The following is a 144,179-nucleotide window of genomic DNA, read 5'->3' on the forward strand; positions in this document are numbered from 1 at the left end:
TGTATATAGAAACACAAACATGTTTTTTAAAACTGATTTCTAGTGAAAATGTTTTGAGATCATCTTTAGAGGGCAGCATCTAACTAGGGAAAGAGGTATTTCAGGCTAATATGTTTGAGTATGCATTACAATGGTTATATCTGGTTGTTGGAAGTTGATAGCCTATTAAAACATCATCGATTCATAATTCCAATATCAGAAGACACTAAATAACAGCACCTGACAGTAGTCTCCATGAATAATCCAGTTGAACGTGCACCTCATTAAATGTCACCTGTTCTTAAAGGCATGTGTATTTTTATAGTACATATTACAGTATCTCAGAACACACTTATTTTTACTCAAAGCATGGTAATACATAGCAATAGCAATCTAGGCTTTAACCAATATGTATTATAAAAATAAGAGTGGAAGAATGAATTTCCAATATATTTTTTAATCGTATCATAGTACAAATATTTTTTTAAATGCTGCAAAGGAAGAAGTAAAATAAATGAGGCTATATATTTTTGTAATCAAATGAGACTAGGACTTTAAAACATGGGTCTAGAGAGTATCTTATTCCATATCCTTTGCCTTAAAATTAGAAAACATAAATGTTACTTAAAAGTTACTGTGAAATATATGAACTAATTAGCTTATTAAACATACATTAATGAAACAATTGTTCATTGTTCTATGATTTTATATGGGAAAATTCTATATGTGCACACAATCACTACTTCTGGAAATCCTTGATATAACAATGCTTTTTAACCCTTCTATAGCTAATGACAATCATTTTGTAGAATACAGCTTTGCAAACTATTAAGGACCAATTAATGTATCTCAGTAATAGCATAAATTGAACTCAAATTACTTAACATAAGAAACTGAGTATGCTATCACTTGTTTCTTTGAAAATGAATAATTTACACATATAATTAATCAATTAAGCACCTCAGCAGTGCATTATCAAAACCACCATTCAGAGCAAGCCCTTCAGTCATTTATTCACTCAACAAATATTTATTGAACCTATCTTTGTGCTAAGCATTCTAAGGAGCTAGGGAGTACATTTATACCAGATACTATGCAATGTAGCCTTTTTCCCTCATGTGACTTTAATTGTCCTTATTATTTGACTTTTACCTACGATGTGTGTGAATGTATGTTGAGGGCTGGTGATAAATGGGTACAAAAAGCAGTCGATCTGAAGGATTTTTAACCCCATCAAAACACAAAATTAATGTTTCTTTATAACAATCAGATCAACTATACTCATGTAGTCTCCTCTAATCTCTAATATTTTAATTAATTTGGGGTAGGTGGAAGAAAAGTTGCTTCTACTTTCTATTCCCCATGATATTATCCATAGAACCATCTAAAAGAACTTAGTGTTTAAAAATTCGAGTGGATTAAAAAGCTATAAATATGTTGATATGATTTGGCTCTGTGTCCCTACCCAAATCTCATCTCAAATTGTAATTCCCATGTGTCAAGGGAGGGACCTAGTGGGAAGTGATTGGATCATGGGGGTAGTTTTCTCCACCCTCTTCTTGTGATAGTGAGTGAGTTCTCATGTGATCTGATGGTTTAAAAGTGTGGCACTTCCCTTTCCTCTCTCTTTCTCTCTCTCTCCTGCTGCCATGTAAGATGTGCCTTACTTCTTCTTTGCCTTCCACCATGATTGTAAGTTTCTTGAGGTCTCCCAAGCCATGTGCAACTGTGAGTCAATGAAACCTCTTCTCTTCATAAATTACCCAGTCTCAGGTAGAATCTTTATAGCAGTGTGAAAACAGACTAATACATAAGTCGGCATAATTCTAAACACAAATCTAACTACAGTTAACCTTTGAACAATGCAGGAGTTGGGGTGCCAACCCCCACATAGTAGAAAATTTATGTATAACTTCTGATGCCCTCAAAACTTAACTACTAATGGCCTATTGTTAATCATAAGCCTTACTGATAACATAGTTAACGTATTTTGTATGTTATCTCTATTATATGCTGTGTTCTTTTAGTAAATTAAGCTAGAGAAAAGAAAATATTATTGGGAAAACATGAAGGAGAGAAAATACATTTACTGAACTGTATGGTATTTATCAATACTGTAGGTTTATTTCATCTATTTATAAAATATATGTTCTATCTGAAATGGTGGGCAAAAGCAGCTGCAGACCTCAGTCTACAGTACACATTAAGCAATGCAACTATTTTTGTGCTTTTTGAGAGCAGTTCCAGAATCATTAATGGCATTTTGTCCCATGGTGTTATTCAAGGTTCATGGTATTACACTAAAAATAGTGAAAAAGACTTGAAACTGTGAGAGATTGCATTTTACTGCCATACCCAATTTACGGAGGACATGAACTGCTCAAGTGGAGATGGTGAGATTCACACAGCATTTTAAGCAGATATTTGAAATGCTTGAGTTCACCACCATAGCAACAGGAAGTAGCTATAAAATTATTACAGTAGCACAATACATACTAGAGTTACTTTTATGCAGTTATAATTTAATACAGAGTTTTTACCTCTGTTTAAATTTCTCTTGCCTGAGAATGGTGCCAAGTACAGTCGGTGTTTGTGTGCATAAGTTTTGATAAATTTTAACTTTTAATGATAGATTTGTATATGTTTCATTGTAGTAAATCATGAAATAGACTGGAATCTATATATATTATATGGATTAATAACTACCTTTTATTGTTTTAATATTTTATGTTACATTGTTCAACTGTGAGTTTTTTCCAATTTTTGCAAATCTTCAAAAACTTTTCAAATATATTTATTGAAAAAACTCCATGTGTAAATGGACCCATACAGTTCAAACTCATGTTGTTCAAAGTCAACTCTATTATATACTTTACTCTTACAATAAAGTAAGCTAAGAAGGGAAAATGTTATTAAGAAAATCATAAGGAAGAAAAAATATATTTACTAGTCATTAAATAGAAATGTACCATCATAAAGATCTCCATCCTTATATCCTCACATTTAGAAGGCTGATAAGGAGAAGGAAGAGAAGGGGTTGGTCTTGCTCTGTCAGGGGTGGCAAAGACAGAAGAAAATTGATGTGTAATTGGAACCATGCAGTTCAATCCTGTATTTTTCCAGGGTCAATTATTTATTTTATTTGGGTGTTACAGCTTATTAATAAACTGAAGACATACAATTAGCACAATGAGTTTAAAGACATCTACATGTAACTCCCTATTAATTTTGTTTAGTTCTTTAATTTTTAAATTTAAATGTATAGTTTCTAGAGCATTATCTAATTATTACTAGTTACAGCAATTAGCAGAGTATCAAGAATTAGAAAATCAGACTTTATAGATGCAGTTAAATAATGCAGTTTATATAATGCAGAACTTTGCATTCAAACGGAGTATGAGGCATACATGTAAAATGAAGATGAAGGTGCAAGGGAGTTTTATTAAGACATTTATCTCCCTAAGAAAGGCAAAATCTTGGCCTTGGCAGGTTCTCAAATTTTTATTGAGACTGTAAAATGTGGACAAGATTTTATGTTGTCAAAATGTCAATTTTAATGCTTTGCATGAAAGTTCCACTGTAAAGCTTAAATTTGAATTGCATGATCTACTATCAAATTATTTAAAAAGAGCTAGATATCCTTCAGGTGTATCTGACCATTATGTTTGATAAATATCTCCCCAAATTTTAATGTAGTTTTTGTTTTGGAGGACATACAATAAAATTTCAATCATTTTTGTGTCCTTATGCTTGTCTGCAAAGACAATTTATTTATTGCTATCATATTATTAAATTACAGCAATTACTTTGATTTATTTTGTTATTAAATTTTGAATTGCACCATTTATATTTTTAGAATCATTTTCTAAAAATTGGTAAATCTTGTAAAATAGCATTTACATAGGGTGAAAAACAAACAAGCTTTTATTTGTTGAAATTAAAATATAAAAGCTATAAATTTATCATATGACTGTATATTTGTCTTATTTTAAATTTATTCCCATTAGTTTGTTAGTTTTGTGAAGTGCTGGTCTTGTTCCATACTCTGTGTGTGTTATGCCCAGGTAATCAATTCTATCTTCAAGAATATATGTTCAAGGAAGGGTAGGGTCATGAATAATGGAGATAATATTGAAAATATTAAACCCTAGGATTTTGATTTTCATCTTTCTCCCATATCTTCTTTCTTTATTTCTTTTTTCTTTTTAGCAACAATTTTATCATTTGAGGTGTAGAAAAAGTAGAAGAGTAGATGTTAACTCCTGAAAAAGAAAGATAAAGGACAACCTTTACGGGAAGGGATAGTGAAAGAAGCCATTTTCTTGAGCAGTAGGGGTAAAAAGGAACAGAGGAGGTCAAGGGTTATGGAAGCAACCAGAGAGATAGATACATATCCTTCCACTCCTGTAATCTACAAAGCACATTTTTTAAAAATTTTAAAAACAGAAACAAAACAACAGCACAAAACAAATCCCTTCAGCTGGTTAGCTATGCACCCTTAACCATTAGCATTCTGATGAAATTGGCAAAAAAGCTTGCAATGTTGGTTGGATAAGCCTCGGTAGGTTCCCTATCTTTTCTAGTCTTCCCTGAATGTTATTTTTATTTTACAAATATTAAAACAAAAACCAAAGATAATTCTTAGGCTTTCTCTTTATTTTTAATCACTTGCTTCTTAGCTTCTCCCCACTCACCTTGGGATAACTCCTGTTCTAATAACTGAAGAAATTTCTCCCAGTCTGCTAAATCCTCTCTCTGGTTTTGAAGTCCCAAAGTTAGGTAGGAAGATGTTTTGGTCTATCTACCAAATAGTGCTATTAGTATTCATTATAATTCAATCTCTTCTTCCTTCTTAATCCAGAATGAAATATTGGAACTTTGTTTGAATGAGAGAGTTAAGTACAGGGATTTTTAAAGAAGAGGTTGTGGGTTCAAGTACAGACTCACGGGATATGAATATATGTTATCATAGTTAGCACTCCCAAGCCCATAGTAAATGTATATTTATCCTTTCTCAAATATTTGGTTGCACTTTTTGAAAAGTTTATGTAGTTATACCTATAAAAAATCAGGGTAACTTACTTGAGAGTAACTAAAATGATTTCTAATTATATTCCTGTTTAGCTTGAATGTTAAAATGTCATAGTCAATTCTATTCAAGATAAAAGAAAATTGAGAGAGTCATTACCATTTTGAAAAAAGACCAGGACATAGATTTATAGTGGAAAAGAAAACCATTAAGTAGATGAGATCAATAGATGTCAAGCGCATGAGGGATTCTTGTGACACCTTAAGAAAAGAAGAGCCTTTAACTATAGACATAAGGATTTATAAATGTATCTAAAAGGCTTCTCATTTAATTGACAAAGAAAATCTAAAAGCCTGGAAAGAGATAAGTATTAGATCATGAATTGCAAAATGCCATATGCTATCTTTAAAAGTGTCTAATTCATAAGTATATTCTTGATTAAACTGAAACTGAATGTCTCTCCAAAAATAGATTATGGTTGTCTTAAAAACTTTCTTCAATTACTTATTCCCTATATAATGTCAGAAAACAGTTGCATATTCAATTCTATTTGGGACTATGTGTAAGTTTATATAATATATCCTCATAATTAAATTCTTGAAGTAATCTTTAAATATTAACTTAATATTTCTTCCTGATTTTCAGCCTGTTTAAATTTGCCTACAGGATGCCAATCCTTTAACCTTTGACTTTGTTTTAAAGTTATTAATTTCTAGTGTGATAAGTTTTAAGAAAACTTAATAATTAATATCCATTGAATATTAACTAACATATTCACCCTTTCTAACTTCAATGTCCTAATTAATAAAATGAGGGAGGTGATCTAGATTATACTTAAATTCCTTCTATTCCTAAGATTATTAAAGTTCATAAAATCTGCTTGTTTTGAGAAGTTATAAATCAGCAAGGAATTGATTAGATCCTTTTTTCCAGCTCTCTCAATATTCATTGAAAATTAGACCTTAAAAATTATAAAATTTTTAAAACATGAGACATGTTTTGAAATAATTTTCAGTTTATATTTTAGAGAGGTAATAAACAGTAGTTTAATAGAATAATAGTAATTTATAAAATGAACTGATATAAAGAAGGATGTTCTCAAATGCGGGTTTATTTATTTATTTATTTATTTTTTGAGACGGAGTCTTTCTCTGTCGCCCAGGCTGGAGTGCAGTGGCACAATCTTGGCTCAATGCAAGCTCCGCCTTCCGGGTTCATGCCATTCTCCTGCCTCAGCCTCTCCGAGTAGCTGGGACTACAGGCGCTCGCCACCGCGCCTGGCTAATTTTTTTGTATTTTTAGTAGAGACGGGGTTTCACCGTGGTCTCGATCTCCTGACCTCGTGATCCGCCCACCTTGGCCTCCCAAAGTGCTGGGATTACAAGCGTGAGCCACCGCGCCCGGCCAAATGCTGGTTTATTACATATGATACAAAATAAACAGTAAGCAAAGAGGCAAATTCCCTGTTCCACCCTAATATTGCTGTTAGAGTGAGCTTGTATAGGGAAAAGGAAATTGATCAATGAAGATTGCTCTTGTGGTCATTTGGAGACTTTGAACTGTACAAAGACAGATTCTCAGGCATACAGGTTGAAAGACTTAAGATATTATGTATCTCATAATTGGATATGTTCATATGTGCCTGTTTACATTGATGAGTTTCACTTGTGACTCATACACCAGTAAATGATAGAAGGGTAATTGTGTAAATTGGATCTTGACTCAATTTATTTCTCTGACTCTACTGATTTCTTTTTTAAAAAAATTTGGGGCTGGGCGTGGTGACTCACGCCTATAATCTCAGCACTTTGGGAGGCCGAGGCGGGTGGATCACAGGGTCAGGAGATCGAGACCATCCTGGTTAACATGGTGAAAACCCATCTCTACTAAAAAAAAATACAAAAAATTAGCTGGTGGTGGTGGCGAGTGCCTGTAGTCCCAGCTACTTGGGAGGCTGTGGCAGGAGAATGGCTTGAATCCAGGAGGCGGAGCTTGCAGTGAGCTGAGATTGTGCCACTGCACTCCAGCCTGAGCGACAAAGCAAGCTCCCTCTCAAAAAAAAAAAAAAAAAAAAATTTTGGTTTGTATTTTCTCCCGTCCCCTCACCTTTACTGATGCATAATTGACAAACAAATATTGTATATATTTAAGGTATATTTCATAATAATTTCATGTATGTGTATGTTGTGAAGTGATTACCACAATCAAATTAATTAACACTTCATCACCTCACATAGTTACCATATCCATATTTTTCTTGTGTTGTAGAGACACTAAAGACCTACTCTCAGCAAATTTCAGGTTACAATAGAGTTTCGTTAACTATAGTCACCAAGTTGTACATTAAATCCTCAGAACTTACTCATCATGTAACAGAAAGTTGTATCCTTTGACAAACATCTATCCATTTTCTCCATCCCACAATCTTTGATCACCACCATTCTATTCTCTGCTTCTATGAGTCTGACATTTCTAGATTCCACATATAACTGAGATAATGTGGTATTTGTCTTTCTGTGCTTGGTTTATTTCACTTTGCATAAAGTCCTCCTGTTCATTGATGTTCTTACAAATGTCATGATTCTCTTCTTTTTTATGGCTGAATGATATACTATTTGTGTGTGCGTGTGTGTGTAACATTTTCCATTCATCCATTGATGGACACTTAGATTAGTGCCATATCTTGGCTACTGTGAATAATGCTACAATAAATATGGGAGTGCAATTATCTCTTTGAGATTCTGTTTTCAATTAGTTTGGATAAATATCCAGAAGTAGGATCGCTAGATCATTTAGCAGTTCTATTTCTAAATTTTGAGAAACTCTTATATTGTTTTTCATAGTGTCTAGTTATTTTTCACATTAAGTATGCATTCTACAATTCTTGTTCATTTCATATTTTTCTACCACAATTTTAGTCATACGTGTAGTTTCAAAATCTCCCAGTTTTATGTCTCTTGTCATTTCAGTGATAATACACTTTATTTCACAGGTCATCCAAAGAATGACTGTTTGAATGAGTAGCAATTGTTGCTAGCTAATTTTAAGTATTTTTAATCTATGTATACCTTTAATTTTTAAAAATATATTATCCCACTTGCTTCTATGTGGTTTAATTTTAAAGACACATGTATTTCTCAAATAAAAACCCACTTGGTAGTCCATTTCTTAATATCAGAAATTCTATCTAAATTTTTAAAAATGGTGTATTAAATGATTTTTAAGCCACTAAGTGATTAAGTAAAATACTAAACAATCTGAGCCAAAACAAGTGTAGAATACTTTTATTTATAACTTCAGGCAGAAATTGATCTATTGACAAGTAAATTCTCCAAATAGTACTTGAGTTCATAATGGCCATATATAAGAACTTTATAATATAAAGAAAAATGTCTCTGTTTTTGATGAAATATTTTTAAGAGACTGATTATGGCTCAGACCTCTCCTTCCAATGGGTAATTCTGATCAGGATAAGATTTAATTGATAGGCATGTATTTTGAAGAGCTGATAATCATTATTGATATATCCTGTATTTGTAAACTTTCCTACTTGCTAAAAGTTCTTTCTAACCCTAATACTAATAATTAGGGCACTTCAAAATCATTCACAGACATTCACAGAACTGCCAAAAATTTGAGTTACTTAACATGAATCTTCATAGTTCAGGTAGAACAATGTGGCATTCTGACTTCTGCTTCAACCCCCATGCTGTATACAAGTAGTTCTTTATGGTTCATTTAGTTTCTCACTATGCACATTGTTCTTCTTTTTGTTGGTTATTTCACTCTTCACAATGACCGTCCAGCATGGTGTTGAAGAGCTGTCTAATGTTTCTAAGATATCTCACAAGAATGCTGTGAGACATCTTATGGAAAATAAAAGTGTGCTAGATAACATTTGTTCAGGCATGACTTATGCTGTGTTTCAGTTCAGTATTATGAACCAACAATAGAAAACATTCATAAAAAGGAAAAGTTGTCAATCTGTACATGAGGCTGTTCTGTAAAGTCTGAAGTCACATGTATAATATGTTTTGAAGCTACGTAAAAACTGAAGAAATGGCTACATTTGTGGATTCATGAGAATGATAACTTTTTTTTTTAAGTATAGTAAGACCAAAAGCCAAAGACATTTGTAGTAATGAGACCTGGAGTCATGAAAAAATGTTGAATACTTTTGAAAGCTGGCTGGCTCACACATCTGGAAAGGTAATAGGGCACACACAAAAAAGTTAGACTTGCAGGTGCAGATAAGTAGGCTGGGGAGGAATTTTAAAATACTCGCTAAGTGCTATATAGGAAAAATGTATGGAGCAGCAGGTTTTCCACACTGATGAGACTGGCTTGATTTAAAAACATATTGGCAATCAAACATATCCTAATGCAAATAGCATTTTGTTTGACAAAATGTGACCAGAGGCTTGCAGGGGCCTAATCTTGTATTTTCTCAAGATGAAACAGCTCAGTATTCACAAATTCAGTGTTTGTAGTGATTTTATAAAACATAACTGCTGCAAATAATGAGAATTAGCTATATATAGCATTACTTTATTCCATAGTAATGAGTAGTAGCCTTTCAATATAAATATCTACTATTGCTCTTGGATAAGTATTTTCTCATATTTATTAATATATCAGAGACATAAGGATATAAATGCACTAGACTTTGAATGACATATATAAAAAATTAAAATATAATACATATATCTTAGATTGCCATAAAATCAAAATTGTACATATCTTCCCAAAGCAGACATCTTTTATTACTACTTCAGGTAGAATTTCTGTAAAAAATTAATGTAGCAATTGATTTTGGAAAGTATATTATATTTTATATATATATATATAGAAAGTATATATATATATACATTATCACATCTTTGAATCATTAATTGGATAAAGATTGTGGGGATTTACTTAACATTATTTAACCAGATTTTCAAACATACGACCAAGAAAACTGTTTTGAAACAACGTCTACCAAAGAGCAATAGAAGTCATGTATGTAAAAAAGGAGCAAATCAAAACAATTTTGGGAAAAACAGATTCAATTTTCTTTAACATATAAATTGAGGCATTTGAAACCCTCTTGTTAAATTATCTGTTGCATAATGATTTCTTCATACTGATTATCAATGTATTCTAATTAGTTTTAAGTAAATATTTTTCTCTAAATGTTACCAAAGCAAACATTTTGTTTATTTTGGGTTTTTAACTTCTGTGTAGAATTTTTAAATTTTTATTTTAATTTTCTCTATGCATAATTATTTTTCAAGTCTTCAGATCTTATAACATTTGTATTTATATTCTAAAATTATTTCCAGTTATTAGCTATTTAGTTATTAAAGAAATCAGCACTCTAGTTATTAAAGAAATAAGCACAGTAGTACTGTGGGTAGAAGCCTTATTCAGTTATATATTATAATGCTTGCTGTACAATTACAATAAAGAAACCAATAATAAAATTTTAAATTCTTGACCTAGTGGATATTTTATACTGTTTTCTATTCTAATGCTAAATGTGGCTCTGCTAAATAGATATATAATATATTCCCTAAGAGGTTAAGCATTTGGCTAATCCAGCTATCTCTTTCAGTTTTATGTTTTAAATTGATGCGTTGTCCTTTTGACATGAGTGAATTAAAACATGCCATTCAAATGCTTGTCTAGAGTTCAAGCTATAATTATGATCAGCATTAAGTGTTTCATACATGTGATGACTTTACATTTGAAGTATGCTTTATTTTCCATATTTGTTGGCTGTGATATCTATAGGATTTTTGGAGATGTATTTATGATTATCTCAATTTGGGCAATGAAATAAAGCAATCAAATGACAGCATGAAAGTAATGTCAAATGATAAAAATTCAACAGATGAATTTCTTTTTTAAAGTATTTGTAAACTTTATTTTCATAGAGCAGTTTTATTGAAAACAAAAATTGAAAGGTAAAGAGATAGCCCATTTACCCTGTGCTTCTCATGAACACATTCCCTCATTAATAACACACCCCACATAGTAGCACATTTGTTGTAATTGAAGAACCTACGTTGACAAATCATTATCACCCAAAGTTCATAGTTTACATTGCGGTTCATTCTTGGTGTTGCACACTCTATGGGTTTGGAGAAATGAAGAATGATATGTATCATCCATGATAGTATCACATAGAATGTTTTACATATCATAAAAATAGTCTGTGCTCTGCCTACTCCCCCTTGCCACAATTCCTGGCAAACATTGATTTTTATTTTTTTTTTTACCATCTTTGAAGTTTTGTCTTTTCCAGAATGTCATACAGTTTAAATAATACAGCATTCAGCCTTTTTCAGATTAGCTACTTTCACTTAGTACTATGTATTTAAGGTTTCTCCATGTCTTTTCATGGTTTGATAGCTTATTTATTTTTAGCACTGAATGATATTCCATTGTCTAGATGTACTAGAGTTTATTCATTCACCTACTGAAAGAGATCTGTTTGCTTCCAAGTTTTAGCAGTTATGAATAAGGCTCCATAACAATCTGTGAGAATAATTTTTATGTAAAAATTTTCAACTTCTTTGGGTAAATATTGTGGGGTATAATTGATGTATTGTATGGTAAGAATATGTTTGGTTTTGTGAGAAATTGCAAAACTGTTTTTCTAAAGTGGCTGTATCATTTTACAATCCCAACAGCAATAAGTGAGAATTCCTGGTGCTCCACATCCTTGCCAGCATCTGGAGTTCTCAGTGTTTTAAATTTTGCCCATTCTAATTGGTGTGTAAATGGTATCTCATTCTTGGTTAGATTCTCATTTCCTTGATGATATATGATATGAAGCAACTTTTTGTATGCTTATTCAATGTTTGTAAATCTTTGGTGAACTGTCCGTTAGTGTTCTGGGCCCATTTTTTTAATCAGGTTTTTTTGTTGTTGTTTTCTTTTTGTTTAGTATTAAGAGTTCTTTTTATATTTTGAATAAGAGCCCTTCATGTGTCTTTTGCAAATATATTCTCCAAGTTTGTGGCTTTTTCTTCTCATTCTAGTTATTAATTTTTACAGAGAAGTTTTTAATTTCAATAAAGTCCTGCTTATCAATTATTTCTTTCATTGATCAAACTTTTGTTGTATTTTATACAGTCATTGTCGTACCCAAGGTCAACACATTTTTCTCCTTTATAATACTCTAAGAGTTTTAAAGTTTTATATTTTACATTTAGATCTATGATTCATTTTGAGTAAATCCTAGGTAGGCAAAAATAACAAATGTCCACTTCACCTAGACAAAGGAATATGGCCCAAGTTACTCAATAATTAAATCATCTAAAATTTTAAATGCTAAGCAGAGTAATTCAGAATCAAGAGGAAAACTGTTCAATAAAAGAAACTATAAAAAATACTAGAGAACAATACGTTTTGCCTGAAACAGACGCTACACTAGTTACTAAACTATTTCTAAAATTTATTAACCTGTTCCCAGAAAATGTTGTGTGCAGCCACTGGGTAACTCTCACAATACATTGTTTTTTGCTTAACTATACATAGTTTATTTTGGTGTCTATAACTCAAGAACTAATTAATTATTTTGTGATATGCTGCCTGATATGATTAGGCTTTTTGTCCCCATTCAAATCTCATCTTGAAATGTAATTCCCAGGTGTTTATGGAGAGAGCTGGTGGGAAGTGACTGGATTATTGGGGCAGTTTTCCCCATGCTGTTCTCATGATAGTGAATGAATTCTCAGGAGATTTGATGATTTTATTAATAGTAGTTTTTCCTGCTCTCTCTCACCCTCCACCATGTAAGACGTGCCTCTTCCCCTTCTGCCATAATTCTAAGTTTCCTGAGGCCTCCCCAGCCATGTGGAATTGTGAGTCAATTAAACCTCTTTTCTTCAGAAACTACTCAGTCTCGAGCAGTTTTTTATAGCAGTGTGAAAACCAACTAATACAGTAAATTGGTACCACAGAGAGTGGGGCACTGCTAAGATACTTGAAAATGTTGAAGCAACTTTGGAATTGAGTAATGGGCAGAGGTTAGAACAGTTTAGAGGGCTCAGGATAAGACAGGAAGATGGGAAAGCTTGGAACTTTCCAGAGATATGTTAGTTTTGACCAAAATGCTGATAGTGATGTGAACAATGAAGTCCAGCCTGAGGTGGTCTCAGATGGAGATGAGGAACTTATTGGGAACTGGAGTAAAGGTCACTCATGCTATTCTTTAACAAAGAGACTGGTGGCATGTTTGCCCTTGCCCTAGAAATCTGTGGAACATCGACCTTGAGAGAGATGATTTAGGGTATCTGGTGAAAGAAATTTCTAAGCAGCAAAGGATTTACCAGGTGACCTGGTTGATTTTCAAAGTATTCAGTCTTATGCATTCACAAAGAGATGGGTTGAAACTGGAACTTATGTTTAAAAGGGAAACAGAGCATGTAAGTTAGGAAAATTTGCAGCCTGACCATGTAGCAGAAAGGAAAATGCATTTTCTGGGGAGGAATGCAAGCTAGCTGCAGAAATTTTTTTGAGTAATGTGCAGCTGAATGTTAACAGCCAAGACAATGGGAAAAATGTCTCCAGGGCATGTTAAAGACTTTGACGACAGCACCTCCCATCACAAGCCCAAAAGTCTAGGAGGAAAAAATGGTTTCTCGGGCCAGGCCCGGAGCCTCACTACTGCTCTGTGCAGCCTTGGGACTTGGCACCCTGCATCCCAGCCCTGGCTAAAAGGGGCCAGCATAGAACTCAGGCTGTTACTTCAGAGGGTGTGAGCCCCAATCCCTTGTGGCTTCCATGTGGTGGTGTGCCTGTGGGTGCACAGAAGTCAAGAATTGAGGTTTGGGAACCTCTGCCTGGATTTCAGAGAATGTATGAAAATGCGTAGATATCCGGGCAGAAATTTGCTGCAGGATAGAGCCCTCATGGAGAATCTCTGCTAGGACAGTGCAGAAGGAAAATGCAGGGTCAGAGTTCCCACACAGAGTCCCCACTGGGGCACTGCCTAGTGGAGCTATGAGAAGAGGGCCGGCATCCTCCAGACCCCAGAATGATAGGTTCAACAACAGCTTGCATGTGCTCCCAGAAAAGCCGCAGACACTCAATGCCAGACTGTGAAAGCAGCTGAGAGGGAGACTGTACCCTGCAAAGCCATAGGAGTGCAGCTGTCCAAGGGTGTGGGAGCCTACCCTTTGCATCAGCATGACCTGCATATGAGACATGGAATCAAAGGTGATTATTTTGGAACTTTCAGATTTTAATGTAACCCCTTTTCTTTGACTGACTTATTTTATTTGGAATGGGAGCATTCATCCAATTCCCGTACCATCATTGTATCTTGGAAGTAACGAACTTGATTTTGATTTTATAGGCTCATAGGCGAAAGGGACTTGCCTTGTCTCAGATGAGACACTGGAGTTTGAAATTAACGCTGAAACTAGTTGACATGGGAGGACTGTTGGGAAGGCATGATTGATTTTGAAATATGAGGACATGAGGTTTGGAGGGGCCAGGAGTGGAATGATATGGTTATGCTTTGTTTCCCCACCCAAAACTCAACTTGAATTGTAACACCCAAGGGTTTAGGAAGAGACCTGGTGGGAAGAGACTGGATTATGGGGGCAGTTTCCCCCATCCCATTCTCATGATAGTAAGTGAATTCTCACAAGATATAATGGTTTTATAAATGGTAGTTTTTCCTGTGTTTGCACTTGCTCTCACTTGCCTGCTGCCATGAAAACATGACTCTTCCTCTTCTGCCATGATTGTATGTTTCCTTAGGCATCCCCAGCCATGCAGAACTGTGATTCAATTAAACCTCTTTTCCTTATAAATTACCCACTCTTGGGTAGTTCTTTATAACGATATGAGAATGAACTAATACACTCCCTTATCCTTTACTTGTTAATTTATAATACGCTTATTTTGATTTTGCATTATGCTAGATTTTTCTAAGATGTTTGGGCTATGATGTGGACAAATCATTTTAAACAAAGATAAATATTTCCATAAGAAATCTCAGAGTCTTAGAAAAGGTTGTTTGTTTGTACATCTTTAAAATATACCTATCTCATATTACACAAAATGAGTAATTTCACTTTTTGGCTGTGGAAAACCTATTCATCTTTTAGAATTCCAGAACACACCAGAATAAATCTTGGATAAAGATGTCTAAACAAAAATGTGCTAATGTGTAGATGAGATCTGATGCATTCAGGGTGGAATAGCCATAGACAGAGGTGCTAATGTTTCAAATGAGATCTTAATTATTATTTTAGTGTTGCATTTTAAAATGACTACAGAGACAGATTTCTTACTACTGATTCACATCTAGATGCAAGTAATAATTGTATACCGGCATATTCTTTCAAAGGAAGAAATACATCCTTTTTGGAAAAAAAAAATCTGATGAAGCCTGACATATCTACAGTTTGGTTGAACAAAAACCTCAATTTTTGGTTTTTCTACTAAAGAAACTTTATAATGTAAAATAAGACAACAAAGAAAATGACAAGTCTTCCTATACTGTACCACTCCTGTGTTCATGCATTTTATTTTCATAGATAAAGACAGCCTTAAAGAGTGTAGATAACAATTTAAAATGTGGAGAATTAAAATTTACCCAATAGCTTTTTGCTGTATATAAATTTTTAATATTTTTAAAACTATTCTAAATAAACTTGTAGAGAACATCTGTATATTTATATTAACGTATAGTGGTCAAAATTGGAATCTTTAATAATGTGCCATTTTCTATAATTCTTTTAAGTGTTTTAATTAGTTTATACATAATTCATTCTATGTACACAATTCTCCTTTTAAGTTTGTTAATGTTTATAATACCTGATTTTAAACGTGACATTTAAAACCTTTGAGCATTTGTGTTCTGTCCTAAATTGGCAATATCTTCCGGAATTGTTTTGTTTATGAGAGCACAGCATATGTTTAATTTTCTCCCAGTATTTTATGTAAACCAGAAGCAAACGTCTATGAGTACCACTATTTAATTATTATAATATTTATACTAACTTTTTGCTTTTGAATGCACTGGATGACTTAAAATATTTTCCTAATAAAATTTTATAATAGTAAAATAATTTAATAACTTTTGCTCCATAATATTTAATTCAAGTAAAAAAATGGAGAAAAGTAAGACGAAATCTTGGATTACTATTTTACTGCTATCCTTAGTTAACATAATGCCTTAGTTGTAATTACAAGGACCAAAATTTTATTATATAAAAGATATTCCCTTAAAACAAGCTGAGAATGAAACTATTTATTAACAAAATAAAATATTAAAATATTAATTTTTTTCAAGATGGCAGATTAGATGCTTTCCATGTGCCTCGGCCACTTGGAAATATAGCACATAGAAATCAAGAAATCACATAGAAAGATAGCACATAGAAACCAACTCTGTGAAGTTTAATTTGAGAAGGAAAATGGGAATCAACCAGAATTGTGAAGGGTTCCCCAGATCCCAGGGAGAATGTTAACAAACAGCCCCAGTAATGGCATCTGGCTGATAAAAGTGAATAAAACCTTAGGATGTGAGCAAGGCTAAGAGCCTCCCTCTGTGACTATGATGGTTAATATTGAATGTCAACTTGATTGGATTGAAGGATGCAAAGTATTTTTCCTGGTTGCGTCTGTGAAGGTGTTGCCAAAGGAGATTAACATTTGAGTCAGTGGACTGGGAGAGGCAGACCCACCCTCAATCTTGAGGGGTACCATCTAATCAGCTGCCAACATGGCTAGGATAAAAGCAGACAGAGGAATGTGGAAAGAGTAGAATGGCTGATTCTTTTGGCCTTCATCTTTCTCCTGTGCTGGGTTCTTCCTGCCCTTGAATGTCAGAGTTCAAGTTCTTCAGCTTTTGAACTCTTAAAATTGTACCAGTGGTTTGCCAGGGGCTCTCAGGCCTTTGGCTGAAGACTGAAAGCTGCACTGTTGGCTTCCCTATTTTTGAGGTTTTGGGACAAGGCCTGGCCTCCTTGTTCCTCAGCTTGCAGATGGCCTATTGTAGGACTTCACCTTTGTGATTGTGTGAGTCAATACTCCTTAATAAACTCCCTTTCATATATACATCTATCCTGTTAGTTTTGTCCCTCTAGAGAACCTGACTAATACAACAACTCACCTTTTCACTGAGCATCTGAGCAAGCCAGGCCGGGGGAGAGCGCTTTGTTTATCCCAAGCCCAGGAACTAACCAGAGAAGAGGCTTTGAGACACTGTGATGAAAATAAACCTGCAGCAAATGCAAACATTTTGCTAGACCCAGGACTGAGAGCAGGATACCATTTTAATTCCAAATGCATGTAAGTTCAGTCATTCCTTTGCAAGCCAGAGTTTTGAGTGCTTGCTCTGGAGAGGGTTATAGGACTCTGCAGGCAGAACTGTGGAAACCACCTCAGCAACAGGGGCTGAATTGTGCTATCCCCCTTCACAAGCCTGGGGCAGAAGAAGAGCTCCTACAAGTACAGTTTCTCCTGTGGTGAGATGTGCAGCCATGGCCAGCTTGGTAACCTGGAACTGATCTGTATGTGACATTCCTGGGTGCCAAATTCTGCTCCCTTGAAATCGTGATGCAGTGAGGCCTTCTCTGTTCCACCCCGAGGCAGACATCCAGGCACTCAGAGCAACTGTTCACTGATTCAGCAGCCTGAGCTGCCCAACCTTTCCTGGACATAGACTGTGGTGCAGCCAGACTGTCTCTGCTCCACACCCAGACAGATCTCCAGGCATTTGGAGCACCTGCTTGCCTGGTACAACAGCTTGAGTCACCCCAGCCCTCCTTTGCAGAGACCTTGGTTGGGAGGGCCCTCTCTGCTCTATGCTCAGGCAGATCTCTAGGCATTTGGAGCACTGCTCACCTGGATCCGAAGCCTGAGTCATTCCACCCTTCATGTGCTGAGATCCTGGTGCAGAAGGGCCCTCTCTGCTACATTTCCAAGCAGATCTCCAGGCATTCAGAGAACCTGCTTGCCTGGTTCAGCAGTCTCAGTTACCCCACTTCCACTTTTTAGTGCAGGAGGATCTTCTCTACTAAATGCCCAGGCAGATCTCCAGGCTTCTGGAGAGCCCATTCTCTTAAATTAGAAGTTTAGGTCACCCCTATCCCTGTGCAGAGAACTTAGAGCTGAGGTTTCCCAGCTCCATACCTAGGCAAGTATCTGGGGGCTTGGTGGCGCATACTGGATTCTCCCTTGGTGCTCGTGCCTGTGCCTGCCATCTGGGACATGTAGGTGGAGCTGCCCAATTAGGCACCACCCTTTATGGCCCCACACAACCTGGAACTTAGCAGGGAGCTCAGACAACTGTGTGTTCCATGAAGAAGCCCGTTACCTGAGGCAACTGAGAGGTTTTGCTAGTTAAAAAGGATGAAGTTTATAACCAGCCACATTGGCTGGAGCAGTCTCCTACCAATTAAATGCCATTTACTGGCTTGTAGGTCAAACTGCAGTCAAATATAAAACCTGCCAGAAGAAGTGCATAGGACTATAGAGGAAAAGCCAAGGCATTACCCAACATTTGCTGCAGTTGCACCCACTAGGGAAGATAAAAGGGATAAATAAAGAAAATAATAATAAAATTATAAGGAAGGAAGTAAAAACAAAAAAAAATCTACTCGAAAATAATTTTTAAAAAATTCCAAATGCCAGCATCTCCAGATAAGGAACCAGTACAAATATTCTGAGACCATGAAAAATCTGAATGTAGTGACACCATCAAAGGATCACACTAGCCCTCCAACAATAGGCCCTAACCAAAATGGAAATTTAGAAATGACATTAAAAAATCAAAAATGAATTGCAAGGAAGCTTAATAAGATCCCAAACAAGGTTGAAAATCAAGAGGAAGAAAATTCTAAAGCAATCCAGAAAATAATGGAAGAGGTAAATATCTTAAATTATAGTCAATCAGAACTTCTGGAGTTGAAAAATTCACTTAAGGAATTTCAAAATACAATTGAATGGCTCATCAGTAGACTGGACCAAGCAAAACAAAGAAGTTCAGACTTTGTAAACTAGTGTTTTGAATCAATACACTCAGACAGAAACAATAAAAACAGAATTTTAAAAAATAAAGTTCTTTCAAAAAATATGGGATAGTGTACAGTGACCAAACCTACAAATTATTGGCATTCCTGATCAGAAAAAGAAAAAGTGAACAACCTGAAAAATATGTTTGACATAATTATTCAAAAAGCTTCTCTAACCTTGCTAGAGAGGTAGACGTCCAGGAACAAGAAATCCAAAGAACACTTGTGAGATACAATAAAAAATGAACATCACCAAGGAGTATAGTCACCAGACTGACCAAGGTCAATGCTATTTAAAAAAAAAATGTCAGCCAGAGAAAAAGAACAGATTACATACAAAGGGAACCTCTTCAGGCTAACAGTAGACTTCTCAACAGAAGCCTTACAATCCAGGTGAGATTCAGGGCCTATTTTCGGCATTATTAAAAAAAAGAAATTCCAACCAAGAATTTCATGTCCAGCCAAACTAAGATTTATAATCAAGGGGAAGATAAAATATTTTCCAGACAAATAAGTACTAAAAAAATTTGTTACCACTGGACCAGCCTGACAAGAGCACCTTAAGGGAGTTCTAAACATGGAAACAAAAGAATGATACCTGCTACCACAAAACACAGTTAAATACATAGTCTGGAGACTCTGTGAAGCAACCACACAGTAGAAACTACAGAGAAACCATCTAATAACTCCATGATAGAACCAAAACCTCACATATCAATATTGACATTGAATGTAAATGGTCTAAATGCCCACTTAAAAAGTTCACAGTGGCATGTGGAATAAGAAAAAAAAAAAAAAAAACGAGACCCAACCATCTGCTATCCTTAAGAAATCCAGCTTACACATAACAACACCCATTGGCTCAAAGTAAACGGTTGAGGAAATATCTATCATGAAAACAGAAAAACAAAAAAGGGCAGGAGTCACTATTTTTATATCAGATAAAACAAACTTTAACCCAACAACAGTAAAAAAGGACAAAGAAGATCATTTCATAATGATAAAGGATTCAATTCAACAAGAGGACATCACTATCCTAAATATATATGCACTCAATGTTGGAGTACCCAGATTCATAAAACAAGTACTTCTAGACCTACGAAAAGACATAGACAGCCACACAATTACAGTGGGAGGCTTCAAAACCCCATTTACAACAATAGACAGATCATCAAGGCAGAAAATTAACAAATTCTGGTCTTAAACTCAACACTTCACAAATTGGACCTAAGAGACATCAATGGAATACTCCATCCACCAACCACAGAATATACATTCTTCTCATCTGTACTTGGAACATACTCCAAGATTGACCACATACTTGATCATAAAGCAAGTCACAATAAATTTTAATACATTGAAATTATACCAACTACGCTTTCAGACCACAGTGGAATAAAAATAGAAATCAATACCAAGAAGATCTCTCAAAACCACACAATTACATGGAAATTAAACAACGTATTACTGAAAGACTTTTGGATAAAGAAATTAAAGGCAGAAAACAAATAATTCTTTGAAATAGATGAAAACATATACACAATTTTCAAAAATCTCTCGGATGAAGCAAAAGCAATGTTAAAAGTTTATAGTACTAAATGCCTACTCAAAAAGTTACATGACCTCAAATTAACATCACACCTAGAGGAATTAGAAAAACAAATACAAACCAAGCACAAACCTACCAGAAGAAAATAAATACCAAAATCAGAAAGGAACTGAATAAAATTGAGACCCCAAAATTCATACAATCAATGAAAAAAAAAGTTAGGTTTTGAAAGGACACATAAGATTAATAGATCAGTAACAAGATTAACAAGGTAAAAAAAAAAAAAAGAGTGAAGATATAAATAAGCACAATCAGAAATGACAAAAGTGACAATACAACCAATCCCACAGAAATTCAAAATATTTTCAGAGACCATTATGGACACCTTTATGCAAACAAAGTAGAAAATCTAGAGGAAATGAATAAATTCCGGGAAACACACTATCTCCCAAGATTGAATCAGGAAGAAATTGAAACATTGAATAGACCAATAATAAGTTTCAAAGGTGAATTAATAATAAAAAACCTACCACCACCACCAACAACAAAAAGATCCAGACCAGATGGATTCTACCAGACATACAAAGAAAAACTGGTACCAATGCTAATGAAACTATTCCAAATAAATTGAGGAGCACAGACTTCTCCGTGTTAGGGACGAGTTTCTGCTCCTTAATTTTTTGAAATAGTTTCTCCCTGTATTCTGTAAAACCAAAGTAACCTTGATACACAAACTTGGCAAAGACACAATTAAACTATAAATTACAAACCAATATCTCTGATGAACACAGACACCGAAATCGTCAACCAAATACTATCAAACTGAATTCAAAATGTTAATATTGCTAGCACATCAAAATGTTAATTTGTTATGACCAAATAGGCTTCATTCCTGGGAAGCAAGGTTGGTTAAACATATACTAATAGATAAATGTGATTCAGCACATAAACATAATTAAAAACAAAAGCCATATGATGATCTCAATAGATGGTGGAAAAAAATTATTTTAGACTTTATGTCATCGATTGAAAAAAAGTATGCCTTATGCATCATTAAAAAGAATAACCCCTGAAAATTAGACTGTGTTTTTCATGAATTACAAAATGCATTAAGATTTTAGAAGTGTTAAAATATGAGGTAATTTAGATATTATATCCATGAGATAAGGTATTTCACTTATTTTGTTATACATATTATCTTTCACAATGGTCTTCTTCCTAACAAATTCTCTTTCAAAATTCTGTGAGTGGACTTTTAACTGTGACTCTTAATACAGCGCCTCTGGTACATTTCGTACTAGCATATGAGGTAATATTAGTGTAAGTCCTAAAGTCACACACTACCTTGGCAGAGATCCTCACTCACCACTTCTCAGTTATATGGCCTTGGCAAATTACCTAATATCCATAAGCTATTGTTTCTTTATCTGTGAATATGGCCATAATATTATCTATTTACAGAACTGTTCTGAGGATGAAAAAATGATTGCTAGCTTCAAAATGAGACATATTTGCTCCTCTGATACATGAAAAACTTTTAAATAAGTTTTTGAGTATAGGAAGTATTATTAAATAAATTTCTACAACCTCAAATTCCATATACTCATTCCTAATAGTTATCTGCCAGAGATGCTCCTGTGGGTTCCCCTTTCAAAACTCAGTTGTTGTAAATTGCAGCCTCTACCTGACTTTGCTCTCATAGAATTTCTCTCATGTCAATATGCTGACCTGCTCTGTGGAATTAAACTAAAAGAACTATCAAAATTATTATGTAGATACAGAGAAAAAAAACACACTCATGATTGGGTAACAGATTATCTCATAAAACTTGGGTGGTTTCATTTACTGTTTGTTTCAACACAATTGAATGCGTCCTTATTTTGGGTTGTTAATAGGTCAAGAGGCATACACTCTAATAATAAATTACTATATCATTTTTGGTATGTAACTTTGGAGTTCAAAGACTGAATGATATGGCTATGCTCAAACTTCTTCTGTTTCTATTCACTTATATAAATAAGTTTTGCCAGTACTTACACTTAGAAAAATGCAAACTAAGAAGAGTATTAATGCTAAATCATGTTTAACTTTAGAGATAAGTAATATCCATCTTACTATTCACAAACTAACCAAAAAAGTTCCATTGTTATTATTTCTAATACTTTACTTTTTATGACTAATATTTATACAATTTGTAATATATGTAGTTTTGAGCTACTTTTGCTTATAAGGAATATAGTGATAACTCATATTTAAAAATATTTTTATAGTTTCCAAATCCTTTCTGGAAAGGACGTGCTACCATTGCGCCACAGGGCCCTACAAAATCCTTTCTAACTGTTGCAATAAATTATGTGGGTGTTTATTTGAGCACAAAACACATATACATTAGGAAAAAACTTTTTGAGGCTAGTGAAATTGAAATATTATATTAAGGGAATAAAGTGACGGGAAATATTTAAGAAAGTTAAAGAAGAGCTTGTTTATTGTTCTAATGATAATGGAGAGTATCAAATTGCTTGGCATTTTATTAACATTACATACCCTTAGTCTACATTTTTAAAATTTGTAATGCTACCATTTCTAATATGCCAGAAGTTTAAATTTTTTTCTCTATTCACATATATGATAAAAATTTAGATGCCAATTTAAAAAACTAACAAAAAGGAAATATTTTAATAACTTTTTTGGAGTGTATATCAACAAAAATGTGAAGACCACTAATGTAGATAATAATACCTAACATCTGTTGCATGATTTTTTTTCAGTTATTAATTTCAAAAATGTAAATTTTAGGCCAGGCATGGTGGCTCATGCCTATAATCCCAGCACTTTGGGAGGCTGAGGCGGGAGGATCCCAGCACTTTGGGAGGCTGAGGTCAGGAGCTAGAGACCAGCCTGAACAACATGGCAAAACCCCGTCTCTACTAAAAATGCAAACATCAGCCAGACATGGTGGTGGGCGCCTGTAATCCCAGCTGCTTGGGAGGTTGAGGCAGGAGAATCGCTCGAATCGGGGAGGCGGACGTTGCAGTGGGCTGAGACTGTGCCACTGCATTCCAGCCTGGGCAACAAGAGTGAAACTCCATCTCAAAAAAAAAAAAAAATGTAAACGTTTTATCTCCTTTATTTCTTGAAAGAATTTTGTCATTCTCATTTAATAGATGACAAAAGACAGGGGTGAGAAGTGAAGTAATTTGCCCAAGCCTGTACAGCTAATAAAATGCATGTATGAATCCAGTACTGGGGTTGACTTCAGAGTACTCTGCCTTTGTGATGATGATCAACCCTTATGATCCTCAACATTTATGATGCACTTCCTTTCAGAGGGTTTAATTTAGTAAGTACTAAGTAAAAGCCATTCACTATTTCAATTATCACTAATAATATTGATAGTTGAGTGGAAGTGTGATCAATAAAAACTGTTAATTGTAAGATTAATCTTGGCTTAGTGCAGTGTCTCATGCCTGTTATCCCAACACTTTGAGGGGCCAAGGAGGAAGAATCACTTGAGCCCAGGAGTTCGAGGCCAGCCTGGGCAACATAGTGACATGTGAATTCTACCAAAAAAAGCCAGGCATGTTGGTGCAGGTCTGTTATCCCAGAACTTTGGGAGACAAGACAGGTAAATCGCTTGAGCACAGGAGTATGAGACCAGTCTGGGCAACATGGTAAAACCCATCTCTACAGAAAATACAAAAAACTAACCAGGCATCGTGGCACATGCCTGTAGTCCCAGCTACTTGGGAGGCTGAGGTCGGAGGATCACTGAGCCCAGGAGGTTCAGGGGCTGCAGTTAGTTGTGATGGTGCCACTACACTCCAGCTGTGGTGAACAAACCTTTCTGGTGTTTAATTTTGTATCTATATCTACAGAGAGATATATATATCTGTATATATAGATATGTATATATATGTAGATATGTATATATAGAAATGTATATATAGACATGTATATATATGTATATATGTATATATCTCTCTCATATATATATCATTGCAGATATTATATATAATCATGATTATATACATAATATATATATAATCATGATTATATATATTATATACATATAATCATGATTTTATATATATATATTATATATATATAATTGCAGAAGTCTGGGCAATAACAGATAACCCAAATTTATTAGATAAATAATTGAATGGATGAATGCCTTAATAAATAAACAACTCTTAACATATGTTTTCATTATTATATATCATTTTCCTTCATATCGTCACAATATGTGCCTTGCATTCAGGTTACCTTTTCTCACTATCGCTTAGATATATGCAAGGGCTGAATGATACAATTTATCCTGCCATCTTTGAAAGTGAGACATGATACAATATATTTAATGTGCTTTTTAGGAAAAAATAACCTCGGATTTATTTTTTGTCATTACACTGATGCCTTTTTTTCTACTGGTTCTTTATATCGTCCCATATTCCTTCTGGTATCTAGATACTGAATGAGTATCTTGCTTGGCTTTGCATAATATCTGTGGCTGTAGCTTTGGCAAAGTTAAGGCACAGAGGACAATTCTCTTGAGAGTGCTTTATATCTTTTTCCCAGTACTTACTAAAATATTTTCTAAAATTACAAAACTAATGCATATTGTTTTATTAAGATGTTAATTTTTTTCATTAAGAGAACAAAGGAAGTTTTGTTTTAATCCAAACCTCCAGTATGTTTGGAAATTGCATGACCCTGTGTGAATAACAATATATGTGTGTTGGCAATTGAAGAGCTCAGACAATTCCTGTAATAAAGATATGTATTTAAATGTTCTTAAACTGTGTTTCTCAAATTTACTTGATTATACATCACCACTTAGAATTAATCTAATGGGCGGGGCTTGGTGGCTCACGCCTGTAATCCCAGCACTTTGGGAGGCCGAGGCGGGCGGGATCACAAGATCAGGAGATCGAGACCATCCTGGCTAACATGGTGAAACCCCGTCTCTACTAAAAATGCAAAAAAATTAGCCGAGCGTGGTGGTGGGTGCCTGTAGTCCCAGCTACTCTGGAGGCTGAGGCAGGAGAATGGTGTGAACCCGGGAGGTGGAGCTTGCAGTGAGTGGAGATAGCGCCACCGCACTCCAGCCTGGGCGACAAAGCGAGACTCCATCTCAAAAAAAAAAAAAAAAAAAAAAAAAAAAAAAAGAATCTAATGGACAGAAATTCAGACAAAAATTTCATATTGCTACAAGCAATATAAGAATTTGGAAACTAATTAGACCCAGCAACCCCATTACTAGGTTTATTTCCAAAGGAATATAAATTGTTCTATCATAAAGTCACATGCATCCATATGTTACATCACTGTTCACAACAGAAAAGACATAGAGTCAACTTCTATGCCCATTAATTGTATAATGGATAAATAAAATGTGCACATACACTGTGGAATACAACACAGCCATAACAAATAATGAGACTGTGTCTTTTGCAGCATCATGGATGGAGCTGGAGGCCATGATTGTAAGTGAACTAACTAATGCAGGAAAAGAAAACCAAATACCACATGTTCTCACTTAGTGGGTGCTAAACAAACATTGAGAACACATGGGCACAAAGAAGGGCACAAAAGACACCAGAGCATAATTCAAGGTGGAGAGTAGGAAGAGGGAGATGATTGAAAAAAACTACCTGTCAATACTATGCTTATTATCTGGGGGATGAAATAATGTGTACAGCAAACTCCTGTTATATGCAATTTACCTGTATAACGAGCCTGGACATGTACCACTTAAACTTAAAAGTTAGAAAAACAGAAATAAAAATAAACATTCCTAAAAATCACTAAATAAAGCTTTTTGGTACATAGAAAAAAAAAGTAATTTGTCTTTATATGTAAATCATGCAAATAGCAAATACCTACTGATCATTTGCTATTTGCCAGAGGACTTATCTAGTTTCTGGAGGTCCAGCAATGAACAAACAAATAAAAATTATTATCTAAAAAACGTTTTAAAAAGGTAAACAGTCCAGGCCCAGTGGCTCACGCCTGTAATCCCAGCACTTTGTGAGGCTGAAGGAAGCAGATCACTTGAGGTCAGGAATTCGAGACTAGCCTGGCCAACATGGTGAAACCCCCATCTCTACTAAAAATACAAAAATTAGCCGGGCGTGGTGGTGTGCACCTGTAGTCCCAGCTACTCGCGAGCCTGAGGCAGGAGAATCGCTTGAACCTGAGAGGTGGAGGTTGCAGTGAGCCAAGATAGCCCCACTGCACTCCAGCCTGGGCAACGGAGGGAGGCTCTGTCTCAAAAAACAAAACAAACCAAAACAAAACAAAATGGTAAGCAATCCAGCCAGGGAGCTTCAAAGATGTAAATCATGAATGATGTTCTTTTTCACAAGGAAATAAAATGATATTTTATTACAAATCACATGTGTTGTTCTGTGACCTTTAGCAGCTTCATTAACATCTCTAGCCTTTGCTTCTACCTCGAAGAGGTGTGCAGCAGAGTAAGTGCCAGAATACATAAAAAGAACAGAGAAAAGTGCCCTGCACATTGTGAGCCTAAGGAAGTTTTACTATGATGATGATGATTACTGAATTCTGAAAAATAATTATCTCTTTTATGTTCTTTTGGAAGCTTGAAGGCACAAAGAACTTATTTAATCCCACGACAATTTGTATTTTAAAACATATTCTCTTTTTTATGGAATGTTGCTTCAGCAACAGTGTTTGATATGTGTGGAGTAGATGAATTAATATTTTTATAAAGTTTAAAAATGCATCTTTGTAACACTGTGCCTGCATGGATATATATTACTTTGCATCTATCTATCTATCTATCTATCTATCTATCTATCTATCTATCTATCTATCATTTATCTATTTATACATAGATATATGTATGTATATATCTATCTACCTATCATTAATCTATCCCTATCTATTTGTATGATATAGCTGAGTAAGCCAACTTAAGAATATAGTTCAGTATGCTTGTTGAAACCCTTTTTGAAGATTCAAGAGAACTATGTGAATTCCCTTTTCTTTGTGTCTGTTCATATTTTAAAATCTGTGAGCTTTTACTTGTTTTTCTGTCATGGAGCTAAATAATAAGCTAGAGATTGCTGTTGTGGGAAACATAATGTCTGCTGAGCCATTTAGCAAGGTAAGGAAATCACCTGTGGCTAGTCTGAAGTTTGTTCCTGAAATAGATTGGGATCTGTCATCACCTGCCTGATGTGATAGAGGCCCAACAAATCCTTTTATCTCATCTGTGCTAGTGAGCAAGCCTTTGTTTAACCATGATGAAAAATGGTCCCATGGTAAAAGGGAAATGGGTTTCCTGCAGAATCAAAACATCCAAATGACCATAAAAAGTGTATGCAGGTAAACACCATTTTTACAATATTGCTTTATAGCAGATTATAGGGCTCACCTTGAGTGCCATAGACTACATGAGGGAATTAGAAAGAAACAGTTTCGACTTCTAAGGAAGTCCTATCGGAATAACACAGCTAAAACTGTTGCTAGAAGTAATCCCTGAACAGAGCTTGAAATCACATTGCTTTAAAGAACAACAACAAATATAAACCAGTAAAAAAAAATTGGCACAATTTTCTCCAATGTATTTATTTTAGATGATAAAAAATACCTATTTTATATTCCAAGTATGTCTGTATTATCACACTGTGTTTCTTCAAGGGAATGATAAATCAATTTACTTTTAACAATAGCATATATTAAGGTAACATCTTAAGAATAAAAATAGAGATGCTAGGTATTTGAGTAACAGTTTTAAACAATCATATTTTACTTATGAGATTTATTTTTCATGATTTAACATCACTCTGTTATTAGAGTATTGACAATTAAAATTTCTGTGTGTGCGTATGTGTGTATTTCTAGACTTACAGAGAGTAAAGCCAATAGGTGACAGTCAAAATCAAAATTAACAAAAGGGCTTAAATTATGCAGATAAGAAAAAAGTTGCAATATTATGATAACAGAATAAGAAAGTTAGCACAAGTCATTACATTACGATGTTAGTGTAATTCTAATTAATGAAAATATGCTGTCTTTCTTAGACTTTCTCCTTTTTTATGCCTTGTATTACTTATTGTTTCCTCCACAATTATTATTATGCAAATAAAGTAATCATTTGATAATATCATCATAGTCACATGTAGACTGAAAAATTAGGCCAGGCATGGTGGCTTGCACCTGTAATCCCAGCACTTTGGGAGCTGAGTTAGGTGGATCACTTGAACCCAGGAGTTTGAGACCAGTCTGGGCAACATGGCAAGGCTATCTCTTCAAAAAACACAAAATTAGCAAGCTATGGTGATGTAGACCTGTAGTCCCAGCTATTCGAGAGGCTGAGGTGGGAGGATCGCTTGATCCCAGGAGATTAGGCTGCAGTGAGCTATGATCATACCATTGCACTCCAGCCTGGGCTACAGAGTGAGATCCTATCTCAAAATGGAAAAAAAAAAAAAAAAAGGAAAAGAAAAGAAAAAATTACCATAAAAGAGTTTCCAAAGGAAAGGATACTGTAACAGTTTTTTAATGTATAATTTTTAGCAGCTCATAAGGTAATCAGGATTAAATCTTTTACAATATTTGATTTGATAGAAATAGAATTATATTTGCTATCTATAGTGCAAAATATAAATTTATAGAAAAAACAATCTTATTTGGAAAATGAGATATAATTCAATTGTAAAGACAATTTTCTTTGCAATAAAACAAATATGATCAGTAATTAAAATGTATTATCAATAAAATTGAATGAAATGAAAACATGCTTTTCTGAAAGTCAAAACATAAGACTGACCTTCTCTATAGTTGTCCTAAGCCAACCTACAGTTGTCCTAAAGTTGACTTAGGTCAACTACAGAGAAATAATGATTCAAGTAATATGCAATTAATAAATTATGAACATAAAAAAATTATTTTTATTTATCTTATTTTCTCAAAGATCTGTTTCTTAAAATTAAAGGCTGTGTTGGAGCATATGTTCATGAATGGGTCTTGACAAGTGATACATCTTCTTCAGGGCATGAGGCATGGAAACAGCTATTTGTGATACAATATTCATGCAAAAAATTAAAGATTTGTTTTGTTCTATTGAACCAATACCCACAAAAAGGTGTCATTTTCAATATTTCTCTTCTTTTTGCAAAACTAGGGGTAAGAAATAGATCCTGCTATTTGATCTGATATTATCAATTAGGGTTTAACTAGAGAAGCAGAATTTATTTATACATAAAATATTCATAAAATGTATATTCTAAAATATGCTCTTACATTGATTCTATATATGTTATATTAGTTAAAAACAAGTTACAGATTATGCCTACACTGAAGGGGAGGAAACTGTTGAAGTGGGTTCCTAGAGTGTGTCCATAATATCTGATTACAATATTTGAAAGATGAAGTAACAACTGAAAAATTGACAGGCATAATTTCTCCTACATCTTAATAGCTACATCTTCAATGAATGATTCATCTCCTCCAAGGTTCTCACTACCACACTACATAATTCAGACCTCCCAACTTACAGTCTCCCATGAGTTTTTAATCGATGATATTTCCACATTAGTGACATTCTTCTTGTTTTTCATCCATTTTGTTCCAATATCTAGGTTTTGTGAACTTACTATTCTATTCTCTTTTTTTCGATTTTTAATCTGTACATTTTATTACATACCGTTTATAACTTTTAGATGGGCCTCCTTTGTGGAATTCACATTTACCAGAAATATGGTACTCATTGAAAATGGTGAATAAAATCAGAAAAGATACATCTAATGCATTATTGTCTCTTTCTTGTTCTTCCTCTCTTCTCTCTATTCCCCTTTCTCTCCCCCTTCTCTCCCCATCTCTGTCACTGTCTTTTCTCTTTTTACTGCCTCTTTCACTCTCTTTAAAATCAGAAGCATCCAGCCACAGTCACTCACGCCTGTAATAACAGCACTTTGAGAGGCTGAGGTGGTGGAAAACCTGAGGTCTGGCATTTGAGACTGGCCTGGCAACCCTGTCTCTACTAAAAATACACAAATTAGCCAGGTGTGGTGGTGAGCGCCTGTAATCCCAGCTATTTGGGAGGCTGAGGTAAGAGAATCGCTTGAACCTGGGAGGCAGAGTTTGCAGTGAGCCCAGATTGTGCCACTGCACTCAGCCTGGGTGGCAGAGTGAAACTCCATCTCAAAAATAAATAAATAAATAAATAAATAAATAAATAAATAAATAAATAAAATACAAAAAAAACAAAAGCAACATTTTAAACAAGAAAATATGCAAAGTAAATTTTGGATATTTGTATTATACATATATATAAACTTTAAATAAATAAATACATATATATATGAAAAGATAGCCATTGATCTACAAACCAAATTATGTATTAATATTGAAATAATCAGTTCTGAGCATTATATCCAAATAGCTATTTAGTTATTTCAGGTCAAATATTAATAATCTGAAGTTTCAATATAAAAAGTTTCTTCTGCCAAAAACTTTTCCACCTCAAACAGAATTACCTATCTTGATAAATGTTAACACAGTTTATTGCTGAAACACTAGGAATCTGGACTAGTTCCCATTGCTCACAGCACAGAAAGTCAATCAATGCGACAGAAAGATGGTCAGGGAAGAAGGCTTTATTTGGATGCCGCAGCCAAAGAGAACAGATTTGGTTCAAATTTATCTCATCAACTGACTAAAATTTGGGCTTTACATATAATAGCAAAGAAGAAATGTAACTCTGTGTGAGAAAACAGGAATTAGGGAGAAGTAGGGAAGAGAAGTTTGTCCATAAGAAGCAGGTGATCAGTTAGGCAGCCATAATACATGAGGGATCTGGCATCTCATTGTATAGATGAAGTATCTGTTAAGTTTCACTTCCTTGATACTATCTGAGAGGCCTGATGATTGATTTCCAGAGAAAGGAACTCGGATAACACAAATGTAAGTTTCTCAAGTTTTAAGACTGGGAAGGTCAATTTCTATATTCATTTAACAAACTGTGCACATCAATTCTGTGGAACAATTGGCCCAGTTTCAAATTGACAGACTGATTTTCCTATAACACAAATATAAGCATTCCAGCATCTTGTGTAAATTTGTTTAATAGCTCCCATTGCCATTGACATGAAGTTCAAGTCTCTTAAAGAGTACCATAACACCCCTTTTGATCCAATTCCTACCTTAATTTATATAGCTGAAGCTCCCTTCATTTCCAATGTACACAAGATATTACATCCTTTGTTGCTTTCTCTTGCCTCTGGGTTCATAGGCTTGTGATGCTTTTTAACAGGAACGGGATGACTCTCCATATATCCTTGAAAATATTCATGACCCCAACCCATATAGCTTTTAGAACTCTGCCATAGAACAGTTGATAATAATTTTACACTAAACCTTTATAAATACATGTTGAAGGTAAGAGAAAATTATAGTGCCTAATTATTCTACCCTGCAGAACACATTATTTCACTATGATAAAATACTATAGAGCAAAAGTTGTACACAATGGCATTAGGACATTTTGTGTGTGTTTGTAAAAAAATAAAAACAGACATCATGCAGGTCATGTTCCTATAATATATATTTTATCTTTGTTTTATTATAGTATTGAGAGATTCAATATTAAACATTAAAGGGCGTTAGCTGATTTTGAGAAAAGTTATAAGCAGATACAGACTCAGCATGCCCACTTCATTTTTACTGTCTCTTCCCTCCTTTTATTTAGTTTGTAATATTCACTTTTGCCTGACAAAGATAGTTGTTTAGAACACATGGTCAATAACAGGAAGTTCCAGATAAACTGTACCATAACGGTAAGCTTGTCATATTTTCTCATAATTATGTGGCCATCCTGCTGAGAAAAGCACTTGCTGGGGAATGCTCATTACATTTCTTTTCACCAAGGCTACTATTACACCCTTCCCATTGTTGTTGTGTGGGATACCATAAGAGAATCTGATTTCTTACTGCAGATGCTGTTACTAGCTTGAGGGGAAAATATATTTTTTAAGTGTTGCAAATGGTTTGTTTCTAAAGGAATCTAAGAAAAGACATTTGTTTTTCCTAAGCACTAAATACACATTGTGTATCAGATTTATGGCTGCTAAACATACTTGTTTATTAAGAGTATATGGTTATAGGTATTTGCATTAATAAATTGAGAAATACAATTTATTGAATGTTTGTTTTGAACAAAGCATGATTCCGGGCATTAAGGGAATAAAATTCTGCATAACACATAATATCTTTTGTTTAAGAGACCACAATCTATTAAGGATTTGTGTAAACACATCCTCTAAAGCATGAGAACCTCAATGTAAATTGTTAATTGTCTGAGACAAAAATTATTAGAAAAAAATTGAATAAAATTAGGCAGTATTAACTAAATTTATTGTAGTATCAATAGGATTACTACCCCCTTAATGTCTTTAATATTTTACCATTCATGTTTTTGTTAATTATGTAATTATAATAGTAAGCATATAAATATTTCTTTTTTAATTTTCTTATACTTTAAGTTTTAGGGTACATGTGCACAACGTGCAGGTTTGTTACATATGTATACATGTGCCATGTTAGTGTGCTGCACCCATTAACAGGTCATTTAGCATTAGGTATATCTCCTAATGCTATCCCTCCCCCCTCCCCCCACCCCACAACACTCCCTGGTGTGTGATGTTCCCCTTCCTGTGTCCATGTGTTCTTATTGTTCAATTCCCACCTATGAGTGAGAACATGCAGTGTTTGCTTTTTGTCTTTGCAATAATTGGCTGAGAATGATGGGTTCCAGCTTCATCCATGTCCCTACAAAGGACATGAACTCATCATTTTTTATTGCTGCATAGTATTCCATGGTGTATATGTGCCACATTTTCTTAATCCAGTCTATCGTTGTTGGACATTTGGGTTGGTTCCAACTCTTTGCTATTGTGAATAGTGCCGCAATAAACATACATGTGCATGTGTCTTTATAGCAGCATGATTTATAATCCTCTGTGTATATACCCAGTAATGGGATTGCTGGGTCAAATGGTATTTCTAGTTCTAGATCCCTGAGGAATCACCACACTGACTTCCACAATGGTTGAACTAGTTTACAGTCCCACCAACAGTGTAAAAGTGTTCCTGTTTCTCCACATCCTCTCCAGCACCTGTTGTTTCCTGACTTTTTAATGATCACCATTCTAACTGGTGTGAGATGGTATCTCATTGTGGTTTTGATTTGCATTTCTCTGATGGCCAGTGATGATGAGCATTTCTTCATGTGTTTTTTGGCTGCATAAATGTCTTCTTTTGAGAAGTGTCTGTTCATATCCTTCGCCCACTTTTTGATGGGATTCTTTGTTTTTTTCTTGTAAATTTGTTTGAGTTCATTGTAGATTCTGGATATTAGCCCTTTGTCAGATGAGTAGGTTGCAAAAATTTTCTCCCATTCTGTAGGTTGCCTGTTCACTCTGATGATAGTTTCTTTTGCTGTGCAGAAGCTCTTTAGTTTAATTAGATCCCATTTGTCAATTTTGGCTTTTGTTGCCATTGCTTTTGGTGTTTTAGACATGAAGTCCTTGCCCATGCCTATGTCCTGAATGGTATTGCCTAGGTTTTCTTCTAGGGTTTTTATGGTTTTAGATCTAACATTTAAGTCTGTAATCCATCTTGAATTAATTTTTGTATAAGGTGTAAGGAAGGGATCTAGTTTCAGCTTTCTACATATGGCTAGCCAGTTTTCCCAGCACCATTTATTAAATAGGGAATCCTTTCCCCATTTCTTGTTTTTGTCAGGTTTGTCAAAGATCAGATAGTTGTAGATAGGCAGCATTATTTCTGAGGGCTCTGTTCTGTTCCATTGGTCTATATCTCTGTTTTGGTACCAGTACCATGCTCTTTTGGTTACTGTAGCCTTGTATAGTTTGAAGTCAGGTAGCGTGATGCCCCCAGCTTTGTTCTTTTGGCTTAGGATTGACTTGGCAATGCGGGCTCTTTTTTGGTTCCATATGAACTTTAAAGTAGTTTTTTCCAATTCTATGGAGAAAGTCATTGGTAGCTTGATGGGGATGGCATTGAATCTATAAATTACCTTGGGCAGTATGGCCATTTTCACGATATTGATTCTTCCTACCCATGAGCGTGGAATGTTCTTTCATTTGTTTCTATCCTCTTTTATTTCATTGAGCAGTGGTTTGTAGTTCTCCTTGAAGAGGTCCTTCACATCCCTTGTAAGTTGGATTCCTAGGTATTTTGTTCTCTTTGAAGTAATTGTAAACGGGAGTTCACTCATGGTTTGGTTCTCTGTTTGTCTGTTAATGGTGTATAAGAATGCTTGTGATTTTTGTACATTAATTTTGTATCCTGAGACTTTGCTGAGTTGCTTATCAGCTTGAGGAGATTCTGGGCTGAGACAATGGGGTTTTCTAGATATACAATCATGCCATCTGCAAACAGGGACAGTTTGACTTCCTCTTTTCCTGATTGAATACCCTTTATTTCCTTCTCCTGCCTGATTGCCCTGGACAGAACTTCCAGCACTATGTTGAATAGGAGTGGTGAGAGGGGGCATCCCTGTCTTGTGCCAGTTTTCAAAGGGAATGCTTCCAGTTTTTGTCCATTCAGTATGATATTGGCTGTGGGTTTGTCATAGATAGCTCTTATTATTTTGAGATACGTCCCATGAATACCTAATTTATTGAGAGTTTTTAGCATGAAGCGTTGTTGAATTTTCTCAAAGGCCTTTTCTGCCTCTGCTACAGAGGCTTGTGCATTCGTCATGTAGTTCTCATGCTGTGGTTTTCAGCTCCATCAGGTCCTTTAAGGACTTCTCTGCATTGGTTATTGTAGTTAGCCATTCGTCTAATTTTTTTTCAAGGTTTTTAACTTCTTTGCCATGGGTTTGAACTTCCTCCTTTAGCTTGGAGTAGTTTGATCTTCTGAAGCCTTCTTCTCTCAACTCATCAAAGTCATTCTCCATCCAGCTTTGTTTCATTGCTGGTGAGGAGCTGCATTCCTTTGGAGGAGGAGAGGCGCTCTTATTTTTAGAGTTTCCAGTTTTTCTGCTCTGTTTTTTCCCCATCTTTGTGGTTTTATCTACCTTTGGTCTTTGATGATGGTGACGTACAGATGGGTTTTTGGTGTGGATGTCCTTTCTGTTTGTTTGTTTTCCTTCCAACAGTCAGGACCCTCAGCTGCAGGTCTGTTGGAGTTTGCTGGAGGTCCACTCCAGACCCTGTTTGCCTGGGTATCAGCAGCGGTGGCTGCAGAACAGCAGATATTGGTGAACCGCAAATGCTGCTGCCTGATCATTCCTCTGGAAGTTTTGTCTCAGAGGAGTACCTGGCCGTGTGAGGTGTCAGTCCACCCCTACTGGGGAGTGCCTCCCAGTTAGGCTACTTGGGGGTCAGGGACCCGCTTGAGGAGGCAGTCTGCCCATTCTCAGATCTCAAGCTGCGTGCTGGGAGAACCACTACTCTCCTCAAAGCTGTCAGACAGGGAAATTTGAGTCTGCAGAGGTTACTGCTGCCTTTTGTTTATCTGTGCCCTGCCCCCAGAGGTGGAGCCTACAGAGGCAGGCAGGCCTCCTTGAGCTGTGGTGGGCTCCGCCCAGTTCGAGCTTCCCAGCCTCTTTGTTTACCTACTCAAGTCTCGGCAATGGCGGGTGCCCCTCCCCAGCCTCACTGCCGCCTTGCAGTTTGATCTCAGACTGCTGTGCTAGCAATGAGCGAGGCTTCGTGGGCGTAGGACCCTCCGAGCCAGGTGCAGGATACAATCTCCTGGTGTGCCATTTGTTAAGCCTGTTGGGAAAGCACAGTATTAGGGTGGGAGTGACCTGATTTTCCAGGTGCCGTCTGTCACCCCTTTCTTTGACTAGGAAAGGGAAAAGGAATTCCCTGATCCCTTGCACTTCCCCAGTGAAGCGATGCCTCGCCCTGCTTTGGCTCACGCACGGTGCACTGCACCCACTGTCCTGCACCCACTGTCCGGCACTCCCCAGTGAGATGAACCCCGTACCTCAGTTGGAAATGCAGAAATCACCCATCTCCTGTGTTGCTCACGCTGGTAGCTGTAGACTGGAGCTGTTCCTATTCAGCCATCTTGGCTCCACCCCCTAAACTTCTCTTAAGTGTTAGGCTTGGGGTATGCAAATGCTGGTGGCTCTGAATGTTGGTGCTTTCATCCTGAAAGGATTCAACTGTCTCTTCATGAGAAGATGGATTACAGGCATATCACCTTAATTCAGATGAAACTAGTCTATTGCCAGGATTTCTCTAACCACTAACTATAACCCTTTTTGAGACTTAACTGAATGCCTGGCATACTTACTAAGTTTTCTCTTTCTTGGCCCCTGAATTCAAGCTTTTTGGTTTTACAGCATTCCTATGATAGTGTCAAATACTGTGCTTAACTTTTCAGCTTTTTAAATAGTTGCTTCCTCTTCATTTGCCTTCTTTCTTTCTCTGTTGCTCAAAAATTCAAGACATGTAACAGAAGCCCCAGGCTTTATTGTGTACAAAATATTGAGCTACTTTTTGCTGTTTCTTCTTCTCCAATATTATAGTAGCCTGTGACTCCAATGTTAGCTTGCTCAGCACAACTAGATCCAGATGATGGTTGTACCCTGTAAGTTATCAGAAAATAGCAGAAGCAAATGCAATGTTCATTTCAATGTCTCCCTTCCCTCCAGATCCTTACCGCTCATGGTCTGTGTTTGTTGCTAGCCATACTAATAAGAGCAGTACATATGAGACATTTAGGACAGGTATATATGTTTATTTATGTTTATGAGACATTTGTGGTGCTTGGATGTTTAACATAGTATTCAACATTTACATACAGGATGAGACCTATAGATGTTCTAATAGTCAAATCAACCAATTTCAATAAGAGCTGATGCAAAAGGATTTTACAGTTTATGTATTTTAGAATCGTTTCTAAAACTAACAAATATTAAATGTAACTATGGCCATTTATTTTGAGGCTCTGAATCTCTTTTGTATTTTCACAAGATAATTTTATAACAGAAGTGATATCATTTCCATGGTTACTAAGTATGTTAATGCTTGTGCTGGTTAAAGCTTGTATGTCAGATATCGACTAGATTTTCTTTTTATAGAAACAGACACTAGCACAAAATTATTTATGAACTTCCCAAATTTAGCACAAATCATGTAGCTAAATGTAAAATGCAGATTATTTTTTGAGTTCTCATTATCTTTCTGAGGCATCTTTAATTGCTTTCAGTTAGGTGTTCTGAATCTCTATCTTTCATCTATTAGTCTTGGCAGCTGATGATATGGCTAGGTTTGCTGTATAGCCTCAGTTACAAAAATGAAGAGACCCAACTGATGCTTTATAGTTTTAGAAAAATGAATGACATTAACTAGAAATGGCCCTAATTATTGCAAATCACATATGAAAATTATGCTACAACAACCCGTTATGACATTCATGTTAGATCTTGAACATTTGGTCTTCAAACTATTTTTCTAATATTTGCTGGCTTTTCTCTGTTTATTTTTAGACAGTTTGATAGGCCCTCAGGATATTTAAAGTGCTTAAATATAAAAAATATTTTTTACTTTCCTTTCTTCAGACCTACTGTGCATTATTTTTATGTTATTCTAATTAAGTAAAATGTTGTGTTATCTGACTTTTAAAAACAAATTGGTCTTTATTGTAGATCACTTATTTATGACGATAGAAGAGATTATTATATCAACTTGATGCTTAATTTTGCTTTATTTAACAAAATTTATTTTTTATTTTGCAAGTGAAAGACTAATGAGCTCTTATTCTTGTCTGTATGAAAATGTGAACTAAAAAGTACTCTTTTCTTAAAGGAAAGGATCCAGTCATAAATTGTGAATGAGAGACAACAGTGACTATTTTTAACTTATAACACATAAATATTAGCTTAAGCCCACACAGATTTCTCAGTATAAAAAGTATCATATGTGGGAGTGGAGGCAGTTAAATATGAAATACGAGGCTTATATTTTCAAGGAAATATGAAATTTACACTCAAAGTTATTATTCTGCAATCTGGGGTCACTGTTAATTCTATATATTGTCAGGAAATAAATACCAAACAGTATTTTTACACACAGTAGAATATAGTAAATAAAATGTAAGTCTTGTTGCTACTTGTTAAATATCCATGTCTCTAAATTAGCTTATAATCTTAGTAGGATGTTCCTTTTGTAACTAATTGTTAATAATGGAGATTTTTACATGAAATACACTTATTATCTATTTTAGCAAAAAATAGCTTATTGGACAAATATACTTTAAATAGATTGAGTAACTTTTTAATGGAGAGCTAGTATAAATAGTGATTAAGAGTTCTGTAGAAACTGACTCAAATCCAGATTTGTGTTTATATTTTTGTTTTGCCATTGACCATATTTATAACTTTGGGCAAAAGTCTCTATGTCTGCGTCTGATATACATTAGTTTAATAATATTACCTATAACACAGGTTCTTTGTGAAGATAAATAAGCCAGTTTTTCTCAACCTTTTTTATCCTTTATTGTCCTACCAAGGAGCTTCTCTAGGCATTTTTTCCAATCCCTCAGCATTAAATTTTATGCTTCATGTACACTGTATATCTGTTTATCATCTGTGGTCCTATGGGGTCACAAACTATTGTTATAGCCAACACTTTGCCTTTCTTCCTGCCTCAGAACTAATTTCTGCCTCTTGGGTTCATACTGTCCATGTTGAGAAGACATGAAGTAAACTAAATTCTCATGGAGTGCTTAAACTCTTACCACTCAATATATCAGTACATGTTAGATATTATTATTACTGTTATTATAATTAATATAGACAGTAGATGCACCTTCATAATACTTGAATATATATTTATATAGTGGCATCTATAGTTATGAATATATTTTTATTAGTATTTTTTATTGAAGCATATTCCACGTGTATGAGAAGAAATTAAAATTTCACTGAATTTTTACTGACTCTAATATGGATTTATAGTTTTTTTATTTTAGAAGCAATGAGAATATTTTAATCCACATATAGTAACAAATTTATTAGCTATGGAGACATGTAATGGTGCTGTAAATAGAAATATAATTTTAGGGTAACTAAAAGGTTTGGTAAGGAATGAATAAATTCTATGCATTCAGACCAATTCTACTATGACAATATTTAGGAGCAATTATGTCATAGAAACATAAAATCATAATTCAGAAAAATGTAAAAAGTGAGTAATATAATTATACTTTTCTTAAGTACAGTAAGGGCTGTCAGTCAGCATGGAATGATATGATGCACACCATTTATCCATGTGTCCTGTTACATGGCTGAGTGAGACCCTTTACAAATGAGACTCTAAAAATAACTCTTACAAGTGGAGTAAACTCTGCATTAATCATAATCCAAAAGATAATTCATAAATTTGGATTTAGTACTGAGGATTCTCCTCTCCTTCAGTTGAAGGCAACACAGTGAGATAAAGAATAGGAAATCATAAAAGATAAATAAATTAAGATAAAGAGGCGACATTGAAAGATGCCAATAAAAATGTAATGGGTTATCCTGGATAATAAAATAGTGTGGCAGAGAAACGATATTCAAAATGATGATGACTGAGAATTCTTTAGAAATGAAGTCATAACTCTTCTAAGAAAATGAGATCATGGAGGCTTGGGCAATATAACTAAAGAAATATATGCATATAAATAAAATTACATTTTCATTAAACTGCCAAACATTAAGAATAGTGAGAAAACTGTATATGTACTAGAGACAATAATAGTATACTTTGAAATAAATTTTAGACCATAATGACACATTTCATTAACAATAAAATAACAAAAAGTAGTGAGAAAATGGAGTAGCATGTTTAAACTATCAGAAGAGATGAGAGGGAATTGATCTACAAAACTAGAATTTTATATGCAGACGAATCCACATCTGGGAATGAAATCACAGTAAGATATTTTCGGGAGACCAAAACATAAAAATTGCTAGAATAAATTTGCCACGAATGAGTAACTAGACATTAGAAATTGACTACACGTATATAGTAACACTAAAAGTGCTGAAAACAAGCAAACACAACACACATATTCTCAATTCTTTTTTTTTTCTGTCAAAAATCTTCAGCTTTTAAAAAAATTCTATTGGTTGATACTTCTCAATAAGTTACTGTGGTTGGCATATCATATAGGTGGATTTTAAAGTACCAAAGTAATTAAAAAGAAAAGCTATAAGTAATGCTTATGACTTATATTTAAAATGATGGAAAAACAAAAACAAAACAGGCCAGGCGTGGTGGTTCACACCCATAATCCCAGCACTTTGGGAGGCCGAGGCAGGCAGATCACGAGGTCAGGAGTTCAAGACCAGCCTGGCCAATATGGTGGAATCCTGCCTCTAAAAATACAAAATTTGCTGGGCGTGGTGGTGCCCACCTGTAGTCCCAGCTACTCAGGAGGCTGAGGCAGAAGAATCGCTTGAACCTGGGAGGCAGAGGTTGCAGTGAGCTGAGATCATGCCACTGCATTCTAGCCTGGCGACACAGTGAGACTCCATCTCAAAAAAAAGAAAAAAAAAGATAAAAAACACAAAGTTGTAATGATAATGGAATAAATTTACTTGCATAGCTGTTAGTTTCAGATGGTTAATCGTATTTCTTCTAACTAATAAGAGCAGAGCATCTGAGTACAGAAGGAAGCACAGTGAATTCATGTTTTTTTATTTTATTAACTAGTGAATCTCACATTGCAGACTTCATTAGTTAATAGAGTAATGATATTATAATTAGAAAATGAATCTTCAGACTTGGGCCTCATATTTTATACCTATAGATTTAGCTGCATCAAAATATCCATGATTTATCTTGGATGAATAACTACATCATAGTCCTAGCATGATTTTCTGACTATTTTTGTTTCCCTTTATTTAAATAATATATATTGACTTTCAACATAAACATCTCTACATTGGCATTTCATCTTTCTCGTGATTTAATTTTCATTAATTCTTAGTCTTGTTTCACTGGTATTTCCTCTTTTATTGCCAAGAGAATACTGATATACAGGTATAACTTGGAGAAATCATGGGTTAGGTTATAAACCACCACAATAAAACAAATATTGAGGCCAGGTGCAGTGGCTCACACTTCTAATCCCAGTACTTTGGGAGGCTGAAGCAGGTGGATTGCTTTAGCCCAGGAGTTTGAGACCCTTTATGAGCATAGCAACAATCTGTCTCTATAAAAAAAAAAAAAAAAAAAAAATTTTCTAAAAAGAAATTACTCCTTTATCCATGGGCTGCAGAATGGATGTTATGTTAGCAGGCATGAAAACCACATTTGTCTCCTTGTACATCTCCGTCAGAGCTTTTGGGTGACAGGTGCTTTATCTGTGAGCAGTAATATTTTGAAAAGGAATCTTTCTGAGTCGTAGTTCTCAAGAATGAACTTAAGATATTCAGTAAACCTTACTGGAAACAGATATGCGGTCATCTAAGCTCTGTGCTTATAGAGCACAGACAGGGTAGGTTTTGCATAATTCTTAAGGTCTCTAGAATTTTCAGAATGGTAAATGAGCATTGGCTTCCACTTAAAGTCTCCAGCGGCGTTAGCTTTTAACAAGAGAGCAAGGCTGTCATTTGAAGCTTTGAAGCCAGGCACTGACTTCTCTATGAGAGTCTTGAATGTCATCTTCTTCCAATAAAAGGCTCTTCAGTCTACAACAAAAATCTGCTATTTAACGTAGCCATCTTCGACAATTGCTGTGGTTTCTCCATCAGCACTTGCTGCTTCATCTTGCACTTTTATGCTGTGGACATGACTTCCTTTCTTAAACCTCATGAAGCAACCTCCAATAGCTTCAGACTTTTCTTCGGTAGCTTCCTAACCTCTCTCAGCCTTCACAGAATTGGAGAGTTAGGGACTCACAGTGAATTAGGATTCAGTATGAGGAAATATTGTGGCTAGTTTGATCTTCTATCCAGACTACTCAAACTTGCTTGTATTAGCAACAAGGCTGTTTCTTTTTTATCACTCATGAATTTGTAACTGGCTCAAGTCTGGCTGCTCGCTCCTCAGAGGCTGAAAACACGAGAAGCTAGGTGTGGTGAAACCAAAGCAGCTTTACTGGTCAAATGCTAAAGACGGGAGGATGGTCCGGCTCAAGCCTTAAAGAAACCATCTCAACTTTTTGAACTCAGTGAATGGGTTTAAGGAAAAGGTGTGGGAAATATGTAAAGGTGGTACAGGAGGGTGCAGGTCTGTGTGTCTTATGCCCATGGATATCTTGAGTAATCACCTGTCCAGAGGTGGGATTTGTGTCATCCTGAATTCGGCCCAGCAATGGTGGGGTACTGTTCATAACTCACCCTAAGCCAGAAGATTCCTTAGCTGGGTCTCTCTACCTGGTTTGTTCCATCTGGCCCCTGGCATTTCTAAGAAAAGAAGTAATTAGATAAGCGAGCACTGTTCATGGAAGTGCCTGGTGAGAAAGGGAGAAACAAAAACTTTCAAAGTATGTTTCAAAGCTGAAAGCAGGAAAGAAAAAAAAATTGCAAAATGCATTTTGAGGCTGGATACGCAGTTACATGTTCACTGGAGAAACTTTCATTGCTTTCAGGAACTTTCCTTTGCATTCACAACTTGGTTAACTGACCCAAGAGGCTTAGTTCGTGACCTCTCTCAGCTTTCAACGTGCCCCCTTCATTAAGTTAAATCATTTGCAGGTTTTGATTTAAAGTATGAGATGTGAGTCTTCCTTTCACTTACACTTAGAGGCCATTATGGGGTTACTAACTGGCCTACTTTCAGTATGGTGTGTCTCAGGAAATAGGCCTGAGGAGAGGGAAAGAAACCAGGAACAGCCTGTTGGTGGAACAGTCAGAGCAAACACAAGGCCGGGCACAGTGGCTCACGCCTGTAATCCCAGCACTTTGGCAGGCGGAGGCAGGAGGATTTTGTGAGCCCTGAAGTTTGAGACCGTCCCGGACAACATAAGAAGACCCTGTCTCTACAAAATTATTAAAAATTAGCTGGGCATGGTGGCACATGCCTGTAGTCCCAGCTGCCCAGGAGGCTGAGGTAGGAGAATTGACTGGACCCAGGAGGTCGATGTTTCAGTCAGCAGTGATCGTGCCACCACATTCCAGCCTCGGCGACACGGGTAAAAAAAAAAAAAAAAAGAACACCCACAAAATCTATAGATTAAGTTTACTATCCCATTTAGGCAAGGCTTGTGGCACCCCCAAACAACTACAAAAGTAGCATCAAAGATCAATAACAAATCATCATAACAGATATGGTAATAATGACAAAGTTTGAAAAAAATGTGACACAGAGACATTCAGTGAGCACATATTACTGAAACAATGGCTCCAACAGACTTGCTGGAAGTAGGCTTGCCACACACCATCAATTAGCAAAAAAACAAAAATGCAACATCTGCAAAGTACAATGAAATGAACTACAATAAAGCAAAGTATGCCACTACTAATGTAAATTCTTTTTCATAATGGAATATAAGCCTATTTATTTGGGTATCAGTCCTTGGTTTGTTGTCTTATTGTGATCTTTATAATCTATCTCATCTACTTAACAGTTATGGTGAGATATGTAGCTTCTGTGGAAATATTCTGCCTGCCATATCTTAGGCTGTATAATATTCCCGAGTATATTTCTAGCAAATTTAATTGTGTGGTGATGTTCAGGTGCCTCATTCTAAAAAGAGCTCTCTGCTGTTTGTACCCCACTTTCAAGGATACCTTTTATTTAATCAAGAGAAATCTTCATAATTTTAATTAATTATATGTTAATATAATAATATCCATGTTGCACATAACTTACACACTGTATATAATTTATATTATTTCCATAGTTTTATTATTGGGATGAAGCATATTCCCTCATATACTCAACTAATGAAGCTGGAACTGTAATTCTACAAAAAGTGTTCTTACATGCCATAAAAAACCATTTAAAATTATTGATGGGAGAGAGACATTTACATTTCTAACAGTGAATCTAAAACAGTTTTAAATTTGCACAAAAATAAATGTAAAATTGTTTTTAATGCTAAAACCAAGATGCCTGAGGAAATTCACCTGCAGTACCTAGTGAGTTCTCCTCAACCTGGCCTCAGGAACAGATCAGGGTGACAGGCAAGGAGAAGAGGCAATAAACATTTGGCATCCAGGTATGACATCTCACGAAAGACCCAGCTTCATCAGAGACGTTCAGGGAGCTGTTTTCTCACAGCCACTGAAATGCTTGAGAGGGCCCGGAGACAAACAGGCATTGCATGTCCTAAGATTTATCTCAAAAATAGCTTTCACAGAATGCAATTAATAGGAGAGTGAGTTCCGCTGATATTCAGGAAAGGTTAGTAAAAGACAGGTTGTCTATACAAGAAGCAGAACTAATGCTAATACCGAGGATGGCATTCTTCTGACTTTCCTTTATGTTAAAAACATTAGGTTAATGCAAATTTTCTAAATCTTTTTGATATCCAGTACTGGCTAATAAAATCAAATGAAAGCTTATAATGTAGTGAATTTTGTTTACAAAAGACATTCCATTGTCCCCCAACAGATATAAATGTTTTATGGGCTACTTGACTATATTTAAATTAAAAGCCTAATACATTCTTATATTTGCTGTAAAGTTAAGTAATATAAGTTAAATTTTCATATAATATTCTACCTCAGAAACACCTAAAAAACCCTCTAAAGGTAAGAGAAGGCTAATACCTACAAACACATTTAAAAGAACAGGGGAAAAACTAACATTGCTAACTATTTAAATGTTTAGGAGACATACACATATTATTTATATTGGAAACATATTTCAAATGACAGTATGAGTATACTTTGTATATTTAGGGAGTACAGAATATCTCCCTAATACAAAATAATTACAGTTGCTTTTTGGGGGCATATTAGCTAGTAAATGTTTGGAATGTATGCCTTATATACTTTGCTATAATATTCTCATGCATTCTGTTCAAATTAGCGAACAGCCTATTCTAAAGACCATTTCTCTAAATTTGGCTAAAACATAAATTTACCATATTCAAAATATCACCAATCCCATGTATTAAATGTGTTCTGTTATGTCTAATAGTGGGATAGAATATGTTTTTATTTGCATTCAACCAAAACAAAGTGTTGTTTTTATGAGAAGTTCATACTGCTGTGTAAATGTGTTTCTGTAATAAAGTGCAGAAAAACTCATACCACAGAAATATAAAATTTAGAGGTTGAAGTAATACATGCCCAAATGCTATTTATTCATCTACTTCCCAAACCATTAAATAATGCTATTTCATTTTCATAAGTTTAGGAATGTCACATACTCAGAAGACAATTTTGATAAAACACTGATTTCTGTATTCCCTACTTAATTAATTCAGAGTGCCTGATTGTTTTCTAATGAAGTATCTTATTGCACAAGTATTAATTTGGTCACAGTAATTTCCCATATGAAAAAAGCATTTATTTAATGTGATACATTCATTTCATTCCAAAGGAAGAGATGCAATGTCATATTAAAATTAATGTATTATTTCATATTATGTTTTCTTATCTGTAATAGAAATAGACACATTTCTGTTATTTAATATTAAAAATTAAATCTGAAAAAATTCACAAAAATAGTGCATTGTAGTAATATTGTCTTCATAACCTTTTTCTATTACATTACTACACAGTACATTAATTATTTTTGACCAACATAAACATTCAATATATTTTTATTTCCTGACAGGAGTAGAGCTAGCGTTCACTTTGAATTATTTTTCTTATTATTTCTAATATAACACATCTCTAAATGTAAGGTAACTTTAAAACGTTTATATATGTAATATTTGAATCCACACACACACACCCACACACATATCTATACATGCTGTAGAGTATAACATAATTTTTTCTGAAAATTTTATATTGACATCTAAGGTTACTTTTTGTAATATTACTATCTGTAATGAATGTGTTAGTAATTTATATCCATAAACAATTATATTTAACTATATTTGCATCTGGCCAAAAACATGCATCCCAACTTTATTTTTCTGAGAAACACAAGTAAATTAATTTAATCAGGCATCTTCTTCCAATAAAAGGAAATTGAATAGGTGAATAAAACAATTATGCATATCGAATGAGTATATTTTTCAATTGATTTGCCATCCGAGAGTAATTAAAACAGTTGCTAGCATGTAGCAAACACTATATAAATAATAAAAATCCTCTTTCATGTATTTTTAACTAGAAGAATGGAAAGTCTGTTCCAAATTTGGCTGAGCTATTGTGGGAAGGACAAAGAAAGGTTTATGACATCTATATGTACATTTTCTCATGTAGGAAAAAACTGTCAATGCTATAGGCTTAAAGAAATATTTCCGTGACTCGATTCTGGTTCTTGTTTTATGTTTGTTTTTTCTTTTTTTTTTGTAATATTGTTGTTAACTCGAGCATATCAGTCACAGAATTAAAGTCCACAGTAACTTGCTTGTCAGTGTTTATTGTCTCTTTCACAACTACCAATGTGTCTCTTCTGCTATTTAAGAAACTCTTCCAGTGCTTCTCAAGCTCTGTCTCCTAAGACACACTTGAAATGCTACATCTTCCATAAAACTTCACTATTGCTACTTCCTATATAAGTCTTCCTCTTTTTCACCTTTTAGGATATTCATATATTATACTGAACTCTCTTTTTTTTGTTTTCTGTAGACTGGCTCTTCTAGGTAATAGTTGCCATTCATTTTTTAAAAAAGCAAAAGTGTTTAATGTAAGTCAAATCCTACCTCACTATCAATGCTCATCCACTCAGCAGAAATGCACCTTTATTTAAATATTCATATTTGTAGATATTATAGTCACTTCATTATTTTGTTTGTATATATATCTGATCATTTTACTCTTTTACAGTATAGTATGTTGTCTCTTGCTTATAAAAAAGTTTTAGTTTTATTAAATAATTTCACCTGAGTGTTCATCACATAAAAGGAAAAAATTGAGAACTGAGATAGAATTTCCTGTTATATGAATTTATTTGTACTATATTCTCAAATTTTACTTCTTGTCTTACTTTAGACCAATCTTTTTATACCTTACTGCAAAAATTAGGCTTGTATCACAAACCCACCCTTTTCTTCATCTTCCTTACCTCTTCTGTCAAGGTATAAAATGTTTGCATTGTATTCTGAAGTAAAATTTTGTTTTGCATTTTAAAAAGTTGTTTTAAAATTAGAAAACTATTTAAAGAACTTTCATTTACTATAACTATGCAATTAATGTTAATTCCAGAAAATTAATTTGTTGCTAGAATTTTATTTTAATTTCTAGTTGTCAATTCCATATAGCAAAAGGCTTAAAGAATCAGGATTGAACCAATTGCATCTTTGGCTGGAAATGTGCTGTATTTTATTTTACTTCACGTTGGGACCCCACTTTTATATATGTTATAAAGATTCTCTAATTGTCTTTTTTGTTCTAATATGCTATGCCTTCGTATATCCTCAGGACAAAAGAAAGCACAGTCTTCCTGAGAACATTCAGTTTCTTTCCCCCTACTCACCCTAAGCCTCTGTCTCCTTTCTCCAATACACACCAGTAGAATTAAACATACTTCCTAGTAGTTATCTAGGCACTTCCCATCACTGCATTTGAGAAACTAAATGTAGTGTTTCTATAATCTTATATCCTCCCCAATTTTGGTGGTTATGGTAGTTATGTTGAGGTAAAAGGAGTGGTATGTATAAACTATCTGAGCCCATTAATGTAAGAAAAAATGTCTTTATTTTTCCCTTTAATGCATTGATTACTTAGCTGAATATAGAGCTCCAGCTCCCAAATCAATTTCACTAAGCACTATGGACACTTTTCTCATGATTTCTAGAAACGCTATTTTCTGATGACAGGTTTTATGCCAAGCCTTGGTCACATTTCTTTTCAAGTCAGTTTCTTTACAACTTCCAATTTTTGAATTTTCCCCTGGCTGTAACTTCATATGGATGTTCTTACACTAATCATGCTTATCCTTAGAGACTGCTGCACATTTGAAGAAAATTGTGCCTTCCCTGGGTAGAAAATTAGCTTTTATATTTATTTTTTAGTTATCCTCTCCTTACTTTTTTTTCTGATCTCTCTTTCTGGAACTCACATTTGTCTACTGGCTGATGGATTTAACTTCGCTATCTCTCATGTCTTCTATCACATTTTTTAGTCTCTGTCTTCTAACTGTAAGGATGTGGAAATTTCACTAACTACAATTTTTCAGCCAAAATTATTTCTGGGGTTTTATGAATAGGCTATTAAATCCACTGAATCCTTTCCCATATGCATTTGTGCTCTGGATTTCATCCACGAATACACTCCAAAATCCTGTGTGCACCTAACATCCGAGAAAGTTTCATCTTTGAGTAGGAAATTCTCCTTGTGCTTTCGTATGCGTTTGGTGGATAAATCTCATTTGTGGACTTATCTTCACTGGCTTATCTTTTATATATGTGTTGGTTTCTGTTTAGTTCTGCTTTCTCCTCACTTTATATTCTTCTTCATGTTGACATATATTCTCATGTTACTAATAAAAGTTTAAATGTTGATGCCAGTTAAACTCTCTCTCTCTTTTTTACTTTTAAGTTCACAGATAAATGTGCAGATTTGTTATATAGGTTAACTTGTGTCATGGAGGTTAGTTGTACAGATTTCATCACCAAGGTATGAAACCTAGTACCCATTAGGTACTTTTCCTGATCTCCCTCCTCCCACCCTTCACCTTCTGGTAGGCCCCAGTGTCTGTTGTTCCCCTCTACGTGTGCATGCGTTCTCATCATTTAGCTCTCGCTTGTAAGTTAGAACATGCAGCATTTGGTTTTCTGTTCCTGCCTTAGTTTGCTGAGGATGATAGCCTCCAGCTCCATCCATGTTCCTGCAAAAAACATAATCTCATTCTCTTTTATGGTTACATAATATTTCATGGTGTACATGTACTACGTTTTCTTTATCCAGTCTACCATTAATGGGCATTTAGGTTGATTCCATGTATTTGATATTGTGAACAGTATGGCATTGAACATACACATGCATGTGTCTTTATATTAAAACATTTAATATTTCTTTGGGTATATACCCAGTAGTAGGATTGCTAGGTCAAATGATAGTTCTGTTTTTAGGTCTTTGAGGAATCTCCACACTGCTTTCTACAATGGTTGAACTAATTTACACTCCCACCAACATTGTATAGGTATTCCTTTTTTGTCTCTGCAACCTCGCCAGCACCTGCTACTTTGTGACTTTTTAATAATGCCATTCAAACTAGTGTGAGATGGTATCTCATTGTGGTTTTGATTTGCATTTCTCTAATGATCAGTGAAATTGAGCTTTTTTCGTATGCTTGTTTGCTGTATGTATGTCTTCTTTTGTGAAGTGTCTATTCATGCCCCTTGTCCACATAATTTTTTTTTTTTGTAAATTTAAGTTCCTTATAGATGCTGGATATTCGACCTTTATCAGATGCATAGTTCACAAAAATTTTCTTCCATTCCATAAGTTGTTTGTTTATTCCATTGATAGTTTGTTTTGCTGTGCAGGAACTATTTAGTTTAATTATATCCAATTTGTCAATTTTTGCTTTTGTTGCAATTGCTTTTGTCATCTTTCTCATGAAATGTTTGCACACTCCTATCAAAAACAGTATTGCCTAGGCTGTCTTCCAGGGCTTTCATAGTTTTGAGTTTTACATTTAAGTTTTTAATCCATCTTGAAATGATTCTTGCATATGGTAAAAGGAAAGGATTCAGTTTCAACCTTCCGCATATGGCTAACCAGTTATCTCAGCACCATTTATTAAATAGGGAGTCCTTTCCTCATCATTTGCTTTTGTCAGTTTTTTTGAAGGTCTGGTGGTCGTACGTATCTGGCCTTATTTTTGGGTTCTCTATTTTGTTCCCTTGATCTATGTGTCTGTTTTTGTACTGGTACCATGCTGTTTTGGTTACTGTAGTCTTGTTGTATAGTTTAAGACCAGGTAGCATGAGGCCTCCAGCTTTGTTCTTTTTGCTTAGGATTGTCTTGGCTATTTGTTTTTTTTGTTTTTGGTTCCATATGACCATATGACTTAATTATTTTTCTAGTTCTGAGGAAATGTCAATGGTAATTTAATAGTAATAACATTGAATCCATAAATTGCTTTCAGCAGTATGGCCACTTTAATGATAGTGATTCGTTCTATCTATGAGCATGGAATGTTTTTTCATTTGTTTGTATCCCCTATGATTTCTTTCAGCAGTGGTTTGTAGTTCTCATTGTAGAGATCTTTTACCTCCTTGGTTATCTGTATTGCTAGGTATTTTATGCTTTTTGTGGCAATTGTGAATGGAATTGCATTCCTAATTTGGCTCTCAGCTTGATAGTTGTTGTATAGGAAAGTGAGTGATTTTTGTATGTCAGTTTTGTATCCTGAGACTTTGCTCAAGTTGCTTATCAGCTTAAGGAGCTTTTGGACTGAGATTGTGAAGTATTCTAGATATAGAATCATGTTATCTGCTAACAGAAATAGTTTTACTTCCTCTCTTCTTATTTGAGTACCTTTATTTCCTTCTCTTGCCTGATTGCTCTGGCCAGGACTTTCAGTGAATAGGAGAGGTAAGAGAGGGTATCTTTGTCTTATGCTGGTTTTTAAGGGAAATAACTCCACTTTTGCCCATACAGTATGATGTTGCTATGGGTTTGTCACAGATGGCTCTTCTTATTTTGTGGTATGCTCCTTCAATACCTATTTTATTGAGAGTTTTTAACATGTAGGAATATTGAATTTTACCAAAAGCTTTTTCTGCATCTATTGAAATAATCGTGGTTTTTTTCTTCAATTCTGTTTATGTAATGAAATTCATTTATTGATTTGTGTACATTGAACCAAATTTGGATCCCAGGGAAAAAGGCTATTTGATTGTGGTGGATGAGCTTATTGATGTTCTGCTGAATTTGGTTTACCAGTATTTTGTTGGGAATTTTTGCGTTGATTTCCATCAAGTATATTGGCCTGAAGTATTCTAAATATCTCATAACATTAGATCATTAAAATGCAATCTGTCTAACTTTTTGATGTGAGCAGTTAGTGCTATAAATTTTTCTCTTAATACTGTACTGTCTTACTGTGTCCCAGAGATTCTGGTATATTGTTGTTCTTTTTTTCTTATTGGTTTAAAAATCTTGATTCTGGCCTATATTACTCCATTCTCACACTGCTAATAAGGACATAGCTGAGAATCGGTAATAAAGGAAAAAGATTTAATCGACTCACAGTTCTGCATGGCTGGGGAGTTCCCAGGAAGCTTACAATCATGGCAGAAAGAAAAACCAACACATTCTTCTTCACATGACAGCCGGGAGAAGAATAAGTGTACAGCCAAGGGGGAAGTCCCTGATAAAAACCATTGGATCTTGTGAGAACTAACTATCATGAGAACAGAATGGGGGAAACTGCACTCAGGAATCAATTATCTCCACCTGATCCCTCCAACGACATGTGGGGGTTATAAAAACTGAAATTCAAAATGAGGTTTGGGTAGGGACATAGCCAAACCATATTATTTTTCCCATGGCAAAAGTCTCTAAGAACTTGCTTCATGATATGGGTGCTTCTATGTTGGATGCATATATATTTGGGATATGTAGGTCTTCTGGTTGAATTCAACCCTTTAAAATTATGTAATGCCATTCTTTGTCCTTCGTCTTTTTTATCTTTATTGTCTTAAAGACTGTTTTGTCTGATATTACGATTGCAACTCCTGCCTTTTTCTGAGTTTCATTTACTTGATAGATATTACTCCACCTCTTTATTTTGAGCCTATGGGTGTCATTGCATGTGAGATGGGTCACTGGAAGACAGCATAGCATTGGTTCAGTTGAGTTGGGAGATGTGCATCTATAATACTGAGTATTTAGTTAACTGTACAAGTTACTTAACTCTTCATAATTTTTTACTGTGTGTAAAAATATTAAACCCACAAGACTGGTAAATGTAGTGCTCCTAGCATAGAGTCTTACAATCACTTTTAGTATTATGTAAAAACTATCACTCTTCTTTATAAACTGAGAAAAATTTCTTAAGAAGGTTTTTTTAGCCACCTTTTTTTAATTCGCTTTTGTACATCTTTTCTATCTTACTAGCTAGCTAGCTGGCTAAAACTGAAGGCAAGAATGAGTTATGAAGTGGAAAATAAATATTTTTTTAAATCAAAAATAATCATGAAAATAAAATCTCTGAAAATTGTTTGGAAATCCTTAAAAGAAAGCAAGTGAATTCAAGTTCACACTAAAATATGTAGTCACAGCTGACCTCTCTTGTATAGAGAACCATTTTGAGCAAATATTGGCATTTCTTTAATTTGAGAAATTAAAAAGAAAAGTTCTAGTTTACAAAGGCCTTATATGTATATGTTTCTAATTTATATTTGAAATAACATTTAACATATTTAACTTTTTCAATTAGAATAAGTATCATACCATCTTTTATTATCAAAACTAATACAGGACCTGTGATTTCCTGACTATATTGCCATTCACACTTAAGAATGGACAAGAAAAAAAGATGACTGTGAGACAAGGAGGCATGAAAAGCAAACTGAGTTTTGAAAGAAAAGGCAAATTGTGCACAAGACAAAAGGTATAATAAGCAGACTTTTCAAAAGGTCCTTATCTCCCAAAGATCCCTATAACTTTCTGTGATATGTTGTTGTATGGTTTATGTTGTTATTTGAAAATTTTATAAAGATAAAATGCGAATTTTATAAAGACTGATGTGAGTGCAAAACACATTATAAAATATTAAAAAAACTAGAAGAAAATGTTCTTCAACAATTTATTTTGCTTTCAAAGTTTACTTTGAAAAATTTCACATTTACAGATTTCATGAGGGCTTATTAATACGAACACTCATATAATACCAATTATACTGAGCACTTAATAATATTTGACTGTATTTTTTCTTCCTTACTTTTACTACTTCAAAAGAAGTCAAACAAATTATTACACTTTACCTGTAAATATTTTATCATTTTCTAATATATATGTATAAAACATATACAAATTATTATTATAGGTAAGAAATACATAAAACATACAAATCATTATCACAGGTATGAAAATGACTAATAGAAGTACTTAATCTAATGGGAAATATGTGACTGAATCTTAAAAGTTTGTTTTCTTTGTAAGACTTGTTAGAATATTTTCAACACATTAATTGATTTTTCTATTCATTGATTTATATAAGCTCAACTGGTTCAACTGTTGTACTGTTTCTATTTTGTAATTGTGGATTAACTATTGCCGAGTAGCCTGACTTGACTTTACTGCTGCTCTAAATGTTTCACCCTTCTTTCGTTGACCCCTTCCAGTTTACCCAGAATGTGAGCATTTGTATTTTATGCTTTAAAAGCTATATGAACTTATTTAAACCAGACTCAAAACGCCAACATGTATCACCCCTTACTTCTTCAAAATGTTAATTAAATATTAATCCCAAATTGTCATTATCTTTGTTGCATTAAAATAATTATTAAACATGATTCTAGGTCTTACTGTAGGTATACAGCCTTTCTTTTTTGATACTCAGTAGCCACAAATCTACTAGTAAAAGTCCCTTTGAACTGATTGTTTTGCATAGAGAGTAATGCTTCTTATTTTTCACAGAATCACTACCTTGTAGTGACTAAAGTTGTTCCAAACTATTTTGGTTTGCAATACATACAACAGAAAAAATCATCTAGGCTCTAAGAAGAGCTAACATTTTTACAGAAAAAATACTGTATAAACCCAAAACATAGTTCCTAGGGTTGCTAAGATGTCTGATGGTTGGCAAATGCACCAGTACTGTTGATGGGCCTTTTAAAAGGGTAACGGATTTTTTAAATATTGAGCTCATAGAAGCAGAGTAGAATAGTGGTTAACAGAGGCTGGTTGGTGTGGAGGATTAAGGAAATGCTGGACAAAGTGCTTAATATTTCAGTTAGGAGAAATAAGTTCAAGAGATATATTGCCCAACACGGTGACTATATTTAATAAAACATATTGTATTCTTGAACATTGCTAAGATAATAAGATTGTGTTTTCACCACAGTACATGGTACGTGAGGTAATGCATATATTAATTTGCTTGATTTGGCAATTCCAGAATGTATACATTTTTCAAAAAATCATGCTGTACATGATAATTATGTCTATTTTTATCAATTAAAAATAAACATAATAAATTTAAAAATTGTATACTTTTCTGAAGTCAAGATTTTATTTTTTTCCAATTTAATACATATTATTCTTTTACCTTACTTTTGTTATACTTGTATTATTATATAATGAATTTTCTTATTCATAATAAATATGTTTACTATATTGGAAGTTAAGGAGCCTTGGTTTTATTGCTAGTAATATAATTGAAATATAACCATTGATATTCTAAACCGAGCTTGTCCAACTCACTGACCACGGGCCGCATGTGGCCCTGGACAGATTTGAATGCCACCCAACACAAATTTGTAAACTTTTTTAAAGTGTTATGAGATTTGTTTATGATTTTTTTAATCAGCTATTGTTAGTGTTGGTTTATTTTATATGTAGCCCAAGACAATTCTTCCACTGTGACCCAGGGAAGCCAAAAAATGGACACCTCTGTTCTAAACAGTTGTAATTGATCTGCAAAATTACATTATAATTATTAAGTATAGACCAAGCAATATTGATTCTAATGGTAGTACATTTGTTAGATATTAAATATTAAAGACATTATAATGTATAAATAATTATACTGTACTAATTTTTCATATATTTTGATTATAAAATGTAACTTACATAGAGAAAGTTCCACAAGAAAGAAATCTACAGCTCAAAAAAAGTATAATAAAGCAAAAACTCCTGAAAACATCATCCAGGTCAAAATTAGATTCAGGTCAAAAATAGAACATAGCTTTCACTTCAGAACTCATTTGTATGTTCCTCAAATGCCTAAGTGCTTTCTTCCCTATGAAGGTAACTATTATCCTAACAATAATGTAATTTTTTTCTCTCTTCTATCTATGTATGATTCTCTTTCTGTATTAGTTTTAAATTTATACCCTGTTTTGCCTGGCTTTACTGGGTACCTGAGAGATTAAAAATAAACATACTTTGATCCTTTTACCCAGAAAAAAAATTTTAAAACCTAGTAAGAGTTAACTTTGTTTACCTTTTCTTCTTACATCTCTAAACAATCTTAAGCAATTATGTTTCTCCCTCTACAAATAAATTTATACATTTGAAATAGTAATATAAATATAAATGTTTTTAATAATACTCGAATGTAGGTAGGTTGGTGATAAATTCTTTTGTTTTTGACTGATAATATCTCTTCCTCTAGGTAAGGAATTCTATATTGGCAAATACATGCACACACATACACATATATATTGTATAGTATATGTATAATAATAGCACTTTGGTAATATTTATTTTGTGGTTTCTATTATTTCTGTTTAGAAAATTTATGTTCATCTCTTTATTGCTTGTTTAAAGTTAATCTGTTTTTTATGTCTACCTCGTTATATATTTTTTCTATCTGTTTGTAGTTAATTTTTAGCAGTTTTACCAAATTTATACAAGGATGCTAAATTTGTCCCATGATATAATAAAACATATGCCACAACAATCTGCTGCTAACAACTTTTGTAATTTTTTCTTTTAAGAGAACACATACACACAAAGTAAATATAGACTTATTCTTCTGATTAGAAACAAAAAACAATGATAAATGAACAAACAAATGATTTCAGATTACTGATGGACTAAAAGGCCAAATCTAGATCTATTTCTCATGGAAATAAATCCAGAAATATTTTTCATGAAAATAAACAGAAAGTGTAAGATTTGAAAGTGCAGGGTTTACTTACATGAAAGATAGTTCTAGATTTGACTTTTTAGTCCATAACTAATCTGCAGTCATTTGACTAAGAGTTCATAATGCTTTACAGTTATAATTTTAGTAAAAAAATTGTTTGAAACTATATTTCTGATGTTTTGTCAAGAGTATAATGAAAAATGCCAATAGGATATTTATGACAACTGCTTAACTTCATTAGTGTATAAAGTCATATGGCTTTGCAATTAATTTTGGATGCTATCTGTATTTTTACTTATCAGTGGAAGTTTGAAAATTATAACTAAAATATGAAGAAGAGAATATCCTGTGTGAAATAATTTATTTTAAACAACTAATATTAAATATCTTTCAGGAAAAAAATCTGATTTTCTCTTATGTTCATATCTGACCAATAAGTCTAAGGCTATGTTTTAACATTAGATAATTTTCTCAATATTTTGCAAAGCTATGCAGGATTCCTAAAAGAATTTTTTCTTATGATTGCCCAAAACACTTTGAAATTGGCAAAAATTATTGACATTAAATAGTAATAGTTGTCTTAATAGAAATTCCCCTTTAAGCTAAAATCCATCTCTATTTTTTTGGCCATGTATCTAACTCTTGATTACTGGATGGAGTATTGAGAAAAGCATATAGTATTGAGGAAAAACAAGGACATATTATATAGATGGGAAGACAGTATGTTAAGAAGCCAAATTTTTTCTTGTATTTTGATAATACAGAGCAAAGTTCTATAATAACAGCAGCTACCCAGTTATACTACCCAGTAAGCAGCACTAACACCATTCAGAACAGACAATTTCTGAACATCAAGCATCCTATTATGCCATCATGCATGCTGTGGAAAGCATTTAGCATCAGCTGGAATATCTTGCTCTTTCTTCTTTGTAATGTAGTTAGACAAAAAAGGTGGTCATCTCTAGATAAGTGGAAAAATAAATGGTATAGGAAAAAGAGATGGAAAAAAACGCATGATGCAATGTTGAACCTATCAAGGGCTAATGATACCAATTCTTTTGCTGCTGAGATTAGATTTTATTTCAATTACTATGAAAAGCCAACAATTTATTCACAATACTAGGTTTTATCTGAAATGATTCTTTGGAACTATTTATTTTCTATGGGACTTGACATTCTAGATGACCGTCCGTTATCAAACCAGAAGAACACAATTGTTTATTCCCTTTCTAATCATGAACTACCATGTTAAAAATGAAGGTTAATGCTCAGGTTTCTCCATTCACTCTCAAAATTAACTTTTATGTATTCAAATGCCTGAAGTTGGTATTTGCCTTAGATTATTCGGAGTCTTCTGAGTCTTTGACTTTTGACATATGCATACAGTGGAATATCAAATAACAATGTTATGGTTTTATTGGACATTTTATCATTAATTTCTAATTTAATGTTTTATCAGAAAATCTGTGATATATACAAGTATAAATATTTGAAATTGTAGCTTACTTCATGGGCAATACGTCGTCAGTTTTGCAAATATCCCCCTTGTGTGTTAGGTATGTGTTTTCTCCAATTTTTGGTAGTAGGCTTTTGCGTTTGCCCATTAGACCAATTTTGATAATTAAAAAATTCTATAATTTCGTGGACTTTTGGATAGTATCTGTATACTTGCCAAAATTCAAATTATCTTATGAGCAAGAGACAATAGCAGAACTGCTAATGAGAACTTATGTTCCAAGGTAGCAGCAAGATAAAGGAAATTGATTGTGAGTCTCACATTTTTTGTGAAACTCACTGTTACTAGCAAATACAGGGGCTTGAAAAGAGTAAATTCAAGCTCTCAGGAGAAGAAAGCATCTGCTATTAAGGTGCTAGAATTTTCAAAAAGGGAGATTATAGAAAAAGAAAGCCACCATTATTGAGAGGCAGCAGATTTTTTTTTTTTTTTTTTTTGAGACAGGTTCTCACTATGCTGCTGAGTCTGAAGTGCAGTGGTACAGTCATGGCTCACTACAGCCTTCACCTTCAGGACTCAAGCGATCCTTCTACCTCAGACTCCCAAGTAGCTAGGACTACCGTTACAGGCCACCATGCTCAACAAATTTTAATTAATTAATAATTTTTTTTGAGAGACAGGGTCTCACTGTGTTGCCCAAACTGGTCTCAAACTCCTGGATTCAAGTGATCCTCCCACCTCATCCTTCCAAAATGTTGGGATTACAGATGTGAGCCACCATGCCCAGCCCAGAATTTTTAAAAAGTATATATAGCCAAAAATTTGTCAGAAACAAAATAAAATTACTCCTAAAGAAATGTTTAATGAAATAGAAGATGAGATTGAAAATTTCAGAAACAAAATAAAATTACTAATTTGAGTAAGATACAATTATTATTTAGCAAATAGCTGAACAGATGCTTAAATTGAATTTCATAAATAAAAATATGTAAGTTTAATTGTAAAACTTATTGAAGACATTAAGTGGTATTATTCAAAGAAAATGAGAGGAAAACAGAAGCATTATCCTAACAGTTAAAAAGGTTAAAGCACATCTAGACAGAAGTACAAAAAAATGAGAAAGAAAACAAAAATATAAACAAGCATCAAGATCAGAGTTTAAAAATTGACATATGTCTTATTGGAATTGCCAGAAAGAAGGTATGCAAAGAGTTGTGGAATACCACCAATAAATATTTCAAAACTGATGGAAGATATGAATGACCACAGAAGAACAAATAAATCTACAGCTATCACACACTAGAGAAACTCTGTAACTGAAGTTAAATAAGACCAGAAATTATGATGTCAAAAATGAAGACATAACATAGATTTTAATGGCAGCAAACCTCTTAATAGGTACAGCTGCAGTAGGCAGAAATAGAAACATCTGCTAAGAAATGAGCAACAATAACTGTCAATGTGAAATTGTGCACACAACAAAATTATTTTTCATAAGTGAGAATAAAATAATGACATTTCCAGATAAACAAAAACTAAAGGAGTTAATCATCAATAACGTTTTACTGCAGATAATTTTACAGAAAGATAATTTAAGATGCTAAAATTAATACAAAGTAAACAATAACTAAAATTGTGTATGAATCTAAGCAAAGAATTTTATGGTATGTATAAAATGATATAAATAATGTATAATTTCTGGGGATAGAAAATACAGTCATGCAGAAAACAATAGAATTTAAATTAGGAATAGTGCTGATAAGTTTAAGTGTGTTTTATGGTCCCTGGATTGTTGAGATAAAGATTAAAATATTTTAAAATGTGGATGATAAAATTTAAAATAAATCCACTTAAGGATTATAAGTAAAGCTTATGAATTTCAACCTTAGAGAGGAAACATTTGGTTGAATTTTTTCTCATTTTCTTGTATCTTTGCACGTCTGGTAAAGTTTTATTAAATGCTAAGCATTTTGAATTTTACCTTGCTAGGCATTTGATGTTTTAAAATTCTTATAAATACTTTATGCACTATTCTAGGGTATATTCAGATAACTTGAGAAAATTTTGATTATTTGGAATCATGTTTTTAAGATATGTTAGATGAGACTGGAATAGTGCTCAGTGCACCATTAAAAAGAAATGAATACTGAGTAATAACTACCATTACCACACTTACCATTAGTAAAACAACCCCCTCTGTGTACCCTACCCCCCAAAATTATGAAGCCACTGCAGCTTGTGTGTAAAGGCATTATTCCTGGCTTGTTTTAAGAGCTGGAAGTCTTATCTTTTCCTTTTCTGTAGTACTTCCCCTAGTTCCATTAGTAGGTAGCTTCCTCACACATATGCACTTATCTGTGCTCAGCAGAATGCTTCAAATGGACCATCTTCAATTACCCATCTCTCTCTCTCTCTCTAGCAGCCTGTCCTTCTTCGGTACTCTGTCCTGCATATTCTAGAACCATTTTTTTCTCTTTAGATTCTCAGCCCCCATCTCCTCAATTCAGGCAGACTGCCTGGCTCTGCCTTGATTTCTCTCCCTGCTTGGAAACTCTCAAAACAGTTAGCTGGTTATTCAGAGGATTTGATTCCTAAATACCAGGAGTCACTATCTATTTTTATCTCATGTCTGGGTGTCTTGATATTTATTGTTTGTATATTTTTACTATGATTACATTGTTTCCGGCAGAGGGGTTAGTTCTAGTCCCTGTCATTATTCCATCTTGGTTGAATGTGTGAATCCTTAAGAATTTTCAAATTAATATCATTGATTGTAGGTTGAGTATATACCCAAATATCATTGAAAATAGAGAAAATTTTAATTATTAAATAGATGTAATGGACAAACTCAGAAATCTATTATCAAATATTAGAGAGTATTCATCTTTTCCATAACACAGAAAATATTTAAAATATTGACCATATAGTCCCATAAGGGGAGTTGAAATTAAAATAAAAATAACATATTTATACCATATTTTCTGATAAAAGGTATCTAAGTTAGAAATAAGTTTTAAAAGTTTAATAAAACTCCATTTATAAATAACATTCATTCCTCTAAATTATTCATAGACCAAAATAGAAATAATAGTAAAAATGTAAAACCTTTTATAACAATAACAATGACAATAATACCTATTGGCACACATATGGAATACAACAACATTGAAATATGTTATAATGTACAATTAAAATTCTTATATTAGAAAAATTAAGAAATTCTGAGAATTATTATATAAAGTATAAGAACCACTAAATAGACTCAATGTGTGCAGAAGTATTGTGATATTAAATCAGGGATCATAAATCAATAAAGTAGAAAAATGAGACACATGAAAATTACCAAAGGAAGATCTTTATAAAATTACAGTTCCACAGTAACGCGTGTGTGTCTGTGTGTGTGTGCAAGAAAGAGAGGCAGACAGAAACAGAGAGAGAACATAAAACAGAAACAGTGGCTACAATTGTGTAAAAGAACAAACTAAAAATAGAATAAGAGGATATTGCTAAATCTATGCCAATGAAATTTAAAACTACAACAAATGGATAAATAATTTTAAAAGTACAATGCTCCAAGTCCTTGTCAGAAAGCAATAGCATGGATATGGAACACTATAGCTATTAAAAATATGGAATCATTGACTAAATCTGTTCCCACAAGTAACTCCTCAGGCCATGTGATGAAGAATTACCGACAATTCTAACCAAACTTGCAAGGAAATGGATATTCCAACTGTACATGAATTGTTACAAGAGCAGAATCAGAAGTCACATTTCTCCACTCATTCTAGAAGGCCAATATGACTTTGATACAAAAATGGAATTTGAGCAGTTCAGAAAAGAAAAACATCATCAGGTTAATAGAAATCATGAGCAGTAATTCAAATATCTTAAATAAAACAATTGTAACCTCACTCCAGTAGTATTAAAAAAAAACCTCAATGAAGCTGAGTTTGTTCCAGTAAAGATGGAGTACCGAATTTTAGGTAAATTATATAAATAAGCTCTATTAAAGCCTTAATTAAAGAAAAAAGTTATTTTAATTGATGCAAAACAGAGTCATTTTCTAAATTTCAAAATCTTTTTATTATAAAAATAGAGGAAACTAAAATTAAAATGTAAATGAAGTTATGTACAATAAATTGTACTAGGCCCCATTCTTCATTGTGAAATGATAGCAGTTTCTCTATAAACTTGGGTAGAATACAGTAATATCAGTAATTGCTAATTTTGTTCAGCATTATACTGAAAATAATGGTTGACAAATGAAAATATCTATAGTTTTAAGGCAAAAGGATTGTTAAAAATAATCTTGTTAAAATTCAAAGGAGATAGAATTGTCTACATAAAAATTTTAAAATATACATATAAAACAAGAAATAATATGAGGGATTGGAGATTTTCTAGTTTAGAAGGTAATTACATAGCTGTCAAAGAACAACAAATAGTTGATAATTTAATAAGATGATTCCACTTTGAAAAGCAGTGACATTTGTAAGAAACAAAGATAAAAGTTCAGTATAAAAAGCATCACATAGTGTAAAAAAAAAAAGTACCTTACACGGAAGTCTCTAAAAAAGGCTTCAGTGAATTCAGATATTCAATAACCATTACTACAAAGTTTCCAAAACCAAAAGTCGGCCATTATCCCCTACATGAATATAGATTCACTGAAGCTTTTAAGTCTAGAACTCCATTCTTCAGGAGGCTGTGCAAGAATGAGAATTGACTGCAATAATTCTCTGTCTTTGGTAGATTACATTTTCAGTTTGATGCAGACGCTCTGAACCTGTGAATGCTCCCGAATGAGTTGCAAACAGGTAATCACAGGCATGGTAGTTTCCTTCTCCAATGTTACTGAAGCCCTTGTTATAGGCTATGACTACTGAACACCTATTGGGGCCAGCTAAATTCTAAGTGAGCTCGTGGGCATTACAGAGTTAATATCTTGTATTACAACTGGTGCTGGTGAATTCTAAATTTGTCCAGCATGAATTGAATCCACTGATCTCAATTTCATGATCTTTATGTGGGCTGTGAGTTGTTGAGGTTATTCTGAAACCAATCCATGAATGAAATGATTTAATGCCATTTGTTTATTACTACATCTCTGGTCATTGTACAATTATACAAAGAGTATATTATCAAACATTTGTTAAAGAATGAATAGGTAAAATTCTGCGTAAGTTCTCTCAATCAAGGTGACTTGAAATGGTTGTCTGACACCATAATAGATATTCTTTAGGCATTTTTACTTTTAGCTAATTAAGTTAGGAGGCTTTGTTTAAATACACAAAACTAGAATTCACATTCAGTTACATTCCCATAACAGGAATAAATGTCATAATAATGAACAATTTTTTCTACCATATTTTATATGCAATGTAAAATTTAATATTTTTGTTCTTAAGTGTACAGTGCTAATATTTGTAGTATGAACAGCAATAAAAAACCAGAATAAATGGTGAGGGTAGAATAAACGAAGTTTCTTCTGATAAGGTTTTCAACCCTCCATAGTAGACATGGATTTTTACAGAGAGTTTTAGAGGATGTACTTGGGGAATTGCTGTGGTTTCTAAACTCGTACAATCTTTGCAAAACCTTCTTTCTATGTTAGACTTTATCAAGTATCGCTTAGCCTCACACTGCGGTATTCATGTGGCCAAACCATCTGTTTAAAAACAGATTTACGACAATTTTATTGTACTGCTGTTACTGCTTTCCACGTCTGCTAACTGCCTTTCCTGAGCACTTAATCAGTGAAGCTCTGTCTGTGATAAGCATTCACATATATTCTGTCATTTAAATTTTAACATTCCATGAGGGACAGACGATGTTATCCCCATCTTACAAATTAGAACACCAAAGCTAAAATGGTTTAAAAACTTAGTCCAAGGTGACACAGCTAGCAGAGGTGATTTGAATTATTTAAATGGAGATCTATTTGATTGCAAGGCCTATGTCATTAATCACTGTGCTGCATTGACGATTATATGTCCTTCTATATATATAGGGCATCTCTGTTTAACTGTTTCAATTCCCAACTCTATTTTTATAGTAATACTTTTAAATGTTTAAATACTGTTTTTGCATAATCTACTACTCAGGTACACACTTCAATACATGTATTTCAAAATAATACATGAATGGGATATAGTCTGAGCCTTTGTTTATCTTAGGATTTACTTTTATTCACTCATACATAAAAATGTTAGTTTTTTTATCAACATTGTGATCTCATGAATTTTAGGTTTGCAAAAGGAGATACTGATATTGTTCATTAAAAATAACAGTAACTAGTACAACATACTGTCTACTATTATTACATAATATTATTTTTGTATGATCACTATTCTTCAATGTTTGTTTTCCTTTTTGTTTGCGATTTTGTTTTGTTGATATTTCTTAACCGTCAAATGACAGTTCAAAATGTTGTGAAATTATTTCCAATAGTCAAACTATATTGTTTTTATTTCCTAAAAAATGCAAGTTATTACAATTTGAATGTACATTTCTATCTAAAGCTCAAGAGAAAGCATTTAGTTTTCATATCACTTTGAATCTGCACTTTTGCTATATTTGTTCTCTTCTCTGCATCAGGAACACCTGCTATTCATTTGCTGAATCATCTAGTATACCTGTAGCTTAAAGCTGTTGAATTCTTTTACCTCTATTGCAAGTTTATTTGACATTCTATGTTGATCTATAGAATTTATAAACTATTCTAATTGCCTCTGAATAGATTAGCAGTCATTGTTAAAAAGACTTTTATTCATATATAATGAAGTCACTTGATCTATCCTGAATCTCATCAAGTGTTATTTTAGTTCCTGTAAATGTATAAATTCCATAATAATCTAGGCATAGACTTTTAGATAAACATTCAAAAGACAGAACTAAACAGTAAGATTCAAAGGGAGAACTCTATTTGGAATGTAGTTATTGAAGTTCATATTAAATTCTTAATTTTTTATAGCACAAGGGGGATGGCAGAGTGAAAGAATTGAAAATAAATTAATTAGGCCCTTCCACAATTCTGTCAAACCAACTACATCAGGATGGTTGGAAACATGGTAAAACTAGTAAATTTCATAAGGATGGGCCTTTTGCCATTCTTCATTTGCTGTGAAATGGGCTACTTGATCAGGAGCAATGTTGCATGGAATACCATGATATTGAATAAGGCATTTTTACGAATCCACAAATGGTACTTTTGTCACAAGCATTGCATCAAGGGAAGGCCTATCTATATCCGAAATGTTTCTCTTCCAGTAAGAATAAAACTCTGCCTCTTCCATGATGGAAAGAGTGCAATGTAGTCAAACTGCCAAAAGGTAGTTAATAATCATGTTAGAGAATATCATTCAAGGTTGATCTCTGCTACTGGCAGATTTGGCACTCAGCTGTGGCTATAGCCAGATCAGCCTCAATGAGTGGAAGCTCATATGGCTGAGCCTGTGCATAACCTGTATCTCTGCCACCATCGCCGGCCACTTTGTCTATGACCCCACTGTCCAATGGCAGGTTTGAGTAGGAAAGAGACTGGTATCTAAAGAATGGGTCATTTTATCCACTTGACTGTTATATCTTCTACTGTTGGGGTCACCCCAGTTGAATATTCACATAGAACACAAATGTCTTCATGTTCTTTGCCCATTCAGAAGTCTATCCAGATATCTCTTCCTCAGAACACCTTGTCACCAATTTTTTAATCATGTTCCTTCAAATTCCCTTATCATAGAGCTAAACCATTGGTCATAGTTCATAAATCAATATATACTCATATCTCTGGCCATCTTTATTTCCAACCAAAATAAGCAACCAACTACATTGCTCAAAACTCTGCTCACTGGAAAGATTTCCCTTCAGCATTCCCCTTTAGAGATATCCTAGGAAGGGGCTGTAGTGCTCAAGTTTTTCACTTCTGGGTGATGCTTGTTTATTGTTCAGAACTCTCTATAAACCAGATCTGAGTTTTCTCTTTCTCAGTCGAATAATTGTAAGAAATTGCCCATGAAGCTATAAATATAGTCTAGGGAAGCAAAGGTAATGTAGCAGTCATAGGGGCCATTGGTATTGAGGTTATATTTTCATGTATTGTTCCATCAAGGTCTGCTCAAACCTGATCTTGTATATACCACTTCCATTTGATAACAGAGTCATAACCCCACTTTATGACTTGGGAGATAAAAAAATTTCTGGCTTATACTGGAAAGCTCAGTTGCATAAAAGCTAGGTGGCCCATGGCTAAGTATTCTGTGTCTAATAAGGCCCAGTAGCAAGCCAGAACTCTTTCTCAAAGGCAGATAGTTATCCACAGAAGGCGGCATGACTTTGTCAAAATCCTAAGGATATGTGCTGTGATTCAAATATCGGAACATGCCAAAGGTTCTAAACAGCTTAACTTTCTGTCACTGACACACCAAGCACCATCAGATCTGCTGTATCCTGTGGCCCAAGTGTTACAGCAGCTTGCATGGCAGCCTGGAATTTTGCATACCCTTCTCTTCTGGGGATTACTCAAAATTAACTGCTTTTTACATCCCTTGTTATATGAGCCAGGATAGCACATCCTGATGAAAAACATGTTGCTCTGAAATTAAAATTAGATCGCTGGATGCTGCACCATTTATTTTCAGTTGTAGGAGTTACCAGATGCAATAACTAATATTTCACCTTAGAAGAGCTATCTCAACATACCCTGCATCACTTTACCTCTAAAAATTTCTCTAAGGAAGTCTCATGAATTTTTGTGAGATTGATATTACATACTCTGACATAGATTTCTTCTCAATACATCTATAGAAATTGCTACTTCTTGCTTACTCAGTCCAATAGGTATAACATCAATATTATAGACTAAAGGATTGTCTTACAGAAGGGAGTTTGATCAAGGTCTCTGCAGATGAAATTGTAGTAATCGGGGGAGGAATAGATATAATCTCAAGCTTGGACAGTAAAGGTGTATTGCTGACATTGCCAGCAAAATGCAAACAGCCTATGGTGGTCTTTTTTTGACAGGTATGATGGAAAAAAACCCTCCTAGTTCAATAGTTGCATAACAGGTGCCAGATGATGTGCTAATTTGTTCAAACAATGGAACCACTCCTGAAAAGCAGCTGCAGTTGGTTGAGTTTATAATAACCTACTGTCATTCCCTGAAACTCATCTTTTTTCTTCACAGACCAAATTGCTGAGTTGAAGGAGACATGGGGGCAGTCACCATCTCTGTATCTTTTTAGTTCTTGATGGTAGCACTAATCCCTGCAGTCCTCCAGGAGGGGAGTATTGCTTTCAGTTTACTCTTCTCTTAGGGAGAAGTAATTCTAGTGGCTTTCATCTGGCCATTCAAAACTCATGCTTGAGCCACTGCATAACTAGATTTTTTAAAAAATATTTTGATTATAAATTAACATCATACATAAATATTAACTGAAAATGTATTTTGGTCCTAGAAATAATAGTTGAAATCATAAAAGGCCTAAAAGGAAATAATAAAAATATTTGATAGAAGTTTGGCAAGAACTTATTAGATAGGACACAAAAAGTAAGAATAGTAAAATAAAAATAGTTCGTTAATTTGTGCTTCATGCTAATTTTTAAATTCTCTTCAAAACACACCATTACAGAATATAGCAGGCAAGAAGACAAAGACTAGGAGGAAATATTTCGATAAATATACTTAATAAAATTGTTGTAATCAGAAACTTTAAAATTCTCTTAAATTTCAGAGAGAAGACAAGTAGACAATTAAAATTTTGGAGCAAATATTTGAATGTACAATTCCCAGATGTTACAGAAATGGTAAATGACCACATTGAAAAATGCTTAACACCTTAGTCACAATAGAAATACAAATTAAGCCATAATGAGTCAGCCATTTCGTAAAGGAAAAATAAAAAAGGACTAGTGATAGCAACTGTCAGTAAGAATACAGAACACTCAAAATTTTCTAGTGGATTTGTGAAACAGTTAAAACATTTGGACATAGTTTGTCTGTTTCTTATAAAGCTAACTATTCACTTACAATATGGGCTGGCAATTTCTTTCTTAAATATTTGACCAAAGGTAGTGGAAACATACATCTACAAAAAGAGTGGTACAGTTTCATCCATGTCCCTACAAAGGATATGAACTCATCATTTTTTATGGCTGCATAGTATTCCATGGTGTATATGTGCCACATTTTCTTAATCCAGTCTATCGTTGTTGGACATTTGGGTTGGTTCCAATTCTTTGCTATTGTGAATAGTGCCGCAATAAACATACGTGTGCATGTGTCTTTATAGCAGCATGATTTATAGTCCTTTGGGTATATACCCAGTAATGGGATGGCTGGGTCAAATGGTATTTCTAGTTCTAGATCCCTGAGGAATCGCCACACCGACTTCCACAATGGTTGAACTAGTTTACAGTCCCACCAACAGTGTAAAAGTGTTCCTATTTTTCCACATCCTCTCCAGCACCTGTTGTTTCCTGACTTTTTAATGATGGCCATTCTAACTGGTGTGAGATGGTATCGCAAGGACAAAAAACCAAACACCGCATGTTCTCACTCATAGGTGGGAATTGAACAATGAGAACTCATGGACACAGGAAGGGGAACATCACACTCCGGGGACTGTTGTGGGGTGGGGGGAGGGGGGAGGGACAGCATTAGGAGATACACCTAATGCTAAATGACGAGTTAATGGGTGCAGCAAACAACATGGCACATGGATACGTATGTAACAAACCTGCACATTGTGCACATGTACCCTAAAACCTAAAGTATAATAAAAAAAAAAAATGACTGGGCTCTGATAAAATCAATAAGGATCGTTAAAACATTATGCTGAGTAAAGGAAGACAGTTACCAAGATTCCACAAACTCTGTGGCATATGATACCATTTGTATATGTCTTGGAAAAGCCAAATCTAACCTATAAAGTGTATCATTTGTCACTTGCTATCACTGTGTCAGGTGGAGAATGATTGGTAAGAGGCACACAGAAACTTTTGGGGTTACGGAAATATTCTATGCTGTGATTTTGACTGTCGTTTCATGATTGTCCATATATGTTGCAACCCAATAAACCATGGTCTTAAAATTATTTCAGGCCATGCGTGGTGGCTCACGCCTGTAATCCCAGCACTTTGGGAGACTGAGGTGGGCAGATCACGAGGTCAGGAGTTCAAGACCATCTTGGTCAACATGGTGAAACCCCGTCTTTACTAAAAATACAAAAATTAGCTGGGTGTGGTGGCACGTGCCTATAGTCTCAGCTACTCGGGAATCTGAGGCAGGAGAATCGCTTGAACCAGGGAGGCGGAAGTTGCAGTGAGCTAAGATCACGCCACTGCACTCCAGCCTGGCGACAGAGCGAGGGTCGGTCTCAAATACATATATATCTATATATATATATATAATTTCATTAAGTGTAAATTATATCTTATTAAAATTAGTTACAGCAAAGCAACGTCAACAACAAAAATGCATCAGAACCTAAAGCAAGGAAATAAAATGATTATATATAAAAATAATGAAGACCTCTTAAATAGATAAGCTAATCCTGCATCAAAAGTACAGGAACAGTCTTATATAACTGTTTTGTCTCTTGAACAAAAAGTGAGAAGAAATAGTAAATGATGATATCTGCACAGTGTGAACAATGTGGACTGAGGTTGGATGGAAGTTAAAGACCCTTACAAAAACCATATTTAATCTTTGTGAAGAAAGAAATTTTCTACCAATAGTATCACTGTGATTCAGGATATCTATATCTACATCTATATGGATATAGATACATATATATACAGAGAGAGTGAGAAAGAAGGTGAATGTAAAATAAATTTCACCAGGGTTCTGCTGCTGAGGCATGAGGCCCCTGGCAAAACAAAGAAATGTGTGGCACAAAAGGCAGTTCCTGGCCAATGGAGAAACGACTGCTAAAGGCAGAAAGCCTCCTCACGAAGCAAGCAGATTTTTTTTTCCAAAAATACTGAAGCAATTTTGTATTTTATTTGCATTAGTTTGCTTATTACTTTTTTTTTTTTTTTTTTTTTTTTTTTTTGAGACAGAGTCTCGCTCTGTCGCCCAGGCTGCAGTGCAGTGGCGCGATCTCGGCTCACTGCAAGCTCCGAGACCTCCCGGGTTCACGCCATTCTCCTGCCTCAGCCTCTCCGAGTAGCTGAGACTATAGGCGCCCGCCACCACGCCCGGCTAATTTTTTGTATTTTTAGTAGAGACGGGGTTTCACCGTGGTCTCGATCTCCTGACCTCATGATCCGCCCGCCTCGGCCTCCCAAAGTGCTGGGATTACAAGCGTGAGCCACCGCGCCCGGCCTTGCTTATTACTTTTTAAATATATAGCAACAAAAAGTTAAAACACTCCAAGCATGATAAGGCACTACTAAGGATACTTGACATAGTGCAGCCCCACCCCATCTTGTCATCACATATGACAGCATTCGCTCTGAAATCTTCATTTCCAACTTCAATTTTGTGACTGCCCACCCTTATTATTTAGTTAGTATTATGTAGGAACACTCGCCACAATAGATATTACCCACCTGGAACTGCAGAGTCAATGATTATAGTCACTTTCCTCAAAGCACAGTTACACTTTCTTAGTTCTTTTCTGTTCGTCTTATAAAACTTTAGCTGTCATTCCGCCCAATTTTTTTTCCCGTTTGTTTGTTTTCTGAACTTTCATCTTGGCTATTGACCAGTGGTAGAGAAAAGTTACAAAACTTGCCAAACTATTTAAATATTAAGATATCAACCACAAATTTTACGTTTTAAAAATACTCAGAAATGTCACCATATTTTTATTTCTAACTCTCTAGGAGGACAATCTCTGCCTCATCTTGCCCCTGCAGCCTCCTTATTTTACTCAACCACAATTGGTGATTTTTAAAAGTATACTTCACTAGGTAAATATAACTTAATGAAGTGAAAAAGATCTCATCTTCCACCAGAAACACTCATAAACTCATTTGCACCCAGCCTGACAGTCGCTATCTTTCCTTCTGTTACAACGGGAGATGTGACCTAACTTTCTGGATTACGTGATTTCCATTCATCTCAAAAGCCCTTGTTTATTTATGCTCAGTTCCTTCTGCATCTTTCTTGCCTTTTGATAATTTCCATTAGCATATAATCATGGTTTAAATTCCCCCATCTTATAAATAAGTAGAAATAATGAAAGTTTTTGTTTCTCAGTATGTAAAATAAATGTTTGAAGAACAACTTACCTAGTAGGGGTTTGCTAACAACTGCCTGGCAAGTCTCCCAGATTCATTCTTGCCCTCCTTCAGTCTGTTCTTCACACAAACCGCAGTAATTCTCTTCTATCAAAGCTATTGGCAAGTAAGATACAGAAAGGCAATGATTCTTCTCTGTTTCCTCTCTCATGAGCCCTGGTTCCTAGTTGAAAGCTTAGCATATAGTAGGGAGTTAAAATATATTTATTGAATAACTGAATGTATTGACAGTCAATGTCTAAACCACGTGGCTTCTGGGTGTCACCTGCACTCGAAATTCCACTAGTGTTCTGCTGTCTTACCACGCACAGATCCATCTCTCTTCCTACTCTGCTCAATTATGCCAATGGCTTTACAGTCTAGAGACCCTGTGTTTAAGCTTACAGAAGAATATACACCAAGAGAGTTATAGTGGCAAAGCAAGAGGAAAACTGAAAAAAAAGTATTTGGGTCGGGATGAAAAGGAATATCCCACTCATTTTTATATTTTTAAACATTAATTTTTCCATTTTGTTAACATCGACAAAGAACACTCATGACGAAGGTAGGGAAATGAGGTAACTGCCTGTTACAAGAGTGAAGCATTTTTATTTTCCCTTAGTCATCTCAAATATAATTACTTAACAAATAACATAGTATATGGATTTCCTTTAAGTGCTCCAAGCAGCTTGTGATATAATATTGTAATTTATTTTAATATATGAATTTCCTTTGTGATTCTTGGATAATCCATATCACAGAGGTACTATAAATATAGGACACATATAAAATATTTCTGAAAAGTTAGGTGTTTGTGCTTTTTCTTTTTTTGTTTAATAAACAATACAAATTTATTTCTTACAATTGTGGAGACGGACATGTCCAAGATTAAGGCACTGGCAGATTTGATGTCTGATAAGGGCCTGTTGCCTGGCGCACAGATTGTCGTCTTTCACTGTAACCTCACCATGACGGAACGGGCAAGGGAACTCTTTGTGGCCTCTTGTATAAGGAAGGATACTAATCCTATTCGTGAAGGCTGCACCTTCATTACCTAATTACCTCCCAAAGGCTCACCTCCAGATACCATCACATTGGGTGTTAAAATTTAACATACAAATTTTGGGGGGACATGGCCAGGCGCGGTGGCTCATGCCTGTAATCCCAGCACTTTGGGAGGCCGAGGTGGGCAGATCACGAGGTCGGGAGAACGAGACCACCCTGGCTAACATGGTGAAACCGTCTCTACTAAAAATACAAAAAATTAGCGGGCGCCTGTAGTCCCGGCTACTCGGGAGGCTGAGGCAGGAGAATGGCGTGAACACGGGAGGCGGAGCTTGCAGTGAGCCGAGATGGCGCCACTGCACTCTAGCCTGGGCGACAGAGTGAGACTCTGTCTAAAAAAAAAAAAAAAAAAAAAAAAAAAAATAAAAAAAAAAAAAAAAAAAAAAAAAAAAAAATTGGGGGGGACATAAGCATTCAGTCTCTAGCAGGTAATTTTTTAATACTGTGATTTTTCTAGGTATTGTAACTATTAATACTTGGGTTTTTTTGTGGTCACTGCTTTTTTTTATTATACTTAAGTTCTAGGGTACATGTGTACAACGTGCAGGTTTGTTACATATGTATACATGTGCCATGTTGGTGTGCTGAACCCATTAACTCGTCATTTACATTAGGTATATCTCCTAATGCTATCCCTCCCCCCTCCGCCCACCCGATGACAGGCCCTGGTGTGTGGTGTTCCCCTTCCTGTGTCCAAGTGTTCTCATTGTTCAATAAAATTATTCCACTTTTTGCCCCAATGTTTTTGCTAAGTTTAAAATATTTTTGCAGGCTATCTTCTTATTTGTTTGTTTTCTGTTTTTTCATTTATTGAATAATTCTAAGTGTATTAATGTAGCAGTAAGGACTCAAGGTCAGATATTGTATAGCAGAACTAACTCATAGATAAAAGTTAAATACTGTACTTCACTTTTTAGAGTTTTCTGTATTTGAGATAAAATATACTGTGACAATTGAATGAGTAAAAACAGAACACTGCATTTTATCAGTTCATTTTTAGTAGAGTGATGGAGAAAATTAAAAAATTGATCCTGAAGAGCCAGTTATATTTTATTGGTTTACTATCATATAAAATTTGTTCCAAATATTTATTTTTTCCAAATTAGACGCTATCATATATCCCCTCTACTATAAAACATCACTTTTTTCCTCCTAAGTCTCAGATTAAAATGTTAAATTATATAAGTATGTAAGCTTACTGACAGAGTAGTTGAAAAAACAAAATACTTTGAAAAGAATTTTCATCAGTACTGGCAGTAATAACATTTCCTTTCTATTCCTGTACTTTTTGGATTAAAATGATGCCTACCATTTTCTACCTGACAATGGCGACAATGCCAAATTCTCAATTACCCTCATATAATACATGTTTGCAATTATGGTTGCTACTATTGTTAATTGCTAAAAAATGTTCAGTAATTAACAGTGCAATTTAATTATTTGATTACCTAATTCTGTAATATGTGAATTGTTTTTATTTTATTAAAACATTTGATGATTATAATTTTAAATGTATTTACAGCTAAGTCATTTTTTTCTTTTGTGTGTCCTCTTCCATATACAATCTGGTTTCATTTTATGGGAAATGACTTTTAGGAGGGTGACATTAATGTTAATTGAGTTATTTCATCTACTTTATTGTGTATCATGCTGAAAGTGTGACTTTAATGACAAAAGCCATCAAAATAGCAAAGTTATTGTGTTGTTAATTAACTCAGATTATTCGTTTTGTTTTCTTAATTTTCAAATATTTGAATGCAACAGTGTTACATACAAAAAATAGACAGAACATAGAGACCTGTTCCTAACCACTGGGTAAAGTATAATAACTTCAGAAATGAAGTCTGACAGGAGCTATTTCTGGTTAGCATCTGGAAATGGCATGTCAATCTCTGAAAGCTTATTACTCAATATCAAAGAGGATTTAGCATTTAAAGGGAAATAATCTAAGTCAGTCAATGAGATCAAATAAATAAATAAATAATTTCATCTAAAAATTGTCCATCTCTTTTGTCTTCTTTCACCTTTCTTTCAAATCTGTTAGGATAGGAAGAAAAAAACCTTAGTCTGGCATACTTTCTATTCTTCCTTACACACTTTCAAGCGTGTTTGATGTCTCATGTGTGAAATTTTGTAATTGCGTATTTAGATGCTAAGATACTAACTATTTGCATTTTGGCATAATACATTTTTGGAAATAAGTGTGTGTTGTGGGGGGTAGAACTCAGTTAAGTAATTAAGCTATGGAAATAAATTTATAAATCAGTTAAGATAATCAAACATTTATAAACACCTGTGTGCATTGTATGCTATTCAACACACATAATGGTTTGTGACTGCTTCAGAATTTTTTTATTAATATGCTGACCAAATAGAGGTAAAAGAACATTTAATTCCTCCAATGGCCTATACTTCAAGGACTCAAGTGTTAGAGACAATATATATCACTCATACTCATTCGTATATATCTGCTCTGAGAGTTCCAACTTTCTTTTGAATTGCTGCAGAGGACAAGTATGTGTTGCATTTTTTCTGTATTTAGATTATACTCTTAAAGTAAGAGATGGAATCATGAGACAGACACAGATGAGGCTGAAGTATTTTAATCCTCAAAATCCTTGACTCAAACTTGTCCCCACTTCCCAGAAAATTGAAATAACCAGTCTTTACCTGCTTAGCAGTTACCTATTGTTGTGTAACAGATGATTCCAAATTTCAAAGCAACAAACATTTTCTTTTTTATCTCACACAGGTTCTGAAGGTCCAAAAACAAATTATGGGTTAACTACATGGCTGTAGCTAAGCATCTCTTGTGTTTACAGTCGCTTGCGAGTTGGGGTGAAGACATCTGAAGGCTTAACTAGGACTGAAAGATCTGTTTCCACAGAAGTTTACTCACATACCCGTCAGCTGGAGGCCCTAGTCATTGCATGTCTAAGATAATAAATAGTTGTTCTTTTAAACAACCAAATATCTGCATAATTCCTTATGCAGCAGTAGATAATGAAAACCAATTTCTTTGGTACCAGAATTAAGATATGATAATCACATATCCCAAAATATAGGAGTGACTCTGTAAATCATCAGTGGGCAGTAGCTAGAACAAAATTTGTGGTGATAGCAGTGAAAGTCAAAATTGCCTTGAACTGACTGTTGGTAGAATTCTGCACATTGAATAGCCTGCCAGTGAGGGCTTACTGAAAGAGAAAGATGTTATGAGAAACTGGAGGAAAGAAAGGCTTGTTATGTGTCAGAAAGCTTAGCAATTCTTGATATAGAAAGTAGAAATGGTGCCTAATGACTGCATCCCATGGGTAAGATTTCCAGTCTCAACTCTCTTACTCTGTGTCATAACATAATTCAGAGGAACACTGATTATTCCGCAGAATATGTTATTGATCTATCTGGATGGCACCATGGTATTTATGGGGCCTGATGAGAAATGAGTAACAATAATTGCATATGACATTGTAATATATAAATGTCCTTGGAAATTCAGGTGCTCCAACCTCAGTCAAGTTTTTTTGGATCCACTTATCATGCACATATTGGCATAGTTCTTGGAAATTTCCTTGCTATTAAACAAGAGGGAAGGTGATACATTTTGGAACTCAAGGTGAAGATCTCATTACAAATAAAGGCTCAAAATGCTACTTTGTTCTTTCTGATTTGGTTAAGTCTTATTTAGACCTGTTCCTTCAACACATTAACCAAGTAATTAATGACTGTCAGTTTTGAATTGTAATTAGAAAAAAAGAAAGGCTTTCTAATAGGTATAGGTTGTGATATAAACTACCTTGGCATTTTTACCTTATGTCTCAGCAGATCTAATACTACTTACTAGAAATGCCCAGAGGCAGATAAAGATGTATATGGAGACTGCCTCAAGCTTTATAGGAATATCACAGAAAAGACTTGTAGAGGTTTACAAAAAGACTAGGTTCTCTTCTTTCACCAAATATTTTACAATTTAAAAGTTTCATCCGCTTTGTTACTAAGCCTCTGTAGGTTAAAATCACGACCATAGGGACACCAGGTGAAAATAGTTCTAGAGATGCCTGTCATGAATCTGGTTCACCAAACCATAATATCAGGCATGAACAATAATAATTCACTGTAGAATGTTCCCCCTTTTAAAACTGTAGTTGGCCCTTGAACAACATGGGTGATAGAGCACTGACCGCCACACACTCAAAAAGCAACATAACTTTTGACTCTCCGAAACTTAACTACCGATAGCCTACTGTTGACCAGAAGACTTACTCATAACATAAACAACACTTCGTATGTTCTATGTGTTATATACTCTATTCATGCAATAAAGTAAGTCAGATAACAGAAAGTGCTATTACAAAAATCATAAGGAAAAGAAAATATATTTACTATTCATAAAGTAAAAGTGGACCATAAAGATCTTTATTCTTGTCTACGCATTGGGAAGGCTGAGAGGTAGGAAAAGGAGGGGTAGGTCTTTCTGTCTCAGAGTTGATAGAGGAAGAAGAGGTGAAGGATGTGAAAGAGGAAACAAAAGTGGCAAGCACCCTCAGTGTAAGTTTTATTGAAAAAAAAATCACTAAGTGGACTCACACAGTTCCAACTCATATTGTTCAGGAATCCACTGTAGTCTTTTTTTATTAAACATGTTTTATATTGTTTAGTTTGAATGTGTCATATATTTCTTCTGGGACCCTGATTAATACTCTTCGTAGGGATCAAAGTTATAAATTGGTAGAAAGACCTATTTATTGTATGTGTAATGCAGCAAAAAATAATATTCCAAATGTGTAAAGCCTATATTAAAAATTATAAACATAAAATAGCAGATCTATCATGAGAGCAGAATTTTTTAACACATCTATATGTAATGGATTGTTAATAGAAATATAGGATATTTTTACAATGTAATTAATAAACAATACATCTTGAGTTCAAATGTCCTAGTAGGAGAAACACAATAATTTCTCACACTCATAGAAAAAAAATGACAAACTCTGAATGTATCAAGATGCAAATCAAATGATAACAATTACCAAAAATCATAGGACCCCAACTTTTTATTTCCAATTAAATAAATTGTAAATCCAAAAGTATCTTTTATCTACTTGGGTATTTCTTAGTGATTTTCTTTTAAATTTCACCTGTCCACAATTCTTTACTTTGAACTATATATGGGTCTTGGAAATTATTTTAACTAGATAAGATTTCTCTATTCTTTGAACTTCTTAAAAAAAAAAAAACCTTTTCAATCATTCTTCTATGATGTTGTGATTCTATAATACTAATAGTTCTACACATAAATATATGGTTAAATTAATGGATAAATCCTTAAATTTTAAATCTCATATGAAATCAATTAATTTATGTGTGCCACCACTATACATTTTACATTTTTCTAAAAATAAATATTGGTGGATTTCTAATTGTATTTAATTCAAGAATCAACCTGATTTATTTCTTCAGGCATTAGAACAAACAAAATAGCATTTCTATTTCCTGCAGCAAATACTGTCACCTCATAGTATATTTTGAAGTTCAGTAATGTGATGACTCCAAGTTTTTTCTTTTTGCTTAGGATTCCTTTGGCTATTCCAGGTCTTTTTTCTTTTTATATGAATTCTAGAATAGTGTTTTCTAATTCTGTGAAAAATAACAGTGGTAGTTTGATAAAAATAGTGTTGATTCTGTAGATTGCTTTGAGCAGTATGGCCATTTTAACGATATTAATTTTCCCAATCCATGAGCATAAAATATTTTTCCATTTGTTTGTGTCATCTCTGATTTCTTTCAGCAGTGTTTTTTAGTACTTCTCATAGATATCTTTCATCTCCTTGGTTAAATGCATTCCTAGGTATTGTATTTAACTTTTTGGTGGCTATTGTAAATTGAATTGTGTTCTTGATTTGACTCTCAGCTTGTATGTTATTTGTGTATAGAAATGCTACTGATTTTTATATGGTGATTTTTTATCCCTAAACTTCAATAAAAATAATTTGATACACTTAAACCATATGTAGTGGGCTACAAGTTGCAACATAAAGTAGTAGTTTAGTGGAGAACAAATCTTAAATGAGGTTTTTACATCCTTGCTTCTTTCTTTGCTCTTGGTACATACAGTTAGAATGGTTCAGTGTTAGATATCACTCTTAGGACCATGAACTTTCATACATTGGAAGGGAAAGCTGAAAAGACTCACCTCCTTGCACAACACTGAAGCATTATAAGAATGAAATGGCAAACTAAGGTTTATTGTCCTGACATAGTGTCACTAACTAATAATTTTTAAGTGTACTATTGAACTATCTTCTCTTTCTGTCCTGGCCTTTCCCATATTTTAACCAATTTGAAGCCAGCTGTCATCAAAACTGAGGAGTGATTGATAATTCTACCCATGAAGTTCCAGATATTATTTCAGACTCTGGTAAAGAGTGTGAAAATACATTTAGGTATGTATCAATTTTAAAATATTATTTTCTTATCTAGATCTAGCATAATTAAGCATTCTTTTTGTTTAGTAGTTGATATTGGCTTGGCTGTGTCCCCACTCATATCTCTTCTTGAATTCCCATGTGTTGTGGGAGGGACCCAGTGGGAGGTAATTGAATCATGGGGGCAGTTCTTTCCTATGCTGTTTTCATGGTAGTGAATAAGTCTCATGAGATCTGATGGTTTTATGAGGGGGAGCTTCCCTTCAGAAGTTCTTTTTTTGCCTGCTGCCATCCATGTAAGATGTGACTTGCTTCTCCTTGTCTTCCATAATTGTGAGATATTTAAATATAGATACTGATTAGAGTTTAGAAATTTTCTTTTATCCTTTCATTTATTAAGGTAAGATATCTGAGACCCAGAAAACTCATGGTGTCCTAGATTGAAAAGTAAATTGGCATAAGGGTTTTTATATATTTACTTTTGTCTAATATATTATTTTAAACAATCATTCTTTTTTTAAGGGTGATAAAGATTAAATTGATTTATTTTTTTGATATCCAATAATTAATGTGCATTTCATTAGGTAATAGAAATGTCAAGAAGAATGAAACAAAGTCTCTGACTTTAAAGAAATCATGTTTTAATGACAGAGACAGACATCTCCTAAATAATTTACAAGCTGAAAGATCAAATGTGACCAGTGGCAATAATTTCTGTGAGAGAACAGGACAAAGTGATTCCACCAAAATACATGCAGTACCATTCATTGTAATCATGAATACCATCTCCATTTGCAATTCTTTGCCAAAAGGTATACCTACATCTACTCTAATTCACAGCAGGAGTTCCCTAACAAAGTGTGCAAAGCAGCTTTCTCTTGGGCAAAACATTATTTCACAAGTTCTTCAGTTCCAAGAAAGCATGTCTCCACCACATTGAAGTTGTATATTTATTGTTTCTTGACTTTTTAATAATTGCCATTCTCACTGGTGTGAGGTAGTATCTCCTTGTGATTTTGATTTTTATTTCTCTAATAATCAGTGATGTTGAGCTTTTTATCATATTTGTTGGCTCATGAATATCTTCTCTTGAGAAGTGTCTGTTCATGTCCTTTCACTTTTAAATGGATTTTTTTTTTGTAAATTTGTTTAAGTTTCTCGTAGATTCTGAATATTAGACTTTTTTCAAGTGGATAGATTGCAAGGATTTTCCCCCACTCTGTACGTTGCCTGTTCGTTCTGTTGATAGTTTCTTTTGCTGTGCAGAAGCTCTTTAGTTTAATTAGGCTCCATTTATCAATAAAAAAGTGACATTTATTTTTTAAGGAATAAGAAGACAAGTCAATAATCAGTTCAATCACCTACCTTTAAAAAATTCCGTTCTTAATGTGGCACATGCCAATATACATGGGACATTTTAATATTGGATTTCTGCAAGTGATATCTTGAAACATTATGGAAACGTTCCGCATCAAACTTGACTCCTGTTGGACTTCTTGTGCAGATATCATCTAGCTATGTCATTCTACAAGCTGAGTGGGTGCTACAGCAATCTCACTTCTTAACCAGGGACATTTTTTTCTTGTAGCTTTAATTTTGTCCACCATTTTTCTCATTAGGGACGGTTTCTGCTTCTTAACTACTCCATTTGCTTAAAAATTGTTATTTCAAAAGTAAAATAAATAAATAAATAAATAAAAAGAGATTTGGCTTTTCTGACCTTGAGGAAATAAAAATCAACAAGAGGTATGAAACTGTTCTTGGTTTTATCAGGATTCATCATCTGAGTATAAAAGTGACAAACCATAAAAATAAAATAAAATGTGTATTTCCCTTACAAATTAAAGTCTCTTTCAGTTGGTTTCAAAAGACTTATTCCTTGCCTCATAAAATGCATATTTTCAAACTTGAAATATAAAAATCATTTTTCTTCTTTCTGACAGATAAAGCCATTTTACTTTGTTACAAATGATATAGACTACAATAACTGACAATCATATATGGCAAATGTCCTTGCTCTATTATACATATATTAAACCTACTTAAAGGTAAGGAAAGTAAAACTTCAGTAAATCGTGGTCTGATCTGGGTATGCGGACAATAAAATACTTGAGGCACAGAGTTTACAGAAATATGTCGTTATAGAATTTGTAATGGCATAAATTCACTTATCTTACTTGAGTCACAGATAGAAGCTTTTTGAGAATCTCGTAATATATATAAGTTCTAACCTACTAGCTCACTAAATTATAGAGATTGTGATAAAAGACATAAGAACATTAATTATTTAATTTATTAAAATTATTTCAATTTGAAAAATTTCAGCCATAAGCTATTATTTAGCAGTGATGACACAGTAAATCAATTTTGTAATATCTTTTTGTTATATTTTTATTGTAAAGATTTTTAAAGTAATGCTTAACAGATACTCAAATTGTTAAAGAATTTTATAAATTCAATTCAGTTATCTATATTTATATTCAGAATTTTAAACTGCACTTAAAACTCTCCTCTAATGTTGGAAGTTTTTAATAATGTATAAGTTTAAAGCATCACTAGATCTATTTCTACCTGCTTATGTTTTTCATATTTTATGATTACTATTACAAGGACATGTATAAATTTGGAAATTAGGAATATCTTTTTGCCTTCTACCATTGCCAGGCATTGTCATTGATCCATAATATGACTTTTCTATAATAGACTATAATATATCTGCATAGCTCTCACTGTTGTTAATAAAACAGTAGGATTGTTTGTAAGTGATGTGTAGGCTCATGACAGATGATTACCCATATAGTAAGGATAATTTAAATCTACAATTATGAGGCTTGTGTTTCAAAGACTATATTACACAGGATCTTTGTTCTTTCATGTATCTCTTTATCCACTATTCAATAATTTTAGTGTCTTTTTTGGATAATAATAATTCTAACTTTCAAATTTGACATTTAAACTTTAAAAATTTAAGAGATTAATATAACAAAACTATATTTTTTAGTAATATTTTATTCCCAGGTTTACTGTTGAAATGTGTCACAGCAACCTCTAGAAATTTATAAAGCATATTCAAAAAAACTCCCTAGCCTAATGATTCTTTCAAAGAAATATACAGGGTCCTGGACGTATCAATAGTTTGACTAAGAATGTTTTGGTTTTATTATGTGTGTGCTAAAGCAGTATGCATTCAGCAGAACTCGTACGCTTGACCACTCATACAAACATTTGTTTTTTACTTTCAGTGGAGTATTCAATTAATTGTATGAGATATTTAACATTATTATAAAATAGGCTTTGTGTGAGCTGATTTTGTCTAACTATAGGCTAATGTAAATGTTTAAGGTAGACCGGAACATGTTTAAGGTAGACCCGGCAAGGCTATGACATTCAGTGGGTTACGTGCATTAAGTCATTTCAACTTAAAATATTTTCAACTTATGATGGTTTTCAGGACTTAACCCCATTGCAAGTCAAGGAGCTTCTGTAGTGATTTTTGTAATGCCTGAGACCCTGGGAATACAGGAGAAACCTGCTACCTTAAACATTTTAAAGTTTCTACTGTATTATTTATCTATACATTATCTAGTAATATTTCTTCATTCTCTGGCTCAGTCAGTTTTTGGCACATGTGCAATGAGTGCCAAAATGTCAGGTGCTCTGTGAGAACATTGCATTCTAATGATGAAAACAAACTTAGGATTTAACAAACTGATGATATTTCCTACTAAGTTTCGTACATAAAGGTCCATAGAAAAGCATATATTTTAAAACATATTCCAAGATTGAATGTGTTGATGTGACATCATGGAAGTATAAGATTAATTAGTTTACTTCACTTTAGAATTTTTAATATATACCCTAAATAGACATTAAAAATTGGAAGGAAGTAAAAAAGGTATAGGAACTTGATTAAAAGGTAGGTGCTATGGTTTGAATTGTGTCCCCTCCAAATTTCAGGTGTTGTCAATGTGAAAGTATTAATTTGTGAGAAACTTAAGATACGATTATGTGAAAGGACATTTCTTTCATGAATGGGATCAGGTGCTCTTATAAAAGAGCTTGATAGAGGGAGTTTGTCCTTTTTGCCCTTCCACTTTTGTTTATCTGGAGAATCCTGACTAATACACCATTGTTATACACTTGTTAGACAGCATATAAGATAATATTTTAAAATATTTTCAAGGCATTATGAAAAGTATCCTGCAATTTATACTTTAGAAAGTAAATTTATATCAAAATAAAAAGATCTGATAGCATGAAATCAATTACTGCAAATCATTTTCTTAACTACATCTTGTTTTTATTTCCATTTCTCCATTTAAAAATATATAAATTAAGAACTCTTGAGAGTTTCAAATATACTGTTTAGAAAGTGAATGCCATACACCTTGTCCAAGTAAGATCAGATGTAATATACATAAGATGTGCTTTCTGAAGGTCTGCCCATGTACGGAACTTTTGAAAAATGAGATCTAACCAACTATTATAATAAACAAGGCAATTTATAATGATGCAGCTAATTATAATTTCCTCAGCTCTTTTTTCTGTGTTTTCTGCTGTCCTTCAGGACATGATAATTTTCTAAAACATCTCTACTGGATACTTAGTAAGAGAACAAACAGTGTATTACTTGTTATTTCATGTAAGGTACTTTCCCAAGAAAAAATAAATACCTAGAGTTAAGAAATCTTATTATTTATAATTCAACATTTCACTCTTTGTTTATGTTAAATGTTAATTTCACAAAGAAAGAAACTTATTTTTTAATATGATGAATAAAATTTCAGATAGGCTTTAGTGCACATGTTGACAGTTTAGTCATCATTAGTAGGGAGACAATTTGTGGGACAATGATGATGAGTTACTATAATACCTGTTTTGGTTCATAATAGAAAACTTCTATAGGTTTAAAGTTTGTGATAAACTTAGAATAATAAAGAATCTTGCCCTAAATTTGAAGATTTCAATTGTTTCACAGCTTGGGACTTTTCTTCAGGCTGGACCTAAAAGAAATGGAAATATTTGTCCAAATTTATAATATGCATTTATCTTTCTTTTAAACATAATTTCCAGAGAGATGCAATTTCTGAACATTAATGTTGATAACTATATATAAAGGTAATAGTTTTTTTGTTTTTTTTTTTTAATGTAACAAGCTTTTCATAGAATGGTGCTGAGACCAGCTCGATCAGGGAGACCCTAATCCAGCGACGCTAGAGGAATTAAAGACACACACACAGAAATATAGAGGTGTGAAGTGGGAAATCAGGGGTCTCACAGCCTTCAGAGCTGAGAGCCCTGAACAGAGATTTACCCACATATTTATTAATAGCCAACTAGTCATTAGCATTGTTTCTATAGATATTAAATTAACTAAAAGTATCCCTTATGGGAAACAAAGTGATGGGCCGAATTAAAGAAATAGGTTGGGCTAGTTAACTGCAGCAGGAACATGCTCTTAAGGCATAAATTGCTTATGCTATTGTTTGTGGCTTCAGAATGACTTTAAATGGTTTTCTGCCCTGGGCGGGCCAGGTGTTCCTTGCCCTCATTCCCATAAACCCACAACCTTCCAGCTTGAGCATTAGGGCCATTACGCACAATGCTGCAGAGATTTTGTTTATGGCCAGTTTTGGGGCCAGTTTATGGCCAGATTTTGGGGGGCCTGCTCCCAACAGAATGGCATTACTGCTCCTCCAGGGGCATAAGAAAACAGTGTTGGGGTTACTCTTGCATTGAACAATTTAGATATTACAAATATTAGAAAGAATTGTAATGTTTAATTTATCCTACCTTTTGATTACAGCCAAAAATGAAGAATGTCATTAACTCATTTATAATTTATAATAAAGTGTATTATAATTGGTCTTGTCATTGTATATGATTTCCACAAAAATTAATAATGTTTGTTAATTTTATCATATAGCTCTCTACAACATGTTATAATTTGGAATGTATGCATTTAAGGAAGAGCTAATATAAATAATTAATGCACCTCTTTTGAAACGGAATAGTTTCCTAAAGTCACTATTCCACTGTTTCCAATCACATTGTTGGACACGTTTATAGCTCTAATTATATTTATTACAATGTAATGTGATGAAAACTAATGAGCTAACCATCCATCTAAAGAATCTAGGTAGAATTAAAAAACATGTATTAGACTTAAATAATAAGTTAATAGAATAGAAATTAAAATTAGTAAATTATAAAATAATTCAATGTGAAGGAAAACAAAATGAAATTTGTTCTTTGAAAAGATCAATAAAATTGATATTCCCTTTGGATTATTAAATTCTTAAAAAGGCATAAATGACTTATGTAAGACAAAAGAAGAAATTCCCAAAGATTCTAAAGACATTAAAGATGTTATAAGAGAATATGAATAACTTTATTATAAGTAATTTTATAAACTCAGTTGAAATGGACAAATTCCTAGGGGGAAAAAAGAAAATGATAAAGCATATAAATTATGAATAATCCTACATGTATTTATTAGAAATCGAATGTATAATTTTAAGAATTCATCGAGATACTCCCAGGCCCAGATAACTTTGTCATTTGTTTACTTCAAATATTTTAAGAATAGATTACATATGTTTAACCTTCTTACAGAGAAAAAAGAGACATTTCACAGCTCCTTTGGTGGTGTCTGCGTAATTCTGACATCAAAACTTGATAAAAATGTTACATGAAAGAAAAATTACAGGTCATCACTTTTTTGAACATAAAATAATTTTAAATGATTATTGGTAGTTGATTTCTGGAATAAAGTAGTCCCTCATTATTCAACAGTTTTGCTTTTCATGGTTTCAGTCACCTGTGGTCAATTGTGGTCTGAAAATATTAAACAAAACTTCCAGAAATTAACAGTCTTAAATTTTAAACCATGCACCATTCTGAGTAGTGTGATAAAAACTTCTGCTGTCACCCTCCTTCTGCTTGGATGGAAATGATCCTTTTGTCCAGTGTTTTCATGCCATATGCACTGCCTGCCTCTTAGTCACTTAGAAGCTGTCTCAGTTATCAGCTCAAAATGCAATATCATCTGTAGGGTTTGGTACTATCCACAGTTTCGGGCATCCACTGGGGACCTAGATCCATATTCTCTATGGATAAGGGAGGAGTACGTGGCCTATACAGGATAATTCATCACAACCAAGGTGTGTTTATTTCAAGTATGGAATAGCATTTTTTACTTAAAAAATGTCTATTCAAGAAAACTGGACTCAGTGGCTTACACCTGTAATCCCAGCACTTTGTGGGGCTGAGGTGGGCGGATTGCCTGAGCCCAGGAGTTTGCCACCAGCCCGGGCAACATGGTGAAACCCTGTCTCTACTAAAATGCGAAAAATTAGCCCGGCATGGTGGCGTGAGCCTGCAGTCCTAGCTACTTGGGAGGCTGAGGTAGGAGAACTGTTTGAACCCAGGAGGTGGAGGTTGCAGTGAGCTGAGATCATGCCACTGCACTCCAGCCTGGAGACAGAGTGAGACTCTGTCTCAAAAAAACAAAAAAGTCAATGTCATGAAAATGTGGAGGGATGGAAATACTCAATGTAAGTTTCAGCAAAGAAAATGTATTAGCAGACACACAGAGAGAAACAGAGACAGAGAGATAGAGACAGAACAAATGTGGCAAAGTATTTATCTTTGGTGAAAATGAGTAAAAGTTATATAGTTGTTCATTGTACTAGTTTTCTGGATTGACTGTTTTCTCAATGAGTAATTTGGGGAAAGGGCAATGTGATTTGCCACATCAACAGAAAAAAAGAGAAAATTTTATTTCAATGAATGCAGATAATATAAGGAAATACAGTCAATATTTATAATAATTGATAACTTTAAAATGTCATAAACTTCTTATAGGGGATCACTGTCTTAATCTAGTAATAGGTAGTATATGCTGCTATGGGTATAAAATGTAGTAAAACCATTTTGGAAAGATGATTGTATCTCCTAAAATTAAATATAGCCACATTATATGACCCTGTAATTATGACCCTGTAATTTTACAAACCCAGTATAATTGAATACCCCATATCCCAGGATATATGCATTTTTTTCTTAACTTGTGGAATAAAAGAAACAACACAAAAATACTGTGTTCTATTTTTATAGCTTTCAAATGAGGGAAAATGTAAACTAAGCCATATGGGCTTGTTTTAGGAAGTAGGAAAGGGTAGAAGTGGATAAAGAAAATGCAGGGGACTTTTGGAATGCTGATAGTGTTGTGGTTTTTAAATGTTGTGTTGGTTACATTTATATTTGCTAAATCTCATCAAGCTGTTCTCGTATAATTTGTGCATTTTCTTTTATGCGTGCTATAATTTAACAAAAAAGTTTATAGAAGACAAAATGTCATAAAAAGAAGTGATGAAATACAGAATTGATCAAGAAAAATTACCTCAAATCTAATCAGGAGTATAAAAGTGAAAACATTTTATAATTTAAAGTGGCAACATTGATGTTGAACATGCAGTCTTATGCATTGTAATTTGTGATAGAAACTGATACAATTTTTTACAAATACAATTCATCTTGGATTAAATTTAGTTCATATGGTGACACAGGATTCTCTTGGTGCCACTTTGCCAGCTGGAAATCTCCATGGCTGGAGGTGCTTCTTCTCAGTCTGCACTTGGGCCACTGGGCTTGCCCCGCCCACTCAGCCCCATGCAGGCTTCACTTGGCTCACACTACTGCCCCAGACCCTGTGACCATCACAGCTCTGCTCAGCCTGTGGCTGGTCTGGGCATGCCTCATCCAGCTTCTCCACTGGGCACCGGTGTCTGGATGAGGGGGATGCAGTGGCAGTGCCTGAAAACTTGAAGATGCCAGCAACCACCTAGCCCCAAGGGGTGCTACCACTTCTGCCTGAGCCCCCAGGAAGTGTTACAGCTCTCATTCATCCCCTCCACCTGCCGCTTTTGTGAATGGGGTCATGTCACAGCTCATTCAGTCCCTCCATCCACGGCTTGGCGAATGGAGTATATGGTGCCCAGCAATTTTTTTCACTCTTGTAGTTGGGTGAGCAGGAGCATGTGTTACAGCTCTTTTCACATCCACCATTTGAGAGTTCTGGGTTCTTGTCCTGCAACCAAGAAGAATGACTTACACAGACAATGGAAAGTGAGCAAGGCAGAAAAGAATTTTACTTAGTGACAGAAACTCTCTGGACAATGAGAGGTGACCTGAAGTGGGTAGCACTCTGTGTGAGAAGGGGCCCAAAAGCAGGTAGCTGTCTTTGAAGCTGAGTCTGGGGGTTTTATGGGCTCAGAATTGGGATGTGTGTGCTGAGTCGACCATGCACAGGTCTGGAAAAAGCATTCCATTGGCTAAAAGGCATTGAGGAAATTTTCACTCCAGTTGTGGACCGCACCCTTAAGTGGCAGCTCATTCTCCAGGCTTCAGGCTGTGTGGGAGTTGAAGGTTGGGTTTCACTGGGACCTGTCCCTGTCTGCCTAGGAATTTGTCTGTTTCCTATTGCTATCAATAGCAGGACATCTGTAAGATAATTTGCAAGGCAACATTATTTGTAGTAAAATAAATAAATAAATGCATTAATTAAAAATGAAACAGGAAATATGTTATTGAGAAAGGCATACAGTTTGGCATTATATATTAATTTTAAATGAACTATGCAAAGATGACTACACAAGAACTACAGCATAACATATTACATATTTATAAAGATGAGTTTCCAAAAGTTATTATTCAATATGTTATTTCATATTCTTATATGTGCATAAAGGTAGAATTGTTAAACTACAATAAATATAAAGAAAATATACTGTGTGTGGTGGTTCAATCTGTAATCCCAGTGACTCCAGAGGACCCCTTGAACCCAGGAGTTTAGAGCTAGAGTGAGCTATGATCATACCACTGCACTCCAGCCTGGGTGATATAGAGACCTGTATCTTAAAAAAAAGAAAAAAATGAAAGAAAGTAATCTCTGAAAAATCAAACTCATAGGTTGTATTATTTTCTTTATAAGCATACAAGTAAGATCATAAATTGTGGCTGGGTCTATGTTTGTAGTTGCTGAGGTGAGGGGGCAGCCACTGCACCATAAACCAGTTGGACCCCAGCTTAGATAAGTGGCCATGTTCCCGGAGCAAACTGAGGGTTGGGCTGCTATTTTTTGTGGCCTAATAACGAGATGCAGATGAAATGGGGGAGGAAGAGAGTTTTTATTTCTGTAACCAGTTACAGGGAGAAGGCCTGGAAATTATCTCCAGACCAGCTCAAAATTATAGTTTTCCAGAGTTTATATACCTCCTAAGCTATATGTCTACATGTAAGTGTGCATCATTTGAAGACATAAATGATTAACTTCTTTTAATCTCTAACTAAGGTCTGAATGTTGAAGACTTTCCTCTGCAGCCTCAATAAATTTACTTAATCTAAATGGGTCTGGGTGCTTGGGTGATTACACTTATCTTGTCTCCTGCTAAATCATGGGAATTTGGAGATTTTCTTCAGGCCTCCAATAAACTTGTTTGTGGAGGCCTGGGGAGTTTCTTCAGATCCCCAATAAAACTTGTTTATTCATAAATGGGTCCTGTTAAGAATTCCTACATTATTTTCTCATGCTTTAAGGCTCAGGAAAGGCCTAGTCAGAACTCTTGGTGGGCTTTTGTTTAATTCCAGCCTTTGTATAAGGGCACTGGCTTTTAATATTTAACTTAACCACTCAGTCAGTACTGAAACAGTTGTTATGGAGGCCTGTGTTTGGTGAGACCTGGCCTGCCACAGCCATGTGGGCTTCTGCGGTGCTCTGAGAACAGTCCGCCCCTCCTCTCTCTCCTGAAGTGAGAAGATGAGCTTCCTCTTCAACAGCAGCTCATTTAAAACTTTTAAGAAGAGAAGAATATCCCTGAAGCGTTTCCTCACTATAAATTCTTAAAAAATGCAAAGACAACACCAGGAAGTGGAATTTGAGACAAGTTATTATATTGCCAGAGAGAGAGGGCTTCAGTGAATGGATCACATGCAACAATGTGGATTTTTCTACCAGAGTATTAAAGAATTATCTCCTGGAGCAAGCCGTCCAGTCGTCTCTGCATATCCAAAATATAAATATTATTTGGCAGGTGATATTAATATTAAAAAGCCAATCAAATATACTGTTCTAAAATGCATGCATTATTTTGATGACTTTGGCTCTAAATCAGCTTGATGATACTCATTTTCCTTCTAAGATTACTGTCCCATTTCCCAAAATCTTTGTAACAAAGCCTATTTATTCTCAAGTGTTTGTTTAGGGTTTATACCTGTATTTATCAGCAGCACATTGATTCTGTGATGCAAAAGCAGAGGAAGCCCACTTCAACACTTTCTTAAGTACTTAATTTTCTTTGTTTAAGAGCTCAATCTGACTGATAAGGATGAGTTGACACCTCTTCAGGAATTAATTGAGAAGCTTGGAACAAAGATAAGCATTTCTACTAGAAAAGAGTTTTCCTCTTGCTTCATCTATGGCTGGAGCTATCTCATTGCTATCTGCTAAACTAGTGACACAAACTGAGGAAACAGGATAAAAAGACACCCAATATCTATATCTACTGATAAAATTGTCCCAATGGTAGGTAAGCTTAATAGCTTCGGAGTAAGAACTTTAGAGCAAACCAATCTGACTTATTGTGTGTTATTGCTCCTGTGATTGTGGAATTATACTTTATTGTAGTATGTGATGACTAATCTGTAGTTTATTAGTTTTGTTATTTTCCTTTTGCTGAAAAAAATGTTTGGCTGTTTCAGGTGACAGCAAAAGTAGTAGTCAGAATTATTACAAATAATTTGTTAACATGTTTCCAAAACAAATTTCCTAACAACATAATTAGTCATGTCTTCTTTCACTTCTATTTGGTCAATAGAAAATATACTTTAAAGTTTCTTTAACATTAGAACAACTGTATCACTTTGGATACCTTCATTTGCAGGTTTATATGCCAATGTTTTTATAGAATAAGAATACGTGTATGATTTTATAAGATATATGATTTTGATTCAGATCATCACATGGTAATTATGAGGGCAACAAAAGTTGTTTCTGATAAGAATTTTAAAAACATTTTAACAGATTTTGGATTATATTACCCCATAAATCTTTCAAAATTATTAGGAAAGTCTATGATTATATATCAGAAATATGTTTTCTTAAGGCTTCTGAGGATGATTTTGCAGATTTTTATTTTAAATGCTCTGTTCATTATTTTTAATACATGCAGTTTTGGGTTAAAGAAGTAAAAATTTAAAACATGAAAAAGGTAGATCTCAAAGCCATGTTTTTATATATGCTATATTTGAGAGGTCTTGAAATTTTGGGTAGGGAAATGAAAAAAAAGGTCTTAGTATTTTGATTATTTTGTATTTAAGTTTACTTTAAAAATTACTTCTATATTTTTATTGTGACTTAATGGGTGAGCTTTTTCTGAATAAACATAACAAAAAAACACACTGAAAACCGTGAAGGTGAACGAAATTCAAAGTGCACACATATGACATTTGATATAAAAATAAACATGTACTATTTATTAGTATATATTCCTAATTATTAGTAAATCTTATTTTAATTGCTCACTTAAACTTTAAGATTACAATAAAGAGCAAAATTATAATTAATGAGCAAAAAATATTAAATGAATAAAATCTATTGCATAGAATTTGAAAGCTCTGATGAGCAATTACTATATATAAAACCTATTGATAAGCTTTCAAATATATCTACATGGTGAACTGAAATTGTTAAGCTTTTTAAATAAACTCATTTGATTCCTGAATTTAATACAAATTCCAGAAGAGGGAGATGTTTACTCTCAAATGAAAAATGTGTTGCTCAGTGTGAATAAACTGGTTTCTATAAAACAAAGAATAAGATTTATATATCATCCTAAAACATATGGAAATCATAGATTCTAACACTATATTGTGGTTAAAGTTTCATCTTTATGGTGTATTATAGGTACTTTTCCTATTTGTAGGCAAGTTTTATGTCAATTGATTTTCTTAATTAAAATGTTTCCTGAAAATTTCTTAATTATTCAAAAATATAAAGATTTTTGTTTTCTCAGTCATTTTAAATAGAAATTAAAATTTAACATTTGAGAAAATATATTTATCACGATACGTTTTTCAGCAATTGTGAATAACTTGTTTTGTTAAAATTCTTTAAGAATATATAGAGGCAATATATCATAATCTGGAAATACTTTTAAATTAACATGTATTATTTCTAAATATGCATTTATGTATTGATATAGAGATAGCTAGCTTTTCAATCAGCTCTCTTACATTTTAAATAAAAAATTATTTAATAAAGGCAAAACATTTTGTTTATTTTTTATGAGAAAGAAGGAATGACAATAAATATAATGCAATATAGTGGTATTCTTAATTGTGAAGATAATATCACAGCAAGGCACATTTTTTATTTACCCAACTGATTAGCCTATGAGGCTTAGTGTTGGCAGTCTAGATCTTGCAGGGAAGACAAATATACATAAAACCCTAACCCTATGTTTGGCTTCTCCTTCTAAAGCTATCTTGATAAGAAATGTCACTTTTGCACTTCTCCCATTTAATTTCTTGTCTCTGATATTAAGTAGAAGGATGTGAAAGCCAGTGTTAATTTACATGTCATTGGCATTAGCTTAGTCTTTTGCCAAATCTGTGTATTTTCCTGAAGCAATGTGAACATGTACCCTATGTTTTTCGCCAGGTCTATTTGAGATTCTCAACATTACTATGAGTAGTAAGTGGGTGCCTAGTTGAAGTGATTTTTATATTGTTTGTATTACCTTTTCCCTCAGCTTCTTATTTAAATAGCTTAGAACTGTCCCCGGTGTGTGATGTTCCCCTTCCTGTGTCCATGTGTTCTCATTGTTCAATTCCCACGTATGAGTGAGAACATGTGGTGTTTGGTTTTTTGTCCTTGAGATAGTTTGCTGAGAATGATGGTTTCCAGCTTCATCCGTGTCCCTACAAAGGACACGAACTCATCATTTTTTATGGCTGCATAGTATTCCATGGTGTATATGTGCCACATTTTCTTAATCCAGTCTATCGTGTTGGACATCTGGCTTGGTTCCAAGTCTTTGCCATTGTGAATAGTGCCTCAATAAACATACATGTGCATGTGTCTTTATAGCAGCATGATTTATGATCCTTTGGGTATATATCCAGTAATGGGATGGCTGGGTCAAATGGTATTTCTAGTTCTAGATCCCTGAGGAATCGCCACACCGACTTCCACAATGGTTGAACTAGTTTACAGTCCCACCACCAGTGTAAAAGTGTTCCTATTTCTCCACATCCTCTCCAGCACCTGTTGTTTCCTGACTTTTTAATGATGGCCATTCTAACTGGTGTGAGATGGTATTTCATTGTGGTTTTGATTTGCATTTCTCTGATGGCCAGTGATGGGGGGAGGGGGGAGGGATAGCATTAGGAGATACACCTAATGCTAAATGATGAGTTAATGGGTGCAGCACACCAACATGGCACATGTATAATATGTAACAAACCTGCACGTTGTGCACATGTACCCTAAAACTTAAAGTATAATCATAATAAAAAAAATTCACACTGGCCATTTTTCAAAGCTAAGGTTTATTTTCTATGACTCACATGAAAATATATTTCCAAGTGTAGTGTAGCTAGCCTGCCTGTTTACCAGATTACTATCTATCCAAACATAGGGAAACCTTTAATTCAGGCTAAGGAAAAGAATAAAGTGGTTAACAAGAAAATATGGGAGCTGAAAGAAGTAAATGGCAGTATTCTAAATAAAAAACAAACACATCTATTAATTAATACTATTTTCTACTCATTCGACAGTGATAAATATTTTTTACATTTCTAAAAAAATAGCTTAGAACCTCAGAAAAATTATTGGCTGAAATATCAATGTCAGAGTTGTTGAAAAACATATAAATATTTTTGTGGAAATATCAAAACTACACTGACAATAAACCTAAACTTACTGTATAAAAAGTGTTTAAGCTCTGTGAATCATTGTCAACAGCACAAAAACTCTGGCACCTGCACCACGTTAAGTGCAAATTGTTTGCTAGAATAATGTTTTTGTTAAAGGAAACACAATATTATTTTAGATATGCTTGCTGTTTTTGTAAGAAAGTTTTCACTCACAGTAAAAAATAATTATATGAATAAAGTTGCTAATGAACTTAAGTGTGAACTTCTGAGTTGGGCAGGCTCTATAAAATTTATGAAGAAATTGCTATTATAAGTGTTTGTCTTCACCTTTTTTTATATCATCTTTACACTTTTATTTCACAATCTACAAAGAAGTCTCTTTATCCTATCTTAAACATTCTTCAGTGCTGTATGCATATCATTTATATCCTCTAGTAGCTTTCTGAAGAAGATGTTAAGATTCCTCTTTCCTACTCATTTTGTACAGACAGTGTCCACAGTCATAATGGAAGAATAATTTAACAATGCTAATTTGATATCCATAATTCCTTGAGATCATGCATAAAAAGAGTATAGGAAAAGAATATTTGGAATACAGAAGCAAAAAAAAGAATTATTCATCTTCAAAATGAAAATATCATTCCTCTCATAAAAATCCTTCAAGGACTCTCAAGTGTATTAAAAATAAAATTGAAATACTTTACAATGACATTAAATGATTTTATCACCTGGTCACTAGCTCTTACCCTTTACTGCATACTCCATTCCCACAACACCCTTAATGCTCTGAGATCCAATTTTGCCTTCCTGATGACCTTCATCTCTCACACACTGGCATAGCATTCTACCTTTGTAATTGTGTTTACTGCATGAAACTGAAACCAATAATTTTGAGATAACATATAGTCATCCAGTAAATCATCTATTTTTTTCTTATATTACCAGAAGATTTTCTTTTCTTCCTTACTCTGTGTTAGTTCCTGTGTTTTATAGTCCATTTTACTTACTGAACTATAATGCTTTCATGACCACACTAAAACATTTTTCCTGTATGTTCTCAGTACACAGGGCCTATACCTCTCCCTTGTATTGTGTCTTGGAGCTTGTACGTACTATTTATGCAATAAATAGTTAATTATTATTTGAATTTATGCTAATCACCTTGCCTTTAATGTTCCCCCAACCTAAAATATCAACCCATGGGACACATTCATCTTTAAATTATAACCATTTTTCAAGTTCATGCTCACATTTCCCTCTATCATTGACCTTTTCAGCTTAACTATTCCAGGCTTTATTGCTTTTTCTCTGCTGTGTTCTTAGATATATTTATTTTAATCATTCTAATGCTTACTACTCATGTTCTATTGCTTGGTGACCCATGTTGTCCTTGAGATGAAAGGTTTTGAAAATCAAGGACATGGTATTATGTTTCTTATGAATCTCTAAAGATTTCTAGGTTAGAACTAGGCTGATAATGTGTGCTCAATAAATATTGATGGGTTTATTAAAATGGCCGTGGAGAAGGAATAGATAATAATACATGACAACTCATCTTTTAAGATGTTTTTACACACTTGGGAACAAAATTTCAGCTGTCTTTTAAAAGTTTCAAATGTTAGGAGATAAAAATAATGTCCCTGAACATAAGTGACAGACAGCTGGCTGATAATGTGATGATGAATCATTTGACATTCTTTTATATTTCTTCCTTCAGAACTCTTAATAAGAATGCGTGCCGTTAGTCAGCAACAAGGAATCCTGCATAGTTTGTGGGTGGATCAAAAAAGAAGTAGCAAAACAGTATTTATTGTCAGAATAATCAAGTCGTAATATTGTCAGTTTATTAAAGGTATAACTCAGTGTAGATGTCTAGGATCCAGAGGTGGAACAAAGGAAGGACAAAGTACTATAGCTTTCTATGTTGTCTCTATCAAATGTACTTGTGTGAAGGTAAGACATTCCTTACTCACTACCTGGAATCTTTTCTCCTAGTGCATTTTCACAAAATTGGCTTCTATTTGCCAGTGGGGTTGAAGCTTCAAGACCCCTACATTTTTTTTTTTTTTCTTCCCAGCACTAGCTTTTCAACACTAGCAGAGCTATCAGCTGTGTGAGCTGAGATAACCACTCTATGCTGAAAGGCTTCTGCATTGCTGGAACAGCTCTCAGGATATGGATTTTTTTAACTTTGTCAAAGCAAGGCTAATGTCTATAGTGATTTTTACAATAACGGACATTCCTACAAAAATAGATGTGCTCGTATTTGCCGATTTCCTTTATCAATTTATGCAAATATATTTTATGAGGGATGTAATTTCCTAAATTTTACAACTTGAAAATGAAATATACCTTACGTTACAAGTTAACTCCATATTGTATCACGTTTGTAAACTTAGTTTTAATACTAATGACTCACCCCTTCTTTACCATTCCTCTGATCCTCTGCTTCCTTATTCAAATGTTCAAACATCATATGTTTTTTATCATGATTTTTGACAGTATGCTTTTTTATCCTTGTTAATATCAGTTTAACATGCTAATATTTAATTTTATATTTGAAATTTGATGAGTGTTTTTAAATTCATAATGCCTAAAATTTAAAGGTCTTTTATTGTCAGGATTCCACATGGAAGATACACATTTTGGAACTACCACCGTAATAGCTATCATAGTAATACAACAACTGACTACAGTGTTTACAGTGATATAGTCTTACTATTAAATGGAGGGACATTTGTTAGAATGGGTACCCATGAGGACTTGCCTTGTTACACATCTAGAACACCCTAATTGAAATTGCTCTGACCATAAGCAGAAATGAGACACTTAACAAAATGATGAAAATCCTTAATAATGCTCAGGAGTCCTGCTTACAAACGAATAGATTGCACGTAATTAGAAACAAATGGTTGATGCAGATTAGATTGCTAGGAAAATAGAACACAAAGTTCATGTTTGGAAGATTATAACTAGCATAAAACTTTTATATTTTTTCTTGCCTTAAGTTAAAACAGACTATATCCTGTGAAAGATTTTACATTTTTCAAAAATACATTAAATACATGGTCCCATTTAATCTTTTAAAAAAATGTTATGCTTAGCAAGCAGCAATTTCATGATGGTCAAATTCCTAATATGAGAGAAGTAGAAATAGGAAAAATAGGTCACCCTGATACTTATGTTTTCATTCTGCTTAATATAAGTTTGTATATTTCAATATAACATTAATAGATATCGTGTCCCTTCATAGTTCTAAAGTAGTAAGCAAAATAAATTAATTTAACCTATGCAATTAAAACTAATTTGGAAGAATATCGAGGTAGCACACTGTTACGGGAATTAGTATGACTCAGTAATGCAGTTGAAAGTTAGTGGCTCCTAATCCAGTATGAATCATGGAGATGAGAGAAATGGTTAGCTAAAGAGACATTCAAAAGTAGAATATCCCAAAATGATTAAAAAATAAGAAAAAAATAGTCTCCTTTGGAATCTGTTGTAGAGATATCAACTTGGCAACCTGTCAGCATAAAGACAGTAAAATGAAAGCCGTGAGTTTTAAGCATATTCACCAAGGGGAGTGTTTAGAATGAGAAGAAAAGCTAAACAAGGAAAGTATATTAAGACTTTTTAAGATGCGGAGAAGAGAAATTAAGTACACAGTAAGGATAACTCAAACTTTCAGAGGAAAAGAATAAATGTATTTACACAGAAATTTGGTAGAAAGTATTTCAGTAAAGAAAGATCAATGATCAATATAACAAGTACCTACAAATTAGATGCAGAGACTAAAAAAATTACCCACTAGATTGTATTTCTAGACGCTAATTACAAATTTAGCAATTAAATGTGGAAGGTTGAATAAAAAATAAACCCATAGAATTAGAGAGCATGTGTGCAAGTAATGATTTCTGAAAATTTTTGCAGAAAAGGAAAGATAACAGGTGCTAGAAGGAGACTAATATCAAAGTAAGATGTATAATTGGCAGAAAGAAATATGCTATTTCATTGAAATATCCTTTTGTGAAGGATATTAGTGAGAAAAATTAAAATAAGTTAAGGTCAGGTCTAACAAGCTGGAATGACAAGTAATGCCAAGTGTAGGAGAAGAGATTAAGCAGTAACACCTGTGTTGTTTCAGGACCGAGAAAGAGAAGAATCAGTATGTTAGAAGTTGAGATATATTTTTAATTTCACATGAAGTAAGATGTAATGCTATTTATTAAGAGTTTTGGGGGTGATGAGAGAAATCTTGGTTTTGAAGATAATGGAAAGGATTTGAAGTGCTAATTATTTATAAATAGAGAAAATTGACTGTAAGAATTATGGAAGTTGAGGTATAATTTTGATTAATATTTACTGTATGACCAGCATGCCAAACATTGCTCAAACTCCTGAGGTGATACAATGATACACAGCATAGAGAGAAGCGTCTCTGAACTTCATAACTACATAAGTTGTGTCCAAGAATATACATAAAGAAATATATATGCTGTGATCTAGGGATTTAAATGACATTTGGTAGAAAAGAAAGTGGCTTTGTGTTTGCATCCAAAAGTCTGCAACTTTAGTGGTAGAAGATAAGGAGAATTTAACTAGGTGAATCTAGAATATTAGAAAAAGATAGGAGAGTAAAAAGGGGATGGTTAATAAAAATACAGTTAGAATAAGCTCTCATATTTGGTAGCACGATGGTGTGATTGTAATGATTTACTGTATGTTTTTAAAATAACTAGAAGAGTGAAATTGGAATGTTCTTAGCACAAAAAAAATGATAAATGCTTAAGGTGATGGATTACCCAATTACCCTGATTTTGTCATTACACCTTCTATGCCTATATCACATGTGCCATACATATGTACAACTATTATATATACCCATAATAGTTATTAATAAAAATACAAAAATAAAACAGAAGGAACATCATATATGACAACCCAGAGGTGACTGGCATATGTGATGGCCAAGAAATTCAGCATGATATAAGAATAAAGAGAAAGGGAGAGAGGAAACAAAAGTATTTTGGGACACCGTTGTGATGCATGGCAGAACGTGCAAGAAAATACAAGTTTTTACAAATTGTTTCAACTTATGGTTAACTGTATGGATCAATATAAAATCAGTTAGAAACTAGTATTATGGTTTACCATAATAAGTGAAGTTATTGGACTTGATTAAATGCCACCAGAATTGCTTTGGTAAAATGATTAAAATGGAACAAGCCAAAAAGTGAAGAGACTGATCATGGCATTCTGTGGTATTCAAGGTGAGTGATGATGGTAGTCTAAATCTTAGAAATGTGGTTAGAGAAAAAAAGAGATCTTAACATTTTTGAGATATCTTCAAGAAAACTTTGTGATTTATTGACTTGGGAGTATATAGTAAGATAGCATCAAGGATGAATCTAACAAATTGTTAGTTACTAATCAAAAGCTGTTGCCATTCTAACTCAGAGAAACAAGAGCATATTTTGGAAGGCGATTATGAGTTAAGTTTTTGATCTACTGAGATTGATATTCCATTTGAACATCCAAAAAATTATGGTAAATAATTTTTTTACCAAAAATTATGGTAAATAATTTTTGGTTGAAACTTTTATTTCGTTGTCATGTGTTTTTGCTTTTGTATGTTTTGTTTTTACCCAAACACTATTTTTAAAAGGAAACAGTTTATTGATATTGTTGGAATATTTTATATTTTCCAATTATGACTATTATTAATATTTTTGAGATGGAGTCTTGCTCTTTTGCCCAGGCTGTAGTGCAGTGGCACAATCTCAGCTCACTTCAACCTCCACCTCCCAAGTTCAAGTGATTCTCCTGACTCAGCCTCCTGGATAGCTGGGACTAAAGGCACTTGCGTCCATGCCTGGCTAACTTTTTGTATTTTTAGTAGAGACAGGGTTTCACTGTGTTAGCCAGGATGGTCCAATTAAATTTTTAATGTTTCCTGGTATTCTTTTCTTTTTATTTTTGAGACGGAGTCTCGCTCTATCACCCAGGCTGGAGTGCAGTGGCGCGATCTCGGCTCCCTGGAAGCTCCACCTCCTGGGTTCACACCATTCTCCTGCCTCAGCCTCCCGAGTAGCTGGGACTACAGGCGCCTGCCACCACGCCTGGCTAATTTTTTTGTATTTTTTTAGTAGAGACGGGGTTTCACCATGTTAGCCCAGATGGTCTTTATCTCTAGACCTCATTATGTGCCTGCCTTGGCCTCCCAAAGTGCTGGGATTACAGGCGTGAGCCACCGTGCCCAGCTGGTGTTCTATTTTTTAAAAAAATTACTCCTTTTCTCTGTTTTACCATTTATTTTTTCTATAGAGATATATGTCAATAATTAATGCTGTTATATATAAATAGATTATATAATGTTTCCTCTGAAAAGAAAACAACTTTAAACATTTTCAAAATCATTAATATAATAGGTTATTTCACTGACAGTATCAAATAACTTTCCCTTTGAAAGCTAAAGATATACTTAAAATTCATATTTATTCCTCTATTTTATCATTCTCTGGGATTTTACATAACAGTTATTAATTTTACATTTGTTATTTGCTATTTAAAACTAGAATTTCTATTTACATTAAATATCTAACATGACAGATAATATCTATATTAACTTATATGTATCTATATCTATATCTAACTTATATGACAAATAATATCTACCCAATGCAGTGTTTAAGTTTTTATACTTGAGATTTTTAAAGTCATAGTTATTTCTTCCAATTTATTATTTTAAGATGAAAATAACTCATCACTGAAAATTAAGAAATGTTAACATTATTCATATTTGTATATATGAGCCTTGAACAAATGACATTAAGTTTAAAAAGTGAGAAATGAAAGAGATGTATTTTATGATGCCACTTACATAAAATATTGAGAATTGGTAAATACAGTAATTTAGTGGTTGCTTTCAATGGCAACATTGCTGGGTGCTAGAAATCAGAAATGTTTGAAGTGTATATTTACAAAATAAAATATTTTTATTTCAATAACATAATTCTCTGTATTTTACATTTCTATTTTTTTTTCAACCTTCTTCACTTGGCCACTTTTGCTGTTTACTACTTCAAATACTGTTTTAATTTTCTATTTTAGTTTTCATGAATTCTTTACCTTTTCCTGAATTATAAGTATTTTGTCATTAACTCATTCATTTTCTTATATCATAGCTTTTATATAATGAATTATATATTTTTAATAATTTTATTGAGAAACAAAAGCTAATGTGGAAGCAGCTTGGAGATTTACCAAAGAACTTAGAACTATTATCAACACAGCAATCTTATTATTATCACATGTATATCCCAAAAATCTAAGTTATTCTACCATAAAGACATACATATGCATATGTACATTCATTACAGCACTATTCACGATAGCAAAGACGTGGAATCAACCTAGATGTCCATCAATGGTGGACTGGATAAAGAAAATGTGGTACATGTACACCATGGAATACCATGCAGGCATAAAGAGGAACAAAATCATGTCCTTTGCAGCAATATGGATGCTGGAGGACATCATTCTTAGAGAATTAATGCAGGAAGAAAATCAAATACCACGTGTTCTCATTTATAAGTGGGTGCTAAACATTGGGTACTCATGGACACAGAGAAGGAAACAGTATACACCAGGTACTTCTTAAGGGTGGAGGATGAGAGGAGCGTGATAATTGAAAAGCTGCCTATCAGGTACTGTGACCATTACCTGGGTGATGAAATATCTATATACCAAACCCCTGTGAAATGCAATTTACCCATGTGACAAACCTGCATGGGAACCCCCTGGACCAAAAATAAAGATTGGAGGAGAAAAGAAAAAGGCAGATGTATCATGAGATTGTATTTACTTTTGTTAAGTGTAAACAATTCCTTTTTTTTTTTACTTTTTTACTTTTGTAAAAAAGTGTTGTGTTTACTTTTGTTAAGTGTAAACACTACTTTTGTAATATTCTTTTGTAGTATTTTTCAACTACACCAAAAATACTGCTTTCTTTCCTTTTTACTAATGCCACTCACCCTTTTTGTACAAAATAGATATTCCTAGATCTGCTTTGTACTCGATAACATCTTTTAGCATATAACTTATCTTTATATATTACTGCCCTCATATCTTGATGTAAGGGGCTCATTAGTGTTTACAGACTTATCTGATGTGTTTTTATTGTAATGATGCATGAAATATTCCAAACTTCAGACTGTATGATTTACACAATGTTGGAAGATGGGAAGCTTCCTACTTGATGATTTCACATTCAAAATATAACATTCTACATCATCTATTACCAAATATCAAAATTATACTTATTGAAAATATAATTCCAGACTGGATGCACAGAAGGATGTAAATGAGAGTAGTGGATCAGAGTGGTAAAAGAGATTGAGACAATTCTGAATTTTTAAAGTAATCAAAACTTCCCTTTAAAGGTAAAACCTCAATACAGCTTTAGTTGGCTATTCATAGTGGTGGAAGAACAGAAATATTGTATTTTCTTGTATTACAATTAATCTTCTGTAACAAGATTTTTTCACTTGAATTTGTATTATTTTTATCAAGAAGTCCTTTTGACAGATTACTAAATAAAATCACTTATTTCAAAAGTTTTGAATAGATTGCCATTGTCTTTATCTCCTAAACGTTTAGATGTCGGCAGATGGTGAATTGTGATTTGGTTAGCCTAAAAATGTGAACTCAATACTCGTATGAGTTTTTTGTTATAATTTGATTATGTATTTCTCTTATTCTTTTTTTTTGTGTGTGTGTGTGTGATGTTCCATTGTGTGGATTACCACATTTTTTTTTTTATTATTATACTTTAGGTTTTAGGGTACATGTGCACAATGTGCAGGTTTGTTACATTTGTATCCATGTGCCGTGTTGGTTTGCTGCACCCATTAACTCGTCATTTAGCATTAGCTATATCTCCCAATGCTGTCCCTCCCCCCTCCCCCCAACCCACAGCAGTCCCCAGAGTGTGATGTTCCCCTTCCTGTGTCCGTGAGTTCTCACTGTTCAATTCCCACCTATGAGTGAGAACATGCGGTGTTTGGTTTTTTGTCCTTGCGATACTTTACTGAGAATGATGGTTTCCAGTTTCATCCATGTCCCTACAAAGGACATGAACTCATCATTTTTTATGGCTGCATAGTATTCCATGGTGTATATGTACCACATTTTCTTAATCCAGTCTATTGTTGTTGGACATTTGGGTTGGTTCCAAGTCTTTGCTATTGTGAATAGTGCCGCAACAAACATATGTGTGCATGTGTCTTTATAGCAGCATGATTTATAGTCCTTTGGGTATACACCCAGTAATGGGATGGCTGGGTCAAATGGTATTTCTAGTTCTAGATCCCTGAGGAATTGCCACGCTGACTTCCACAATGGTTGAACTAGTTTACAGTCCCACCAACAGTGTAAAAGTGCTCCTGTTTCTCCACATCCTCTCCAGCACCTGTTGTTTCTGACTTTTTAATGATGGCCATTCTAACTGGTGTGAGATGGTATCTCACTGTGGTTTTGATTTGCATTTCTCTGATGGCCAGTGATGATGAGCATTTCTTCATGTGTTTTTTGGTTGCATAAATGTCTTCTTTTGAGAAGTGTCTGTTCATGTCCTTCGCCCACTTTTTGATGGGGCTGTTTTTTTCTTGTAAATTTGTTTGAGTTCATTGTAGATTCTGGATATTAGCCCTTTGTCAGATGAGTAGGTTGCAAAAATTTTCTCCCATTCTGTAGGTTGCCTGTTCACTCTGATGGTAGTTTCTTTTGCTGTGCAGAAGCTCTTTAGTTTAATTAGATCTCATTTGTCAATTTTGGCTTTTGTTGCCATTGCTTTTGGTGTTTTAGACATGAAGTCCTTGCCCATGCCTATGTCCTGAATGATATTGCCTAGGTTTTCTTGTAGGATTTTAATGGTTTTAGGTCTAACATGTAAGTCTTTAATCCATCTTGAATTAATTTTTGTATAAGGTGTAAGGAAGGGATCCAGTTTCAGCTTTCTACATATGGCTAGCCAGTTTTCCCAGCACCATTTATTAAATAGGGAATCCTTTCCCCATTTCTTGTTTTTGTCAGGTTTGTCAAAGATCAGATAGTTGTACATATGCGGCATTATTTCTGAGGGCTCTGTTCTGTTCCATTGGTCTATATCTCTGTTGTGGTACCAGTGCCATGCTGTTTTGGTTACTGTAGCCTTGTAGTATAGTTTGAAGTCGGGTAGTGTGATTCCTCCAGCTTTGTTCTTTTGGCTTAGGATTGACTTGGCAATGCGGGCTCTTTTTTGGTTCCATATGAACTTTAAAGTAGTTTTTTCCAATTCTGTGAAGAAAGTCTTTGGCAGCTTGATGGGGATGGCATTGAATCTATAAATTACCTTGGGCAGTATGGCCATTTTCACGATATTGATTCTTCCAACCCATGAGCATGGAATGTTCTTCCATTTGTTTGTGTCCTCTTTTATTTCATTGAGCAGTGGTTTGTAGTTCTCCTTGAAGAGGTCCTTCACATCCCTTGTAAGTTGGATTCCTAGGTATTTTATTCTCTTTGAAGCAATTGTGAATGGGAGTTCACTCATGATTTGGCTCTGTTTGTCTGTGATTGGTGTACAAGAATGCTTGTGATTTTTGTACATTGATTTTGTATCCTGAGACTTTGCTGACGTTGCTAATCAGCTTAAGGAGATTTTGGGCTGAGACGATGGGGTTTTCTAGATGTACAGTCATGTCATCTGCAAACAGGGACAATTTGACTTCCTCTTTTCCTAATTGAATACCCTTTATTTCCTTCTCCTGCCTGATTGCCCTGGCCAGAACTTCCAGCAGTATGTTGAATAGGAGTGGTGAGAGAGGGCATCCCTGTGTTGTGCCAGTTTTCAGAGGGAATGCTTCCAGTTTTTGTCCATTCAGTATGATATTGGCTGTGGGTTTGTCATAGATAGCTCTTATTATTTTGAAATACGTCCCATCAATACCTAATTTATTGAGAGTTTTTAGCATGAAGGGTTGTTGAATTTTGTCAAAGGCCTTTTCTGCATCTATTGAGATAATCATGTGGTTTTTGTCTTTGGTTCTGTTTATATGCTGGATTACATTTATTGATTTGCGTATGTTGAACCAGCCTTGCATCCCAGGGATGAAGTCCACTTGATCATGGTGTATAAGCTTTTTGATGTGCTTCTGGATTCGGTTTGCCAGTATTTGATTGAGGATTTTTGCATCAATGTTCATGAAGAATATTGGTCTGAAATTCTCTTTTTTGGTTGTGTCTCTGCCAGGCTTTGGTATCAGGACGATGCTGGCTTCATAAAATGTGTTAGGGAGGATTCCCTCTTTTTCTATCGATTGGAATAGTTTCAGAAGGAATGGTACCAGTTCCTCCTTGTACCTCTGGTAGAATTCGGCTGTGAATCCATCAGGTCCTGGACTCTTTTTGGTTGGTAAGCTATTGATTATTGCCACAATTTCAGAACCTGTTATTGGTCTATTCAGAGATTCAACTTCTTCCTGGTTTAGTCTTGGGAGGGTGTATTTGTCAAGGAATTTATCCATTTCTTCTAGATTTTCTAGTTTATTTGCATAGAGGTGTTTGTAGTATTCTCTGATGGTAGATTGTATTTCTGTGGGATCGGTGGTGTTAACCCCTTTTTCATTTTTTATTGCATCTATTTGATTCTTCTCTCTTTTCTTCTTTATTAGTCTTGCTAGCGGTCTATCAATTTTGTTGATCTTTTCAAAAAACCAGCTCCTGGATTCATTAATTTTTTGAAGGGTTTTTTGTGTCTCTATTTCCTTCAGTTCTGCTCCGATTTTAGTTATTTGTAGCCTTCTGCTAGCTTTTGAATGTGTTTGCTCTTGCTTTTCTAGTTCTTTTAATTGTGATGTTAGGGTGTCAATTTTGGATCTTTCCTGCTTTCTCTTGTGGGCATTTAGTGCTATAAATTTCCCTCTACACACTGCTTTGAATGTGTCCCAGAGATTCTGGTATGTTGTGTCTTTGTTCTCATTGGTTTCAAAGAACATCTTTATTTCTGCCTTCATTTCATTAGGTACCCAGTAGTCATTCAGGAGCAGATTGTTCAGTTTCCATATAGTTGAGTGGTTTTGAGTGAGTTTCTTAATCCTGAGTTCTAGTTTGATTGCACTGTGGTCTGAGAGACAGCTTGTTATAATTTCTGTTCTTTTACATTTGCTGAGGAGAGCTTTACTTCCAACTATGTGGTTAATTTTGGAATAGGTGTGGTGTGCTGCTGCAAAAAATGTATATTCTGTTGATTTGGGGTGGAGAGTTCTGTAGATGTCTATTAGGTCCACTTTGTGCAGAGCTGAGTTCAATTCCCAGATATCCTTGTTAACTTTCTGTCTCATTGATCTGTCTAATGTTGACAGTGGGGTGTTAAAATCTCCCATTATTATTGTGTGGGAGTTTAAGTCCCTTTGTAGGTCACTCAGGACTTGCTTTATGAATCTGGGTGCTCCTGTGTTGGGTGTATATATATTTAGGATAGTTAGCTCTTCTTGTTGAATTGATCCCTTTACCATTATGTAATGGCCTTCTTTGTCTCTTTTGATCTTTGTTGGTTTGAAGTCTATTTTATCAGAGACTAGGATTGCAACCCCTGCCTTTTTTTGTTTTCCATTTGCTTGATAGATCTTCCTCCATCCCTTTATTTTGAGTCTATGTGTGTCTCTGCAGGTGAGATGGGTTTCCTGAATACAGCACACTGATGGGTCCTGACTCCTTATCCAGTTTGCCAGTCTGTGTCTTTTAATTGGAGCATTTAGCCCATTTACATTTAAAGTTAATATTGTTATGTGTGAATTTGATCCTGTCATTATGATGTTAGTTGGTTATTTTACTCGTTAGTTGATGCCATTTCTTCCTAGCCCTGATGGTCTTTACAATTTGGCATGTTTTTGCAGTGGCTGGTACCGGTTTTTCCTTTCCCTGTTTAGTGCTTCCTTCAGGAGCTCCTTTAGGGCAGGCCTGGTGGTGACAAAATCACTCAGCATTTTCTTGTCTGTAAAGTATTTTATTTCTCCTTCACTTACGAAGCTTAGTTTGGCTGGATGTGAAATTCTGGGTTGAAAATTCTTTTCTTTAAGAATGTTGAATATCGGCCCCCACTCTCTTCTGGCTTGTAGAGTTTCTGCCAAGAGATCAGCTGTTAGTCTGATGGGCTTCCCTTTGTTGGTAACCCGAGCTTTCTCTCTGGCTGCCCTTAATATTTTTTCCTTCATTTCAACTTTGGTGAATCTGACAATTATGTGTCTTGGAGTTGCTCTTCTCGAGGAGTATCTTTGTGGCGTTCTCTGTATTTCCTGAATCTGAATGTTGGCCTGCCTTGCTAGATTGGGGAAGTTCTCCTGGATAATATCCTGCAGAGTGTTTTCCAACTTGGTTCCATTCTCCCCGTCATTTTCAGGTACACCAATCAGACGTAGATTTGGTCTTTTCACATAGTCCCAAATTTCTTGGAGGCTTTGTTTGTTTCTTTTTATTCTTTTTTCTCTAAACTTCCCTTCTCGCTTCATTTCATTCATTTCATCTTCCATCACTGATACCCTTTCTTCCAGTTGATCGCATCAGCTCCTGAGGCTTCTGCAGTCTTCGCATAGTTCTCCAAATTTGGCTTTCAGCTCCATCGGCTCCTTTAAGCCCTTCTCTCCATTGGTTATTCTAGTTATCCATTCGTCTAATTTTTTTTCAAAGTTTTTAACTTCTTTGCTATTGTTTTGAATTTCCTCCTGTAGCTCGGAGTAGTTTGATCGTCTGAAGCCTTCTTCTCTCATCAAAGTCATTGTCTGTCCAGCTTTGTTCTGTTGCTGGTGAGGAACTGCATTCCTTTGGAGGAGGAGAGGTGCTCTGCTTTTTAGAGTTTCCAGTTTTTCTGCTCTGTTTTTTCCCCATCTTTGTGGTTTTATCTACTTTTGGTCTTTGATGATGATGATGTACAGATGGGTTTTTGGTGTGGATGTCCTTTCTGTTTGTTAGTTTTCCTTCTACCAGACAGGACCCTCAGCTGCAGGTCTGTTGGAGTTTGCTAGAGGTCCACTCCAGACCCTGTTTGGCTGAGTGTCAGCAGCGGTGGCTGCAGAACAGTGGATTTTCATGAGACCACAAATTCAGCTGTCTGATAGTTCCTCTGGAAGTTTTGTCTCAGAGGAGTACCTGGCCGAGTGAGGTGTCCGTCTGTCCGTACTGGGAGGTGCCTCCCAGTTAGGCTGCTCAGGGGTCAGGGACCCACTTTAGTAGGCAGTGTGTCCGTTCTCAGATATCCAGCTGCATGCTCGGAGAACCACTACTCTCTTCAAAGCTGTCAGACAGGGACATTTAAGTCTGCAGAGGTTCCTGCTGAATTTTTGTTTGTCTGTGCCCTGCCCCCAGAGGTGGAGCCTACAGAGGCAGGCAGGCCTCCTTGAGCTGTGGTGGGCTCCACCCAGTTCGAGCTTCCTGGCTGCTTTGTTTACCTAAGCAAGCCTGGGCAATGGTGGGCGCCCCTCCCCCAGCCTCACTGCCGCCTTGCAGTTTGATCTCAGACTGCTGTGCTAGCAATCAGCGAGATTCCGTGGGCACAGGACCCTCCGAGCAAGGTGCGGGACACAATCTCCTGGTGTGCCGTTTTCCAAGCCCGTTGGAAAAGCGCAGTATTAGGGTGGGACTGACCCGATTTTCCTGGTGCCGTCTGTTACCCCTTTCTTTGACTAGGAAAGGGAACTCCCTGACCCCTTGCGCTTCCTGAGTTAGGCAATGCCTCACCCTGCTTCGGCTCATGCACAGTGCACTGCACCAACTGTCCTGCACCCACTGTTTGCACTCCCTAGTGAGATGAACCCAGTACCTCAAATGGAAATGCAGAAATCACCCATCTTTTGTGCTGCTCATGCTGGGAGCTGTAGACTGGAGCTGTTCCTATTTGGTCATCTTGGCTCCACCCGTATGTCTTCTTCTTCTAACAGATATAATTTTGCCATATTTTTTGTTATTGACTTGTAGTAGAAATATCATTTATAACATGCTTCTTTTCTTAAGACTCATATTGCTTATTCTGTTTCTGGGTTTTACTATGGGAGCTGCAAAAGTGTGCTTTAGAAAATGAGATTTTGATATATTTGCAAATTACATTAAATGTGTTCCTGTCAAGGGCAGCTAAGAATTCCTGAAAAGATTATTACTTTGGTCACTTGAGCCTTCTAAACACAGAGAAAGCTTTTAATGTGCCCACTGAAGATAGATTATATCCTCTGAAGAATTGTTTTTACAGTTGCAATGACTTTTAGTTCTTAAACCTGAAAATTAAAACTATCTAGCTGAACAAAATTAAGACATAAAAAATAAGCATTATGTCTTACATTATTACAAATAAGCACTAAAATAATATTGAATGAAATAATATTTAAATACACAAATAAGAAATCTCATGGTCTGCTAAATCTATCTGTGTATTTATTTATTTATAACAAACTATATAATTCAACTTAAAGTAAAATTCCACTGGATATTTCTTAGAATATAGTAATTACAAAGGAGAACATAGAAACCTTGAGAAAATGATGCAGGTATACCGTAGAGATGTATCTATAGAAGTGTGTGAAAACCCACTGTATCTTTTTTCAAAGACTTAAGCTTCTGTTCAAGAGTTATTTTCTATTTAAAGACTATAGTCACCAAGGGAAGCCAGAACCTGGTATTAAAAGAAAGCTGTTCTGTGCTGTGTTTACTGCCAGACTGTTGTTCGGAAACATTTTGTCTACCAAAATGAGTAACTTGCTTTCAATAAACCACATCAACTCTAACGCAGCTCTTTCCGTAAGCATTATCTATATTGTTTTCAATATTTTAAAGAAGCATACTACTTGGTTCACTGTTTTCTCTTTATTACTTGGGTCCCCTTCTTTCCTTCAGTACTCCACCTGCATCAATCACCCAAGCCCCTATTAACACATAAACTACAAGCCTACCTCAAAAATACTGTGGCTCAGTTTTAAACCATCTCAAAAAAGTGAGTCGCATGCATTTTTTTTTGGTTTCCCAGTACATATAAAAGTTGTTTACACTATACTGTGTCTATTAAGTGTGCCACAATATTATATCTAAAATGAACAAGGTATATATCTTAATTTTTAAAATGCTTTATTACTAAAAGATGCTAACAATTATCAGAGTCTTTAGCAAGTCAGAATCTTTTTGCTGGTGGAGGGTCTTACCTTGATGTCAATGACTGCCGACTGATGAGGGTAGTGGTTTCTGAGGGCTGGGATGTCTGTGGCAATTTCTTGAAGACAAAAGTGAAGTGTGCTATATCAATTGACTCTCATTTCATGAAAGATTTCTCTGTAGCATGTAATGCTCTTTGATGCCACTTTCTCCACAGTAGAACTTTTAAAATTATAGTCAGTCCTCTCAATCCCTGTTGCTGCTTTATCAAGTAAGTTTCTATATCATTCTCAATACTTGATTGTCATTATCACAATGTTAACTGCATCTTCATAAGGAGTAAATTTCAAGAATAACTTTATCATCCATAAGAAGCAAATATTCATTGATTCTTCAAATATTATTAAGAGATTGGAGCAAGGCAGTCACAACTTCAGGATCCATTTTTAATTCCAATTCTCTGGTTATTTTCATTACGTCGGCAGTTACTTCCTCCACTGAAGTTCTGAACCATCAAATTCATCCTTAAGGGTTGAAATTAACTTCATTCAAGCTCCTGTTCCTGTTGATATTTTGACCATCTTCTTTGAATAACAACTGTTCTCAATGGCATCTAGAATGGTGAATACTTTCCAGAAAACTTTCCATTTACTTTGGCCAGATCCATCAGTGGAAGAAGTATCTCTGGTAGCTATAGGCTTAAAAATATATTTCTTAAAATATGAGACTTGAAAGTTGAAACTACTTCTCATTTCATGGGCTATGGAATGGATATTATGGTAGCAGATATGAAAACAAGCTTTGTGTATATCTCTATTAGAGCTCTTGAGTGGTCATGTGCATTGTCAATGATCAGTATATTTTGAGAATACTTCTTTCTGAGCAGTAGGTCTCAATGGCAGGCTTAAAATATTCAGTGAACCATGCTATAAACAGATATGCTGTCACCCAGGCTGTATTGTTCCGTTTGTAGAGAATACGCTGAGTAGATTTAGCATAATTCTTTAGGGCTCTAGAATTTTCAGAATGGTAAATGAGTATTGGCTTTAACTTAAACTCACCAACTGGGTATTTACCCACAGGAAAAAAAAACAATAACACTATATCAAAGGATACCTACACTCACAAGTTTACTTTAGCACTATTCACAACAGCAAAGATATGGAATCAACTTAAGCATTCATCAACAGATTAATGAATAAAGAACATATGGAAGATATAGTCAATGGAATAATATCCAGTCACAAAAAAGAATAAAATCATGTCATTTGCAGCAGTGTGGAAGGAATTGGAGGTTATTATCTTAAGGGACCTAAGCCAGGCACAAAAAGGCAACTATCTCATGTTCCCTCTTTTACATGGGAGCTCAAGGATGAAATTACATGAAGGTAGACAGGGGAAACATAGACAACAAAGACCGAGAAGAATGAGTGAGTGGGAGGGGAGAGAATGAAGAGAACTGGGTTAAACGGTACAAACATACAGTAAGATAAAATGAATATATTCAATATTTGATAGCAGAGTAGTGTAACTATATGTAACAAAAATGCAATGTACTCAAGTGATAGACATCCTAAATACTCTGACTTGATAACTACACCTTGTATACATGTGACAGAATTTTTCAAGTATCCCATACATTTGTACAAAAAAATTAAATAATTAAGTCACCAGGTACATTAGCTCTTAACAAGGGAGTCATCCAGTCATTTAAAGAATAGAAGCCAGACATTGATTTCTCCTCTCTAGCTATGAAAGCCCTAAATGACATCTTCTTCCAATAGAAGGCTGTTTTCTCTACATTGAAATCTATTGTATAGTGTAGTCACCTTCATCAATTATCTCAGCTAGATCCTCTGGATAACTTGCTGCAGCTTCCACATCAGCACTTACTGCTTCACTTTTCATGTTTATGTTATGAAGATGGCCTCTTTCCATAAAACTGATGAGCCAAGTCGGCTAGCATTGAACTTTTCTTCTGTAGCTTCCTCACCTCTTTCAAGCTTCCAGAATTAAAGAGACTTAGGACTTTGCTCTCCATTAAGTTTTGTCTTAAAGGAATGTTACAGCTGTTTTGATCTTCCATCCAGACTACTAAAACTTTCTCTATATCAGCAATAAAGCTTTTTTTGCTTTCTTACTTTTCTAGAGAAACTTTTCTTATTTTCTAGGAAAACTTTTCTTTCACAATCACAACTTGGTTAACTGGTGCAAGAGACCTAGCTTCCAACTTGTCTTGGCTGTCAATATGCCTTCACTAGGCTTAATCATTTCTAGCTCTTGATGCGAAGCGAGAGACATATGAATCTTCTTTTCATTTGAACACTTAGATGCCATTGTAGGGTTATTAATTGGCCTAATTTTGATATTCGTGTCTCAGGGAATAGCAAGACCTGAGAAGGAGATCAATGTAGGAATGATTGGTTGGTGTAGCCATCAGAACATGCAATATTTATCTGTTAAATTTGCCATCTTGTATGAATGCAGTTTGTGCTGACCCAAAACAATTACAATAGGAACATCAAAAACCACTGATCACAGGTGACCATAAAAGTTACAATAATAATGAAAAGCTTTGAAATATTGTGAGCATGACCAAAATGTGACACAGAGAAATAAATTGTGCACACGCTGTTAGAAAAACCGTGCTGATAGATTTGCTGGGTGGAGAGTTTCCTCAAACCTTCAATTTGAAAAAAATACATTATCTGTGAAATGCAATAACATGAAGCAGAATAAAATACGGTATGCCCCCAGGTAGATTTTTGTTTTTTTATTCTTTCACACTTTGGCTTGTGGTCATCTGATTATATATATGGAAATGTGTGTCATTACTCATCTCATCAAAAATGTGACAGTTATTATGCACACCTTTCTGAATGTATCACTCAAAGCTAGATTTAATTGCTTTAATACATTGGTAATGATCCAATATATGCTTTGAAATTGTTTTATAAAAGCGTTGACCAATTGATATTTTATTATTTTTAGTCCTCTTTTGGTGATTGCAAAGTATGTGAAAATAAACCTCTTTGAACTTCTCTTCTCATAAACAAGTGTGTTTTTTACTCTTAGGGATGGGTTCCCAGAAACGGAATTGTTGGAACAAAGTATAAATGCGGTTTTAATTTTTTTAGATGTTGCCAGATGGCTTTGTAAGGTTTTTTTAAACAATTCACATCTCTTCTAGCATTGTAGGAGAGTGCTTTAAGCCTGCATTCCTGTTGACAATAGATGTTATTACTCATTTTAATTTTGTCAGACTGATATGTGTAATGTGATATCTCATTCTTACTTTAACTTGCATTTCCCTGACTAGCAGTAAATTTCAGTATATTTTCATATGTATGCTGGTCATTTGAATTTGCTATTATATGACTTGCATTTTCATATTCCTGCCTTTTTTTTCTATTGTTTTGGGGGGTTAGTCCTTTGTATGTAACACAAGTTGTCTTTATATTACAAGTATTTTTAATTTAAATTCAATTGCTTTTCTGTTAATCTTCTCAGTATTACTTTTTCTAAATAAATAAAGTCTGTCTTTTAAATTACAGGGATTTTTTTATTTCAGAATATACTAAACTAAGATTGTAAATGCACATTCATTTTTTGAATGTGCTTTTGAAGGGCTTTTATTTTTAAAGCATCCATTTTTCTATTCTAAGATATATGCCCAGGTTTATACTATCAAACTTTATTTTACAAATTTACTTATCTTGCACCTCTTGCAATCGGCATTACTACCTTTTAAAATATTTGGTCAAATTATCTGTTCCTGGAGATAACATTTTTGGAGAGAATTTTAGTTACAGATTCAATTTTCTTAGTAAGAGTGCTTTACAGTTTTATGTTTCATACTGAATAAGTTAATGTAGTATATACTTCTCTAGGAAATAATGCCTTTTTGCTAAGTTGTATTATTTATATGTGTAGAGTTTTTTTGTAGCATTCCTTTATAAATATTTACAACTCATAATTATATTCTCTATTTTATTCTTAGTATCAGTAATTTGTGTCTTGTCTCTTTTATCTTTGTTAGTCTTCTTAAAGGCTTGTTAGTTTTACTGAGTTTTTCAAAGAGCTGGCTTTCTGTTTAATTTTTATTTTCTGATTTTTTTTCTATTTTCATTTTTATGATTTCCTTCGTTCTACTTGATCTGGGTTTAGTTTGCTCTTTTTTTCTAGTTTCTTAAGTTGGAAACTTAATTATTTAATATAGATTTTTCTAATATAAACATATAATGAAGTAAATGTTTTTCTCAGCAATACTGTAGTTATAAACCACAAATCTGGCAATTTAAATATTTATTTTCATTCACTGTTCTTTTTAAATTTATTCAAAACTTCCTCTTGGACCAACAGTTTATTAAGAAGTGTCGATTGTTTGGTCTGTCATTAATTTTGACTCGGTAATTATCAATAAAGCATCAATAAACATTTGTGTGGAGCTTTTTGTGTGGCTATAAATTTTCAACTCATTTAGGTAAATATGAGGAGCACAGTTCCTTGATCATATGATATGACTATGTTAAGCTTTGTGAGAAACTTTCAAACTGTCTTCCAAAGTGGTTGTTCCATTTTGCATTCCTACCAGTAATTAAAGAGTTCCTGTTGATCAATGTCTTCATAAGCATTTGAAATTGCTGGTGTTTGGGGGTTTAAGTGTAGATAGAGTAAAATTTGTTTTAATTTCTTTAACTTAATTTCATAGCGATGTGATGTTGAGCATCTTTTCATACACTTATTTCTATTTGTATATCTTTGGTGAAATGGAAGTTCAGAATTTCTGTGCCCCTTTTAAAATTAGGTATTTTGTTTTCTCGTTGTTATTGAATTTAAAAGCCTCTTTGCTTATTTTGAGCACACTTTCTTTATCAGATATGTGTCTTGCAAATATTTTCCCCAAGTCAGTGGCTTCTTGTTTTCTTCTATAACGTTATTTTGCAAAACAGAATTTTAAAATTTTAATGAAATCTAACTTAACAAGTTTTTGTTCTTTCATGAGTTATGCTTTTGGTGTTTTTGTTTTATCTAAAAAGTCATCATCATATCCAAGATAATCTATATTTTTTCTTATGCAATCTTCTAAGACGTTCTATAGTATTATGATTTACAAACTCTGTGGTAAATTACTTAAACATATAAAATCTTGCCAGGTGTGGTGGCTTATGCCTGTAATCCCAGCACTTTGGGAGACCTAAGTGGGTGGATCACGAGGTCAGAAGTTCGAGACCAGCCTGGCCAATATGGTGAAACCCTGTCTCTACTAAAAATACAAAAAAAAAAAAAAAAAAAAAAAAAAATTAGCTGGGAGTGGTGGCATGTGCCTGTAGTCCCAGCTACTTGGGAGGCTGAGGCAGGAGAATGGTGTGAACCGAGGAGGTGGAGGTTGCAGTGAGCCAAGATCGCGCCACTGCACTCCAGCCTGGGTGACAGAGCAAGACTTGCCCCAAATTAAAAAAAAAAAAGGTATAAAATCTGCCTAGATTCTTTTTTAAAAATATGTCCAATTATTAAAGCAGTTTTTAATGAAAAGATTGTATTTTTCTCCATTGGATTGCTCTTTGTTTTTTTTTTTTTTGTCAAATATCAGTTTATTCTATTTGTTTAGATCTATTTCTGGGCTCTGTTTTCTGTTTTCATTGTTCTGATTGTTTACTATTTCTGCCCATATCACATTTTATAGATTACTGTAGCTATACAGTAAGTCTGGATATCAGGTACTGTCAGCACTCCAATTAGAATTTCTTAAATAGCGTGTTAGTTATTTTGGGTCATTTGGCTTTTCATACACGTTTTAGAATCTTTTCTGTTTGTCTGTGTTTAATTTTTTATATCCACAATGTAAGTACTTGGGATTTTGATTGGAATTGTTTTGAATCTATTTGTCAATTGAGGAAAATGAACAGCCTTAAGTCTTTCTATGCATGAGTTTGAAAAATCTCTCCAATGATTTAAAACAAATTTGATTTCTTTCCTCAGAGTTTTGTAGTTTTTATCATTTAGATATTGCCCGTATTTTTGTTAGATTTATACCCAAATCACCCTCCTTGTTTCTTCTTTTTATTTTTATGGGGAAGGAGTGGGGAAGGTGATGCTAATGTAAATAGTGTTTATTTTTAATTTCAAATTTAAGTTGCTCCTTGCTGGTATAGAAGAAATCACTTGACTTATCTGTATTAAACTTGTATCTGCAATCTTGCTACAGTTGCTTACTTTTGATTAATTAATTTATTTTAATTGCTAAATAAGGTTGAATATATTTATCATATAAAACATGTTTTGAAATATATGTACACTGTGGAATGGCTACATAGAATTTATTAATGTATGAATTACCTCACATTCTTTCATTTTTTTGTGGTGAGAACACTTAAAATCTACTCTCAGTGATTTTTAAGAATACAATACATTGTTTTTAATTACAGTCATCACATTGCACAGTAGACTTCTTGAACTTACTTCTCCAATCCGAATGAAATTTTGTATCCTTTGGCCAACATCTCCTCAACCATACTCCCTCCCACAACCCCAGCCTCTGGTGGCCACCATTCAATTTTGTGGTACTATGAGTTAATATTTTTAGGTTCCACATAAAAGTGAGGTCATGCAGTATTTGTCTTTCTGTGTCTGGCTTATTTCACTTAACATTATGTCCATAATGTCCTACGGATTCATCTATGTTGTCATAAATGACAGGATTTTTTTCTTTTTAGAGGTTGAATAGTATTTCATTGTGTGTGTGTGTGTGTGTGTGTGTGTGTGCGCGAGTGATATATATAAATCCAGTGTGATGTAGGATTTTTCTTCTCAGCCACTTTGCAAGCCGGGACTTCTGGCCAGCAACCCCCTGCCCAGGCCCTGCTCAGCTACAGTGGCATGCCCAAACTCAACTGTGTTATAGCTTGTACTCATGTTCGGCGGTTTCTGAGCTCTTATATCATGCCCAAGAAGAATGAGGATACACTGGACATTAAGTGGTGAGAAGGGTAGAGAATATAAATCCTAAGTTCATTTTCTTTATTCATTTATCCATTGATGAACACAGTTTGATTCTATAGCTTAACTATTGTGAATAATACTTCAGTGAACATTGGTGTGCAGCTCATTCTTTGACATGCTGATTTCGTTTCCTTTGGGTATATATCCAGGGGTGAGATTACTGGATCATAGGGTGACACTATTTTTATTTTTTGGAGAAACATTTTTGCTGTTTTCCATAATGGCAGTATTAATTCATATTCCCGCCAACAATGTATAAAAGGCTTCCCTTTTCTTTACGTGCTCACCAACACTTATCTTTTATCATTTTGATAATAACCCTTTCTAACAGGTTTGAGGTGATATCTCATTCTGGTTTTGTATTTCCCTGAGGATTAGTGATGTCGAGTATTTTCTCTTATATACCTGTTGGCTGTTTGTGATTCTTATTTTTAGAAATGTTTAATTAGGTACTTTGCTCACTTTTAAATTAGATTGTTTTCTTACTACTGAATTGTTTAATTTTTTATATGGTTTAGTTATTAGCCACTTATATGCATGGTTTGCAAACATATTATACCATTTCATAGTTGTCTCTTCACTCTGTTGATTTTTTTTTTTTTTTTTTTTTTTGGCTGTGATGTGGGATTTTTCTTCTCAGTCACTTTGCAAGCTGCGGACTTCTGGCCAGCAACCCCTTGCTCAGACCCTGCTCAGCCACATTGGTGTGCCCAGGCTCACCTGTGTTATAGCTTGTACCCATGTTTGGTGGTTTCTGAGCTCTTATACCATGCCCAAGAAGAATGAGGATATGCTGGACATTGAGCGGTGAGGAGTGCAGAGAAGAATTATATTGAGTAATGAACAAGCTTTCAATGAAGAGAAAACACGGGGGTGGTCCTTGTACTCAAAGGTGGGAAATTCCCCACATGTGGCTGGGTCTGAGGCCTTTTATGGACTCAGAATGGGGAGTGTGTGCTGATTGGTTTGTGAGTATGCAAAAAAGGTTTAAGGGAAGACACCACTCAAAGGTGGCCACAACAGTGTAGAAAACCAATTAGGAAAGGGTAGGTATATTTAAACTAGGTGAAGTGTGGGGATCAATCAACAGAAAGCATGCCAAACAGGAAGACAAGTTCTCCCTCTGGTCTGAGGATGTAACTTTTAGCTTGGCTTTAAGGTTTTAAGCTGTCTTTGGCTCAGAGGTGAGGTGTCATCAGGGATCCGTCCCTATCTGCCCAGGCATTTGGCTACCTCCTGTAACTATCAGCTGTACAATAGCTTTTTCACTTGATGTATTCCTATTTGTCTGCTTTTTGCCTTTGTTGCCTAGACTTTTAGGGTCATATCCAAAAAATTATTGTCCAGAACAACGACATAGGGCCCTTCTCCTAATTTTACTTTTAGTAGTTTTAAAGTTTTGGAACTTACATGTAAGTCTTTAATTCATTTTGAGTTGATTTTTATATGTGGTGTGAGTCGAAGGTCTAATTTTATTCTTCTGTATGTCAATATTGAGTTTCCCATTACCATTTATTAAAGAGACTGTAATTTCCTCCTTGTGTGTTCTTGATTTATGTCAAAAATTAATTGACCACAAATGCACAGATTTTCTTATGGGCTGTCTATTTTGTTCCATTGGTCTATGTCTCTGTATGCCAGTACTATACTTTTTTAATTACTAAAACTTTGTGTTATGTTTCAAAATCAGGTAGTCTGATGTCTCCAACCTTTTTCTTTTTGCTTAAGAATGCTTTGGGGGTCTTTTATGGATCCATACAAATTTTAGGATTGTTCTTATTTCTGTGAAAAATGTCATTGGAATTTTAGTAAGGATTACGTTGAATATCTGAATCATTTTGGATAGTATGGACATTATAACAATAATGTAGGTAATTCCTCCAATCCATGGACATGTGATAACTTTCACATTGTTTGTGTCTTCTTCAATTTTTTTTACCAATCTCTTAAAGTTTTCAGGGTGCAGAACTTTTGCCTTATTGGTTAAATATTTTCCTATGTATTTTTTGTAGTTATTGTAAATACAATTTTTTATTTCTTTTTGACATAGTTCAGTGTTAGCCTGTGGAAACACTAATAATTTTTAATTGTTTATTTTGTATCCTGATACTTTACTGAATTAGTTTATTAGTTATAGTAGTTTGGCAGGAATCTTTAGGGCCTTCTGTACGTAAGATCATATTGTCTCCAAACAAGGACACTTTAACTTTCTCCTTTTAAATTTGGATATCTTTTCTTTTTCTTTCTCTTGCTAAATTATTCTGGCAAAAACTTCTAGTAGAATGTTAAACAGAAGTGGTAAGAGTCAGCACTTTGTCTTGTTCCTAAACATACAGAAAAAGGTTTTGACTTTTCACTATTTACTATAATGTTAGCTGTGATTTTTGTCACATATGGCCTTTATTGTGTTGATACACCTTCCTTTATACATAAATTATTGAAAGTTTTTATTATAAAAGAATGTTGAATTTTGTCAAATGTCTTTTCTGCAAATATTGACATGCTTATATAGTTTTTGTTCTTAATGCTGTTAATGTTGTCTGTCACATTTATATATTTGAGTGTGTTGAAACATTTTTTGTATCCCTGGAGCAAATCTCACTTTATCACGGTGAATGTTCCTTCTGATTGATTTTAATTAGCTAGTGTTGTTTTGAAGATTTCTGCATGGGTGTTCATCAGGAAAATTGGTCTATAATTTTCTGTTCTGGTAGTGCCCTTGTCTATATTTAGTATCTGGGTAAAACTGGCCTGGTAAAACGAGATGGAAGCATCCCTACTTCTTTATATATTTGAATGCTGTGATAAGGATTGGTATTAATTCATTAAATGTTTGGTAGAAATCAGCAGTGAAGCCATTAGGTCCTGGGCATTATTTTGATAGCAGACTTTTTATTACTGATTCAATTTCCTTAGTTGTTAATGGTCTGTTCAGGTTTCCTATTTCTTCATAATTCAGTCTTAGAAGGTTGTGTATATTTAGAAATTTATCCATTTCTTCAAGTTTATGCTTTTCGTTGGGGTTTAATTATTCATCCTAGTCTCATGACCCTTTGTATTTCTGTACTATCGATTGTAATGCACCTTCCTTTTTTCTGATTTTAATTACCTGAATTTTCTCTTTTTTTCTCAGTCTACCTACAATTTGTGTATTTTATCTTTTCAGAAAACCAACTCCCTTTTTAAAACTGTTTTCTAGTCTCTGTTTTATTTCTGATCTGATATTTATTGTTTTATTCTTTTTATTTTCTTCGGACTTAGTTTATTCTTTATCTAATTCCTTGAGGTATAACAGTTTGTTTATTTGAAATTTTTCTTCCTTATTCATATAGGCATATATTGTTATAAATTTCTCTTCTGGATCTGCTTTTGTTGTGTTTTTAAAATTTTGGTGTATTATATGTTCATATTTATTATATTATAATATTTTTAAATTTTATTTTAAAATTTCCTCTTTGCCCCATTGGTTGTTTAGAAGCATGGTGTTTAATTTACATGTATTTTTAGATTTTCCAAAATTCTTCCTGATGCTGATTTCTAGATTCATACCATTATGGTCCAAAAAGATACTTGATTTGATTTCTATATTTTTAAATATGTTAAGACCTGTTTTGTGGACTAATATATGATCTACTGTGGAGAATGCTCTCTCTGTGCTTGAGAAGAATGTATATTCTGCTGCTGTTGGATGGAATCTCCTGTATGTCTGTTAGGTCTATTTTGTATCAAGCATGGTTTATATCCAATGTTTTTCTATTGATTTTCTGTCTCAATACTCTGTTCATTGCTAAAAGTGGGTTATTGAAGTCCCTTAATATTGTTGTATTATAGTCTATCTCTCCCTTCCAATCTACTAGTATTTTACATATTTCAGTGTTTCAATACTGGATGCACGTATATTTACCATTTCTTCCTGGTTAATTGATTTATCATTATATAATGACCTTCTTTGTCCTATTTTATAGTTTTTGAATTAAAGTCTTTTTTTTCTGATGAAAGTACTGCTCATTTTTTGTTTCCCTTGGTACCTGGGATATCTTTTTCTATTCTTTCACTTTCACTCTATATGTATCCATAGAAGTGAAGTGAGTCTCTTGCAAGACGTATGTAGTTGGGCCTGGTTTCTTTATCCATTCAGCCACTCTATGTCTTTTGATTAAAGGATATAAGTCATTTAGATTTAAATTTATTGTTTACTTACTTCTGCTATTTTTAAATTGTTTTCTGTTGTTGTATAAGTCTTTTGTTCTTTTCTTCCTTTTGCTCTTTGCCTTAGTGATTAGATTACTTTCTTTAGTAATATACTTTTGTCCTTCACTTTTTCTCTATTGTGTATCTTACTGAGGCTTACAAAATATCTCATAATTATGACATACATTTTTAAGCTCATAAATTCATGTCTTTTGGATAAAATACACTACATTTTTACTCCAACCCCTGCCCACATTTTAAATTATTGATGTCACAGTTGTATCTTTTTATACTATGTGTCCCTTGTAAAATTATTGTAGGTATTATTATTGTAATGGTGTTGTCTTTTAAGCTTTATTCTAAATTTACAAGTGATTTACACATTATCATTACAATGTTAGGTTTTCAAATTTGACTGTATACTCACTTTTACCATCTAACTCTTTCTTTTTTAAATGTAGGTCGATGTTTCTGACTCATTTCATTCTCCATGTTTCTGAAGAAGTTATTTAAACTTTTCTTTCAAGGCAGGTGTCCTGGTGACAAATTCATTCAATTTTTGTTTGTCAAGAAAGTCTTTAATTTTTTTTTTCAATTTTGAAGAATAATTTTGCCAAATAAAGAAATATAAGCTGGTGTTTCGTTTTGTTTTTCTTTCAACACTTTAAAATGTCACTCTACACTTTTGCTAAAAATTTTTCTGGAGAAGCGCAGTGTAATTCTTATCATTGTTCCTCTGGAGGTAAAGTGTTCTTCATTTCAGGCTTTTTTAAAGATTGTATGTTTGTCTCTGGTTTCATATACTTTAAATATAATATATCCAGGTGTAGATGTTTTAGTATTTATCTCGGTTGCTACTCTCTGAGCTTCCATAATCTGTAATTTAGTGTCTGTCCTTAATATTTTTAAAAATCTCAGCCATTGTTACTTCAAATTATTCTTCTGTTCCTTTTGATCTTTCTTCTCTTTCTTTTATTACAATTATGCATATGTTACATATTTTATAATTATGGTTTTTGAAAATCCTGTTTTATGGTTTTGAGAGTTTTCTCCTTGTATCTTAGTTACAAATCTATGGTTTATCTTCAAGCTTATTGATTTTTTCACTGGCTGTGTGCACTCTCTGATAAGCCCATATAGGAGATCCTTCATTTTTGTTACTATGTTTTTTTTATTTTTAGCATTTCCTTTTGATTTTTCTTTGTTTCCACACCTCTGCTTATACTATGCATATGTTTGTACATGTTGTCTACCTTTTTCATTATAGCACTTAAAATATTAATCACAGTTATTTTAAATTTCCTTTGTGATAACTTCAAAATCTTTGTCTTACCCTGTTTCTGATGCTTGCTTCCTCTCTTCAGACAGGGTTGGTGTGTTACCTTTAGCACATTTTTTGGTAGAAAGCCAGACAAAATTATTACATAATAGGAACTAAGGTAGATAGGTTCTTAGTGTGACGTTTTATGTTGTTTTGGCAAGTAATTAGGCTGTGTTTACTGCTTTTTGTAGCTATGATGTCAGTGGCTAACATTTTTTCCAGTGATCTTGTTTTGTCTCCCTGCTTATGTTTGGATTTTTCAAGAGATATCTTAAATGGATTGAGGCTTGCAGTTCTTTTAGCTGTAACCTCCTGTTACTATACAGGAACCCTATCGATGTGGTTGTAAGCTGTGTGACAAGGGGAGTTGTACTGTAGACCTAGGTATTAGGTCTTTTGGTAATTAGGTATTAGTCTTTTAGTAATCTTTGATTGGCTATTCCTCTTCCCCAACATCAGTGGTTAAAGGGGGGCTACAGTTGGGAATATCCCTTCCCTCAGATAGGTTAGTCTTTGGTAATCCACCAATCCGCTTTGATATACAGTTTTACCTAAAAATGAGCCTTGTTAAGGACAACAGGGAACTCTGAGAATACTTCCAAGTGGTTACTTTTCCCTCCCCCAGCCAGAAACAGGAAAATATTTTCTTCAACAGTTACCCTGAGAACTGGGTAGGTTTCTGGAAGTAAAATTCACAACGGTGTGTCTTCTTGCCCCTTCAGAGCTTTTAACTGTCAAAGTAGTTTACACTGAGCCTTTTGCAATTAATACATTACAGTTTCAAGTGCTCTTACCAATACTGGTTCCAGCTGTTGGCTTCTGCTCCTGGGCTGCTGCTGTGAATAACTTATTAATTTCTGTATCTGTCTGTCTGACTCAACAGGTTTTAGGACAGCAGTTTGCCCTGCAACTTTGTCTGATGGATCTAAAGATAATCGATTTTTATTTTGCTTTGCTTTTATTTTCCTTGTTGTGAAAGTGGGAATAATGGTTTCCAATGCTCTTATGTGTTGGACTAGAAACTGAAAGGCCCTGGCTGTGTTTGTTTGTTAAAAAAGAAGGTTTTCTTTCTGTTTCAAAATTCTCTGCAATTATCATTTGTGAATTAATCAAGTTTATGGCAGAAAAAATACTTTCTTTTTAAATTAATAACTTCTCTGTTTATTATTTTTCTCAAGTTATTTTTAGTATAGTTTTATTCCCTTGGAAAAAATGTCCAGCTACACAAATCAATACATTTATTTAACCATTTGTAGTGCATTCCTGAATTATTTTTGTAGAAATGTTAAATGCAAACATCCTTAGTATGGAATGTTTCTAAAAGAAGGATCATAAATCATTTTTGAAACTTACCTACTGGTTCTATAACAATAAAATATATGACATGATCTAAATCAGGGGTTTGCAAACTATGACCCATAAACCAAATCTTGCACATCAGTTGTTTTTATAAAGAAAATGTTCTCGTAATATAGCCAACGTGTTTACATATTGCCTATTGCTGCTTCCGCATTATGGTTTTAGAATTGAATATTTGTGACAGAAATTGAATGTTCCCAAAAGCCTAAATTATTTACTGTTTCCATGTTTAAAGACAGAATCTGTTTGTCCCTTAAATAAATAATAATCATCACTAAGTACATAAAGGTTTCTAAAAGAATTAAACTGAAATTAAAGGTATGTTGTCTTAAGCTTGAGTTGTCACTTCAAACTTTGTTATATCAGTATTTTTAACATTCCTTAGAATATATATTGTGTACATTTAAAAAGCTATAGTAGAGCAAATTAGTTATAAAAAAACTTAAAAATATTACCCACTCAAAATAAAATAAACGTTATATAACATGAAGAATTTTATAAATGTTGACATTCTCGAAGTGTAAATATTTTGTGTGTAATTGTCAGAAATTTAGCTACAGTTTCTTCTCTCATTTACATCTGCCAAATTTTTTAAAAATGACTAATCTATTGGTTTATAGTTTATATCACAGCTGCTGAAATTTATTTTTTATAGAATGGCTATTTTTCTAGCTTTTGGCACCATTAGTTTTGTAAAACTAACTGAGCTTTAGTGTGACAGCACTTGAAACTTGTCATAAGAAGGTTAAAATCTCAGTTACCATGGCATACAGCATTTCTCATGTGTTTAGCATACTCCTATTTTTAATGTTAGATACAAGAAAAACAAGGAGACCAACCAAAACTAGAGCTCCCAAAAAGAAACTGAAAATTACATATTGACTCCACATTTTGAAAATATTCCAAATAGACATTTATTTAAACTCTTGCACCCAAATTTTTAACAATACACCAATATTTACTTTAAAATGACATGAAAAGATAATTCTTTAAGACAGTTCATTCATTCAGTATTTGCCAAACATTTTCTAAAGGCTGAGAGTATCTAAGATGACAGTAGGTCACAAATTGTTAAAAAATGTATACTTGGTATAGAAATACTTATGAAGTCAGTATAACTAAAAGTAAAATAAATCATTGTGGATTTCAAAATATGATATAACAATTCAAAAAATAAATATATTGCTTGGGATAATTTTTAAAAAGTATCGGAAAGAACCCATTTGATTTATCATTGAAGAAAAATTCTGGGGTAATATGACCAAGATTAGAAAAGTATTGCCTTTTATTCTCCATTATATTTTAGTTGTTAATTTTAGTAATGTATGGGATATTGGGGGAGTATAGCATAAACATGTACAATACTTAAAATGGAAACTCTTTAAAATTAAATATCTTTGATTCTTGAAGTTAAGATAAATTAGAAATAAATTCATCAAAAAATTAGTCTGAAATAATATGATGAAAATAATATAAAATCTATCTTCTGTGTGCTTTGTAATAAAATTCAAATATATTATTATCCACAGATAACTTTAAATACAGTATTTAATCTAGAATTTTTGAGATTATTGGAGCATCTAAATTACTAACTTTTAGTGTCGAAATAACTATTTTTTAAAGGTATTGTTTCCTCAAAACAAATTTAAATTTATTGAATATTTATTTGCACAGTTAGCAAAACAAAAATATTGAATGCACTAATACATTTTAAATATAATTGTCCCTTTTCTCTTTTAGTTTATTATTTTACCTATTGGCTATTTGGAAGTGTATTAAAATGTTTTCTAGTGAGCTATTTTTTAATTGACTTCTAGGTAAATTCTATTGTAAAATATCCAAAACGCAGCTACAAAAATGTTTACAGTTGCATTATTTAGAATGGTCCCAAAGTATAATCAATCCAAATACTTAACAATAAAATGGATCAATCAACAGTGATATAATCATGAATGTATTTCTGTAAAGAAGCATTTCTCAACAGTTGATATTTTTAGCTGAATAATTTTTGTTGCAGGAGGCTGTCCAGTGTATTGTAGGACTTTTCTACCTACTGGATGACAGTAGCATTACCTTCACAGTTGTTACAACCTGAAATATGTCCAAAAATTGTCAAATATTTTACAGGAATCAAAATCCCCTTCAGTTAAGAACCACTGCTATATGACAACCAAGTAAAGTAATTAAATATATGAAAAACAATTGAGATAATTTTTGTAAGTAAGTAAAATACTGAGCAAAAGAAACTGGGCACAGTCGATAACATAGTACGTAATTCCACTTATGGTAAGCCTAAAAGCAGTGACATTGATCTATCAACTACAGTCAAGGTCTTGTGTATTACCCTTGTGTTGAGGGCATGCTGCAACTTGAAGGGACATGAGTGGACTCTTATGGAGTAGGTAATACTGTGCCTGTTTTCCCCCCCAGTTCCTGAATTCATGAGTGTGTTCAATTCCAGAAAATTTAGGTATAATCTGTACTTGTTATTTGTGTGTTTTTTCTTTATATATTTTCTTTAAAAATATTTCCTTCAAAAATATAAAAATTAATCTTAAATTAAATTAAAATGTCTCTGAACTAATTATGGAAAACAGTTTAAGCTGCCTTCTAACCAGCCTTCATCATTTTTCTTAAGAGCATATTTGAGAAACTTTGCTTCATGATCAAACATTGTGAAGAATGCTACTCACTGGATTTGGAAAAGTAGTTTTTGGATCTACTTGTTGTACTCTTCGTAGGTTTGAGAACTGAAATCTCAGGTGTTTTCCATTGCTTATCTTAAACACAAGTGTGTGTGTATATATATACACACATATATACATATTATATATACACATATATACATATATGTATACAAATATACAAATATATACATATATTATATACATATACAAATGTATACATATATACATATTATATACATATACAAATGTATACATATATTATATACATATTATATATGTATATAATACAGTGTATATATATACTGTAAATTGAATAGTATCTGGGATATTCAATTAAAATCACATAAAATCACATAAATGGATAGGATGTGAATGGTTACTATTTACAGACAAATCAAGGTACTTGGCTATTTTTTAAAGGCAGAAAAAATAATTGATATGAGAAGCATGTTTTAATAAGCAGAGCCTCATCAGCTAACCATGACAATGTATGACAGATCACCAAATTTACCAGTGATTCCATGTGTAAGAATTTGCATGTTGGAAAACATCAATAATATATACAGAACTTGCTCCATGCTTATTTTAGAGCACAGTTCTATTAAATCTTTCCACACAATTTTATTAAAAATGTTTTGCAAATGTCATAGTAAATTGGTCAATTAAAAAAACCATTTTTATCATGCAGAGATATATATTACGACTTTTAAAATTAATTTTATAACATTCAGTTTGATTTCAATTACATTTAATTATCACAGCTTTTTAGTTTCATCATAGGAGAGGAGTACTTGGATCTTTATGCAGATTTCCTTGAAGTTAAAGGTTTTATTTATTTTCATTTTTTAAAAATCTCACGAGTTAAGTGTGTTTGGTGGTTGGTTTTAGTTTTAAAGAGTAGGATAAATTATTTTCAGTGACTTTTTTCAAACCAAGTCAAATAATAGGTTTATTTATGTTTCCATATTTTCTGCTTTCAAAATCTGTTTTATTTCTATTATGTTCGTAAATGTTAACACTCAATTAGAATAAGATAAATTTCAATGTTTGTTTTTACTTTCTGTCTTTTGTTTCTACTAACAAGAACTGCTAGCTAGCTTTCTGAAATTTAAATGTCATTTGTGGCTATTACCTGCAAGGTCTTTGGCTATTTGCTGTTAGCATTATGAACAGTTTGAGTTCATCTGTGCGTTTTTGACAAATTCTTTTTCTTTTTAAATCTTCTATTAAAATCTAAGCTTAAAACAAACTACTGAATTTAAAGTATCACATGTGTATGTATAATTATGTATATTATGTATGTATATATTAGTTTCCGATTGCTGTTGAAACAAATTACTACAAACTTACTCTGCTTAAAGCAACATAAATGTATTATTTTACAGAGCTGCAGGTCCAAACTTTCATTGAGCTTAAAGTAAGGTGTCAGCAGAGTTGCTTTCCTTCTGGAGACTCTAGAAAAGAATCTCTTTCCTTGCATTTTTAAGCCTCTACAGGCTACTTGGCATTGAATGGCTAGTGGCACCTTTCTTTATCTTCAGCAGCAGCATAGCATATTCAAATCTTTCTCTTTGATGTATTCTGACTTATAAGGCCTTTCTTTATTATATTGGGCTCACCCAGATAATATAAGATAATATGCCAATTTAAAAATTCTTAGGTTAGACACATCTGAAAAGTATCTTTTGCCATGTAAACGAATACGTTCACAAGTTTCAGGGATTAAAGCTTGGTCATTATGAGGTTAATTTTATGTGTCAGCTTAACTGAGCCATGGGATGCCTGGACAGCTGGTTAAACATTATTTCTGAGCGTGTCTGTGATGGTGTTTTCAGAAGAGATTAGTGTTCAAATTGGTGGACCAAATAAAGCAGATTGTCCTCCCTAGTGTGGGTGGAGACCATCCAATACATTGAAAGCCTAAATAAAACAAAAAGGTAGAAAAGGGCTGGATTAATTCTGCCTGACTGATTGGGCAGGGTTGTCAATCTTCTCCTGCCACTCCTATTTCTCAGGCCTTCGACACAGACTGGAATCTCTACTATTGACTTTCCAAGTCTCAGGCTTTGAACTATATGTCACCAGCTTTTCTGGCTTTCCAACTTGCAAAGAGCAAACATGGAACTTTTCAGTCTCCATAATCACAAGAGACAATCTCTTACAATAAGTCTCTCTTTTACTGGAGAGTTCTAAAAAAATATAGATATCTTTTGGGGACAACTATTTTGTCTATCACAATAAATATATAATTTAAACATCTCAACCCTGAGAAAGTATAGATAAAAATGCTTTTATACTCTATAAATATCATCATGTAGGAGATATCAAATCTTTGAGGTAAACCTTGTTTGAAATAATATTAAAAATATTAAAACTGTCAGCTTCTTTCCATTCTCTACAATTTTGAAAATACCTACTCTAGGTATAATCCTTTTTCTGAAGCTAATGTGCATATCTCCCATCCAGGCTGCATGCATTTACTATATATGCACGTAACAATATGAATATTTCTTGGTGTGTTCCAATCCCTGTCCTTTTGCAATTTGTTAAACATTATCTATATAATAATTCTGAAACTTACCAGTGCCATCATTCATAGGTCTAGTTTCTCTAGTATTTAAAAATGTATTATTTTCTGGTTCGACAATATTTCACAGGTTAGTCTATTTCAATTTTGAGGAACTTTTTTTTTTCTGAAATTCTTGTCTTTATTAATAACCTTCTACAGAATATCCCTATATAGGCCTTACTTTCCTGAGGGCAAAAGTTTTATCTAGGAATTGTAGGTATAAATAAAGTTTCTGCATCATATGTCTATATGATCAAACACAATGCACTTCATCAACGTTGCAAAATATTGCAACATATGTATTTATTGTAGAAATTCATTTTGATTTAAGTAGTTACTATTATCATTTAAAGGGGAGAAGGAAACCCTGGCCTGACTAAAGGGAATGATTGCGTGATAGAATCTCCCTTATTACTTGCGTGATAGAATCTCACTTATTACTTGAGTGTGTTCTTTTGAAAACACCTCCCAGGTAGTTGTGTGCCAAAAAAAAAAATGTTTACTAACTTGTCTTTAATCTCATTTTTGGTATGCTCAATAAGGCACAATTTTAAAAAGGTGAAGGAGAATTAATCAAATCAACATCAATTTCACATTAAGATGAAATGTTAAATAATTTATGTGCAGGGTAATCTTTGAAATGTTGGAACTTTATGAAAATATTTTTCCTTATCTGATATATTTTTAAACATGTACTATAAGACTCAATGCCTAAAATAATTACTAATTACCACACACAGATTAACTTAATTTGGGGGCATAATATTAAGAAATAATATGTTAAATATAAATATGTGTTCTGCAGTTTCTAAAATGCTCCACAAAATAGATCCCTGGCTAGGAGCTTCCTGTATTTATGTAATAACTTATTCATGAAAGTATTTGAGTGTGTGATTGTTGATAATGAAGGTGGGTTCAGAAGTCCCTATTGATTATAACATTTAGTCTCTCAGTATGCCACAGAAACTGACTTCCATTCAAAGAATGGATTTCCAGAAAAATAAGGGCAGTGAACTGATATTCATGGGAATCATAAACTAAACTTATATCCTTCCTCACTGAGATGCAACTGGTCTTTGAGTTTGGAGTGATGTTTTCTTTGTAACTCACTTTTATACCGGTTGGGGACGAACAATATGTGAAATTGGGATCCTGTCCTAAATAATATGTAATATACTCTGTATTACTAATCAATACATAATATTCTTGGAATAGACAATAATCTTGTCTGTTGAAGCAAGATGTGGAAAGGCTAGTAAAACCTCTTACTGTGACACCTAATGACACATTTGTAAAAATCTGCTTTTATGATTTGTCTCTGTTTAGAGTTCTTAGTATTTATAAGTAGAAGGCTTTCTCATAGACAGCATAATACTTTTCCATCATTTTTTTTTTTTCTGCTACCTGGTTGTTTCAGGCTTCTCATGAAACTAAGGAAATGGGTAGTTAAGTTGTTATTTTTTTTGATTATCTACATAAAAAATAGTACTTCTGTAGCTGGAGAGCTGGAAGCCTATTATGTAGCACCTCTTAGTAAAATGTTAATAGAAGACCACAACAGCTTCTTCAAACAGAAAAATACATTTATACCAATTTGTGATGTATGTTAAAATAATCCTGTATTTCCTTGATGATGTCCTTCTTTTCAGAAATACTTAAAGTATGCATTTGAAATATATGTTGCATATGTAGGCAAATAAAATATGAAATTTTTATTTAATAATATATTCTAGGCCAGGCACGGTGGCTCACGCCTGTAATCTCCGCACTCTGGGAGGCTGAGGCGGGCAGATCACGAGGTCAGGAGATCGAGACCATCCTGGTTAACACGGCGAAACCCCGTCTCTACTAAAGAAATACAAAAAAATTAGCGGGGTGTTGGCGGGCACTTGTAGTCCCAGCTACTCGGGAGGCTGAGGCAGGAGAATGGTGTGAGCCCAGGAGGTGGAGTTGGCAGAGCGAGCCGAGATCACGCCACTGCACTCCAGCCTGGGCGACAGAGCGAGACCCCGTTTCAAAAAAAAAAAAAAAAATTCTAAATGGAAACACTATGTTATCAGTAAGTTCAGTTAATTGAGAGGAACAAAACTGCCACATAAACCGTCAAATCTTTACAAACTATAATGATTCATTTATAATTACATACAAGATCAATATCTGTGAATAAATCATGAGGCGTTTCATGGAGATGCTGTAGTTCTGACTTAATATTGCCCCTCTCCACATTATTTATTCTCCATGGCGTCTTGAGGATTTTGGTAGTAAAAGAACTCTATAGTTTTCTGTTTCACTTTAATCATCAACTCCAAGCAAGCCACTAACGATAGTCATCTCAAATATTCAAAGTTAATGAAAAGTTGTACTTTGCATCATTTAATAAACTCTCATTATTAAATCAAAGATTAGGTACAGACTATTTTAAAGTACTAAAAGATGGATGAAATTAAAAATAAGAAAAAAGTAAATGACACAAATCTAATTGAATTGCCACTTTGGCAATGAGATGTGACCAGCAATACATAGAGAAAGTGGCACGTTTTCGATTTCAGTATAGTTATAATGAAACAATAGCATGGAAATGAAGAGCTAAAAATATTAGACAAATAGGCTTCCTGGGAATAAACATCTAAAAGAGATGACATTGTGTTTACTCATTCTAGAATATCACTGATAAGCAACCTGTGAGTTTCCTGATTATGTTGTTTCTTTAAACACTTTTGGAACTTACGAGTAAACTGAAAGATTGCATATAGGCTAATAAAATATTAACTAAATGTTATGTGACTAAATTGAGAATAAATACAATTCCAAATAAATTGGTTATACTGACAAAAGACAAACAGGATATTACTAATGCAGAGGCATGCATACTTTATGGAAGTTTGTCTTAGAATTTAAGTTTCTTGAAAAAGAAAAATTTAAATAATGTTTTGAAAATATGTGGTTGAGAGTCAAACACTACAAGTATATGATAGGAAAGATAAAATGTGCTTAAGTAATGACATATTACTTGAGATAGAATTAGCAATATGGCCTTTGACAAATAGGAATGTGAATACTTTAAAGAACTGGACAAAACCATTTTTATCTTTGATTAGAAGTTGTAATCTTATGAAAGAGGCAATTAAGGACCATAGGAGAGTTGAGAGAAGCAGATTTCTTGACAGAATCAAACTACAACTTCAGGAAAATTATTCTTGATATTTATAGTACATTTGAGAGGGAGAAGCTGGTAAAGATATGACAATTATGCTTCAGGTAACTAAAACATCAGGATAAAAATTTAAATACTGTTAGGATACCCACTATAATATAATATAATGTAATGTAATATAACACAATATAACCATGATTATTAATTTAAATAAATGAGGTTAATAAATAAGATACATAGATGTTTTGTGGGAAACATAAATAGGGTAAAAGGTAGCAGAATGCAGAGATGCAAATACTTATCCAGAGTACTATGTCTCATATTCATTAAAGAAATAGGTATACTTCTCTTGTATTCAGAGACATCACCATGATGGATTAGAAATCTTGTGCCAATTTCAAAAGCTGAAATTTCAATTGTCTTTAAATGGTTATATTTGTTAATATATGGCAGCTATATTAAGAGAAAAGAAGAAATTATATTATTCCAAAATGAAGTTAATTAAAAGATGAGATAAATGAATAGTTGCGTTCTCCTAGTCCTTTATGAATCATGGAAATGTCCAGTTTCTGTGGAAAAGCCTAGTCTTGTCTTCTCTTCCAGTTACTCAGCATTCATAGGAACGCTATTGAGATGACACATGCCCATTTACAGTTGCCTCAGAAGCTGGTAGGGAATCTGTGCTTCTGTGATCTCCCTTGTAGCACCGTGCAGATGATCATAAACATTTTCTTTCAGAAAAAGATGCAGTAACTAAGGGAGAAATATTTTCTGTGAAGCATTTCATATGATCTTCTCTTCTTGAAAATGACTGTGTCCTCTTGTACATTGCAAACCCTTGTAAATAACAATTCACCTACAAATTAGTAGAGCTTTAGAGCTTCTCCACTGTGCTCAAGGAGAAGAAACACTCTTAGTATATTCTGTATAATATAAATGATAGACAAATCCCCCATCAAGTTCCTACTTCAGTAAAATAAATAGAGTAAATGTAATTCTGTAAAGGCCTAACCCATGTCACCCCCAAAGGCTGTTTACATAGATGTTTAAACCAAATATTGGAATGAAAACATAATTTTTACATACTTTCTTCATATACATGTTGGAAAATGTAGCATTAGTAAGTACTGAGTTGACAAATTTTGAGGCTTACTATTCTCTTCATCTATTTCTATCAACACAACAAATAAAAATTTGACTTGGGGTGAATAATTATATAAAATGATAATATATAGATCAAATTATAAAATAAAATTAAACTGAATTGGAAAAAAGGCAAAAATTTTTTTTAATTAAAATATGTATTTTAAATTATATAAGGGTTACTGAAAGTAGCTTTATTTTTAAACCTGATAAGCGTGTAAAATGAATGCATCTTTTGCGTTTTTTAGAATGAAAATGTAATACATTTGTCAGAAATAGTGCATAGACATTTCTGAAATAAAATACAAAGAGGAAATGTGGTTTTGTTGCAATAGCCTCTTCTACTTGGTTTAGCTGTTTTAAAATACATTGGATTTTAGAACTTGTTTATTATTTAGGCTGAGTAAAGTTTAATTTACATTAGCTTTATGTTCTTGTAGAAGAGTGGGTTATTTGTGACCAAGGAATCCATTTATTACTGATTCTACCATTGACTTACCGAGTATCCCTGAGCAAGGCAATTAACTTCTTTCTGACTCTGTTTCTTAATTTATATGCTACAGGTGACACTATTATGCAGAAATGGTGAAATAAATTTTAAATTTCCAATGAAGAAGAAACTAAGGGGCACAGAGAGTACAATGTGATAAAAATTTGGTCATCTGTTTTAAATGCTAACTTTTAAAGTCTGTGGTAGCTGCATAACCTAGCCAGATGCTTCAGTCTATACAATGGTTAATAGCAAGCACTAGAGAATTTAAACTGATTAATATATCTAATTCTTCTTTTCTAACAAGGAAGGAATTCCATTTACTTATGATGACAGTCATGTCTCATGAACGTTAGCTGGCTTCCACAGGGTAGTAAGGATACAATATAATGCCAATCAGAGCAGAAAATAGGTTAGAAATAATTTGTTCTCTTTGTACCACAGAAAGCTATGAAAAAAGCAATGCTACTGGTCTTCAGCTTTATAGGGTTCACATTAGATGTGATTCGATGTATATTTTGAATAAATGTATCTTCCTCAAAACCGTTCAGATGCCTGAAATTATAATGTTAGAAAATTAATTTTGGTATACATTTTATCTAATTTAGCTTAATTTGTGGAACATATTTACAGACCGTTTAAATAAAACATCTATTTATGATTACATGTAATTAAATCCTAATTAATTTGAAACTGATGTACTTATTTAAAATATATATTTAAAATCATATTATTTGATACCCAACCATAAAAGGTGTCTATTCTTAATCTAACCCATTTATCTATTCAAAAATACAATGTGCTAGGAACTATTCTACATAGGTAAAAAAAAAAACCACAAGGTCCTAGATTAAATGAATGTATTTTCCACTAGATTATACACATCATAATAAGTTAAATATTAATATGCATATTTACAAAATAAATGTATGTAATCATTAAAATGTGTTGAGTATATAAAGAAAAAGAGCAGGATACAAGGGCAAAGAATGTCTGCCCAAGTGGAGAGAGAATCTCAAATAGAAGACATATTTGTCTTGATGAATGAAGGATCAGGAGTCAGTAAGGGGAACATGGACAAGAGAGTCGTGTTAAAAAGAGGACAATGTGCAGAGGCCTGAATGAACAAAAGTTGAGTGAGTATGATGAACTTAAAGGAGATCACATGTTAAAAAGAAAAATGCTTAAATAAATGTAGAGAGGTAGAAAGAATTGAGAGGTAGATGGGATGATACCCTAGAAGACTCTGTAGGTTTGAAATAGGGATAACAAAAGGTAGTTGCAGGAGGATAAACAATTCCAGGCAGTAGTTTCACATGACTAGCAAAAAGAAAACTGTTGAAATAGCTGCATAAGCTAGGGGCCAATAAGACCCTGTAAAACACTATGTGAGCCACACTGGCTAATACCAATGGACCCAACATGGCACCGCATTTGACCTAGGTTTCACCTAGTACCTCATTATAAACTCAGTAAAATATTAAGCCACATGTCTAACAATGCCATGACAGTTCCAGGAACACCCATATTTAGTATAAAAATGGGTAGTACCTGCTGGGCACAGTGGCTCACGCCTGTAATCCTAGCACTTTGGGAGGCCAAGAAGGGCAGATTGCCAGAGCTCAGGAGTTTGCAACCAGCCTAGGCAACATGGTGAACCTTGTCTCTACCCAAAAAAAAAAATAAAAACCAAAAAAACAAAATTAGCCAGCAAAATGATATGTGCCTGTGGTGCCAGCTATTTGGGATGCTGAAGTGGGAGGATCATTGGAGCCTAGGAAGTGGAGGCTGTAGTGAGCCATGATTGCACCGTTGCACTCCAGCAGTCTGGTTGACAGAGTTAGACTCTGTCAGGAAAAAAAAAAAAAAAAAAGGAGAGGTGAAGACAGGTGACTCATTCCCTCATTCATCTAATTTCCTTGTCAACATAGTTACTGAAATTCTGTGTAGACTAAATATATTTTTGATCAGAAAAATTTATATTTATAAAATATTCTTAACAGGATGTTTTTACCTAGGGATACTTAAGATTACTTTAATGAATTCAGAATCTGTAGGTATATGGTGAGGTTTCCTGGAAAGTGTCATATAAACTATGGTTAATAACAACAAATAGGCCAGGCATGGTGGCTAACATCTATAAACCCAGCACTTTGGGGGGCCGAGGTGAGTGGATCACCTGAGGACAGGAGTTTGAGATCAGCCTGGCCAACATGGCGAAACCCTGGCTCAACTTAAAAAATACAAAAATAAGCTGGGCCTGGTGGTGCACACCTGTAATCGCAGCTAATTGGGAGGTTGAGGCAGGAAAATCTCTTGAACCTGGGAGATAGAGGTTGCAGTGAGCCAAGATTGCACCATAGCACTCCAGCCTGGGCAACAAGAGTGAAACTCCATCTCAAAAAATGAAATAAAATAAAATAACCACAAATAAAATGTTTTATAGATGAAATATTTCTATACCACATGGGGCAGCAAATGCCCGAATAAATGTCTGAGAAGAAAAGATGTAGGAAGCTGTCCTTGAGGTTCCAACCAGCCTTTTTTTTTTTTTTTTTTTTGGTATCTCCATTGCCTATATCCTTGAAATTATTAGTGAAGGAAGATCTCTATTTTGTAAAAGTCTTATGAGATAATTCAGTCCTGTGTGTTGATCTTACTAGTTTTTTTTTTTGTTTTCAGAATTGATTATAACAAGCACTTTTTCACACAAACTGGGGAAAATATACTTAGAGTGTTTTGTAATTAATTTTTGTTAATCTTCTTATAAAAATATGGGTATATTTGAAATAAAAAGGTGGATGTATAATTCTAAGACATTTAAATATGATTGTTATCAGCTGGCATCCTGGAGTACAAATTTGTGGGGTCTACATTCAAGGAACCTTAGCATTTTCTGTACAAAATTGAATTGATCAGTTAAATAGGTCATTTTTGATATGTGAGATTGGCATATTAATCTTCCATTTGGCCATTATTCCCTCAACTTAAAGGATCAAGAGAGCAAACTAAAAAGCAACTAAAAGGTTCTTAAAAGAACAAGTACAGATTCTATTGTTCTTTGGGCACACACTCACTGAAGTCAAATCCACTTTAATTGTGATTTCCTTTGACATAATTCTATTATTTCTTTTGATTATTTAGGTAATCTAAACTGATTTTTAAAGACTTATTCCAATATTCAGTCAAATTAGTAGCACTTAAAGTACTAGTAACATTAATAATTCCTCAATACATTGTAAATAGTTATGTTAAATCCAGAAGATGTTAGATTTTTTTGAAACTGATTTGTATTGCAACTAATTATAAATAAGACCAGTTATGCAATACATTCATAGAATGAGTTTGGACCTCCATTTCCTGATGTTTAGGAAGTGCGTCTCTCAAATAGTCAGAATTACTTTTGACTCATATCTGAAAAGAGTTTCACAAATAATTGAGCCACATACACACAAAAATAATGTGTAGATCTAAATTCTTGTAACATGTTCTATAGCTTGTTTAATTATGAAACCATAGCTCAGTGACAGCTGTTTGGAATCCTATTAGCCAGTGGTGTAATTCTCCAACCATGTTAAAAGAAAATAATATAAATTCATCCACAAATCAGCATGCATTGTCTTTACTACTATATCTGCTCCGATGTGACCATGACATCTAATGAATGTCTTTCATCTCTGCCTTTGAGGGAAAGAACTTCCACATACTCCTGCCACAGTCTCAAAAAGATGCTATTTCTATTTATTGTGAGACACAGTTATTTGTCCAGAGTGTCATTTTGGAATGTGAGATAATCTTTGTTTGTTCTATAAAAGGGTTTGGAGTTGATGGTAATTTCTGAGTTTCTTGATATGCATAATTAACTCATTTGAAACCTGGACAAGGGTTTGCTCAGGTTTAATTAGGCAGACTGACTCATTATGAGATCTAGTTTTAGGATTTCAGTGACAAAATCATTTGAGACAGGTTTGAGACTTTCTGTAGCTCATGTTGGCTCATGTTGATTTCTTCAGGGCAGATACTCAGGCAGGTAACACTGCAGCAGAGCAGAGGTTGCAATCCCAACCTCAAGACAGAAAGGGAATTTTGTTCTATGTTGTGGCATACGCCTATAAACCTTTCAGGAATACCCTGTACAATCATGTATAAAATTCTTGCCAGAGCTAAATTTAGATTTAAAAAAATAAGACAAGAAGAGAGAAAAAAATAAACCCAAAAGTGTGAATTGGAGTTTTAAGGATGAGATAATAGAACAATCATACTTGAAATTACTTGATAATTGACTTTTTCTTATGTGGAACTTTTCTAGTTACAATTACTATTAAGCTGATAATATGACCTAGATAAAAGTTTATCTCTGTGGCATACTAGAAGTACAATCTTCATTTCTTCTTATGTCTATTCATATTCCTTAAAAAAGAACAAAAATAGTACGGCTCATTTCAGCTTCAAAACAGAAATAATAATAAAATAATAATAATACTAAAAAAATACTTCTTATCCGATGATAGGAATTATAAGAATGCAGAATGTAAATATCATTGTTTTATTATGTTTTCTTTAATCGACTTAACACCTACAAGGAGATTTGGACTATCTGTATGCCTGAGACTACTCCCTTACAATTTACCTTGTCCAAAATCTAAAATGGTGGCAATGTAGTATTTTATGTGAGACAATTTTAAAGTGACTACTGGCCCCAGCTCTGGATTTGGGGTTGACATTTTACTCCCACACAGAGACAAGTCTGTTCCAGAGTCTGGGTGATGCCTGTGGTTCCATTAGGAAAATTAAATGTCAGTTTTTCACAGTACTTTATTGATGTGTTACACAAAACCATTTTCCGCTGCCCCATGAAGATGAAAAATTATTTTTACAATATGTAAGTCATTCTTCAAATGCGAAGTCCAAAACCAGATTTTAAAATTACAAAATATCTGTTTTAAAAGCTAAAATTGAATATGCATGTGTGTGTTTGTAAGTAACTGTGGTGAGTCTTAATGAACTTACGACATTAAGCCTCGGAAACAGACCGACACTCCTTGTCAAAAAATATATATGTATATTTGAAGGAATATGAAAATATACAGCATCCAGCATAGCAAAATTTGCAATATCTGGCATCTGAGAAATAATAACCAGATATGCAAATAAGAAGGAAAACATGACTTATAAGATGAAGAAAAAATAATAAACTCAACTATCCCAAATATAGCCTAGATAATATAAGTAGAAAATACATAAAAATGGTTTTATAACTATGTTCCATATGCTGTAGAAGCTAGAGAAAAGATTGGGCATGTTAAATATAGACAAAAAATTTTTAGAAGATTCAGATTCAACTTCTAATGTGAAAACTACAATTTCTGTTATGAGAAAATACAGTGGCTGGGATTAATAACGGATGAGACATTGCAGAAATGATTAGTTTGTTTGAAGATATAGCAACAGAAAGCAGTAGCAATGGAAAGATGGAGGTTGATTTGGTGCAGAAAACAACTTGAAGGTGTGAGCCCCCGAAATCTGAGACAGGCCTTAGTTAATTTAGACAGGCCTTAGTTAATTTAGAAAGTTTATGTTGCCAAGATTGAAGATGAATGCCCGTGACACAGCCTCAGGAGGTCCTGACAACATGTGCCCAAGATAGTAGGGGCACGGCTTGGTTTTATATATTTTAGGGAGACATGAGACATCAATCAATATGTGTAAGATGTACATTGGTTCAGTCTGGAAACGTGGGTCAACTCGAGGCAAAAGCGGGGCAACTCGAAGCAGGGAGGGGGCTTCCAGGTCATAGGTAGATAAGAGACAAATAGTTGCATTCTTTTGAGCTCCTGCTTATCCTATCCAAAGGAAGCAATCAGATACGCATTTTTTTCAGTGAGCAGAGGGGTGACTAAATAGAATGGCAGGCAGGTTTGCCGTAACCAGTTCTCAACTTGAGTGATTTTTGGGGCCCCAAGATTTATTTTCCTTTCACAAAGGAATAATGGTAAAACTATTTCAAATTTGATAAAATTCATAAAAACAAAGAGACAGTAAGAAGTTCTATGATGCACACAAAATATGAAGGTGAAGATTCATTGCACTGTTTAAAATGAAAGGTAAATAGAAAATCTAAAATGTAGGCAGAGAAAAAAAGACACATTAAGTGTACAGTAATAAAGATAAAATATCAGCCAAGATTCTCCCCGGGAACAATGCAAGCAAGAAGACAGTGGACCAGGATCAACTGAGTAACTGACACACATGCACACAAAAATCATCTCAATATAGAATTTTATAACCAGCAAAAATAGGTTTCAAAACCAAAGGCCAAATGAATACATAGCTACAAAAATTGAAATATTTTCCACTGGTAACTATGCAAAAATAATTCCTTAGGAGAAAAATGATGTTAATTGGAAATGTGGAGCTTCACAAGTGAATGAAGAGCTCTGGAAGTAGTAACTACATAGATAAATATAATTTTATTGTGTAAATATCTTCAGAAGATGATTAATTTTTAAAAGCAAAAGTAATAACAATGTCTTATGCGGTTATAAAGACTTAGTCGTAAAATACATGACAAAACTTAAATAAACCCTTATCTGGAATAAAGGATTATACTGCCGTATGCACAGTATAATGAGAACTTTGTACTGTGTTAACGTTTTTATGCTATATGTGAAGTTGTATAAAACCACTTGAAGGTAGACTGTGATGAGATTAACGATGTATATTATAAAAGCCAAAGTGGGTTTCTCAACCTTGACACTATTGACATTTTGGGATGGAAATTTCTATGTTGTGGAGGATCGTCCTCGGCATGGTAGGATCTTTAGCAGGATTCCTTGAGTTCACCCACAGTCACATGCCTCAGTGCATCTCAGGCATTGCCAAAAGACCCCTGGGGTCTGGGGAGAAGTTGAACAACTGAGAGAATTACAGGCCTAAATCAATTAATGCTATATCACAATAAAAAGTCATAACATCTAATGTCAACAAAGGAGATAAAATAGAATTATAAAAATACAAAATTAATCCACAACTAGACAGAATAATAGGGGAAAGGGAGAACATATAGAGTCAGCATGAATAAGAAACAAATAGCTTGATGGTGGATTTAAAGACAACCATATCCATAGTCACAAAATATAATTAAACAAAACTAAAATATAATTAAATAACCGAATTTAAAGGCAGGGATTTTCAGATCTGGATAAAGAAAGGAATACCAATTATATGCTTCTTGCAAGTGATGTCCTTTAAATAAAAGATGCAAATACTTAAAATTTTAAATGATGGAAATATTTTATGTTAATAGTAATAAAAACATTGAATAGTCCATATTTATATCAAAGGAGATTTTTGAGCACAGATTATTACAAAGTATAAAAATGATCATTTTCTAATAGTGAAGGAATTAATTAATGAGAAGGACACACAATTCTAAATATGTAACCAATAACACTTCTTCAAAGCACATGCAGCAAAAACAGAACTTACGTGACAAAAAGACAAATCAACAATTATTGATGGAGACATCAACACCTTTTTCAATAATCATTAGTAAAAGAGAAAACCAGTAAGAATGCAGAAGACTTGAACTACACTTTCAAAAATTTGACCTAATTGTTATTTATAGAATGCATCATTGAACTAGAACAGAACACATATTCTTTCCAACGGAAAAGGAAGAAAGCATGATTGATCATACAGGCAGATTTACGTCCACGTAGAGAAGTAGTAAAATTTGCCACTATCCAAATTCTATTTATTAGAACCTCAGACTCACGAGGTTATCTGCAACTTTTCCAATTATTTGCAGGGAAGATGATTGAAAATGATAAAATAGGTGTAAAAACTTATGAAACTATTGAATAAATTTCACAGTAAAATGAGTTATTTGCACATAAGGGCCACATGCTAACCAAGTGTGCCACTGAAGCTCCAAAATAAGTTCTTCTATCACAGGATAGATAACTTGGAATACCTTAAGTATCATAAGTTTTATCTCTATATCTCTTGGTCACTGTATGTGCTGTCACTTTTCTTTTCTTTTCTTTTCTTTTCTTTTCTTTTCTTTTCTTTTCTTTTCTTTTCTTTTTTTGAGACGAAGTCTCGCTCTGCCCCCCAGGCTGGAGTGCAGTGATGCAATCTGGGCTCACTGCAAGCTTCGCCTCCCGGGTTCACGCCATTTTCCTGCCTCAGCCTCCGGAGTAGCTGGGACTACAGGTGCCCGCCACCATGACTGGCTAATTAATTTTTTGTATTTTTTAGTAGAGACGGGGTTTCACCGTGTTAGCCAGGATGGTCTCTATCTCTTGACCTCGTGATCCACCTGCCTCGGCCTCCCAAAGTGCTGGGATTACAGGCGTGAGCCACCGCACCCGGCCGAGCTGTCACTTTTAAACAAAGGAATGACTGGACGGGTTTTCCAATATATCTGTGCAGTGATAGGGGAACTCATTTCACTGGACAATTATTCATGAATTCTATAATGTTTTGATTTTAGATTTGAAAGATTAATGCAGCGATAATGAGTTTCTAGTGCATAACTGTTCATTTGAAAGTAAATAATTTTGACTATGTTTATCAACCGGGACACCAAAGAAAGCTCTACAAAGCTATCACTAAAAATGTGTGTTCGGGTTGGACCAAACCAGTTTTGTTCTCAGGCACTACTGCGAAACAGTTGCTAAATACTTACAGAATTTAGGCAAATCTATGACCTTGATTGTTATTTTTAGAGAAAGTAAAAAAATGTATTACAGGGTCTGGCACAAAGAACAATTAATCTTTTTTTTTTTTTTTTTCCTATTAAGTTGGCCTTAGAATCAGCGTTAAGAAGATATTGAGGAAATTTGATAAATAGGTGCCACAATCTGGACTTTACTTTTTACACTATATCTAAGGAATCTTTTGCCCATAGGCAAGATTATAGGACCACAGCTAATTTTTATATTTTATTGCATTTTTTTCATGTAGGTATATTAATGTATAAGTACTCTGTAATTTGATCTCATATATATGGAAAAATGTTCTGGAATATGTTAGAGTATTTTTAATGTGGCATTTCCACATTGGAAGATGATTTCTACATATTTGATTTTTAGAAAACGTACTGTAAGAGTAGATGAGTAGTCTAATGATAATGGTTCTATTGCAACAGTTAGACTTTGAGAGATGGGAATGTATTTAAGAATTGCTAGAAATTTCTACTACTAGGTCCTTCATTATTTCAAGGAATTAGCTGTTCAATGCTAAAAAGTTTGATACAGATATAGGAAGATATTTTATTGTTTACCTAAACCTATACACTACAACTTTTGTGGGTTTAGGGTGAGACAAGAAATCTTTGTGTATTAGTTATTCTTATAGCAGCATGGATTTGATGTATTTTTAATAGTGATCCTCTTGTTTCTTACTAAATATAGGCTAGTAAGTCTAGTAGCTCTTCTGCTTGCATATTATAAGGAATGTGTTCATAAGTTCACAATCCAGAGATTATAGAGGACCTCTTTTTAAAATTTGGAAGCCAGTTATTTTATTTGATGAGTCATACTTTCATTATGACTCCCAGGTTAATTTCTAATGCTCTTTTGAAAATATTCAGCCGTATGTTTAAAATGTCAATTCCCCATTCTACATGTTTTCCTTACCAAGGGCCTATTTCAGGTCAGAGCTCCCTTTCCAAAATGAGGAGAAGCTTTATTTTCTTTCAAGTACTGAGTTTCACTCAGAATTGTTTTTTAAATTTTTCTAAAATCTATTTTTAAAGTCATTTATTAATTCTTCTTTATTACATTTACAAGTTGGAATCTTTCCTCCGTTTATTCTTAATGGAAGGAATTCTGAAATAGTTTTATACAGCACAAACCATACTGTTCAATATATTTATTTGAATTACGAATAACTATGCATAATTAAAATTTTCTGTTTTTTTATTTTTTATTTTTGCGCTCTACTGCTTTTAAACACATTCCTCTCTAAGGTGCTAACAATTAAGTGAAGTATTTGATTAAATAAGCATTTAACAAAATCCTTAATTCGTAAACAAATTTCTGTCTGTCTTCCTGGAGCTTAAAATAATCTTTAATTATTGACCGTGACTTGGCTGTAGACCCGGGTTTAAATTCAACATGTATAGATCTAACATTTGGTTCAGCAATCTTAGTGGAATATGTGCATTAAGACTGTTCTTTTCTTTGGGGGCTAGGGGAAGGACTAATGGAAGGATAGCTCATTTACAGAGATCAGAAGAAGGGGTAGAAAAAAAAACAGGAGAGATTAAAGTGAGAGGTAGAAATGAAATGACAGAGGGAGAAAGGCACAGTTTAAGAAATATGGTTTTCATATGGTTTGAGTATATGTGATTTTTTTTTTTTACTTTTGTTAGAAAGTCTTTAAAATAACCTAACACTAGAGTGTATTGAACAGAGGAAATCTTCACTTTTTATACTAAGGATTAAATCAAAGAAAGCTGACCATAGCTCATTTGTATTTATTTCCCTTCTTTTTTAGAGGTTTTAAGAAATAGATTTATGACATGCAAATCTGTCAAACTTGTTATTCTATGT

This window comes from Hylobates moloch, unplaced genomic scaffold, assembly GCF_009828535.3.
Source record: "Hylobates moloch isolate HMO894 unplaced genomic scaffold, HMol_V3 SCAFFOLD_4, whole genome shotgun sequence".
Taxonomy (NCBI): Eukaryota; Metazoa; Chordata; class Mammalia; order Primates; family Hylobatidae; genus Hylobates; species Hylobates moloch.